Here is a 135,636-nt window from a genome sequence, read left to right as displayed (position 1 = left end):
CCCCAATTAGGGACCAACTCTCCCCTTCATCTTAAGGGAGGAGCCACCCGCCGCTGCTTGATTGTCAGCATCGCTCTACCCCATCAGGGGCCAGCGCTCTCTGCTCTCTTCCCCATTCGTGGGAGCCACCTCCTGTTTGACTCTGACTCTGCCGAAAGGGTTGACTTTATTTCTTGCTTTATTTAAGCGGCGTTATGTAAGGCCCTCAAAGAGAGGCTGAAAAAAAGACTACATACAACCAAAAATGTGGAAAAGAATTTGGATTTATTACTAAAAGTAGAAGTGATGACCTGCATTTTGATGTGGATATTGATGGCACAGGAAAAAATTCAGTTGAACGGAACATTGCTCTTACCCCCATCAAAGGCCAGCACTGTCTTATCTCTTAAGGGCCCTACACACGCTCAGACTTTTACTCAGACTTGTCTGCACAAACCATGTATGCGCAGACAAGTCTGAATGTGTCTGTGTATGTAGAGGAGATTTGTGGTCTGCACAGACCAAAATCAAAGACCAGAAAAATATGACGTCAGTCCTCCTCGCGAGCGAAGCGAGGAGGACTGACGTCATATTTTTCTGGTGCTGTTTGATCAAACATTTTGGTGTTTTACGATTTTGTTTTATTTGACCAAATGACAAGAATATTGTCATTGGAGTTTAATGGGTTAAGATTCTTGGATGCCAGCCATTAGACCCTGGTGTTTTATCAACTTTGAATTTTTCTGTACATATTTAAATTTTTCTTTTGTTATATTTACCGTAGTAAGTTCATCCTAGACTTTTCACAGATTTCAATTTGGAGTTGACTTTGAGGCGTTTTGTTTACGAATACTGAGCTGAAATAGTTGTTTGAAATATCACACATTCCTTCATTTGAATATTCAAGTTGACCGTCAGCAGATAATAGTGGGCCAATGTGATTCCTAATAACCTTTTATTTCTATTGTAACTAAAATTCTTTGAGATTCTTTTTGGATTTATCAGCGATATTCATTTCATATTGTCGTTTTCGTTTTTTATTGACATAACTTTGCTAGTCATTAGGTGCACCCGAGCACTTATATTTCTTAAAAGCCTGTCTCTTTTTAGGAATATATATGCATATTCTTTTCCAGTTTCTTTGTCAAGCCATTTTGGGCGAGCCCAATTTGGGGGGTGGGCGGGTAGCACTCACGTCAAAGATGAGGCAAACCCGTGTGCGTTTCTCGCTGTGTAGGTTTTACTGCCAGTGAACAGTTGCCAGATGTCGCTAGCCATTTATAGATTCGTCCTGTTTTCAAAAAAGGATGTGTTTGTTGGATAATCATTTCACTTTGTGTTAAATTAGTAATTAACAATTAGACTCTGTAGGTAACGTTTATTCTAGTTCTAGTTAGGTATATAATTTCAAATATGATAATGATGCCATAAGATAGCGCTGTGCAGGAATTTGCAAATAGAAGTACGTGTATCTGAAAAAGATATAGTCACGTGCTGGGAGGTTGGTACGATGCATTGCATGTAGCTAGATAATGTAGGCCCTTGTGGACACTTAGTTGTAAGCCGAGGTATTTAATATATACTATAATAAGGAGCAATGTGCCTCTGTGTATACTTCTTTCTGTGTGTGGTTGTGTACGTAATGTCTGACAAATAAGATACGCCGGAAAAACGATCTTCTAGAAAAAGTGAAGATGAAAATAGTGTGATTCAAAACTTAAACATTAAAAAAGACTAGGTAATAAAATCCTTATATGTCATTTGACAGTGACTTGGATGCGCTTTTGGTTTAAACCTTGGCGTTTTATACCTATTAAATTTTACTCCTGATTTTGAATTGCAGCAACTCCACTTCACTACGGGACTTAAATCTCGCGGGCAGCATTAGCTGCCAGCCGTACGACGTGTCGTAATGATACTCGCATCATAAAATATAGTCACCGCTTATATCGATTGTTCTCTCTTTCACCCGTGAATTTCGAAAACCACAGAATGGGATTAAGAGCAGATTAGGGAGAATGTAAAAACACAGGGGCGACTACAATAAATATAATCAAGACTCCGATATGGCAGCGTCGCTAATCCACTTGCTCCTCATGACGCCTACGTGTGCGGCACCGTATGGTAGGGGTTAAATACTTGATTTTTGATGTTTGATGTATGCAACCCACTTACTTTAGCCTTAGATTTGAGCGTAATTTTAATGTAAATTTTTAATAATAGGAATTCTTGTAATTAACAAATTCATAATTGTAATTATTATTTCCTAATTGTGTACAGGAACAAGGCACACAACGGTGCACAGCTGCTGTTGGTAATGGCTGACGTTTACAACAATTATCTTCGTCTACGGTAGTCAGATGTCCTCCTCAAAGAGGACAGTTCTTGCAAACCTTCCACCAGCACCATTCCAATGTGCGCTGTCACTCATGCTGGAGGAACAGTTTATACGGTTAAGTCAGCTTCACAAGAGGGCATTTGTTACAATGTGGACCTCTCAATCGGCATGTGCAGCTGCCTCTGTGGAAACACAGGAAGCGTTTGCAAACATCAATTAGCAGCGTCGCAGTACAGCGCAGTTCGCCTTCCACAACTATACGCCTGCACTGTTGCTGAAAAAGAAGTCTTGTATAAGGTGATATACGGCGACAAACCGATGCCGACATCGAATTTTTTCGATGGCTTATTTGCTGATACACCTGTTAATGCAGTATCTCATGGTAATAAAGAACCAGCTGCATGTGACGATGAGCAAGGAGATGTAGCTGTCGTTATCGAGACCCGCAGAGACAACAAATGAAAATCAATCAATTGACACCAGCATTGATGAGTTCACAAGCATGATCAATAGAGAATTAAAAAGAACTAAAAGCACCTGCATGCTCAGCTCCTTTGCGGTATTTGAACAGAGGCTGAAAGCCTGCAGAAATCCTGCGCAGGTTACTACTTTCCTTCGGACTGCAGGCTGCACTATTTTTAAGGCATCGGGGGCGGCAAAGAGAAAAATTCCTTATCAGCCAACGACCATTGCTAGGCGTCAGTTTGGCCAACCAAGAGGCAAAGCTGCCTTACTGAAAGACAAGATAACAAAAAGGAAAAGGAATTTAGCCTTAAATATTTTAAAAAATGTACCAAATGCTAAAATACATTGATGTTTCCATATTACTATACATATAACTAAATTATTTCAAATCAATCACAAATAGATACTAAATTTTAATTATTGAAAACAATTTAGCATGAGGCATTCAAATAATTGTTCTCTAGGTAATTGCCTTTATTTTAGAATACAGCTACATTTTTATTTATTATTTCGGAAGATTATGAAATACTAGTGTAAACGCCCCTGAAAATCACGGGATTCTGATTTCTCTTAACTTCCAAATAATTCCATCATTTATAGCTTGCTATTACAGTAATTTCATTTGCGTGTTATTCGATTTCGATCTCCTTTAACTATTTAAAATGCACATTTTTTCGAAATAAATTTATTATTTCGTTGCTTAGGCGATTACTTTTGATATAACATTTTCAATTGTTATATTTTAAACCAAAAGCGCATCCAAGTCACTGTCAAATGACATATAAGGATTTTATTACCTAGTCTTTTTTAATGTTTAAGTTTTGAATCACACTATTTTCATCTTCATTTTTTCTAGAAGATCGTTTTTCCGGCGTATCTTATTTGTCAGACATTACGTACACAACCACACACAGAAAGAAGTATACACAGAGGCACATTGCTCCTTATTATAGTATATATTAAATACCTCGGCTTACAACTAAGTGTCCACAAGGGCCTACATTATCTAGCTACATGCAATGCATCGTACCAACCTCCCAGCACGTGACTATATCTTTTTCAGATACACGTACTTCTATTTGCAAATTCCTGCACAGCGCTATCTTATGGCATCATTATCATATTTGAAATTATATACCTAACTAGAACTAGAATAAACGTTACCTATAGAATCTAATTGTTAATTACTAATTTAACACAAAGTGAAATGATTATCCAACAAACACATCCTTTTTTGAAAACAGGACGAATCTATAAATGGCTAGCGACATCTGGCAACTGTTCACTGGCAGTAAAACCTACACAGCGAGAAACGCACACGGGTTTGCCTCATCTTTGACGTGAGTGCGGCCGGGTCTGGGATGTACGATAGTCTAGGCAGCCGAGCGCTGCCGATATGTACCTACAAGCAAGTAAGAACAGTGTATGCCAAAGTACAACTGCGTTTCATTCACCTCAAACATGGCACAGTGATCACAGGATAAGACGTACGCTCTACAACTTCGAGGATGCCCTTGCCACGCTGCCCCACCTGCACGCCCTCCCAATCACCCAGGGCCACCACCCGCGGGCTCGGACGATCATCGGAAGCCATTCAGTCCTTGGCTTGGCTGTTCGCCTGTGGCCATGGCTTGCCAGCCAGCCAGCCACCAGGGTCCCACCCCCTGCGGCGGCTCCGGAGAAGTGTGAGGTCAAAAATGGATCCGGCGGCGTCATTCAGGACTTGGAGGAGACCCATGGTTATCCCTCTGCAGATTCAACCCGCACGCACGACGCAGTGTCCCATGTGAGGCTACACTGCACTCCGGCTTGGCAACGCTCGCTCGCTGGATGGATGCGAAATACACGGTACAGGAATGGAACGCCCTCACCCCGGACGCGGCTCTGGATGCAATTGAGCAAATAGTGTTACGCGATTGCAATCAGACAGTGCTCTGGTCTGATTTCTTTCATGCATCACAGATGCTACTAGCGAAGGTCACCGGTGGCGACTGGCACCCTGATAAATCACGAGAAGCGGCTTGCCTTCGCCCCTTCTATGGGGTTAGGGAGGGAGAGGCAGGGTGGCCGTCGCGACTGACATCGTGACACGCACGTTCGACCAGGGAGGGATGCATCCGCCTCGTCATTCCCGAAGCTCTCCGCCAACGAGCAGCAGCAGCAGCAGCAGCTAACCTGCACGCGGGCCACCAGGGCGTCGACTCCATGATCCGCAGGGCCGGGCCAGGCCGGGCCAGGCAGGTGGTCTACTGGCCACGGATAGAGGGCGACCTCCGCTCCGGCGGCATCACAGGCGGTCTTGTCAGAGGAGTGTGAGGCCTACGGCCCGTCCTTACCGGCTGAAACACGCATCGTAACCTCCCCCACCCCCTGAATACCCGTTGCAATGTACATTAGCAGACATGTCCCAGCACCAGGGACACATGTACATGGCGTACGCTGACAGGCTGGCTGGAACTGGCCCATTTTCCCAATAGCACCTCATCCCACTGGATCAAGACGTAATTGCGGAGGTACTTTACCCGCTGAGTAGCCCCACCGGAAATGTCGACGGACGGCGGAACGAATCTGGCCAGTGAAGGATTGCCCGAGTTCTTCAAGAAATGGGGTATCTCGGTGAGACTTTCATTCTTAAAACATTTTTCTCTACACGTGCTTGATAGTTTTCTCAGAATATTTCGTTCTGTGTTAATATGAACACAATTGTCAAAATTCATCGTATTTTCTATATTTTTTCTATGCGTGTTTAAGGTTTTTTTCTCAGAATGTTTCGTTCAGTGTTAATATGAGCAAGATTGTCAAAATTCATCGTATTTTCCATATTTTTTTCTATGCGTGTTTAAGGATTTTTCAGAATGTTTCGTTCAATAATAATATGAACACAATTGTCAAAATTCATTGTATTTTCTATATTAAAAAGAAATCTCTCCAAGTGTTAAAAAGTTTTCTCAGAATGTTTCGTTCAGTGTTAATATGAACACAATTGTCAAAATTCATCGTCTTGTCTATGTTGAAAAAAATTCTCTACGCGTGTTTATGGACTTTCTCAGAATGTTTCGCTCAGTGTTAATATAAACACAACTGTCAAAATAATCGTCTTTTCCATATTTCTAAAACATTTTTCTCTACACGTGTTTAATAGTTTTCTAAAAAAGTTTCGTCAGTGTTAAAATTCATCGTCTTTTCTATATAAAAAAAATCTCTACATATGTTTAAGGATTTTCTCAGAACGTTTCGTTCAGTGTTGATATGATTTTGTATTTCTAAAACATTAGCCTCTACATGTGTTGAGGGATTTTCTCAATGTTTCGCTCAGTTTTAATATGAACAAAAATGTCAAAATGAATCGTCTTTTTATTTTTAAAACTTTTTCTCTACACGTGATTAAGGATTTTCTCTGAATGTTTCGCTCAGTGTTAATATGAACACAATTGTCAAAAATCATCGTCTTTTCTATATTTTTATTTTTTCTATACGTGCTTAAGGATTTTCTCAGAATCTTTCGTTCAGTGTTAATGTGAACACAATTGTCAAAATTCATCGTGTTTTTATATTTAGAAAAATCCACGTGTTTAAGAGTTTTCTCGGAATGTTTCGTTCAGTGTTAGTATGACCATAATTGTCAAAATTCATCGTGTCTAATTTAGACAAAATTCTCTACGGGTGTCTAAAGATTTTCTCAGAATGTTTCGCTCAGAGTTTATATAAATATGCCAAAAATAATCGTCTTTTGTATATTTCTAAAACATTTTTCTCTACGCGTGTTTAATATTTTTCTCAGAATGTTTCGCTCAGTGTTAATATGAACACAATTATCAAAATTCATCGTATCTTCTATACATGTTTAATTAAGGATTTTCTCAGAATGTTACGTTTAGTGTTGATGTGAACACAATTGTCAAAATTCATCGTATTTCCTATAAAAAAAAATATATAATTTTCACAGAATGCTTCGTTCTGTGTTAATACACAGTAAACACAATTGTCAAAATCCATTGTCTTGTCTGTATTAAAAAAAATTCTCTACATGTGTTTAAGGATTTTCACAATGTTTCGCTCAGTGTTAATGCCATATAAATATAAATGTATTTTTGACAAAAATGTCAAAAATAATCGTCATTTCTATATTTCTAAAACATTTTTCTCTACACGTGTTTAATAGTTTCATCAGAATGTTTCCTTCAGTGTTAATGTGAACTCAAATATCAAAATTCATCGTCTTTGCTATATTAAAAAAAATCTCTACATGTTAGTTTCAGAATGTTTCGTTCATTGTTGATATATGTAAAAATTCATCGTCTTTACTGTATTTCTAAACATTTGTCTCTACATGAGTTCAGAGATTTTCTCAGAATGTTTTTTCTCATTTTTATTATGAACAAAAATGTCGAATTGAATCGTCTTTTTTTTTTCTCTACACGTGCTTAAAGATTTTCTCAGAATGTTTTACTCTGTCAATATGAACACAATTGTCAAAATTCATCGTCTTTAAAAAAAATTGTACACGTTCTTAAGGATTTTGTCAGAATGTTTCGCTCAGTGTTAATATGCAATTGTCAAAATTCATCGCATTTTCTGTATTAAAAAAAAATCTCCACGTCTTTAAGAGTTTTCTTAAAATGTTTCGTTCAGTGTTAATATGAACACAATTGTCAAAATTATTTTCTATATTTTCAAAACGTTTCTCTCAGAATGTTTCGCTCAGTTTTAATATGAAGACAATTGTCAAAATTCATCGTCTTTTCTATAGTCTTAAAACCCGTGTTTAAGGGCTTTCTCAGATTGTTTCGTTCCATGTTACGTAAGGCATCTCGCTCCCTGATACCATGACATCTTGATTTCCCTTTCACATCTTCCTCCGCCACACCAGGCAAAACTACAGTCGGTTTCCGTCTTCACACTAGGCAAAAGTACCGTCGATTTCCATCTTCACAATAGGCAAAAGTACCGTCGATTTCCATCTTCACACTAGGCAAAAATACCGTCGATTTTCATCCTCACTCTAGGCAAAACTGCCGTCGATTTCTTCCTTTACACAAGGCAAAGCTGCCGTCGATTTCCATGCTCACACCAGGCAAAACTACCGTCGATTTCCATCTTCACACTAGGGAAAAATACCGTCGATTTTCATCTTCACACCAGGCAAAACTGCCGTCGATTTCCATCTTCACACTATGCAAAAATACCGTCGATTTCCATCTTCACACTAGACAAAACTGCCGTCGATTTCCATCTTCACACTAGGCAAAAATACTGTCGATTTCCTCCTCCACACCAGGTGATTTCCATGCTCACACTAGGCAATTGTGTTTATATTAACACTGAGCGAAACATTCTGAGAAAATCTTTAGACACGTGTGGAGATTTTTTTTTTTTTTTTTTTTTAGTATAGACAAGACGATGAATTTTGACAAATGTCATACTAACACTGAACGAAACATTCTGAAAACTCTTAAACACGTGGAGAGATTTTTTAAATATAGAAAATACGATTAATTTTGACAATTCTGTTCACATTAAAACTGAACGAAACATTCTGAGAAAATCCTTAAACAAGTGTAGAGAAAAAGTTTTAAAAATAAAGAAAATACGATTCATTTTGTCATTTTTGTTCATATTAAAACTGAGCGAAACATTCTGAGAAATTTCAACACATGTAGAGACAGAAGACGATGAATTTTGACAAATGTGTTCATATCAACACTGAACGAAACATTCCGAGAAAATCTTTAAACACATCTAGAGATTTTTTAATATAGAAAAGACGGTGAATTTTGATATTTGAGTTCATATTAACACTGACGAAACATTTTTAGAAAACTATTAAACACGTGTAGAGAAAAATGTTTTGAAAATATAGAAAAGACAATTATTTTTGACAATTGAGTTTATATTTACACTGAGCGAAACATTCTGAGAAAATCCTTAAAAACGTGTAGAGATTTTTCTTTACAGACAAGACGATGAATTTTGACAATTGTATTCATATTAACCCTGATTTTTATATTAACACTGAGCGAAACATTCTGAGAAAATCCTTAAAGACGTGTAGAGATTTTTTTAATATAGACAAGACGATGAATTTTGACAATTGTGTTCATATTAACACCGAACGAAACATTCTGAGAAAACTCTTAAACACGTGGAGATATTTTCTTAAATATAGAAAATACGATGAATTTTGACAATTGTGTTTACATTGACCGACATATTCTGAGAAAATCCTTAAACACGCATAGAAAAATATAGAATATACAATGAATTTTGACAATTATGTTCATATTAATATTGAGCGAAACATTCAGAGAAAATCCTTAAGCACGTGTAGAGGAAAGTTTTAAAAATAAAGAAAAGACGATTCATTTTGACATTTTTGTTCATATCAAAACTGGGCGAAACATTTTGAGTAAATCCCTCAACACATGCAGAGATATGTTTTACAAATACAGAAAAGACGATGAATTTTGACAATTGTGTTCATATTAACACTGAACAAAACATTCTGAGAAAATCCTTAAAAATATGAATATTAATTAATATAGAAAAGACGATGAATTTTGATAATTGAGTTCATATAATCACTGAGCGAAACATTCTGAGAAAATCCTTCAGCACGTGTAGAGAAAGTTTTAAAAATAAAGAATAGACGATCCATTTTCACATTTTGTTCGTATTGAAACTGAGCGAAACATTTTGAGAAAATCCCTCAACACATGTAGAGACATATGTTTTAGAAATACAGAAAAGACGATGAATTTTGACAATTGTGTTCATATTACCACTGAACGAAACATTCTGAGAAAATCCTTAAACACAGTTTTTTTTTACATAGAAAAGACGATGAATTTTGATATTAACACTGAACGAAACAATCTGAGAAAACTATTAAGCGCGTGTAGAGAATTTTTTTTTATATATAGAAGAGACGATTATTTTTTACAATTGTGTTTATATTAACACTGAGCGAAACATTCTGAGAAAATTCTTAAACTACCGTCGATTTCCGTCTTCACACTAGGGAATATGCCGTCAATATCCTCCTTCACACCAGGCAAAAATGCCGTCGATTTCCATGCTCACACTAGGCAATTGTGTTTATATTAACACTGAGCGAAACATTCTGAGAAAATCCTTAAACACGTGTTGAATTTGTTTCAATATAGATAAGACGATGAATTTTGACAATTGTGTTCATATTAACACTGAACGAAACATTCTGAGAAAACTCTTAAACACGTGGAGAGATTTTTTTGATATAGAAAATACGAAGAATGTTGACAATTGTGTTCACATTAACATTGAACGAAACATTCTGATTAAATCCCTAAATACGTATAAAAAATATATATATAAAGATACGATGAATTTTGACAATTGTGTTCAGATTAACACTGAGCGAAACATTCTGAGAAAATCCTTAAGCACGTGTAGAGAAAAAGCTTTAAAAATAAAGAAAAGAAGATTCATTTTGACATTTTTGTTCATATTACAACTGAGCGAAACATTTTGAGAAAATCCCTCAACACATGTAGAGACAAATGTTCTAGAAATACAGAAAAGACGATGAATTTTGACATTTGTTGGTGGACGAGGAGTGCGTCAGAGAGGCTCGCTGCCGCAGACCCAGTCTACCAGATGCTACTAGCGAAGGTGGTCATCGTTGGCGACTGGCACCCTGATCAATCACGAGAAGTGGCTTGTCTTCTTCGCCCCTTCTATGGGGTTAGGGAGGGAGAGGCAGGGTGGCCGTCGCGACTGACATCGTGACACGCACGTTCGACCAGGGAGGGATGCATCCGCCTCGTCATTCCCGAAGCTCTCCGCCAACGACCAGCAGCAGCTAACCTGCACGCGGGCCACCAGGGCGTCGACTCCATGATCCGCAGGGCCGGGCCAGGCCAGGCAGGCGGTCTACTGGCCACGGATAGAGGGCGACCTCCGCTCCGGCGGCATCACAGGCGGTCTTGTGAGGAGTGCGAGGCCTACGGCCCGTCCTTACCGGCTGAAACACGCATCGTAACCTTCCCCTCCCCCGAATACCCGTTGCAATGTACATTAGCAGACATGTTCCAGCACCAGGCCCACATGTACATGGCGTACGCTGACAGGCTGGCTGGAACTGGCCCATTTTCCCAATAGCACCTCATCCCACCGGATCAAGACGTAATTGCGGAGGAGGCACTTTACCCGCTGAGGAGCCCCACAGGAAACATATTTCTTTTGAGTTAAAGTCACCCATAATAACTACGTTCCCTTCTTTCAGTCAGTCAGTGCATTCTTTGCGTCCTCCAACATTTTTGGATGATCAGTCTCTGTCCAAAACTGTGTTTGGGGGTGGGTACGTACATATATAACTACAAATTGTCTACTTTTCGCGTCACTGTTTACAACTTTTAGCATAATCAATTCCACATTATTTATTCCTTCTGTTGTCTTAGTCACATTTAAGCCTGTCTTTGTCAAAATCATTACTCATCCCCCCTGTTCTACCTTCTATTTTTCATCCAATGGTTGTATAGACTTTGTCCTATAGTGTTAGATGGTAGAGGACTTTTTAATTTCGTTTCCACAATTCCCATTTAATTCGTTTTCTCCTGAAATCATGCCGTCTATGTTGGTATAGGTTATTTTTCACTTTTTGTTCTTTTTTGCCTATTACGTTTCCTATATATATATATATATATATATATATAAATATATATATATATATATATATATATATATATATATATATACATATATATATATATATACATATATATATATATATATATATATATATATATAAATTTTCAGCCTCAGGTCCAGCACTCGGAAAAAATCATTATTTTCAGTCTCCGTTATCTTTTTTTTTTCTTCTAAGTGCATTTTTTTCGCTTATTTCATCCATACTTTTATGATTTTCACTAATTGCCAGCTTTGCTGTTTTTGATAGTGCTTCTGCTATCATTTGAGACCTTGGTTTGATTTTAGTAACCGATATTGTTTTTCTTTAGAGTATTGTCCCATCCTATGTACTTCTTCAACTTCCTTGTCCATATCCTGTCCCTCCTCTTGTATCTTTCAGAATTGTTTCTGTATTTTCTTTCTCATCTTTTTCTCTTTGGTATCTTTTTGTATGTTTTTCTTTAATACCATAAACTACAATGCACTTTTTTATCCATTGTCTGACACAATTTTCTTTTTCCTTGTTTCTTTGGCATTTTCTTCCACTTGTACTATTTCCTTAAAGGTTAACTTTTGATTTTCTTGTTCCACCCCCCCCCCCACCCCCCGAGATCAGTTTCCTTGGTCGTTTCTCCAGCTTTCTCAGTCACCGCCTATATTTGCTCGCTTCATTTTTTTTTTAAGGCCTCGTTTGTGTTTTTCTCAGTTTCTTATTCTTTCATTCTCATTTCTGACCATGTTTTATTCTTTTTTCAGACCATCAATCTCCTTGTTTGTGTCGTCGTTAGCTCTAATTTCAAGTTAAATTATCTCTTTGCACATTGCCCTATAAAAGACTCAAAGGTGTTATATGCACAAAAATCAGTTAACAACTGCAGTTTATACAGAGGGAACAAACGCATTAGAAGTCATGGGGGGATATTAGTACATTTTACAAATGATATATCCATGAAATTCTCTCTCAGTAGGTACTTGAGAACAAGTACTATCAAAAATACTCTTAGACACCACGAACAAATACTTCTTGACACAAAAAATAACAAAACCCGTCCAACAAACATCTTAGATTTATTTTTCAACAGCAATGAGCAAGTCATCATATGCAATATGATATCACTATTGATAAAACCTCACTAAACTGTTGGTGCTGTATCTCCAGGTATCCAATAAACACGGCTGAATAGATTATCGTAATTATATTTACAGTAATACAAATTACAAATAACAATGGTATATTCCCGACAACTTTGCAAAATGCTAAGGTAAACAGAACTGTATCCGTCACGCCACTCTCTAATATTCTCGACATTTTTGTTTTTGGTAATTACAAGAATATTCGTGCACTTTACGGAACACTCAAGACTCTTTTAATTATGAAGAAGCAAAAATGCAATTACACAATGGGCCGATCCCAGGTAACTTAAATAACTTCACAACTGCTATAACAATGGATTAATGCTTAATACCTAAACGTACCATCATACATAAAAGTTTAATTACTCGGGTCACATGGGAGAGCCTTCTCACTAGCGTGGATCATTACGCAATACGCGAGATCAACCTTTTGTAAGGAAGTGTGAGTCACTACGTGATATTTGAAATGAGTCCTTCGCGAGAAAGCTGAAAGGGTGTCTTTCCTGTATGGGTCACCAAATGACGTCTGATATTATCATTATTGTTATTCTTATTATTATTATTATACGAGAAACATGCATTACACAGGTAACACTTGAAGGGCTTCTCTCAAGTGTGGGTCAACACGTGTCGTTTCAGATTACTCTTTAGTGAGAAAACTGCATCACACAGGTCACATTTGAAAGGCATCTCTCCAGTGTGGGTCACCACGTGCCCTTTGAGTGAGAGTACCATTTTGTGAGAATGTTGCACCACACAGGTCACACTTGAAAGGCTTCTCTCCAGTGTGAGGTCACCATGTGTTGCTTGAGATTACTCTTTCCCGAGATATCTGCATCTCACAGGTCACACTTGAAAGGCTTCTACAGTGTGGTTCATCATGTGATATTTGAGATTACTCTTTCTTGAAAAAGCTGCATCGCACAGATCACACTTGAAAGGCTTCTCTCCAGTGTGGGTCGTCAGGTGATATTTGAGATTACTCATTCTTAAGAAAGCTGAATCACACAGCTCACATTTGAAAGGCTTCTCTGTAGTGTGGGTCACCACGTGTTGTTTGAGATTACTCTTTCGTGAGAAAGCTGCATCACACAGGTCACATTGGAAAGGCTTCTCTCCGGTGTGGGTCATCACGTGTTGATTGAGAGCACACTTTAGTGGGAAAGCTGCATCGCACAAGTCACACTTGAAAGGCTTCTCTTCAGTGTGGGTCATCACGTGATATTTGAGAGCACTCTTTGTTGAGAGAGCTGCATCGCACATGTCACACTTGAAAGGCTTCTCTCCAGTGTGGGTCACTATATGTCGTTTGAGAGAACTCTTTTGTGAGAAAGTTGCATCACACAGGTCACATTTGAAAGGCTTTTCTGTAGTGTGGGATACGATGTGTCGTCTGAGAGAACCCCTTTGTGAGAAATCTGCATCACATAGATCACATTGGAAAGGCTTCTCTCCAGTGTGGGTCACCACGTGTCGTTTGAGATCACACTTTTGCGAGAAAGCTTTATCGCACAGGTCACACTTGAAAGGCTTCTCTCCAGTGTGAGTCCTCGCATGTCGCTCGAGAGCATTCTTTCCTGAGAAAGCTACATCACACTGGTCACTTTCGAAAGGCTTCTCTCCAGTGTGGGTCATTGCGTGATTCTCTTTATTATATGATCAATATATGGAGTCTTCGGAAACCTTGTCCAATAAAATGTTGATATCTACCCCTCGAACTGAAAAAAAAATATTAAAAGTTCGGCATCTAACTTTTTGAGAGTATTAATAGCAGTAACACGAGCGTATACAAATACAGTGTGGCATTAGCCAAAATGCAGTAAGTGAAGGGAACAAATAGCTCGTATCAAAGGAGCTTAATTGAAGAAGAAGTGGAAGCTTAAGCATATATTAAAAATGATGTGGTTGTGCAGACTATAAAACAAAAAAGACTGCAACAGTTAGAATTAATCAGGAAATAAGAAGAAAAGTGAGTGGCTAGATAAATACTGAAAAGAAATAGAGGATATGAGAACAAGATATCTTTGTATAATGTATGATACAATAGCATAGTTGGAAATAAGAAATATTTGTGAAAAGTATCTGCAAAGAATCACTACACACCCACACCAATCAAGGATGTCATAAGTCACCATTTCAGAGATGCATGGAAATCTGATATCTCTACAGCAAATCACTTGTTTTCCAATTCAGGGTTGGCGAGAAAGCAAGTGACATTCCACAGAAATACCACCTTAAGCCTATAAGAATATATATAGCACATTGATTTTTGTCATTCTTGTGTGACAATCACCTCTACCTTCCATCAAATACTAAAACAAGGTGCATGGTTGGAGTAGCTCATTGAGTTATAGTTATTCAGTGACAACAGCCACTTCAAATGAGTTTTAAGTCATTTGCTTGAATCTTTGTGCTTCGTAGCAATCGTATTCGTAAATCATCATAAATATTAAGTTTCCAGGTTATGGTGAATGACGCTATTTCTATAAAATTCCAATACAAAGTCTATTACTTGCTAATATTTCAAGAGTAAGATGAAAATGAAGACACACATTCAAGTATCAACCGAAGTGCAGCAAATTAAGCAAACAGTTCTTACCAGTGAAGGTTAAAAGAAGAAATGGATGATTGAACAAACATTAAAGTGATAGAGCACAGAAGCTGAAAAAAAACAGAAACTGGTCAAATAAAAGTTGATAGAGAAATAAGAAGCCACAGGAAAGAAGAAAAAATTAATAGATAAATATATAATAATAACAATAACAATGATAACAACAACAATAATAATAATAATGATAATGATAACAACAACAATAATAATAGTAATAATAATGTTAATAACAATAATGATAATAATAATAATAAAAAGGAAGAGAGACTGAAGGAAGTGGGTAGCTTTAGATACTTGGGTGTGAATGTGGCAGGAAAGGGAGGAATAGAGGTGGAGGTAGATTGTACATTGAGAGAAGTAAGTAAATGCATTGCGGGATCAAAAAGTGTAGTGAGAAATAGACATTTGGGAATGGATGCTAGGAGGAGATTGTAAGGAGTGATAGTATTGACAGCACTGTATGGGGCAGAAACAAGGAAAATAAGAGAGGAGGAGTTTAAATGTGTTTGAGATGAGGTGCCTGAGAAGTATGATAGGGGTTACTAGGTTGGCTAGACTGAGAAACGAGGTGAGGAGGAAAACGAGGGTGGAAAGGAAGTTGGAAGATAGGCTTGAAGAAAGAGTATTGGGATGGTTTGGACACATGGAAAGAACGAGTGAAGAATGATTAGTAAAAAAGGTGTGGTGTGGAAGGCAGAGGTGGAAGGATTAAACATGAGGGGGGCGGCCAGGGATGAGATGGATGGATGGGGTAAAAGGGGCATTGGGAAAGAGGGGAATGTCTGCTGAGGAAGGACAGGAGAAGACAGAAGATACTTCCAATTTGCTGTCATATTTCCCCCCTTGTACACCTCATCACCTTACTTTTACCCACATTTCTCTTCATCTTCCTTCTTCGCACACATTCTCAAACTCTATCACTAACTTCCTTAATCCCTTCTCTGATCCTGCCACAATCGCCTTCGTCAGCAAACAACAACTGCCTTATCTCCCAATTTTCTCTACTGATTTCACTAGGATTTATAACTCAGCAGGACATATGACCATGCCCTCTTTTCTCATGGTTGCAAATCCTATCAATAAATTTCCTGGGAAAACAGATTCTTCTACAGGTCTTGGTATACTACATTATAAATTAGTAATTAAAGATATTTCAGCATAAACTGCCTGAACAAGGTTGTAATAAATATCCTTCAATGGATGGTATCATCCACCTAATGATAACCCAAAAATGAAGTACAAATGTAACGCCAAATACCTACTGACCCTTTAAAAAAAAAAAAAAGAAAAAAAAAATCATGCCAATAAATTATCACTAGTATTTGATGTCCTCATCTTCCTAAATATTACAAATGATGTTAGGGCAGCAATTACTAATAACAAAATGAGGACACTGAAAATAATTATATAATTGGTTGAAGAATTGTTTAAGGAAGATCTCAATGTTGATTTTTTCCTAATTTTCAAAGGTGGAGAGTTTTTGGGCAACATAATGCTTATGTTTGTGAGGTAAGATACCTCAGTCAAATGTATAGTAATAAGGGTGTTAGCAATAGTGGGAAGTGTCCATGCATGTATTTCACAGTCATCAAAAACTGAGATAGTACCCTCAACCTAGTCCAGTTTAGGACTTAAATTTGGACAAATGATTAAAACTCTTGTCTTGTTTGGGAAAAATAGATAATGGAAACCTCCCATATTACTATGAGAAACCTGGTTTACCACAGTCTTTTTGTAATTACAATTATTTGTCACAACACATTTCTAACAAGTGAAGCTTCACAAGAATTTTTCAATGCTTCACAGAACACAAAAAGGGAAGAGTGACAGGCAAAGATTCCTATTAGTGATCTTACAACTTTTAAGTTCATCATTATTGTACTCTCCTTTATGTTGTCTAGAGAAAGGATGTAATTAAGTTGATATACAAATGGTATGTCCACTTCAGAAAGTGAACTTTTTACCTTCGGCTTGTACAAGTTAAATCTAAAGTCAGAAGAGAAAGGAACTTCTATTATCACTGAAGAAACATTTGAGTATGCAGTTAGTAATGGGTAACAGATTGCTACATTTACTTCATCAAAGGTTTGAAATTACAATCCTTCTTAGCTGAGTCAATTATCCTAATAATTTGAGGTATTGTGAGAAGAGAGGATGTGACTTGACCAGAATAGGCTAGAACTAAATCTTGTACAAAGGATTCCAACTGATACTGCATCTGTTATTTTCAAGTGCATTGGATCAAGTAGTGAGAAAAGAAGTAAGGAGTTCTTGTTCAGATTATTTTATACTGAATTTCTCTAAATTATCTGTAATCTCAGAGATCAAATCACCAATGTTTTTTACACATGTTTGTACATTATCAATTTTTACTACTTTCTCATTAAATTTATTCATAGAAGAAACCTTTAAATCAGCAAAGAAGGCAAAACTGGATATTTCTAACCCAGCAAGAGCTCCTAAAACTACAACATTCACATTTCTCTTTTGTCTACCATTTTTCTTTTTTTAATCTGAATCTATGAGATAAATTTTATTTTCTATCTCACTTATTTTATTTCCAATTATCCTTTGAAAAAAAGTTATTGGAGAGGTTCTCCTTGATTAAATTTAAATTCACTCTCATGGAGTCAGCATTATCTTTTACTATCTATATGTTTTTATAATCTATAACTATACTAAGGATACAGTCCACTATTATCAGGTTTCCTTGATGCAGTACCAAGGCTTCAGGTCAAACACGATTCCAGTCCAAGGCATTCACCATACAAATTAATCAAATTAATCAGATTTTAATTTATAAAAATGATCAAAATTAATAATTCTCATATAATGCTATATACATACTCCTGATACTCGCCAGAACTAACAATTTCCCCAACAGGACTTATACAGTGTGCTTTTTTCTCTCCCCCCCCCAAATTGTTTTACAATAACTAATAACACAATTATCATCATTATTAAATTCTACCCTAGTCCTTTTTAATTCATCTACATGTCTAAAGAACTCCTCCCTAGTTTCTAAGTGTAAATCTAGTATTCATTTTCACATACTCATCAGAACTAAGATTTTCCCCAATAGGACTTATGCAGTGTTTTTTCTCCCTAAAAAAAGAAAAAGAAAAAAAAAATATCATCATTAAATTCTACCTAAGTCCTTTCTAAATCATCTACATGTCTAATTGACTCCTCCTTAATTTCCAAGTGTAAAATATTGTATTTATTTCCACATATAAGTTATTCTATATGGACCTTAGTACCTTGGTGAAATTTTATTATGGATTGTATGTAATTTGACCATGACCAAATTTCCTATTTGCATTTCTATTTCATGTGCTATTATGTGTTGTTGCTTATTCATCTCTTCTGTAAACTCTTCCATGTGCTCTCTAACTCTTTGATGTATAACTTGAAATGTATCATATTTGAGATGTAATCATTTATATTATACACTGGCTTTTGTTCTGCAATCAAGATTTCATATGGGAGAATTTTGTCTTCCCCAAAAATAATAAAATGGGGTGTCTCTCCTGTAGCTGTATTAATTTGGGTCTCTAGGGTACATTTCATACAAGGAATCCAACTATCCCAAGTTATACCATGTGGCATGCAATAATTTTCTTATTTAATGGCTCTACAACTCCATTGCTCTGAGGATGATTTACTAGAATGTTTACTTTATTTTAAATAACCTACATAATTCTTCCAAACTTTTGTTATTCAATTCAGTAGCAGTGTCTGAAACTAAGATCTTAGGAGTAGTGAAATTACAGATTATCTGATCATAGATTACTGAAGCAATTGTTTTAGCTCTCCTATTTAGCATGTGTTGTAAAATACAAAATCTTGAAAGATAATTAACAGCAACAAATACATATTTATATCCATTTTCAGACATAGATAACTGCAGTATATTTACATGAACTCTTCCCCAAGGTTTCTATGAGATGGGATATGATAGCATAGGAGAAGGTTTAGGTGTGTTTCCTTTTACCTCAGCATATTTCAAGTTGTCTATATAATTACATCTTTCTTCATACCTTGCCAAAAGTATTTAAGTTGTGCTTGTCCATAAGCTTTATCCTTTTACGGCTGTGAACTACAGTCACTATCATGAAGTTATTTCAATACCTCTGGTACAAGAGATTGTGGATCTACCAACTGATTCACTGGGCCCCTAGAAACATCCTTCCTACTCAAACTATTTTTATATACAAAAACCCTTTGTACCAATGATATTCCTCTACTTTTTTACCCTATTGGTAGTTTTGGAGGAATACCTCTTGGGCTCATCAAATTCTGGGCTACTTTTTCCCAAGTCTTATCTTGTCTTTGTTCCCTTATTATCATTTCCTCATCTAATGTTACTAGTTCATCTATACTGCAGATGAAATTTATCAACCCTGATGTTGCTTGGCTATTAGTACATCTGCTGCAACATTCTTTCTACCCAGAATATATTCAAACTTAATCTCATAACACTGAAGTGTAGTAAACCATCTGGCTAATCTGCCCATAAGATTTCTTAGTAGCTGTATGATCAGGCCACACTCTGATTGGATAGCCCAGTATATCCTTAAAACTTTCTAATGAACATATCACTGCTGAGGTTTCTCTTTCTGTTATGGAGTAGTTTTTCTCTTCACTATTACAAAGTTTTGATGTGTAAGCTATTGGTTTCAATGTTCCGTTTCTCTCTTGCAACAGTGTACCTCCTAACCCTGTGTCAGATGCATCAGTACAAAGAATTAACTCCTTATCATAATCAGGAAATATGAGAACTGGAGAACAACTTGTCAAAAGCTTGTTGTTGCACAGATCCTCAAATGAACTTTGAATCTTTCCTCAATAAAGAACTTAATGGATTAGCTATACCAGCATATTTTTTGATACACTCACTACCCTATCAATCTAAAAAAAATCTAACTTCTCCTACACTATACAAAACTGGATAGCTCTTTACTGCTTCTACCTTTGGATTTAGTGTACTAAGTCCAAGTCTATCTTAAGTCCCAAATAAATGACACTGTCCTGCAAAAACTTACATTTTTCAAGTTTATCAATCCTGCTTCAACTGATGTTGGGAATACCAAATCTGATTTCCTAAAGTGCTCAGCCACTGTTTGGGAAACTACTAAAATATCTACAAATATACTGGCAGTGTTTCCTAACAATCCATCTAGTTTTGTATTCATTAATCTCATATAAGCTAATGGATTACTACATAGCCCAAAAGGCATTCTTTTGAATGCATAGTGTCCCACTGCTGACAAAATGGCTGTATAATCTTCATGCAACTTGATCTGCCAAAACGCAGATTTGATATCTGTAGTGCTAAAATACTTATTCTTGGTTCCTAAACAGCCATTACCAGTAACAGTAATCTGTCAGGTATAGTCTGCTTATTTAATTCCCTATAATCAATGCTGGATGCATGGAACCATCTGATTTTGGCAACAGAATCAAAGGGAAATTCCATTCACTTTGAATAGGTTCAATTATATCCTGCGATAACATTTCAGTGATCAATTTATCTACAATGGCTTGGAATATCGTAATCTGTAGGCAGGTATATAAATAGGTTGGGTCCCTGGTTTTAATTTGATCTGATGTTTTAAAACAGTTGCTTTGCCCAAGATGTCCCCCAGCAAAGCAATTGCTTTATTACACTTCAAGAGCAATGCAACCAAGCTTTCATCCAACTCAGGGCAACTAGTAGGTTATAGTTGATTCTTGTATTTCTCTCCCAAATCTGTTTCTTCCTGAATTAAACAGATTGATAAAATTGGTGATTCCACCTCCTCAGTACTCTTTAAAATCTTAATAGGTCTTGTACAAAGTTGAAAACATCCTTTTTGTGTACCTTTTCTTAAGACTATGTGTGTTTTATATATCCCTGAGTCTAATTTCAAACCTTTTATCATAATTGATGCTGGGATGGTTAAATTCCAGAGTCTACAGTGACTTCTTTCTATTGCACTTCTACTCTGTTAATTGCCCTGGAGTGTAATAACATCAACTTTATTATGCCACCTTCCACAATTAGCAAAGATTTATTCTAAATTGATGAAATCCGAGTAATTTCTTGGATTTCTTGAACACCTGAGCTGGGTTCACTATATGTGACTTTTTCTTCCAATTGTTTTCTTTGTTCTTAAATAGACTGCTCTGCCCCCTACCATCTAATCTAACATTATTATATTCCTTATTTATTTCAATAAATTCTCTTATCACAGATACTGGCTCTAAATCTAGTTGATTTAAAAATGGGATTAACTGTGATTTCACTAAGATCCCTAACACAGCAAGACATGATCATCCCCTCTTTTCTCATAGTTGCAAATCCTATCAATGAATCTCCTGGGAAAACAGATTCTTATACAACTATTACTGAAATGTTTAAGTGCCCATTTCTATATAAAATGACCTCTAATTCAACCTTACCTAATGTTTTTAACTGACTTCCTGTTACCCTTGCAATGACTAATGGATTGGTTCCAAGATTTTCACTTCTGGTTTCAAATTTAAAAATTTGCTAGTTATAAGTAACATTGACTATACATCCTGTATCAATAAATATTTGAATAGGTTTATTGAACACTCTACCCACAATGAGGGGTCCTACAGAAGTCCTTCCCATTGTTATAGTTAATTTGCAGTTGTCTTTGATGTTGGTTTTTATGGGTGAATACAAAAATTTGGCATTGTTCTATGTCCTACTCTCTGCTGATACAAACAGAAAGGTAGGTTTCTACAATGATACTCATCATGACCCTCATAATTGCAGTTTCTACAGATAGTCTCATAATAACACTCTTGTGCTTTATGCCCCTATTTACTATAATTGTAATATTGAATTCTAGCATTCCTTGAAGTGCTTCTAACTCTTTGTTCAGATTCTCTGTTTCTCTAATCACTCCTAGAATTCCTATTTTTTCTCTGCTGTTCCATTCCCATGTCATGACACATGGATAAATTGCTTTAGATTCACAATACCTTGTAGGAAGTAATCTTTCCTAAGTCCATGGTTTGTTTGATATCTTTATACAGCTTTTCTGCAGTTATCTCATCACAATTATGCACCAATAGTGCAATTGCTATTAACCTAGCAACACGAGAAACATTTATCTTGTCACTAGATCTTTCTATCCAATCTGAATCCTTCAACATAGAAATCATGCCCTTAGACCATCTGTCTAATTTTGCTAAATATTCTGTGTCTGATTCACTTGTTTTTACTTTTTATCATTCTAACCAAAGACCTACCGGTAATAGGATCCTGATGACACTTTGACATAATAAGTTTGAAAAATGCTTCCGTATAATTTTCATATCTGGTGATATCTTCCATTTGCTGGAAGTTTATTATAAGCCTAGCCCTACCCTTCTTAGGATCTACGTTTCCTTTTAAAATTTGTTTTCTTTTTATCATGATATGCTTTTTGTCACTATTAAGGCATTTATCAAACCGAGAAACCTATTGACTGCCACTGTATTTTCTTCCCCTGACAACTTTGAAATGTTACACTGTGAGGTGACAATCTCATGATATAAGACACCAGTGCACATAACTTAGGTTATTAAAGTTTGAATTGACTGCTTCCTTTGTAGTCATTATATGTACGTCGACCATATTGTGTTCCCCTCATTCACTCCTCGTAGTCAGTCCTCATACCTGTGCGCAATGCTGCTTGTAGTTCATCCCCTCGTAGTCAGCATGTACTGCATAGTCCTGTAGTTCAATGTACCTGTCTCTTCACACACCCGTAGCCATATCTAATTTTCTACTTCCTCTACTGTCATTAATGTTATTTGTTACCCACTCAATCATTCAACTTATTCAACTTCTGACTGATTTCACTTAGTAATTATATTTTGTACTGTCTGGCATCTACTTCTCACTTCACTATATTTTCTATATTGGGGGAATTAAAAGGAGCTTCATTTTTCTTTCTTTTCTTCCCGAATATTACTACACTTGGTTCTCTAAGGTACACCAAGGGACTCCTGTCAAGACAACTCAATTTAGGTCCTATGTCAGTTCTGCAGTGACGACATGATTTTTTTAGTCCATTGATATATAACTTTATATTTAAAAACCTTCCCACCTTACAATCATTAACCAATTGAACTTTCTGTTTCATCCTTTCTCCAACCAGAATTGTTGTTACAGGTCTGTATGCAATATTGTTTACTTAAGTAATCTTGAATCACAGCATATTTACTTAGGTTGCATCAGCAAAAGCACGATATATGCCTCATCCAGGCTTCCAACCATTCTTATTACTCAAGGCAGAGAGCGAGCTTGTGAAATCTTTGCCTACGAACTGTTGTTTACCAAACAGTTGATCCAATTAAAATGAAACCCTATCTACCCCTCTTTCTACCTCACTTGTCTACCTATATCTACAAACTTCTTACACAATTTTCTTTAACCATCTCCAATCCTTGGCCCATTACTCTTCCATTCACCTCTTGCACCACCCCATCCATGTATATATTGAACAACTAAGGTGACATAACACATCCCTGGTGAAGTTCCACCTTTACTTCAAACCACTCACTCTCTCCTTTTGTAATTCTAACACAGGCTCTACTACTCTCATAAAAGCTCTTGACTACTCTTAACAGCTTTCTTCCTATCCCATATTTCTGCAATACCTACCCTGTCATAAGCCTTTTCCAAATCCATAAAGGCCCAAAACCACCCTTACCTTTTCCTAAGGCTTTCTCACACATCTGCCTTACCACAAAAATCCGATCCATGCAACCCGTCTTAAACCCACACAGTCCCTCGCCAATTACTCCTTCTCTTCCTCTCCTAATCCTCTCAATTGAAATCATTCCATAAGCCTTCCCAACTACAATCAACAAACTAATCCTTCTGAAAATATTAAACTCATACTTGTCCCCTTTTTCCTTATAAAGTGGAACTATACAGGAATTCCTCCAATCCTACAGCACTCTACCCTCATTTAGACAAATATCAAACAACCTCACTCTACCCTCTTTTAGACAAATATTAAACAACCTCACTCTAACCTCTTTTAGGCAAATATTAAACAACCTCACTGTACCTCCCTTTTTTAGACACTCTACATGACACCCCTCCAACACAGGTGCCTTACCTGCTTTCATCATTTTAATAACTGCTTTCACTTTACCTTTCCTTATTTCTCCTTCATTTTCATCATTCATAACTGTCATTCTCTTAGCGCTTCCCACTACAACTACCTTTCCCTCCCTATCTTCCTATCATTTAGCGACTTTCCAAAATACTTTGCCCATCTTCCCTATCATTTAGCAACTTTCGAAAATACTTTGCCCATCTTCCTCTTATTGCCATCTCTTCCATTATTATCTTTCCATCTGTACCTTTTACCTTTTCTTCTCTACTTGATTTGCCTCCTCTTCCTTTCTTAATTTCCTTCCAAAACATCTTTTTATTATTAAAGAGAAAAAAAAAAAAAATTGGTCCAACTCTTACCCCATTTCACATCTGTTCTCCTCTTTGCTTAATTATATTATGTTTTACTTCTCTTCTCTTTTCTTTGTACCTCTCATCCCATTTTGTAGCCAATCTGTGAATGCTTGCTTCTTCTCTTCTGCAACCTTCTTTGCTTCATCATCCCACCCCTCACTACCCTTCCTTCTATTTCCTCCTGCCCTCCTTCTTCCACACACCATCTTTGCACACCCTGTGACTACCTCCTTGAACCATCCTTATTACTCCTCCCCTCCTAATTCTACTCTATCGTTCACTCCCCCCCATTCCATTCTCACCTTCTTCTTGCACTCCTTTTCTTTCTCATTTAAGCATTTTACTCTAAGCACTTCCCTACCTTCAATCCTTTTCCTCTTTCTCCATCTATCCTCCACTCACATCTTACCTTCCACCAAAAAGTTATCAGATATCTCCCCCCCCACTCTCCCCTTAGAACATGTACATCCAAAACTCTTCTCTTGGTTACCACTATATAGCCCATTAAAGCCATATCTACCACCCTTCCATCCACCACCCTCTCCCATGTGTACTTATACTTGACTTTCTTAATATCATATTTGCTATCACCAACTCTCTAGAAACATCTCCACCATCATCTCTCTACTACGATTTCATCCTGGAACTTCACACTTCCCAACCACTCCATCTATTGGTTCATTTCCTACCCTATGTTTAGGATCTCCCAATCCCACTACACTGACATTTCTCCCTAAACTTTCTATACACTCATTTAAATCTATAATAATGATAATAATAATAATAATAATTATCATGATGATAATAATATAAGTATAATGAAGGACACAACAGTACAGGTAACTGGAAATAAGAGATCTTGGTCAAATTTTTGCAGAGGTCTACAAGCAACCAATAATCATGGATGTCAGAAATGTGTTTGTCCGATTCTTGCAAATCCTTTACTGGTTTCCATTCATTAGAAAACACCTTTGTGCCTCCCCCCCCAACATACACAGGATTGGGGAGTAAATGAGTGAATTTTGGCAGAAATAGTACCACTAGATCACAATTAATCTAAAATGCTTATGTCTATCATCATAAAAAAAATCTTTTCACCCGAATCTTACCCAGCCTTACCTATACCTAAGTTAGGTTAGACTCACCCCACCCCCTCTGAGTCTATCAACTACTAAAACGAGGAGCATGGTGGGAGAAGCTTTTTAAGTTATGGTTATTCAGTAAAATCAGTCACTAAAAATGAAGTACAATCTTCTCTTCATGAAAACTTGTTTACGTCCTTGGCAATTTTACTTTTGAATCACGAAGACAACATATGAATACATTTTGGTTAGGTTATGATGAACGACGCTATTTCTGGAACATTCCAATTGACCATACCAGGCGTCCTCAAACCTAAAACATACATACATATACCAAGGCTTTTTCCCCCTTATAAGGGAGGTAGCCAAAAAGGAAAAGGCATAAAATCATTCCCACCCATTCCATCCCTGAATACACTCCACACCCCTCCACCCTCCCTCTTATCTTAGCACCTCCTGGATGACGGGTCATCCCTGCACCTTGTCCACTGCCCTGGATCAGAAGCAGTGTCACAGGACACAGTACATCCACAGCAAGGCCACTTCATTAAATCGGCGACCCCCCCTCTCCATCCCTCCATTGCATAAAAGGAGAAGACGGGGAGAAATCCCTTCGGACTGCATCAAATTTTGCTCACACATACTACCTCACACCCCATCCCCCCGCCCATTCCACCTCATGCAATCACAACATCATCCATATACAACCATTCTCCATTCACCCCTGTCTTCTGTCCTCTCCCATCCTTCCTCAACAGACATTCCCCTCTTCCCCAAAGCCCCTTTCACCCCATCCATCCATCTCATCCTAGGACATCCCCTCATGTTCACTCCCTCCACATCTACCTTCCATACCTCTTTTACTAGTCTTTCTTCACTCATTCTTTCCATGTGTCCAAACCATCCTAATACTCTTTCATCAACCCTATCTCCCAACTCCCTTTCCACCTCTGTTCTACTCCTCACCTCCTCATTTCTCACTCTATCTAGCCTAGTAACCCCCATCATACTTCTCAGACAAACACATTCAAACTCCTTCTCTCTTCTTCTCTTATGTTCCATGTTTCTGCCCCATACAGTGCTGTTGGCACAATCACTCCTTCATACAGTCTCCTCTTAGCATCCATTCCCAAATATCTATTCCTCATTACACTCTTCAATCCACCAAGGCATTTACTCGCTTCTCTCAATCTACATTCTACCTCCACCTTTTCCTGCCACATTTGCACCCAAGTATCTAAAACTATCTACTTCCTCCAGTCGCTCTCCCTTAATGCTCACTTCCAGTCTACTGCCACTTTCACGACTTGTACATCTCATCACCTTACTTTTACCCACATTTATCTTTAGCTTTCTTCTATCACATACTCTCCCAAACTCTGTCACCAACTTCCTCAGTCCCTCCTCCGATCCTGCCACAAGCGCAGTGTCGTCAGCAAACAATATCTGGCTCACCTCCCACTTTTCTCCATTTTCTTTAACCATCTCCAATCCCTGACCCACTACCCTTGCATTTACCTCTCACACTACCCATCCATGTATAATTTGAACAGCCAGGGCGACATAACGCATCCTTGACGAAGTCTCACCTTTACCTCGAACCACTCACTCTCTCCATTTCTAATTCTGACACAAGCGCTACTACTCTCATAAAAACTCTTGACAGCTCCTAGAAGCTTTCCTCCTATCCCATATATCTGCATAACCTCCCACAGTGCCTTTCTGTCTACCCTATCGTAAGACAATATAAGCATACATTTTACTGTCATAAACATAGGTTAACTCCTGTAACCGACAAGGTTCGCATTAGAAAGAAGTTGCCAAGAATATAACAACTCTGTAATTTGTTTTACCTAATTTGTGGATTTGTATCTGTTTGTTGCATACCTAACATGCAGGAATGTAAACAATCAATAGGCCTATTGACAAAAATGCATTCTGCAGACCATGATATTGGCAGTGCCCATATGTGATCAGAACTAGCATCAAGGCAATACCACCAAGTAATGAACAGATAAGAAAAATAACCTCTATCGCAGAATAAATACAAGTGCACAATTGACGAGTGTCCATATTAATACTTGCTTATTACCTGCATGATTGTTGTTCTTACATATTCTTTGCCACATCTGGATCTCATAGATGTCCTAGGAATGTCAAAGATGAAGGATTTCAAGTCCTATGCAATTATTCATACTATGATGCACTTGTTTGTATTCAATTAATACTAAGAGCACTTGTGGAGTGAATATAAAGAACTAATATCATCATAATTAGTGTACAGTGAATTGAGAGATTAGGCAGTAAAGTTCTTAAATTGGTTTTTCGTAGTGAGGAAGACGAAGTGTTGGTCTGCCAAGAGAATATAAACAAACAGATAACACAAACCTATCTGCACAATTGGCCATTTCCAATTAAAAAAAAATAATGAATAAACATTGCCAACAATTTTGACCTAAATAAAACGTATCTGACAAGGAGAGGGAATATAATTTTTTATCAAAAATACTTAGAAGTGCTGATTTGACAAATATAATAATGTAATGAAGGCTGTTTTTCAAACGCATTGTATATTAATGCTTCATCTTCATAGTAAAACGTGCTGTATACCTTCAGATGCCTCCTTTTTCAATTGTGTTATATTTATGCTTCCTGTTCCTCTGAGATGAACTCCTGCCGATTCTTTTTTATTATTATTATAGTTTTCGCGTATTTGTCACTTACGGTGGTCACACCTGTTTTTCGGCACCCTGTCCTCAGATTTGCGCCACCTCAAACGGAACACTAATTTGTTCTTTTTTGGGGCCTGTCTGGACATTTCAGCACCTCAGCTAAAAGACACATTTAAAGGAATTCTGTAAACATGTGGAGGATGTAGCTGCAGTCTGTTCCGGTATGTTGTAACTATATGTTTTTCTATTTTGCCAGTTATTGACAGAATACGTAGTCGTAGTAGGAAGTCCTAAAAATTTATCTCCAGAGCTTAGGTATAGAAGAGTGTCCCAAGGTACTATGGAAGTGGTTTTGGAGATGAAAGAAATATCTGAATTATCAGATGTTTCTTCTTCCTCAGTCACGATCTTAGAGTATTATTTCACACTAAACACTAAAAAAAAAACAATACATTCAGCATAACTTCAGTATTTAAGCTAAAGTCCCAAGTCTGAACAGATTTTTTTCAGTAAACACCGAAATTAGCCAGCTTCTACCAGATGAGTGCAAGAAAAGTAAAACGGACTTCATTGTTTGCCATGAAAGAACCATAACAATGTGTTAAAATTGAGCATAACAAGTGACATATATTTTGGAGAATTCTTTGGCGCAGTCAAGGCTTATAACATTCAGTAATCAGTATATACATATGAATGAATTATATGAAGAGTATAGGACTGTGTAGGTCATTATCAATGCTCCTGAGGTTATAGATAAACACAGTAAAGAGTATTATCTCAGGTTGTTCAGTTAATCTGAGGTCCCTTTCTCAAATCTGGAGAAGATGAGCACTTGTATCTTCTCTATTCCATGCAGTAATGCTCATACATTTTTTTTTTCAAGAATGACCTCATCTTAAAAAAAAAACAAGAGAAACCCTCTGCAAGTGAACTTGGGCAAATCTGTAACAACTTCTCAGAAGAGTGCCCAGCCATGCACTAAAGATGCATGGCTAACAGAAAAACTTGTATATGGCAAGGAGTGAAACAAAAATAGACTGCCATTAATTATGAATGACTATAGTAAGTTGGCTACTTCCTTTAGTTTTATGAAGCAAGTTAATAAGGTATACAGCACGTTATACTATGAGGAAGCATTTGAAAAATAGCCCTCATAACAATATATATTTGACAAATCAATACTTCTAAGTATATTTGATAAAACTTTATATTCCCACTCCTCGTTAGATATAAATATGTTTGATTTAAGTCAAATTTGTTGGCAATATTTTTTTTTTTTTTTTTTTGAAAATTGCAAATGGCCACTTGTGCACATGGGTGTGTTATCTGTTGATTTATATGCACGCCAGTCAGAACGTCCCACTTGGCAGGCCAACACTTTGTCTTCCTCACTACGAAAAACCAATTTAGAATTTTACTGCCTAATCTCTCAATTCATTATACACAATATATGATATTGTTATTAGTTCTTTATATTCACTCCACAAGTGCACTTAGTATAAATGGAATACAAACAAGTGCTTCATAGTATGAACAATTACATAGGACTTGAAATCCTTCATCTTTGACATTCCTAGGACATCTATGAGATCTAGATGTGGCAAAGAATTTGTAAGGACAACAGTCATGCTGATAATAAGCAAGTATTAATATGGACACTCGTCAATCTTGCACTTGTATTTATTCTGTGATAGAAGTTATTTTTCTTATCTGTTCATTTCTTGGTGGTATTGCCTGGTTTGATGCTACTTCCAATCACTGCCTATATGGTCTGCAGAATGCATTTTTGTCAATAGGCCTATTGATTGTTTACATTCCCACATAATAGGTATGCAACAAACAGAAAGCCACAAATTAGGTAAAACAAATTACAGAGTTGTTATATTCTTGGCAACTTCTGTTTAATGCAAACCTTGCTGGTTACAGGAGTTAACCTATATTTATGATAGTTTTTTAGGTTTAAGGACGCCTGGCATATTCAGTTAGAATGTTTCAAAACTAGTGTCATTCTTCATAACCTAACCAAAATGTATTATCATTTTGTCTTCATGATTCAAAAGTAAGATTGCCACAGATGCAGATAAGTTTTTATGAAGAAATGATTGTACTTCATTTTAAGTGACTGATTTTACTGAATAACCATAACTTAACAAGCTACCCCCACCATGCTCCTTGTTTTAGTAGTTGATAGAACGAGAGGGTGTGGGGTGAGTCTAACCTAACTTAGGTATAGGTAGGGATGTGTAAGGTTCGGGTGATAATTTTTTTTTTTATGATGATAGACGCATTTTAGGTTTATTTATGATAATCTGGTACTATTTCTGCCATAATTAACTCATTTACTCCCAAATCCTGTGTATGTTGGGGGGAGGGGCAAAGGTGTTTCCTAATAAATGGAAACCAGTAAAGGGTTTGCAGGAATCGGACAAACACATTTCTGACATCCATGATTATTGGATGGCTGTAGACCTCTGCAAAAATTTTCCAATATTTCTTAATTTCAGTTACCTGTACTCATCATTGTTATTATTATTATACTATTATTATTATTACTATTATTATTATTATTATTATTATCTATATATAATTGTTATTGTTATTTTTAGATAGAGTGCATAGATAGTTTAGGGAGAAGTGTCAGTGTAGTGGTATTGGGAGATCTTAATGCTAGAGTAGGAAATTAACCAATAGATGGAGTGGTTGGGAAATGTAGAGTTTCAGGAAGAAATCGTAGTAGAGAGATGATAGTGGAGAGATGTCTAGAGAGTTGATGATAGCAAATACAATATTAAGAAAATCAAGGATAAGTACACAAGGGAGAGGGTGGTGAATGAAAGGGTGGTAGATAGGCCTTCAATAGACTATATAGTGGTAACCAAGAGAAGAGTAGGAAGAGTTTTGGATGTATATGTTCTAAGGGGAGAGTGGGGGGTTATCAAATAAGTTTTTGGTAGAAAGTAAAATGAGAGTGGTGGATAGATAGAGAAAGAGGAAAAGGATAGAAGGTAGGGAAGTGCTTAGAGTAAAATGCTTAAATGAGAATGAAAAGGAGTGCAAGAAGTTGAGAGAAGAATGGGAGGGAGTGAGAAATAGAGTAGAACTAGGAGTGGAGGAATAAGGATGGTTCAAGGAGATAGTCACAGGGTGCGCAAAGATGGTGTGTGGAAGAAGGAGGGCAGGAGGAAATGGAAGGGTAGTGAGTGGTGGGATGATGAAGCAAAGAAGGTTGCAGAAGAGAAGAAGGAAGCATTCACAGATTGGTTGCAAATTGGGATGAAGGAATCATATGAGAGGACAATAGGTAATAAGCAAATGTTAATAGGGACACTCGCCAATCATGTGCATGTATTTATTCTGCAGTAGAAGTTATTTCTGTTATATGTTCATTATTTGATGTTGCCTGGTTCGATGTTAATTCCAATCACATACAGGCACTGCCAATTTGGTAGGCAGAATGCAGTCTTGTCAAATTGCCTATTGATTGTTTACATTCTCGCATGAAAGATATGCAACAAGCATAGATACAAAGCCACAAATTAGGTAATATGTTTTAATGGGAAGTTTGTGGGTTACAGGAGTATTATATATGGGACTGGAATGCATTAAATACATACAGCGAAATTTCTTACAAGAGGATCCATTGGGTAAACAAATACTAGTAATCTACTTTATATAGGAATGTTCCAGAAATAACATTGTTTTCTTTATCCTGATCAAATTATGTTTTTTTGTGATTTAACCCATTCAACTCCGATGACAAGATGTCTTGTCATTTGGTCAAATAAAACAAAAAATCATAAAACACCAAAATGTTTGATCAAACACCAGAAAAATATGACGTCAGTCCTCGCTTCGCTCGCAGCGAAGCGAGGATTGACGTCATATTTTTCTGGTGTTTGATCAAACATTTTGGTGTTTTATGATTTTTTGTTTTATTTGACCAAATGACAAGACATCTTGTCATCGGAGTTGAATGGGTTAAGAGTAAGATTGCCATAGACACAAATAAATTTTCATAATGAAATAATTGTAATTCATTTTAAGTAATTGTTTTCACTAAATAACCATACCTCATCTCTACATCAACAACACTAATACCATACACAAACACACTGAAAATTCTTGGTGTAACATACGATACATCCATGTCTTTCAAACAACACATCACAAACATAAAAAACAAATGCACACCTAGACTTAACGCACTTAAGTCAATCACTGGAACAACATTTGGACAAAACAAAGAAACTGATATAACAATATACAAACAATGCATACGCTCAGTGATGAATTATGCGAGTCCTGCATGGGCTCCTAATCTCAGTGAGACACACTACAACACCCTTCAAATCATACAAAACAAAGCCCTAAAACAATTATAGGCTGCACAAATACAACACCTACAGACCATTTACACCATGAAACAAAAGTCCTCAAAGTCAAGGACCACCTCGACATGAGAGGCACACAAACACTTGCCGCAGCCACCACAAACACATCACACCTGCTACATTACATAGCAGAACACCCACACACATCAAGAAACATTAAAACAACACCCAGAGACCTTTATCACACACAGATACTCTCTTCTCTTCCTCCACAACCACCAAATACCAGCCTTTGGAAACATATTCATAATCATATCACTCACCGCTCCATTAACACACTGAAAGACAACACACTGCTACATGCCAGACCCCCTGATATCCACCCTTCTGAATCCTCTCTCCCACGAAAGGACAGAGTCCACCTGGCCACACTGCGGTGCGGCCACCACCCGGCACTTCTAAGCTACCAGAAGAGGCTGGATGACTGCATTGTGAACAGCTGCCCAGGATGTAACACTTCACCCCATACCATACAACACATAATGGAAGACTGCATTATACTCAATCATGCATGCAAACAACACAACATACACTCTATAAAGGATTTGCGGAAAAACCCAGTTTCGGCTGTGGCTTTCCTTGGGGAGATGGGACTGCTCGGACAGACAGTCTAGGGAACAACAACAACAACAACAACTAAATAACCATAACAAACTACTCCCCTTGTTTTAGTAGTTGATGGAACCGAGGAGTGTGGGGGGGGGGAGTTAAGTGTAACTTAACCTATAGGTGGGGATAGGCAAGGTTTGGCTGACTAGATTATTTATTTCTCAGTATAATATGATGGATTAACACAATTTATAGTTTCATTTTAGGTGTTCTATTTCTGCCAAAATTCACTTGTTCACTCACCAATATTTCTTATTTCCATTTATCTGTGCTATTGTATCCTATTATATTCTCATCGATTAAGGCAGATTTCGAACTTGAACATCTCCAAAGGACAATGTTCTCCAGACATAATCTCACGGCTAGCTGTGAGCCATTTTGTTATAAATTTTCATCCTCCTGACCCTGCTTCCCCTACCAATCTTGACCCCAGTGCCCTTCTGACCTCACACCTCCACCCACACATCCCCTCACCTCTGACTCCACCAGACACGATGGATTGTCATGTTTTTAACTCTACTTTTTCCCTTTCTACTCATATCTCAATTGTATATGTGTCTCTACAAATTCTTGTAACTTGTATTTTCCTGAAGAGGGCTATCTACTGTATTAGCCGAAATATAGAAGTTGTACTGTGGCTAATTCTTTTCAAATTAATTTTCAATTTACCAGTCACCTAAAAGATGAAATCATATGTTGATTTATGGGACAATCATGCAAATTTGTTATAACGTATTTGAAGTGGTTATTTTCACTAAATAACTATAACTCAACAAGCTACTGCAACTGAGTGCTTTGTTTAGTATTTGGTGGAAGGGAGGGGTGAACATAAAATATCCTAGGTGCAGTGAGGGATAGGTTAGGATAGATTATCTAGAAGTAATCTACGTCTCACACAAGGATGTCAAAAATCAACATTCTATATATCTTATTTGTAAAATACTGGAAGTGAGCATTAAGGGAGAGCGACTGGAGGAAGTGGATAGTTTTAGATACTTGGGTGCAAATGTGGCAGGAAAAGGTGGAGTGAAGGTGGAGGTAGAATGTAGCTTGAGAGAAGCAAGTAAATGCCTTGGTGGATTAAAAAGTGTAATGAGGAATAGACATTTGGGAATGGATGCTAAGAGGAGACTGTATGAAGGAGTGATTGTGCCAACAGCACTGTATGGAGCAGAAACATGGAACATAAGAGAGGAAGAGAGAAGGAGTTTGAATGTGTTTGAGATGAGGTGTCTGAGAAGTATGATGGGGGTTACTAGGCTGGATAGAGTGAGAAATGAGGAGGAGAACAGAGGTGGAAAGGGAGTTGGGAGATAGGGTTGATGAAAGAGTATTAGGATGGTTTGGACACATGGAAAGAATGAGTGAAGAAAGACAAGTAAAAGAGGTATGGAAGGCAGATGTGGAGGGAGTGAACATGAGGGGACGTCCTAGGATGAGGTGGATGGATGGGGTGAAGGGGGCTTTGGGGAAGATGGGAATGTCCGTTGAGAAAGGACGGGAGAGGACAGAAGACGGGTGAATGGAGAATGGTTTTATATGGAGGATGTTGTGATGCATGAGGTGGAATGGGTGGGGGGATGGGGGGTGAGGTAGTATGTGTGAGCAAAATTTTGACGCAGCCTGAAGGGATTTCTCCCCGTCTTCTCCTGTTATGCATGGGGGGACGGAGAGGGGGGGTTGACGATTTAATGAAGCGGCCTTGCTGTGGATGTGCTGTGTCTTGCGACACTGCTGATCCAGGGCAGTGGACAAGGTGCAGGGATGACCCATCATCCGGGAGGTGCTAAGATAAGAGGGAGGGTGGAGGGGTGTGGAGTGTATTCAGGGATGGAATGGGTGGGAATGATTTTATGCCTTTTCCTTTTTGGCTACCTCCCTTGTAAGGGGGAAAAAGCCTTGGTATATTTATGTATGTCTGTATAAAATTCTGGTGGTATTTCTGTGGAATTTTACTCGTATTCCCACCAGTCATGAGGTGAGGGGAGGAAGGGAGTTAAATGCATAATGAAAAACAAGTAATTTGCTGTAGAAATGTGTATCAGGATCCCATGAATCTCTCCAACGGTGATTTATGACTTCATTGATTGGTGTGTGTAGTGGTCCTCTGACATTCTTTTTATTTACAACTGTGCTTTTGTATCTCTTTTTTATTGTGTCCTCTATCTCTTTTCAGTATCTATTCAGTGACTCATTTTTCCTATCATCTCCTGATTAATTTTTACTGCCGCAGTCTCTGGTGTTGTTTTTTCTCTGCACAACCTCATAATTTATAATATTTGCTCAAACTTCCATTTCTTTCTTCTTCCATTAACCAGTAGTTGTTTGTTCCGTCCAACTACTGCATTTTGGTTAATGCCCCCACTGTATTTGTATATGCTCACATTGCTACTATTACATGCTCTCACAAAGTTGGATGTTGAATTGATTATATATTTCTTTCAGGTCAATGGGTGAATATCAACATTTCCTTGAAAAAAGGTATTGAAAGAATCTGTATGTTCCTAATTTAACAAAGAGAATTGTGTGTGGCATTTGCGGCACTGAAATATTATAAGTCATTTTAGATATCACACGATGACCCACACTGGAGAGAAACCTTTCGAAAGTGACCAGTGTGGTACAGCTTTATTAGAAAAGAGTGCTCTTGAACGATATGTGACGACTCACAATGAGGAGAAACTTTTCATGTGTGACCATTGTGATAAAGCTTTCTCGCGTAAGAGTAATCTCAAACGACATACGGTGACCCACACTGGAGAGAAACGTTTCCAATGTAACCTGTGTGATACAACTTTGTCAGAAAAGGGCTCTCTCAAACAACACATAATGACCCACACTGGCGAGAAGCCTTTCAAGTGTGACCTGTGTGATGCAGCTTTCTCAGGAAAGACTGCTCTCAAATATCACATGATGATCCACACTGGAGAGAAGCCTTTTAAGTGTGACCTGTGCTATGCAGCTTTCTCAAGAAAGTCTGTTCTCAAACGACATGTATTGACCCACACTGAAGAGAAGCCTTTTAAGTGTGACCAGTGCAATTCAACATTCTCAGAAAAGAGTGCTCTCAATTATCACATGATGACCCACACTGGAGAGAAACCCTTCAAGTGTGAACTGTGCGATGCAGCTTTCTCAACAAAAAGTGCTCTCAAATATCACGTGATGACCCACACTGGCGAGAAGCCTTTCAAATGTGACCTTTGTGATGCAGCTTTTCCAAGAAAGACTGCTCTCAAATGTCACATGAAGACACACACTGGAGAGAAGGCTTTCAAGTGTGACCTGTGTGGTGGAGCTTTCTCAACAAAGCGTCATCTCAATTTTCACATGATGGCTCACACTGGAGAGAAGCCTTTCAAGTGTGACATATGCAATGCAACTTTCTCATTGAAGAGTGGTCTCAAATATCATGTAATGACCCACACTGGAGAGAAACCTTTCAAGTGTGACCTATGTGATGCAGCTTTCTCACGGAAATATGATCTCAAACGACACATGATTACCCACACTGGAGAGAAGCCTTTCAATTGTGACATATGTGATGCAGCTTTCTCGGGGAAGAGTGCTCTCAAATATCACGTGATGACCCACACCGGAGAGAAGCCCTTCAATTGCGACCTTTGTGATGCAGCTTTCTCAGCAAAGAGTAATCTGAAACAACACATGGTGACCCACTCTGGAGAGAAACCTTTCCAATGTGATCTTTGTGATGCAACTTTCTCAGGAAGGAGTGCTCAAAAATACCACATGATGACCCACACTGGCGAGAAGCCATTCAAGTGTGACCTGTGTGTTGCAGCTTTCTCACGAAAGTATTATCTCAAACGACACGTGGTGACACACAGTGGAGAGTAACTTCAAGTGTGACCTACGCGATAAAGCTTAAAAAAAATCACATAGTTACACTGCCTCATGAAAGGTCTCCGGTATTGCGTGATGACCCACGCTGGTGAAAGGTCTCTTCAGAGTGACCTGGGTGATTTAATGTCTCTGGATGATGGTACGTTCAACTCTTAAGTAATCCACTGTTATAGACCTGTTTGTTTGACAAATTGCACACATATACTATCAGTTGTAAATTTAAGTTGGTTTACTGTCAGTTGTGCAGTTATTTAAGTGAACTTTGATTGGCCTATTATGTAATTATATTTTTGCTTCATAAAGTATTGAGTGTTCCATTTAGTGCACAAATGTTCTTGTAATTACGAAAAATCATCAAAAATATTAGGGAGTGGCATGACTGGTGGATATAGCTATCTGCACGTCATGATCGATGTAGTTCTGTTTACCTTAGTATTGTGCAAAGTTGTCTGGAGTATGCACAATTGCTGCATGTAATGTGTGTTACTGTAAGTATAACTACGATAATATATTCAACATTGTTTATTGAATCCCTACAGTTAAAAAAATCTTTTCAAGAGTAATATCAGATGTTTTGTGTTGTTATTTGTGCCAAGAAAATTTTGTGGTGTCAAGTAGTATTTGATTGTACCTTTTCTGCTGTAGTACATCCTGAGTGAGAATTTCATGGTCAGATCATTTGTGAAATATAGTACGACTCCCCCATGACTTCTAGTGCCTTTGCTCTATATACACTAGTTGTTAGTTTTTTATTATTATTTTGTTATCTTTGCTATAATTGTTTATGCTGTTATTACAATTTTTTAACATTATTTTTTTATTCATTATTTTTCTTGATTTTTATTTATAATACAATATCTATTTAAGGCCTTGTATATTGGCTGATATGGTTGCTCCTAGTGATGGGAGCTCTTAAAGACCACTTTTTTTTTTTTTTCCCTGTTGTGCTCTACATATGCAATGGCCAGTTCAAATGGTTTTTACCTGAACTGGTTCAATTTTCAATTTTAATCATTGACCTCTGCTTGTGTGTGTGGTGATTGAACCTGGGCAGCATGTGTAAGTTGATCTATTTCTCATAGTTTGGTACATTTATACTCCATCCATTTTATTTGAATCATCTTCAGATGCCTCCTTTTTTCAATAGTGTTATTTTGTGTTTCCTGTCCCTCTGAGATGCATTCTTGCTGGTCTTCTTGGAGTTCATTATATTTTTGTTGTTTTTGTCACTTACGAAGGCCACTCCTTTTTTTGAGCACCTGTACATGCACAAGACAGCATATCAATGAAATATATGTCTGAATCTCTAAAGATGGTCCGTCTGCTGAAGTCTTCAGTGGGGGAGGGGTTGACTTTATTTCTTAGAGAAATATGGAAACGAAAGACTATATCCAATGATGAAATGGCAAAATAATTTGGACTTAGTGCTAAAGTAGAAAATATGAATTCCATGTATTTTGCACAATATGCCATTGTGATGTGAATATCAGTGGCACAGTGAAAAATGCAGTTGACTAGCATGCCCAGCTCAAAAATCTTAAAATGAAAAAAATAATGGCTGCAGAATTGTGTAAAATGTATCATGCTGTGAAATTTCACCAGTCATACAGAACTCTTGATTGTGTAGTAAAAGGTGACAAAGAAACATATGACGACTCATTGAGAGTGAAGGGTGTAGCATGTGGCAAAACTCAAACTTCTGTGTGAGAATATTCTAGAACTGTATACAAATATATGGAATACATCAAAAAATATGTTTGTCTGTTTTTTCCTTTTTTGGTAGGAACTGATGATTTAAATGTGCAACAAAGTGATTCCCAGTACCTATGAGATACTTTACTTATGAGAAGGTGGTGCACCATATGTTACTTGACTTTTACAGCAATAACAATGAATCATCAGAGACCATAACAAGTCAGCTAATATCTAAACTCCTTGTTAAATATGTTTGATTTAGGTCAAAAGTGTCGGCAATATTTATTTATTTATTCATTTATGTATCTATTTATTTATTGAGAATTACAAATGGCCATTTGTGCAGATAGGTGTGTGTTATCTGTTTGTTTATATTCTTCTTGGCAGGCCAACACTTCGTCTTCCTCACTACGAAAAACCAATTTAAGAACTTTACTGCCTAATCTCTCAATTCACTATACACTAATTATGATATTATTAGTTCTTTATATTCACTCTACAAGTGTAATTAGTATTAATTGAATACAAACAAGTGCTTCATAGTATGAATAATTGCATAGGACTTGAAATCCTTCATCTTTGACATTCCTAGGACATCTATGAGATCCAGATGTGGCAAAGAATTTGTAAGGACAACAGTCGTGCAGGTAATAAGCAAGTATGAATATGGACACTCGTCAATTGTACACTTGTATCTATTCTGCGATAGAGGTTATTTTTCTTATCTGTTCATTACTTGGTGGTATTGCCTGGTTTGATGCTAGTTCTGATCACATATGGGTACTGCCAATATGGTCGGCAGAATGCATTCTTGTCAATAGGCTTATTGATTGTTTACATTCCTGCATGTTAGGTATGCAACAAACCGATACAAAGCTGCAAATTAGGTAAAAGAAATTACGAAGTTACTATATTCTTGTCAACTTCTTTTTAATGCTAACCTTGCAGGTTACAGGATTTAACCTATATTTATGATAGTGTTTTAGGTTTGAGGATGCCTGGCATGGTCAATTGGAATATTTCAGAAATAGCGTTGTTCTTCACAACATAACCAAAATGTATTATTATGTTGTCTTCGTGATTCAAAAGTAAGATTGTCACGGACGCAAATAAGTTTTCATGAAGAAAATTATTGTGCTTCATTTTAAGTGACTGATTTTACTGAATAACCATAAACTACTCCCACCATGTTCCTCGTTTTAGTAGTTTAGAACCAGAGGGATTAGGATGAGTCTAACCTAACTTAGGTATAGGTAAGGATGGGTAAGGTTTGGGTGAAATTATTTTTTTTTTTTTATGATGATAGACATAAGCATTTTAGATTTACTTGTAATCTTCTGGTACTATTTCTGACAAAATTCACTAATTTACTCCCCAATCCTGTGTATGTTAGGGGGGTGAAAGGTGTTTTCTAATAAATGGAAACCAGTAAAGGATTTGCAAGAATCGGACAAACACATTTCTGACATCCATGATTACTGGATGGTTGTAAACTTCTGCAAAAATTTTACCAAGCTCTTTTATTTCCAGTTACCTGTAATATTGTGTGTGTGCTTCATTATACTCTGATATCATTAGCATGATAGTTATCATTATCATTGTTATTATTGTTACTATTATCATTAATATTATTATTGTTATTATTATTATATAATTGCGAGGAACGGCGACCCCATATGAAAATGGGAAATGTCAACAAGAAAAGAAGATTATCATTTTTCATAGATTTAAATGAGTGTATAGAAAGTTTAGGGAGAAATGTTAGTGTGGTGGTATTGGGAGATCTTAAACATAGGGTAAGAAATGAGCCAATAGATGGAGTGGTTGGGAAGTGTGGAGTTCCATGAATAAATCATAGTAGAGAGATGATAGTGGAGATGTGTCTAGAGAGTTGGTGATAGCAAATACAATATTTAGAAAGCCAAGCACAAGTACACATGGGAGAGAGTGGTGGATGGAAGGGTGGTAGATACCGTGTGGCTTTAATGGACTATATAGTGGTAACCAAGAGAAGAGTAGGACGAGTTTTGGATGTACATGTTCTAAGGGGAGAGGGGGCGGGGGAATATCAGATAACATTTTGGTGGAAGGTAAGATGAGAGTGGAGGATAGATGGAGAAAGAGGAAAAGGATAGAAGGTAGGGAAGTGCTTAGAGTAAAATGCTTAAATGAGAAAGAAAATGAGTGCAAGAAGAAGGTGAGAGAGGAATGGGAGGGAGTGAAAGATAGAGTAGAACTAGGAGTGGAGGAGTAATAAGGATGGTTCAAAGAGGTAGTCACAGGGTGTGCAAAGATAGTGTATGGAACAAGGAGGACAGGAGTGAATAGAAGGAAGGGTGGTGGGTGGGATGATGAAGCAAAGAAGGTTGCAGAAGAGAAGAAGCAAGCATTCACAGAGTGGTCACAAAATGGGATGAGAGAATCATATGAGAGGTACAAAGGGTAAGAGTAGGACCTTTTTTTTTTCTCTTTAATAATAAAAAGATGTTTTGGAAGGAAATTAAGAAAGGAAGAGGAGGCGAATCAAGTAGAGAAGAAAAAGTAAAAGGTGTAGATGGAAAGATAATAACAGAAGAGACAGCAATAAGAGGAAGATGGGGAAAGTATTTTGGAAAGTTGCTAAATGTGAAGGAAGATAGGGAAAGAAAGGTAGTTGCAGTGGGAAGCACTAAGAAAATGACAATTATGAATTATGAAAGTGAAGGAGAAGTAAGGAATGGTAAGGTGAAAGCAGTTATTAAAATGGTGAGAGCAGGTAAGGCACCTGTGTTGGAGGGGTGTCATGTAGAGTGTCTAAAAAGAGGAGGTACAGTGAGGTTGTTTAATATTTGTCTAAAAGAGGGCAGAGTGAGGTTGTTTAATATTTGTCTAAATGAGGGTAGAGTGCCGTAGGACTGGAGGAATTCCTGTATAGTTCCACTTTACAAGGAAAAGGGAGACAAGTGTGAGTATAATATTTTCAGAAGGATTAGTTTGTGTAGTGTAGTTGGGAAGGTTTATGGAAGGATTTTAATTGAGAAGATTAGGAGAGGAAGAGAGGGAGTAATTCATGAGGGACAGTGTGGGTTTAAGACAGGTAGGGGTTGTATGGATCAGATTTTTGTGGTAAGGCAGATGTGTGAGAAAGCCTTAAGAAAAAGTAAGGGTGGTTTTGGGCCTCTATGGATTTGGAAAAGGCTTATGACAGGGTAGGTATTGCAGAAATATGGGATAGGAAGAAAGCTGTTAAGAGTAGTCAAGAGCTTTTATGAGAGTAGTAGAGCCTGTGTTAGAATTACAAATGGAGAGAGTGAGTGGTTTGAAGGAAAGGTGGAACCTCACCAGGGTTGTGTTATGTTGCCTTAGCTGTTCAATTTATACATGGATGGTGTGGTGCAAGAGGTGAATGGAAGGGTAATGGGCCAGGGACTGGAAATTGTTAAAGAAAATTGTGTAAGAAGTTCGTAGATATAGGTAGACAAGTGAGGTAGAAAGAGAGGTAGATAGGGTTTAATTTTAATTGGATCAGTTCATAGGCGAAGATTTCGCAAGCTCACTCTCTGCCTTGAGTAATAAAAATGGTCGGAAGCCTGGATGACATGTATGTTATGCTTTTGCTGATGTAACCTAAGTAAATATGCTGTGGATCGAGATTACTTAAGTAAAGAATATTGCATACTGACCTGTAACAACAATTCTGGTTGGAGAAAGGGTGAAGAAGGAGAAAATTCAATTGGTTCACAATTGTAAGATCACACCCATAGGGGAGGTTCTTAAATATAAAGTTAAATATCATTGGACTAAAGAAATCATGTCACTGCAGAACTGACATAGGACCTAAATTGAGTGGTCTCGACAGGAGTCACTTGGTGCACCTTAGAGAACCAAGTGTAATATTTGGGTAAAAAAAATAAATGAATAAAAAATAAGCTCCTTTTAATTCCCCCAATATGGAAAATATAGTGAAATGAGAAGTAGAAGCCAGACAGTGCAAAATGTAATTAAGTGAAATCAGTCAGAAATTGAATAAGTTGAATGATCAAGTGGGTAACAACCTTAATGACAGTGGAGAAAGTAGAAAGTGAGATATGGCTACGGGTGTGGGAAGAGACGGGTACATCTAACTACAGGACTCTGCAGTACATGAGGTTAAGTTTGAATATATTGTGGGTAGAAAGAATGTTGCTGCAGATGCACTATCTAGAAATATCAGCCAGCCAACATCAGGGTTGATCAATTTCATCTGCAGTATAGATGAGGAAATGATAATAAGGGAACAAAGGAAAGATAAAACTTGGGAAAAGTAGCCCAGAATTTGATGAACCCAAGAGGTATTCCTCCAGAACTAACAAATGGGTAAAAATGGAGGAATTTCATTGGTGCAAAGGGTTTTTGTATAGTAAACAGTTGTAAGTGGGAGAGATATCTCTAGGCGCCCAGTGAATCAGTTGGTAATTCCACAAACTTGTACCAGAGGTATTGAAATAACTTTATGATAGTGATTGTAGTTCACAGCCATAAAAGGATAAAGCTTATGGACAAGCACAACTTAAATACTTTTGGCCAGGTATGAAGGAAGATGATTATATATAGAAAATTGCTTGAAAAATGCTGAGATAAAAGGAAATACACCTAAAACTACTCCTATGCTATCATATCCTTTTCCAAAGAATCCTTGGAAAAGAGTTCATGTAGATACACTGGAGTTACCTATGTATAAAAATGGATATAGATACGTATTTGTTGCTATTGACTATCTTTCAAAATTTTGTATTTGACAACCTATGCAAAACAATAGAGTTAAAACAATTGCTTCAGTAATCTATGATCAAATAATCTGTAATTTCTCTACTCCTGAGATCTTAGTTTCAGACAATGTTACTGAATTTAATAACAAAATTTTGGAAGAATTATGAAGGTTAGATAAAGTAAAAATTCTAGTAAATCATCCTCAGAGCAAGGGAGTTGTAGAGATGTTAAATATGAAAATTATTACATACCTTAGATGTATGATAAGCCCACATAGTATAACTTGGGATAGTTGGATTCCTTATATCAAATGTACCCTAAATAATCAAATTAATACAGCTACAGGAGAAACTCCCCATTTTATTATTTTTGGAGAAGACAAAATTCTCCCATATGAAATCTTGATTGCAGAACAAAAGCCAGTGTATAATATAAATGATTACATCTCAGTATGATACATTTGAAGCTATACATCAAAGAGTTAGGGAACACACATGAGGGAGTATACAGAAGAGATGAAGAAGCAACAACAAAATAGCACATAAAACAGAAATTCAAATAGGAAATTTAGTCATGGTCAAATTACATGCAATCCATAATAAACTTTCATCAAGGTACTAAGATCCATATAGAATAACTTATTTAGTATGTGGAAATATATACAATATTTTACACCTAGAAACTAGGGAGGAGTCAATCAGACATGCAGATGATTTAAAAAGGACTAGGATAGAATTTAAAGATAATGATAATTGTGTCATTGATTGTAAAACAACATCTCTTTTTGAGGAAAAAAAATCGCTGTATAAGTCCTACTTGGGAAACTGTTAGTTCGAATGACTATCAGGAGTATGTATATAGCATTATATTGGAATTACCTACATACATATATCAAAGGCTTTGTCCCCCTTATAAGGAAGGTAGCAAAAAAAAGAAAAAAAAAAAAAAAAACTCCCACCCACTCCATCCCTATCACACTCCACTCCCCTCCACCCTCTTATCTTGGCACCTCCTGGATAACAGGTAATCCCTGCATCTTGTCCACTGCCCTGGGTCAGAAACTGTCACAAAATGCAGCATATCCACAGCAAGGCCACTTCATATGGGAATTGTTTATTCATATTAATAATTCTTATAGATTAAGATTGGATTAATTTTATTAATGTCTATAGTGAATGCCTTGGACTGAAATCCTGTTTGACCTGAAGCCTTGGTACAGCATCAAGGAAACCTGATGATAGTAGACCATATCCTTGGTATAGTTTTAGACTATAAAATCATATCAATAATAAAAGATAATGTTGACTCCATGATAGTGAATTTAAATCTAATCAAATTTAACCAATAAAAATGTTCAAAGGAAAATTGGAAATAAGATAAGGGAGATAGAAAATTGAATTGATCTCACAGATTCGGATTTTAAAAGAAATAGTGGACAACAGAGAAGCATGAATATTGTAGCTTTACGAGCCCTTGCTGAATTAGGAATATCTAATTTTGCCTTCTTTGCTGACTTAATAAGGATTTCAATGAACAGATTGAATGAAAAAATAGCAAAAAGTGATATTTACAAACAATTGTAAAAAATTTGAGATTTAATCTCTGAGATTACAGATAATTTAGAGAAACTCAGTACAGAACAATCTGAACAAGATAACTTCCTACTTATTTTCTTACTACTTGATGCGATGCACTTGAAAATAACTGAGATGCAATCTCAATTGGCATACTTTGTGCAAGATTTAGTTTTAGCCTATTCTGGTCAAGTTTCATCCTCTCTTCTCCCAATACCTCAACTTATTAAGATAATTAACTGAGCTAAGAAGGATTGTAATTTGAAACCTTTCTTTGGTGAAGTGAATGTAGCATTCTATTACCCATTACTAACTGCTTACTTAAATGTTTCTTCAGAGATAATAGAAGTTGCTCTTTCTTCTGACTTTAGATTTAACTTGTACAAGCTGAAGGTAAAAAAATCACTTGTAGATCTACTTAATTACGTCCTTTCTCTTGACAACATAAAGGAGAGTACAATAATGATAAGTTTAAAAGTTGTAAGATCATTAATAGGAATCTTTACCTGTCAATCTTCCCTTTTTGTGTTCTGTGAAGCATTGAAAAATTCTTGTGAAGCTTCACTTGTTAGAAATGTGTCTGTGATGAATAACTGTCATTACAAAAAGACTGTGGTAAACCAGGTTTCTCATAGTAATGTGGGAGGTTTCCATTATCTATTTTTCCCAAACAAGACAAGAGTTTCAATCATTTGTCCAAATTTAAGTCCTAAACTGGAATTGGTTGAGGGTACTATCTCAGATTTTGACAACTGTGAAATACATGAAGAGATACTTTCCACTATTGCTAACACCTTTAATACTATACATTTGGCTGAAGTGAAGATTAGGGGAGGAACAGAGGGAGTAATTGGCGAGGAACAATCTGGATTTAGGACAGAAAGAGGTTGCATAGATCAGATTTTTGTGGTAAGACAGATATGTGAGAAAGCTATAGGAAAAGGTAAGGATGTTTTTTGGGCTCTTATGGATCTAGAAAAGGCTTATGACAGGGTAGATAGGAAGGCACTGTGGGAGGTTTTGCAGATATACAGGATAGGAGGACAGCTAGGAGCTGTCAAGAGTTTTTATGAGAGTAATAGAACATGTGTCAGGATTAGAAATGGAGAGAGTAAGTGGTTTGAGGTAAAGGTGGGATTTCATCAGGGATATGTTATGTTGCCCTGGCTGTTCAACTTGTACATGGATGGGGTGGTGCAAGAGGTAAATGCAAGGGTAGTGGGTCAGGGATTGGAGATAGTTAAAGAAAATGGAGAAAAGTAGGAGGTGAGCCAGTTGTTTGCAGATGACACTGTGCTTGTAGCAGGATCAGAGGAGGGATTGAGGAAGATGGTGACAGAGTTTGGGAGAATGTGTGAAGGAAGAAAGTTGAAGATAAATGTGGGTAACAGTAAGGTGATGAGATGTACAAGGGGTGAAAGAGGCAGCAGACTGGAAGTGAGCATTAAGGGAGAGCAACTGGAGGAAGTGGATAGTTTTAGATACTTGGCTGTGAATGTGGCAGGAAAAGGTGGAGGTAGAATGTAGATTGAGAGAAGCAAGTAAATGTCTTGGTGGATTAAAAAGTGTAATGAGGAATAGACATTTGGGAATGGATGCTAAGAGGAGATTGTAATTAAGAAGTGATTGTGCCAACAGCACTGTATGGGGCAGAAACATGGAACATAAGAGAGGAAGAGAGAAGGAGTTTGAATGTGTTTGAGATGAGGTGTCTGAGAAGTATGATGGGGATTACTAGCCTGGATAGAGTGAGAAATGAAGAGGTGAGGAGGAGAATAGGGGTGGTAAGGGAGCTGGGAGATAGGGTTGATGAAAGAGTATTGGGATGGTTTGGACACATGGAAAGAATGAGTGAAGAAAGACTAGTAAAAGAGGTATGGAAGGGAGATGTGGAAGGAGTGAACATGATGGGGCGTCCTAGGATGAGATGGATGGATGGGGTGAGAGGGGCTTTGGGGAAGAGGGGAATGTCTGTTGAGGAAGGACGGGAGAGGACAGAAGACAGGGGTGAATGAAGAATGGTTGTATATGGATGATGTTGTGATGCATGAGGTGGAATGGGCCGGGGGATGGGGGGTGAGGTAGTATGTGTGTAATGCAGCCCAAAGGGATTTCTTCCTGTCTTCTTCTTATCTACATGAAGGGATGGAGAGGGGGGGTCACCAATTTAATGAAGTGGTCTTGCTGTGGATGTGCTGTGTCTTGCAAGACTGCCTCTGACCCAGGGCAGTGGACAAGATGCAGGGATGACCCGTGATCTAGGAGGTGCCAAGATAAGAGGGAGGGTAGAGGGTGGAGGGGAGTGGAGTGTATTAGGGATGGAATGGGTGGGAATGGTTTTTATGCCTTTTTATTTTTTTTTGGCTACCTCTCTTGTAAAGGGGAAAGGGCCTTTGGTATATGTATGTAACATACCTTACAAACATCAACATTATGTTGCCCAAAAACTCTTCACCTTTGAAAATTAGGAAAACAATTCTTCAACCAATTATATAGTTATTTTCAGTGTCCTTATTTCGTCATTAGTAATTGCTGCCCTAACTTTATTTGTAATATTCAGGAAGATGAGGCCATCAAATACTATTGATCATTTATCGGCATGATTTTTTTTTTTTTTTTTTTGTAAGGGTCAGTACGGGTACTACATTTGTACATGCATTTTTGGGTTACTATTGGGTGGATGATACCATCCATATAGGGATATTTATTTCAACCTTGTTTAGCCAGTTTATGCTGAAATATCTTTAATTACTAATTTATCTCCATGTATACAATATTATATAAAATGTTGAATTCCATAATAATGTAGTATACCAAGACTCATTGAAGAATCTTTTTTCCCAGGAAATTTATTGATAGGATTTGCAACTATGAGAAAAGGGCATGGTCACATGCCCTGCTGAGTTAGAGATCTTTGTGAAATCAGTGGAGAAAATTGGGAGATAAGGCAGTTGTTGTTTGCTGGCGATTGTGGCAGGATCAGAGGAGGAATCAAGGAAAATTAGTGACAGAGTTTGGGAATGTGTGCGAAAGAAGGAAGATGAAGATAAATGTGGGTAAAAGTAAGGTGATGAGGTGTACAAGGGGGGAAATATGACAGCAAATTGGAAGAATCCCCTGTCTTCTCCTGTCCTTCCTCAACAGACATTCCCCTCTTTCCCAATGCCCCTTTTACCCCATCCATCCATCTTATCCCTGGCCGCCCACTCATGTTCAGTCCTTCTACCTCTGCCTTCCACACCTCTTTTACTAATCTTTCTTCACTCATTCTTCCCATATGTTCAAACCATCCCAATACTCTTTCTTCAAGCCTATCTTCCAACTCCCTTTCCACCCCTGTTCTCCTCCTCACCTCGTTTCTCAGTCTAGCCAACCTAGTAATACCTATCATACTTCTCAGGCACCTCATCTCAAACACATTCAAACTCCTCCTCCCTCATGTTCCACGTTTCTGCGCCATACACTGCTGTCAGTATAATCACTCCATACAATGAAAATCAATGTGAGCAAGTTGCATAAATATGGCAAAGGAAACATGGAGGACTGGAAGTAAAGCGTTTATTCCTGACGTTTCGTCTATTGACTTGCTCAAAGGAATGAGCATACTGGATATGTGCAGATTTTATATACATGCTTTGCGGCTCAAGGGGGTATGCGAGCGTAGAACGCTGTGTTCTGATTGGCCCGCTGAGACAGCCAATCGTGAAACGCTATAATCGCCGAGGATTTAGTCCAGGTGAAGCTCTCAGCCTTACTGTTGATGTTGGGACGAGTAGTAATGTATGCAGCTTCTATGGATTTCCTGGTCTTCTCATCCATGCCTTTGTGTAATACCTCGGCTCGGTTTTATGGTGGGAGGTACCCAGATTCGTCTACATGCACCACCATTGCGTTGATGAGCCTATGGTGACGGAGGTCGGCCTTATGTTCCCTGATCCTTGTGTTAAGGCCCCTCTTCGTCTCTCCACAATATGCTTTATCGCATGATGTGCATGGGGTCTTATACACGACGCTGTCCTCACTCCCCCTCATCTTGGTTCCGCTTTTTAGTAAATCGCCGATCTTCGTTCCCGATGTTATCGCTGCTTTTACTTCTCAGAATTAGGAAGCGCCATGTCCGATGTTCTGTTGGTGGCGTTGCCTTCTCTTTCATACACTACCTGTCGGCACATAATGAGAGGACGAAAAAGGGGGTGGTCATGGGCTTCTTCCTGCGTGCCTACGGGATATGCAGTGAGGAATTCCTGGAGGAGGAAATCGAATACGTCATCGCGGCCTTCTTGAAGCGTGGCTACCCCAAGTGCTTGATCTTGATCTTAAGACGAAGAGCGGAAGAAATCATCCACATAAGCAGGTTAAAAGAAAGAGAAGGCAACGCCACCAAAGGCTTTTCCCCCCTTATACGGGGGGTAGCCAAAAAGAAAAAGGCATAGAAACCACACCCACCCATTCCACCCCCCACATACTCCACTTCCCTCCACCCTCCTCCCTCCCTCTCATCTTGGCACCTCCTGGATGACGGATCATCCCTGCATCCTGTCCGCTGCCCTGGGTCAGAAGCAGTGTCGCAAGACACAGCACATCCACAGCAAGGTCACTTCATTTAATCGGCGACCCCCCTCTTCGTCCCCTCATGCAGAAAAAGAGAAGACGGGGAGAAATCTCTTCGGGCTGCGTCAAATTATTTCTCATGCATACTTCGTCATCCCCATCCCCCTTATGCATCACAACATCATCCATACACAATCCTTCTCCATTCACCCCTATCATCTGTCCTCTCCCGTCCTTCCTCTACAGACATTCCTCTCTTTCGTAATACCCCTTTTACCCCACCCATCTCATCCAAGGACGCCCCCTCATATTCACTCCTTCCACATCTGCCTTCCATACCTCTTTTACTAATCTTTCTCCATTCATTCTTTCCATGTGTCCAAACCATCCTAATACTCTTTAATCAACCCTATCTCCCAACTCCCTTTTCACCCTTGTTCTCCTCCTCACCTCCTCATTTCTCACTCTATCTAGCCTAGTAACCCCTATCATACTTCTCAGACATTTCATCTCAAACACATTCAAACTCCTTCTCTCTTCCTTTCTCATGTTCCATGTTTCTGCCCCATACAATGCTGTCGGCACAGTCACTCCTTCATATAACCTCCTCTTAGTATCCATACCCAGATGTCTATTTCTCATTACACTTTTTAATCCACCAATGCATTTACTCGCTTCTTTCAATCTACATTCTACCTCCACCCCCACTCCACCCTATCCTGTCACATTCCCTCGTCCTAATTTGTAGCGAGTCTATGAATACCTGCTTCTTCTCTCCTACACCCTTCTTTGCTTCCTCATCCCACCACTCACTACCCTTCCTTCTATTTCCTCCCGCCCTCCTTGTTCCATACACCATCTTTGCACACATTATGACTCCCTCCTTGAACCATCCCCATTCCTCCTCCACTCCTAGTTCTACTCTATCCTTCATTCCCTCCCACTCCTCTCTCAGCTTCTTCTTATACTCCTCCTTTTTTTCATTTAAGCAGTTCACTCTAAGTACCTCCCTACCTTCTACCCTTTTCCTCTTTCTCCATCTATTCTCCACTCTCAATTTACCTTCCACCAGAAAATGATCTGATATTCCCCCACTCTCCCCCCTTTTAGAACATGCACATCCTTAACTCTTCCTACTATGCTCCTGGTCACCACTATATAGTCCATTAACGCTCTATCTGCCACCCTTCCAGCCACCACCACTAGTTGTTGAGTAGTAGGGAATAAGTGTAATAAATGTGTAAGAAAGTTAATGTAAGGCTATAAAGAACAAAGTTAACATCATGGTTATTGTATTGAATCCATAAAAAAAAGAATAAATAGCAGCATACAAGATGTCTTGGTGACCGCAGGAAAAGCGCTTGGCGACCCCACTTCTGCAGGCTGAACGGACAAAAGGTCCCCGGACAAAATGTCCTGAAATCTGCACCCCCGGGACAAAATGTCCCCAATGTTTAGGACAAAAGGTTCCGGCATGTGACTCAATGGCTTTCTCCTTTGCCAGCTGTTAACAGAATACTCAAGTTATTCCTCAGTCACACTCTTAAATTGTTCTGACACTACAAACTAAGACATTCAGCATAAATTTGGTATTGAAGCTCATATCTGAAATGAAGGGCAAATTTGGGAATACAGGATTTTTTTCAGTAAACACAAAGCTTAACTAGCTTACACCAGAGGAGTCAAGTAGATGTAAAACGGATTTCAATATGTTCTCTTAAAGATTGAATACTTAAGTGACAGATATATATGAAAACATAAGAATGCGTCAAGCCAAAGCTTAAGACATGCCATACCTTTTGAAGAATTCTGTGACACAGTCAAGGGCTGTAACATTCAAGATAGTGACATGGATGAATTATATGAAAAGTATGGGACTGTGGAGACTATTAACCCATCAAACTCCGATGACAAGATTTTTGTCATTTGGTCAAATAAAACAAAACAATCATAAAACACCAAAATGTTTGATCAAACATTTTGGTGTTTTATGATTGTTTTGTTTTATTTGACCAAATGACAAAAATCTTGTCATCAGAGTTTGATCGATACTCCCAAGCTGAACCTGAGGTTCAATTCACAAATCTGTAGAAGGTAACATAGGAATAAACTTATTTCGACGAATCCAGCGATTACCTTCCACGAATATACAATGTGTTTAAAAATTACCTTCATTACAATATATCTTTCACAATTCAATACTTCGAAGAATATTTTGCATGATATATATATATATATATATATATATTTATATATATATATATATATGTATATATATATATATATGTATATGTATACATATGTGTATATATATATATATATATATATATATATATATATACATTTTAACAACCACAATGCACTTTAATTCTAAGCCATCAAAGGCCATCATGCAGAAATTTAAATGTGGTACTGCCAAGGACTCGAACCCGGCACCCTCATGACAAGTGCCGCACTTGTCATATTGCAAAAATAATCACAATAACGCGTGACGAAAAGATATTGCAGAAACCACAGGGAAATTAAAGTCGGAATACTGAACGTTTTCGTCTATTACATCATGTATATACATATATATATATATATATATATATATATATATATATATATATATGTGTGTGTGTGTGTGTGTGTGTGTGTATTCACCTCGGATCTGCTGCAGTCTCTGTCGAGACAGCCAGACACCACCCTATGGCAGTGAGCTCAGAGCTCATTATTTGCCGATCTCTGGGTAGGTCTGAGACCACTCACACACCACACACCGGGACAGCAAGGTCACAACTCCTTGACTAACGTCCCGTACCTACTCACTGCTAGGTGAACAGGGGTTACACGTGAAAGGAGACAAACCCAACTTATCTCCGCCCGGCCGGGGAATCGAACCCCGGTTCTCTGGCTTGTGAGGCCAGTGCCTTACCAATCCGCCACCGAGCCGTATGTGTGTGTGTGTATTTATTTACCTAGTTGTATTTTGCGGGAAGGGGAGCTATGCTCGTTATGTCCCGTCTTTGTATCTTGCAGTGTCTAGTTTGTTTTTAAACTCATGAATGGTTTTTGCGCATACTATTCCATTGTCCAGTTTGTTCCAAGTGTCCAAAACTCTATGAGGAAAACTGTTTTTCTTCAGTTCTCTTCTATAGCTATGTTTTTTTATTTTCTTTCCATGTCCTCTTGTGTTTCTTTTGTCCCAGTTAAGTAAGTTCTCACTATCGAGTACCTCTGTGCCTTTCATGATTCTGTAGATGGTCAATAGGTCACCTCTCTCTCTTCTTTGCTCCAGTGTCGGTAACTCCAGTTTAGCCAATCTCTCTTCGTATGATAGGTTTGCAAGTGCAGGTGCCATTTTTGTAGCTGCTCTTTGGATTCTTTCTATTTTCTTTATATTCTTTTTGGTACTGGGGGACCATAATGTCGCTGCATACTCTAATCTAGGCCTTATCAATGTAACCAATATTTTTTTCATCATGTCTTCGTCCAAGTATGTAAACGCCACTTTTATTGATCTTAGCAAGTTGTAAGTCTCCCCGACAATTTTGTTAATCTGTATATCATAGGACAAGTCGTTCGTGATAATTACTCCCAAATCTTTTTCGGATCCTACTTTCTTTACTTCTTTGGTTCCAATTGTATATTTTCCTGATATTCTGTTTTTGCTTTTTCCAAACTCCATTATGCTACACTTCTTAGTATTAAAGTCCACTTCCCATTTCTGACTCCAGTTCCATACCCTATTTAGGTCTTCTTGCAGTGCTTCACAGTCCTCATCAGTTTCTATTTTCCTTAGCAGTTTGGCGTCATCGGCAAAGAAGCTCATGTAGCAGTTCACGTCCTCATCCATGTCATTCATATAGATAGCAAACATTATTGGTGCCAGCACAGATCCTTGCGGTACTCCACTGATCACCTCTTTCCAGTCTGAATATTTTTCTCTGAGCACTACTCTCATCTTTCTACCAGTCAGAAAGTCCTCTATCCATTTTAGTAGGTTTCCCTGTATTCCTCCTATGTGTTCCAGTTTTTTTAGTAGTTTTCTGTGTGGTACTTTGTCAAAGGCTTTTTGCAAGTCTAGGAATGCACAATCAGCCCATCCATTTCTTTCTTGCACTATGTCTATTAGTCTTGAGTAAAAGCATATTAAGTTTGTGGAGCATGTCTGAATCCGAATTGTCTTGGGTTTAATATGTCATTGTCTTCCAGATGTTTTACCCATCTATTCTTGATTATTTTCTCACAAATTTTGGCTATGGTGCTTGTTAGTGATACTGGCCTATAGTTGGTGGGTTCTTCTTTGTTTCCTCCTTTGTGTATTGGTACAATGTTAGCGTTTTTTCCAGTCCTCGGGTATCTTTCCTTCTTTGAGTGAGCTGTTTATTAAGATGTGTATTTTGTCTGTTAGTTCTTCTTTGCACTCCTTTAGAATCCAATTTGCAATACCGTCCGGGCCATGTGATTTTCTGACATCCAGCCTTGATAAATGTTCTGATATTTCCTTTAGTGATGCTGTAAACTCATTCATGAGGGGAGATTTCTTGTTTTTGTCTATGTCACAATGTGGTATTTTCTCTCTGGTGAAAACAGATTTAAAGTGATTGTTCATGACTTCGGCCATCTCTAAATCTTCTGTGTATTCTATGTTTCCTTGGCATAGTTTCACCAATTCCTGTTTGTTTTTAAGTTTACCATTCACATACCGATAGAATAGTTTGGGTTGCTCTTTGCATTTGTCTATAATATCCTTCTCATGGTTCCTTTTCTCCTCTCTTCTCACATTAACATACTCATTACTATAGTTAACATAAATTTGCCATTTGCTTTGTTTTTTGTCTTTTCTCCACTTTTTCCAAGCTTTGTCCCTTCTGTCTTTTGCCTCACTGCATCTTTTGTTGAACCAACATTTAATGTGTGTGTGTGTGTGTGTGTGTGTGTGTGTGTGTGTGTGTGTGTGTGTGTGTGTGTGTGTGTGTGTGTGTGTGTGTGTGTGTGTGTGTGTGTGTGTGTATTTATTTACCTAGTTGTATTTACCTAGTTGTATTTTGCGGGAAGGGGAGCTATGCTCGTGTTGTCCCGCCTTTGTATCTTGCAGTGTCTAGTTTGTTTTTAAACTCATGAATGTTTTTTGCGCATACTATTCCATTGTCCAGTTTGTTCCAAGTGTCCAAAACTCTATGAGGAAAACTGTTTTTCTTCAGTTCTCTTCTATAGCTATGTTTTTTTATTTTCTTTCCATGTCCTCTTGTGTTTCTTTTGTCCCAGTTAAGTAAGTTCTCACTATCGAGTACCTCTGTGCCTTTCATGATTCTGTAGATGTGTGTGTGTATGTGTGTGTGCGTGTATTTTACGGGAAGGGGAGCTATGCTCGTGAGGTCCCGTCTTTATATCCCATTTTATCTAAACTATTTTTAAATTCATGTATTGTTTTTGCACACACTACTTTCTCATTTAACTTGTTCTAACTGTGCGTGTGTGTGTGTGTGTGTGTGTGTGTGTGTGTGTGTGTGTGTGTGTGTGTGTGTGTGTGTGTGTGTGTGTGTGTGTGTGTGTGTGTGTGTGTGTATTTACCTAGTTGTACCTAGTTGTATTTTGCGGGAAGGGGAGCTATGCTCGTGTTGTCCCGCCTTTGTATCTTGCAGTGTCTAGTTTGTTTTTAAACTCATGAATGGTTTTTGCGCATACTATTTCATTATCCAGTTTGTTCCAAGTGTCCAAAACTCTATGTGGATAACTGTTTTTCTTCAGTTCTCTTCTATAGCTATGTTTTTTTATTTTCTTACCATGTCCTCTTGTGTGCGTGTGTGTGTGTGTGAACATATATTTCCACTCCTCTTTAAACATGTTTGATTTAGGTCAAAATTGTCGGCAATGTTTAAAAACAAAAAATATCGCAAATGTCCAGTTGTGCAGAGAAAGATGTACATATTTTGTTAGTATACATTTTGCTAAGCAGAAAGACCGACAAGTCGTCTTCCTCAGTACGAAAATCCAAATTTAAGAAATTCTTTGCCAAATTTCTCAATTTACTGTGCACTGATATATTGTTATTAGTTCTTTATATTTACTCCACAAGTGCACTTCGCATTTAATGAATACAAACAAGTACTTCATACTATTAATAATTACATAGGATAGGGCATGAAAATCTTTGAAATTCTCGGGACATTGTGAGATCCAGATGTGGCATAGAATTTGTAAAGACAATAGTCATGCAGGTAATAAGTAAATGTTAATATGGACACTCGTCAATCGTGCATATATATATATTTACTCTGCAGTAGAAGTTATTTTTGTTATATGTTCATTACTTGATGTTGCCTGGATTGATGTTGGTTTCGATCGCATACGGGCACTGCCAGTTTGGTAGGCAGAATTGCTTATTGATTGTGTACATTCTCGAGTGATAGGTATGCAACGACCATAGATACAAAGCCACAAGTTAGGTAATACGTATCTTATGATACTATATTCACGGCGAATTCGTTTTAATGCGAAGTTTGTGGGTTACAGGAGTATCATATATGGGACTGGAATACATCAGATACATGCAGAGAAATTTCTTACAAGAGGATCCATTGGCTAAAAAAATATTAGTAATCTACTTTATGTCGGAATGTTGCAGAAATAGCGTCGTTCTCTATATCCTAACCAAAAATGAAAAATTAGTCTTATGTTCTTTTTGTGATTTAAGAGCAAGATTGCCATGGACACAAATAAGTTTTCATGATGAAATAATTGTACTTCATTTTAAGTAATTGTTTTAACCAAATAACCATAACAATCTACTTCCACCATGTTCATTGTTTTAGTAGTTGATGGAACCGAGGAAAGTAAGGGGGGGGGCAAGTGTAACCTAACCTAGGTACAGGTAGGGATAGGCAAGATTTGGTTGAATAGAATATTTTTTCTCTGTCTTATATGATGGATTAAGCATTTTGTAGTTTTTTTAGGTGTTCCATTTCTGCCCAAAATTCATTCGCTCACTCACCAATATTTCTTATTTCCAGTTATCTGGGCTATTGTATACTATAAAATTTTAGTTTATATATATACATATATATATATATATATATATATATATATATATATATATATATATATATATATATAGATGTATATATATATGTATATATATATATATGTGTATATACATACATGTGTGTGTATATATGCATATATGTATGTATATATATATATAATGCAGAAACCACAAGGAAAATAAAGTCGGAATACTAAACGTCTTCGTCTATTACAACATCCTCAGATTACAAGAAAGAGAAATAGAACACAATATTGTTTTTTTCATTATTACTATTATTAGTTCCATTTGTATATGAATGTGTGTTTAGGTGTATTGTGTGAAGCTTTTATGTGGCTATACCCTTTCCCAGTTTTCTTATTTCTGTATAAATATTGTGTTCTATTTCTCTTTCTTTTACTCTGAGGATTTCGTGATAGACAAAAACATTTAGTACACCGACTTTAATTTCCCTGTGGTTTCTGCATTATTATTTAGTCATGCTTTATTGTGATTAGTTTTGCATATATATATATATATATATATATATATATATATATACATATATATGTATATATATATATATGTATATATGTATGTATGTATATATATATATATATGTATGTGTACATGTGTGTGTGTATATATATATATATATATATATATATATATATATATATATATATATATACATTTTAACAACTGCAATGCACTTTAATTCTAAGCCATCCAAGGCCAGCATGCTGAAATTAGAATATGGTACTGCCCAGGACTCGAACCCGGCAACCTCATGACAAGTGCGACTGGGACCCATTCAGTGTTGTACACATACATACATATATATATGCATATTTATATATATATATATATATATATATATATATATATATATATATATATATATATATATATATATATATATATATTTATATATATATATCAAGGACTACTATTACACAGGATGTGCACACCCAGATCCCTGGGTCCGCTAGCGGAGGCCACTGCTTTCTTAGTAACCTAACATTTTATATTGGACAAATATATCAAAACTAGAAATCTGACATTGTATATAGGACAAATATATCAACTATTGACTTATTCAATGCAGTATAAGTTAATATAAACTTTTATAGTGAAATAAGAAACTATTTTTAAGGCACTGTTATGCTTTGAAATGCCAATTTTAGCTGGACTTAACAGGTAGTATTGTATGAGTTTAGTGGACACCAGGGTTGGCGATTTTTTTTTTTTTTTCCCGTATCTTTTTAAGAAATATAAAAAATCAATTTTTTTTATTTAAATCAGATTTATTTGATTTAAATAGATTTTTTTTTTTTTTTTATAAATTTTAAATATTGTGGGATTGCTATCTGATATACGATCTGATTGCTAAAGGACATTTTTAGCATATCAGTATATAGACTTGCCACAAGTATACAAGGAACAGTATAAGCTGTATGTGAGGACGGTATGCTCAGGTTCACTCGATTCCTCCAAGAGTTTTATCATCTTGGTGACATTTGCTGCATTGTCTGTCACAACACTTCCAATGTGACAACCAAAATCATGTTCAGCCTTCTTGATCGAAATTTGTACAAGTTATAGAAGATATTTAGCAGTGTGAGGTTTCCTTGATGTGTCTCTTGTGTCAACTAAATAAATCTGACCAGGGGATGTTGTTAGAGTGACACATATTATGGGCTCATTATGGATATTAGACCACCCATCAATTGAAAGACATACAGTTTCATTATTCAGGTCATCTGCACACTTTTTATATTCCTTTTCATACACAAGATCCAAGTACTTATCAGCAATATCTTTTCTGGATGGAGGAATATAACCTGGCCTCAGGTTCTGAACCATCTTGAGAAACTGAGGATGCTGAACAAGACGAAATGGTGAATTTGTAGCAAATATTCTTGCAACTTCTTTGTCGAGCTTTTCCTTTTGAGTGGCTGAAGTTTTTATGATAAATCTGTCCAGAGATGTTGATGACTTTCTTTTAGATGAAAATTATTTAGCAGAAGTGACGCCTGTGGAGGAGTCTGATAGTGACCTTTTTAATGGTGGAGTCAGGTTTGCAGACAATTCAAGTGGAGCTGATGATGAAGGGATTGAAGATGTTAATACAGATCCTGAAATGGAAACAGAAAATTTTAGTATATTGCATAATTTACAAATGAATAAATAAATGAATGAATACAGTGTGATTTAGGCTACTTTTGAGTATAGTAGTTATTTTTTTAGATAATGATCATATTCACACAAACCACTATATTATTTGGAAATAACAGGATATGAAGTAGGTGGGCTTGGAATTCAGCCCACACAGGATTCAGTCCACTTTTAAATTCACTAAAAATAATGGGTTGGGTTAGGTTAGGCTAAATCCCTTTGGGCTGAATCCCATGTGGGCTGAATTCCAATGGAACCTATGAAATATATTACACAATGTTGAATGAAATGAATAACAATCATCTAGTCCCCAAAGTTGAGTGGATACAGTATATTATAGTGATATAGTCATTACCCAAATTTAGAAGTAATGAAGTTGAAGTATCATCTCTAGGCTTTCACATTTTTATTGCACATGCTCTCCATTGTTCACCAAATTGATATAGTTGCATTTGAAAAGGGAGAAATGCACACAATATAAGTAAAATTATTTACCTAGGTCATCAATTTCTTCTGTATGCTGTGGCTGACCTTGGCATTTATCTCTGTGAGATTTTAATCTTGACACAATGCCCTGTATTTCCTGGCTGCAGTCTTTGCATTTAGTTCGGTACCTACCCTTTGCCAGAAGTTGGTAGTTTTTCAAAATAATTCCAGCCAGCATCATTTTTTCTGCCTGAAGGGATCACTCTGGCAGGTCCAAAAGACATCCTGGTTGATTCCAAAGTAGCAACTGACTCAGTGAGAAGCTGCTTACCTAGAACAAGTTTCAACAAGAATCTTGTTGAAACTTGTTGTAGGCTGCACAGTGATATATACCGTTCCTAGTATACTTGTGGCAAGTCTATATAATACGGCTCCTTATATTGATATGCTAAAAATATCCTTTAGCAATCAGATCGCATATCAGATAGCAATCCCACAATATTTGAAATCTATAAAAAAAATCTATTTGAATCAAATAAATCAGATTTAAAAATATATATATATATATATTTTCTAAAAGGATAAAAAAAAAAAAAAAATGCCAACCCTGGTGTCCACTAACCTTATACAATAATACCTGTTAAGTCCGGCTAAAATTGTGATTTCAAAACATAACAGTGCCTTAGAAATAGTTTCTTATTTCACTATAAAAGTTCATATTAACTTATGCTGCATTGAATAAGTCAATAGTTGATATATTTGTCCTATATGCAATGTCAGGTTTCTAGTTTTGATATATTTGTCCAATATAGAATGTTAGGTTACCAAGAAAGCAATGGCTTCCGCTAGCGGACCCAGGGATCTGGGTGCATAGGTCCTGTGTAATAGTAGTCCTTGATATATATATATATATAATATATATATGTGTACATATATGTGTGTATATATATATATATATATATATATATATATATATATTTATAATATATATAATATATATATGTGTACATATATATGTATATATATATATATATATATATATATATATATATATATATGTATTATCCATCTGGACAGATGAAGATAGGAGGGTGGTAAAGAAACACACAAGTCAGAGATGAGTTAGTCTCTCTGAAGAAGGTGTAAATAGCCGAAACATTAGAGAAATAAACTCATCTCTGACTTGTTTGTTTCTTTACCACCCTCCTATCTTCATATATATATATATATGTATACACACACACACACACACACTTTCAACGAACGGACGGCTTGAAGAACATTCTGAAGAAAAGTGCAGATTGTGGATCCCAACGCAAAGAGAAGTGCCTTTTTGTATTTACAGGGTGGGGGGAAATTGCTCGTGGGGTAGTGGGAAAGTAAGGAAAGAGGAGAAGGGGAGGGATTGCTGGGGAAATGGAAGGTAATGAGGAAGTAGAGGACTTGGTCCTAACAGACCGCCGAAAAGTAAACAAACGACCGCAAGACGAGCTGGAGGACGACGGAATGTCTAATAAGAATGTAAAGATTAGAAGTATAGATAGGAACAATACAGTAGAAAGTGATGAGAATATTTTCAAGGGATTGAGACTAGAGGAGAAGGTTGAGAAGGTTGATAAGGTGATCGAGGACTTGGAGCGTAGGTTCGGTCATATGAACACCATTTTACAAAGGGTTGAAAGATTGGAAGAACTAGAAAAGGCGAATGAAAACTTAACTGATGAAATAGAAGACCTAAAAAGACAGTTAAGAGATGTAAAGGTGGAGAATGAGGAATTGAAGAAGAATAGTAAAGAAAACAGAGAAACGATAGCTAAAGAAAGTAAAAATTGGAAGAAAACCCAAGAAGGAAATAAGGTTTCATTCACTGACATAGTCAAACAGCAATTGAAAGAACATACTGAAGATTCAGTTATTAAAGTGATGAGACAAAAGGAGAATATAGTAAGAGATTTAGCAGACAAGAAGAAATGTATAATTATATTAGGAATGGAAGAGAAACACAACACAGATAGAACCACAAGAATCAAAGAGGAAAATGAAAAAGTAAGCCAATTACTAGAATCAGTTCAGGAAGATGAACCAGAAATTATGAAACAAATCGAAGAGAAATTTAGACTCGGAAAGTATAGCACAGACAAGACCAGACCAATTAAGATTAAATTCAAGTCACAAACAACAGCAGAGAATATCTTATCCAAAACAGGGAAACTAGCAACAAGTGAACAATACAAAAAGATATGGATAAAAAGAGGAAAGAGAGGAAGAAAAGCAGAAAAGACTGGAAGCTAAGGCAAAAAACGAGAACAGAACGGAGTCAGAGAAAGAGAGATTCTATTGGAGAGTAGTGAACATGAAACTAAGGAAGTTCGACATACAAAAGAAAAACATAAGGGAAACAGAGAACACAATGGAAGTGGTAGAAAACTAAGAGTGTCTTACACAAATATAGATGGATTAATAACAGGATTGAATGAGCTGAATGATTATTTGAAAGAAAAAGAACCGGACATAATGGGAATTGTAGAAACAAAATTAAAAGGCCCACTACCACCCAACAGTGTAGGACATGATGCATACAATTATTGGATTAGAAACAGAGAGAAAAAGCAAGGGGGTGGAGTTATGTTCCTGACTAAGAAGGATATAAACATGAAAGGTGTCATATATGGAAAGAATACAGTAGAGATGATTATGATAGAAGTGGAAGATAGAGATAAGAAGAGCAGAAAATTTGTGATAAATTATGTGCCTCCAAAAACAGCCTCATGGGAGGAGAGTGAACATAAAAGTATGTTAGAGGACACAAAGATAACATTAAATAAAATAATGGAAGATGGAGGAAGAATAGTTATGATGGGCGACTTTAATTGCAAAGAAATCTGCTGGGAAGAAATGACAGTAAAGGGTGGAGATGACTCATGGGGAAATGCTCTACTTGAGATGATTATTGACCACACAATGACACAATGGATACAGAAGAACACTAGGTATAGAAATGAAGAAGAACCATCGAGACTAGACTTATTAATTACATCTGAACCTAGAATAGTGGACAAGATTGAATATAAAACACCAATAGGTAAAAGTGACCACATATTGATTGAACTGGAACTTAATGAAGAAAAATATATCAAAAGAAATGAACAATATAGAAAAGGAAGAATGATGTATGAAAAAACAAACTTTGATAAAATAAGAGAATTCTTTCAAAATGAAAACTGGGAAGAAATATACAAAGAAGAAACATCAGTGGAAAAGAAATGGAATATTTTGACAAAAATTTACAAAAAAGGAGTGGAAAAGTATGTCCCAAGACAAAAACAAGAAAAAGAATATGTAAAATGCTGGTACAACAAGGGTTGTAGGGAGTTAAAAGACAAAAGAGACAAAGCCTGGACCAGATGGAAAAAGGACAGAAAACCTGAAAAATGGAAAATATATACCAGTTATAGAAATGAATATGTACAAACGTGCAGAGAGGAAAAGAGAAAATGTGAAAAAGACGTCATAGAAAAATGTAAAGATCAACCAAAACTATTCTACAGATTTGTAAACAATAAACTGAAAAACAAACAGGACTTGGAGAAATTAAGACAAGGGGGAGTTGAATACACTGAGGAAATGGAAATGGCGGAAATTATGAACAAACATTTTAAATCAGTGTTTACAAGGGAGAACATACAACCTGAAGAGATTGAATGGAAAGAGAAAGTCCCCCCTATAGAAAAAATAGAAGTATCAAAGAATGAAATATTGATACAATTGAGTAATCTTGATGTCAGAAAATCACATGGACCAGATGAAATAGCAAACTGGATTCTGAAAGAATGCAGGAATGAACTGGCAGACAAAATACATAGCATAATAAGCAGTTCCTTGAAAGAAGGAAAAGTTCCAGAAGATTGGAAAAAAGCAAATATAGTACCTATATATAAAGGAGGAAATAAAGAAGAACCTACCAACTATAGACCAGTCTCTCTAACAAGTACAATAGCAAAAATTTGTGAAAGAATTATCAAAAATAGATGGGTAAAATACTTGGAAAAAAACAACGTACTAAATCCAAGGCAATTTGGATTCAGACAAGGACGATCATGCGTCACCAATTTAATATGTTTCTATTCAAGGCTAATAGATATAATACAAGAAAGAGATGGATGGGCTGATTGTGCATTTCTAGACCTAAAAAAAGCTTTTGACAAAGTACCACATAAGAAGTTGCTTAAGAAACTAGAATCTGAAGGAGGAATACAAGGTAAATTACTAAATTGGATGGAAAACTTTTTGCAAGAAAGAAAAATGAGAGTAGTGATAAGAAACCAGCACTCAAAATGGAATGAAGTAATAAGCGGTGTCCCGCAGGGAACAGTCCTGGCCCCAATAATGTTTGCTATATATATTAATGATATGGATGAAGGAATTGAAAGCTATATGAGCTCAGACGATGCAAAACTACTGAAAAGAGTGAAAACTGAAGAAGATTGTGAATCACTACAGAGAGATCTAAATAAAGTACAGGAATGGAGTAAGAAGTGGGAGATGGAGTTCAATACAAAAAAGTGTAGTATAATGGAATTTGGAAAAAGCAAAAACAGAATAACAGGATCATATAATTTGGGAGAAGAGGGAATAAAAAAAGTAGAAAATGAGAAGGACCTGGGAGTCATTGTTATGAATAATATGTCACCTGAAAAACATATAAATAAGATTTTTGGAGAAACTTATAATTTAATAAGAACAATCAAAGTGGCATTTACATACCTGGATGAAGAAATGGTGAGGAAAATCCTAATCACCCTGATAAGACCAAGATTAGAATATGCAGCAACAATATGGTCACCAAGTACAAAAAAATGTATAAAAAAACTTGAAAGAATACAAAGAGCAATTACAAAACTGGCACCAACACTCTCAAAACTATCATATGAAGAGAGACTACAAAAACTTGAACTACAGACACTAGAGCAAAGAAGAGAGAGAGGAGATTTGATAGCTATTTACAGAATCATGAAAGGCATAGAAATTACTGATAGAGAGAATCTGATAAAATGGGATGACAGAAATACAAGAGGACATGGAAAGAAAAGAAAAAAAGACAGCTATAGAAGAGATTTGAAAAAGAACAGCTTTCCACACAGAGTAATAGACAGTTGGAACAAGTTAGATGAGAAAGTGGTGTGTGCAAAAACAATACATGAATTTAAAAATTGTTTAGATAAAATGAGAAATGAAGACGGGACCCCACGAGCATAGCTCCCCTTCCCGTAAAATACAACTAGGTAAATACACACACACATATATATATATATATATAAATATATATATATATGTATATATATATATATATATATATATATATATATATATATACAAAAACATATATACCCACTTCATTGAAAGTGTTGGCCATCTGTGGATTTATTATTTCTAAATGTATTTTCCATATGTCCTACTATGGATGTATGTTCCTTTGAAAGGAGGTTTATGACTTCACTGTAGGTGGTCAGGATAAGAATTATTCCAGTGTTATGTTTAATTATCTTACTATATGTACTTGAATCTCTTACATACATACATACATATACCAAGGCTTTTTCCCCCTTACAAGGGAGGTAGCCAAAAAGGAAAAGGCATAAAATCATTCTCACCCGTTCCATCCCCGAAAACACTCCACAACCCCTCCACCCTCCCTCCCATCTTAGCACCTTCTAGATGATGGGTCATCCCTGCACCCTGTCCACTGCCCTGGGTCAGAAGCAGTGTCGCAAGACACAGCACATCCACAGCAAGGCCGCTTCATTAAATCGGCGACCCCCCCCTCTCCGTCCCCCCATATAAAGGAGAGGACAGGGAGAAATCCCTTCGGGCTGCGTCAAAATTTTGCTCACACACACTACCTCACCCCCCATCCCCCCGTCCATTCCACCTCATGCATCACAACATCTTCCATATACAATCATTCTCCATTCACCCGTCTTCTGTCCTCTCCCGTCCTTCCTCAACAGACATTCCCCTCTTCCCCAAAGCCCCCTTCACCCCATCCATCCATCTCATCCTAGGACGTCCCCTCATGTTCACTCCCTCCACATCTGCCTTCCATACCTCCTTTACTAGTCTTTCTTCACTCATTCTTTCCATGTGTCCAAACCATCCTAATACTCTTTCATCAACCCTATCTCCCAACTCCCTTTCCACCCCCATTCTCCTCCTCACCTCCTCATTTCTCACTCTATCCAGCCTAGTAACCCCCATCATACTTCTCAGACACTTCATCTCAAACACATTCAAACTCCTTCTCTCTTCCTCTCTTATGTTCCATGTTTCTGCTCCATACAGTGCTGTTGGCACAATCACTCCTTCATACAGTCTTCTCTTAGCATCCATTCCCAAATTTCTATTCCTCATTACACTTTTTAATCCACCAAGGCATTTACTCGCTTCTCTCAATCTACATTCTACCTCCAGTGTTATGTTTAATTATCTTACTATATATACTTAAATCTCTGTACTTATTCTTCATTGGGGGAGGTCACCAGTCACTTGGAAGAGATTACATGGAAACTCAGGCAGTGAAGAAATGTCACGTTCTAAGGGAAGTAGTGATGTACCGAAGCTTCGGTATCGGTAAATATCGGTTTATTTTCAAGCTATCGGTATCGGTATATATCGGTATCGGTAAAATAGAAGGTATCGGTATCGGTATTGAAAAATAAATACCGATACCGATACCTTGAGAGAAAATTTAAGTTAAATTACTTTCATTCTATAATTATACATACATATACCAAGGCTTTTTCCCCCTTCCAAGGGAGGTAGCCAAAAAGGGAAAGGCATAAAAACACTCCCACCCATTTCATCCCTAAATACACTCCACACCCCTCCCACCCTTCCTCTCATCTGAGCACCTCCTGGATGACGGGTCATCCCTGCACCCTGCCCACCGCCCTGGGTCAGAAGCAGTGTCGCAAGACACAGTACATCCACAGCAAGGCCGCTTCATTTAATCGGCGACCCCCCCTCTCTGTCCCCCGTTGCGAGGACGGGGAGAAATCCCTTCGGGCTGCGTCAAAATTTACTCACACATACTACCCCCCCCCACCCCCCCGCCCATTCCTCCTCATGCAGTCACAACATCATCCATATACAACCATTCTCCACTCACCTCTGTCTTCCGTCCTCTCCCTTCCTTCCTCAACAGACATTCCCCTCTTCCCCAAAGCCCCCTTCACCCCATCCATCCACCTCATCCTAGGACGTCCCCTCATGTTCACTCCCTCCACATCTGCCTTCCATACCTCTTTTACTAGTCTTTCTTCACTCATTCTTTCCATGTGTCCAAACCATCCTAATATTCTTTCATCAACCCTATCTCCCAAATCCTTTTTCACCCCTGTTCTCCTCCTCACCTCCTCATTTCTCACTCTATCTAGCCTAGTAACCCCCACCATACTTCTCAGACACCTCATCTCAAACACATTCAAACTCCTTCTCTCTTCTTCTCTTATGTTCCACGTTTCTGCCCCATACAGTGCTGTTGGCACAATCACTCCTTCATACAGTCTCCTCTTCGCATCCATTCCCAAATGTCTATTTCTCATTACACTCTTTAAACCACCAAGGCATTTACTCGCTTCTCTCAATCTACAACATATATAAAGTAAAGGGTGTCTTTCACGCCATGTGGTTGTGGAATCATTTGCGTCTTATGTAAGAAGAGAAGAGAGCTAGCTGATGGCTATTATCCTATTACCCTTTTCGATCTCATTCTTAATATTTATTTATTGTAATTATTTATTTATATTTAATATTTGAACTTGCATTTTTCAGATAGTCAATATTGTGATAAATTTATTAAATTACAATTAGAATTGCCAGAATTAGCAATAATGCCTAAGTCAAAGCAAAGTGTTATATGGAATCTAGTGACAGTATGAAAAGATGATTCTTCAAAAGTATCCTGTAATTTCTGTAATACAATATTAAGCAGAGGAGGAATAAACAGGCAAACCCAAACAACAACAAATATTAGAAAGCATCTTCAACATAAACATCCTGATGAGTTTGGAAATGCCGAATTGGAGCAGAAAAAAGCAGCTGAATCAAACCCAACACTTGCCTCATTCTTAAATGTTCCACCTACCAAAAAGATAATAATTTCAACTTCAACTTCTAGTCAAAGTCAAACAGGCTGTTCAAGTGCAAAACAGGTATCTTAACAGCCAACTCTTGAAGCTACTCTCCAGTACAAAAAGATTTGGGACATCAACAGTGCTCCAGCAAAAGAGGTACACAAATATATTGCTGAAATGATCAGATTGTCAACCTATATCTATTGTAGAAGATCTGGGATTTGCTAGGCTCCTTAATCACTTAAAACCAAACTATAAGATCCCAAGCAGGAAATACATCTCTAACACAACTATCCCAGAGCTTTATGAAAAAGTGCACAATAAAGTACAAGGCATTGTGAGCAATGCGCAAAATATCGGTATCGGTATCGGTAACCCATTAAATTCCTGTATCGGTATCGGTATCGGTAAAATGCTAAAAAAAATATCGGTATCGGTAACAATTTTGGTTCTGGTACATCACTAAAGGGAAGCCTCTGGCTTTGTGTTGTGAACAAATGTCCTGTGCTTGAATTTGTGGCAATATGTCTCATGCTTGGGAGGGCCCTAAGGTCATCTGCTTGTATATTTAAATTTGGGTTCGACTCTTTACTGCAGTGGTTCCCAACCGGTGTACCGCAGCACCAAGGAGTGGCACGAGATCAACTGAGAGTGCCACCAAAATTTATGGCAAAAATAAGCATCTTTGTTCCAAGCATTAATCACAGGTCTCACACTGAGTTGTTGTTGTTGTTGTTGTCGTTCCCTAGACTGTCCGAGCAGTCCCGTCTCCCCAAGGAATGCCACAGCCGAAACTGGGTTTTCCCACAAATCCTTTATAGAGTGTATGTTGTGTTGTTTGCGTGCATGATTGTGTATAATGCAGTCTTCCATTATGTGTTGTATGGTATGGGGTGAAGTGTTACATCCTGGGCAGCTGTTCACAATGCGGTCATCCTCTTCTGGTAGCTTAGAAGTGCTGGGTGGTGGCCGCACTGCAGTCTGGCCAGGTGGACTCTGTCCTTTTGTGGAAGAGAGGATTCAGAAGGATGGATATCAGGGGGGTCTGGCATGCAGCAGTGTGTTAATGGAGCGGTGAGTGATATGATTATGAATATGTTTCTGGAGGCTGGTATTTGGTGGTTGTGGAGGAAGAGAAGATAGTATCTGTGTGTGATAAAGGTCTTTGGGTGTTGTTTTAATGTTTCTTGGTGTGTGTGGGTGTTCTGCTATGTAGTGTAGTGGGTGTGATGTGTTTGTGGTGGCTGTGGCAAGTGTTTGTGTGCCTCTCATGTCGAGGTGGTCCTTGACTTTGAGGACTTTTGTTTCATGGTGTAAATGGTCTGTAGGTGTTGTATTTGTGCAGCCTGTAATTGTTTTTAGGGCTTTGTTTTGTATGATTTGAAGGGTGTCGTGGTGTGTCTCGCTGAGATTAGGAGCCCATGCAGGACTCGCATAATTCATCACTGAGCATATGCATTGTTTGTATATTGTTATATCAGTTTCTTTGTTTTGTCCAAATGTTGTTCCAGTGATTGACTTAAGTGCGTTAAGTCTAGGTGTGCATTTGTTTTTTATGTTTGTGATGTGTTGTTTGAAAGACATGGATGTATCGTATGTTACACCAAGAATTTTCGGTGTGTTTGTGTGTGGTATTAGAGTGTTGTTGATGTAGAGATGAGGTATGTATTTGTGTTCTTTTGTCCAGTTGGTGAGAAGTGTTGCTGTAGATTTGGTTGGAGTTATTTTGAGTCTGTTTGTGATGAACCATGTGTTGAGTGTATCAAGGTATGGCTGGATTATTTCTGCAGCTTTGTCTGTGTTACGATGTGTGCATGTGATTGTTATGTTGTCTGCGTAGGAAGAGATTTGTATTTCTGAGGTGTCTGGTGTGGGTAAGTCATGCATGTATAGATTAAAGAGCGTGGGGGATAGAACAGAGCCCTGTGGTACTCCATTCTTAATGTTTCTGATGTGCGATGATTGGCCATTATATGACACATAAGCATTCCTACCTGCCAGATAATTGGCCAGCCATCTTTTGGTGTTATTGTGCACATCTGTGTTATATATTTTATTTGTTAGGTTGTGGTGGGGGATAGCATCAAAAGCTTTACTAATGTCTAATGTTATAAGAAGTGTTCTGTGGTGGGGCCTATCTGAATTGATGCCATCTAAAATTCTTTGTGTGAGTAGACATGCATGGTTCATTGTGGTGTGTATATTTGTTCCTGTTGTAGCATTGTGCAAATTACTTGAATATATTGTGCAACTGCTATAACTACTGTTACAATTATATTTTTGTATTGTCATCCATTTTTGTTCATTAAAGCAGCATCAATGTAAAGATGAGTATTTTCATATTCAGGGACAAAATTTTGTTACACTGATGTTGAATCAACAAAATACTGACAAACTAGGATTTAGATTTTATAATAAGGGTGCCGGGGACTTCTGAAAGGCTTGGCAAGGGTACTGCCTCACGCCAGAAAAGGTTGGGAACCACTGCTTTATTGTATAATGCTTCTGAAATTGGGAGGCTGTTTTCACTGAATAACTCTATCTCAATAAGCTACTGCAACCTTGTTTAGTATTTGATGGAAGGGAGGGGTGAATGTAACCTATCCTAGGTGTAGTGAGGGACAGGTTAGGATAGATTATCTAGAAGTAATTTACTTCTCACACAAGGATGTCAAAAATCAACATTTTATATATTTATAGGTTTCTGGTGGTATTTCTGTGGAATTTTACTTGTATCTCCGTCAATCCTGAGGTTACAGGAGGAAGAGGGGTTAAATGCATAGTGGAAAACAAGTAATTTGCCGTAGAAATGTATATCAGATTCCTATGAATCTTTCCAGTGGTGATTTATGACATCATTGGTGTGTGTAGTGGTCCTCTGCTATTTTTCTATTTAACTGTTCTATTATATCTAACTGTGCTATTGTATCTCTCTCTTTTTTTTTTTTTTTTTTTTTTTTTTTTTACTCCAGTATTTATTCAGCTGCTCATTTTGCCTATTATTCCCTGAACAATTTTTACTGCCGCAGTCTCTGGTGTTGTTTTTTCTCTGCACAACCTCATAGTTTTTAGTATTTGCTCAACCATCCATTTCTTTTTTATTCCATTAAGTTTCTTTAATATGAGTTGTTTGTTCTGTCCAACTACTGCATTTTGATTAATGCCCCACTGCATTACATGCTTACAAAAAGTTGGATGTCGAATTGATTTTATATTTTCTTTCAGGTTGATGGGTCTATATCAATATTTCCTTGGAAAAGGGCATTGAAGTATTCTGCATGTTCCTAATTTAACACAGAATCGTATATGGCATTTGCAGCACTCAAATCTTACAAATCATTTTAAATATCACACAATGGCTCACACTGGAGAGAAACCTTTCGAAAGTGACCAGTGTGGTACAGCTTTCTTAGAAAAGAGTGCTCTTGAACGATACGTGACGACTCACAATGAGGAGAAACTTTTTGCGTGTGACCGTTGTGATCAAGCTTTCTCACATAAGAGTGATCTCAAACAACATACAGTGACCCACACTGGGGAGAAACGTTTCCAATGTAACCTGTGTGATACAACTTTATCAGAAAAGAGCTCTCTCAAACAACACATAATGACCCATACTGGAGAGAAGCCTTTCAAGTGTGAACTGTGCGATGCAGCTTTCTCAAGAAAGACTGCTCTCAAATATCATGTGATGATCCACACTGGAGAGAAGCCTTTCGAGTGTGACCTGTGCGATGCAGCTTTCTCAAAAAAGGCTGCTCTCAAAAGACACGTAGTGACTCACGCTGAAGAGAAGCCTTTTAAGTGTGACCAGTGTGATTCAAGTTTCTCAGAAAAGAGTGCTCTTAAATATCATGTGATGACCCACACTGGAGAGAAGCCTTTCAAGTGTGACTTGTGCGATGCAGCTTTTACAAGCAGTAGTGCTCTAAAATATCACGTGAGGGCCCACACTGGAGAGAAACCTTTCAAGTGTGAACTGTGCGATGCAGCTCTCTCAACAAAAAGTGATCTCAAATATCACGTGATGACCCACACTGGCGAGAAGCCTTTCAAATGTGGCCTTTGTGATGCAGCTTTCTCAAGAAATACTGCTCTCAAATGTCATGTGAGGACCCACACTGGAGAGAAGCCTTTCAAGTGTAACCTGTGCAGTGGAGCTTTCTCAACAAAGGGTAATCTCAATTTTCACATGATGACCCACACTGGAAAGAAACCTTTCAAGTGTGACATATGCAATGCAGCTTTCTCATTGAAGACTGGTCTCAAATATCACGTGATGACCCACACAGGAGAGAAACCTTTCAAGTGTGACTTATGCGATGCAGCTTTCTCACGAAAGTATGATCTCAAAGGACACATGATGACTCACTCTGGAGAGATGCCTTTCAATTGTGATCTGTGTGATGCAGGTTTTTTGAAGAAGAGTACTCTCAAAAATCACGTGATGACCCACACCGGAGAGAAACCTTTTCAGTGTGACTTGTGTAATGCAGCTTTCTCACTAAAGAGCAATCTAAAACAACACGCGGTGGTCCACTCTGGAGAGAAACCTTTCCATTGTGATCTGTGTGATGCAGCTTTTACAAGCAAGGCTGCTCTCAAATATCATAAGATGGCCCACACTGGCGAGAAGCCATTCAAGTGTGACCTGTGTGTTGCAGCTTTCTCACGAAAGAATTATCTCAAACAACACATGGTGACACACAGTGGAGAGTAGCTTCAAGTAGGACCTGCGCGATACAGCTTAAAAAAAAAAAAAAAAAATGTAGTTACACTTCCTCATGAAAGGTCTCCTGTAGTGTGTGATGACCCACGCTGGTGAGAGGTCTCTTCAGTGTGACCTGGGTGACTTAACTTCTCTGTATGGTCGTACGTTCAGCTCTTAAGTATTGATCCACTGTTATAGAGCTGTTTGGTTGATGAGTTGCACATGTATAATATCACTTGTAAATCTTAGTTGATTCATTATCACTTGTGCAAATATTTAAGTGAGCTTTGATTGACCTATTATGTAATTCCATTTTTGCTTGTTCGTAAAGTATTGAGTGTTCTATTAAGTGCACGAATGTTCTTGTAATTACGGACAACCATCAAGAATATTAGAGAGTGGTGTGACTGTTGGATATAGATATCTGCACGTCATGATCGATGCAGTTCTGTTTACCTTACTATTGTGGAAAGTTGTTTGGTGTATACTCCATTGTTACATGTAATGTGTGTCACTGTAAATATAACTACGATAATATATTCAACATTGTTTATTGAATCCCTACAGTTTAATGTAACGATGTGGGTAGGGTGAGATAAGAGGAGCTTGTTCGGTATTACAAGGTCCTTCTTCAGGAGCTGAAGGAGCATGGGAGCTGCCACGTAGTCTATGGAATCCTTCCGAGTATCTACGCTGGCACGTATTGGGGCAGTAGAGCCATAGGGATCAATGAGAGGATATCACGATTGTGCACGCAACTGGGATGCCACTTTCTTGATCCTTGGTATCTCTTTTCCAGGCGTCATGACCTTTATGCTTCTGATGGATCCACCTTACTCGCAGAGGCAAAAATGTTATTACAAACCTCATTGTGGGAATTTGTAATGAACTAGTTTTTTTGGGGGGGGCTAGGAACTCAAAGGGAAGGGGAAATGATGTATTGGGGAAAACAGAGTAGGGTATAGTAATAATGTGGAGCAATATGTCAGTGTAGGACAAAAATGTCATTTGAGAATATAATGTTGGTAGAAGACGAAATATCACACTAGGATATAATGTCAAAGGACAAAATATCACTAAGATATATTAATAGTGGAGGACAAAATATCACAATGGGACATAATGATGTGGGAGGAAAAATTATTACGATGGTATACAGTGGTTGTAGAGGACAAAACATCATGGTAGGATATGTCAGTGGAGGACAGAATATTCTAGGAAGGGATGCCAGACAGAATGTCTGCGAAAGAGATCAAATGACCGAGAGGGACCAGATGTCCGTGATGGGGCAAACGTCCATGAGTCATTGAATGTCAATGAAGTACCAAATGTCATTATAGAGCAGTGTGTCAATAAAGAACAAAATTACAAGGTAAGGCATCATGTTTGTAAGTGTGCAACAGAGACGCGCGGGGACGTCTTTATTAATCAGTGTGTTATGCGTACAGAGGTGAGTCACGATAGGAGAGCTACATGCTCACAGAAAGACGGACAGTTCTAGACTAAAATGGGGGCGACGTCGCACTCCCTGCGTAGAAGGAAAACGATGCCACGTTGTAGGTATTACACATGTACCAATGAACGAGGGCCTTGGGCCCGTAACAGGGAGTCCTTGTACTGGAGAGCGTCTGTGGATCGAGCACGCCACAACACTGCCGTGCAAACCTACGGTGCCCTGCTCATGTCAAATGCCAAAGCATCTCGCAGCACTATACAATATGTTGAAATACAAAACATGTCAGAAAGAACCACGAGTTTCTTAATACCATGTACTTTAATGCTCGTGGTATTAGAAATAAATTCCAAGAAATACAGGCATATGTCAAAAGTGAAAATCTCGATATGATAGGTATAACCTAGACATGGTTAAATGGTAAAGAGTTTGAAGCTGAATTTCATAATGCGGGATTTAAACATTCTCATCAGGATAGAAACCTCAAGAAAGGTGGGGGTGTTCTGTTATACGTTAAAAGCAATGTCCATGCCTGTGTTTTAGAGAAAGTAACACACGATGCATATGATATTTTGTGGGTAGAATTAACCCAAACAAATGGACAAAAAATTAATGTATAGGTCAAAACATTATCATTAGCAGAGAACAAGCTGTTGTTTTAAGAACTATCTAGTTTCTGCATCTGGGACTTATTGATAATGGGTGATTTCAATTTTACTGACATTGATTGGATGACCCTTGAATATAGCCATATAGGGAGTCGTTTCATAGATTTTCTCGGTGACAATTTCTTAGTTCAGCATGTATAATCCACAAAACATAATTTACTCGATCTATTGATTATTAGCCATACAAGCATGATAGCCGATGTGGAGGTTGGTGAAACTATTGCAAATAGCGACCACAACTTGGTAAGATTTAAACTGAAAAAAGTAGAATAGATGCATGTGAATCTAAAATACCCGATTTTAGTAAAGCTCAGTTCATAGGACAACGTCAGGAGCTTCAGCTTACAGATTGGGAGGCAAAATTAAGCGAAAGATCTGTAGATCAGATCAAGATCTAAGAATATAAGGTCTAACCACTTCCGACCGAATTTCGAGGGAGTTGGCGCAGCGAGCCCGTGAACGTCACCTGGCTGTTCAAAGTGGGGTTAGCGGGTCCTATAGCTGTCAGTTGAAGTTGGTCCGTCGTTCGAAAATGACGTCGCCTTCGCTCGCACCGCTCCACTCAATTAGTTATATTCTGACAAATATTATATAAAATATATATATAAAATATTATAGTTCCTGTCTATATATATGAATATATAATATATATGATATATAATATATATATATATAATATATAAAATATTATAGTTCCTGTCTTCCTTGGCGTTTCACAGTTTTCTTCAGTGTATCACAAAGAGAAAATGGACGCATCCAAACGACGTCAGAAGCTGCGCAGAACTGCTCCAGCGGTTAGACCTGTTTACTTAGACCTTGGGTCAGATGTGGGTAATGTTTCAAAATACGCTTACTAAGATGATTCATTCCTACATCCTGTTTAAGGACAGACGCCCCCAAAATCAGGCTCGCCCAAAATGGCTCGACAAAGAAACTGAAAAAAGTATTTATAGAAAGAGACAGGCTTATAAGAAATGCAAGTGCTCGGGTGCACCTAACGACTATCAAAGTTATGTAATAATACAGAGAGATTTAAAAAAGAAAAAAAAATGAAAACGACAATACGAAATGAATATCGCTGATAAATCCAAAGAGAATCCCAAAGAATTCTGCAATTACATTAGAGATAAAAAGGTTATTAGGAATCACATTGGCCCACTATTATCTAATGACGGTGAACACGTGTATTCAAACGAAGGAATGTGTAATATTTTAAACAACTATTTTAGCTCAGTATTCGTAAACGAAACACCTCAAGGTGATCTCCAAACTGAAACCTGTGAAAAGTCTAGGATAAACTTACTACGGTAAATATAACAAAAGAAAAGAAAATGTATAGAGAAACTCAAACTGAATAAAACACCAGGGTCTGACGGTTGGTATCCAAGAATCTTAAAACGAAATGAAAAATTATATTGTTCCATTAGAAATTATTTTCAAAAAATCCATCATATCCGGAAATGTTCCAAGAGAATGGAAACTAGCTAACGTCACTCCAATCTTCAAAAAAGGTGACGAAAAGAAACCAAATAACTACAGGCCCATAAACTTGACTTCAATAGTAGGAAAAATTATGGAAACTATCACCAGAGATGCTATCAATCATCGTTTAGAAAGTAACTGTTTGGTAAATGATAGCCAGCATGGATTCAGACGGAGACATTCTTGCGTGCACTAACTCGAATTCTATAACACAGTCATCTCGAGTTATGACAAAAGAGACAATATAGATATTCAAGAAGATTTAGATAGATTACAGCAATGGTCTGAGAAGTGACTAAAGAAATTTAACAAAAGTAAATGCAAGGTAATGCACATTGGTGAAAATAACAGTAAGCACGATTACAAGTTATTTGGAAATTCGTTAACAAAAGTGGATAGTGAAAAAGATCTCGGTGTAATTACACTGTATAACAATGAAAAAAAAAAAAACGGAAATGAGACTATCCTTTTCTAGAGTTATTTTTTGCGTAGATCACGAATATAACATCCGTTTCTTTCTGTGACCCTCCAGTTCTTCGTAAATAGCAGTGCCCGCAATGTCTATCTGAACGGTATTTTTTGTTGCTTTTACCATTTATATAATTTTTCACATAGCTATGTGCTTTTTTTTCTTAACAGGATACAGAGTTAAGACGCCTAGAGAATGCAAGAATTCGCCAGACAAGTTTTGTTATATATGTGGATCAGTTACATTAAGGCAATACAAGAGACAGTTGACTCAACGTGTAAAGAAACTTTATGAGCTGTACTTTGGATGTAAAGTGGGTGACCAGGACAAAAGCTGGGCACCTCACATATGTTGTGTCAGGTGTACAAGTTCCCTTTCTGCCTGGGTGAAAGGCAAAGGGACTGGCCTCATGTTTGGCGTACCAATGGTCTGGAGGGAGCCAAAGGACCACTCAACAGATTGCTACTTCTGCTTAACGGATATTAAAGGTGGGTGTTCAGTGTTTATTTTTTACTGTTTTTATATATATTTTCAAGAGATATATCAATAAAAAAGATCGAAATACATAATAAGTTGCACTTCCACTATTTTTGCACGTGATCACAACCAATAGTATCCATTTTTAGTCTGATTTTATTTTATTTTCCTGCAGGTCGCAACAGAAAAGGCAAGAAATCTATCGTGTATCCAGATCTTCAGTCTGCTATTCGCCCAGTTCTACATTCAAGTGATATTCCTGTACCACAGCCGCCCTCTGAACTACCAAGCGATGACACGAGCAACTCAGACGATTCAGAATCTCAAGATGCAACGTATACGACACAACTTGAATCTGATAAGAAACCACACCTCATCACCCAACCAGAACTCAATGATCTAGTTCGTGATCTAACACTTACTAAGCAACAGAGTGAACTCCTGGCCTCACGTTTGCAACAATGGCACCTGTTGGATGAAGAAGCTCGAATTACAGTATTTAGGAAGCGTTCTGCAAATCTACAGGATTTCTTCACTTTGGAAAACAACTTGACTTATTGTAATGATATCAGAGGCCTATTCAGTGCCCTTGAGCTGTCCTATGAACCCAATGAGTGGAGGCTATTCATAGATGGATCCCTTTACAGCATAAAAGCAGTTCTGTTGCACATTGGGAACACCATGCCTTCAGTTCCAGTTGCTTACTCAGTCATTTTAAGAGAGACATATGAGAACCTTGCTTTTATTCTAGACCGCATAAGTTACAAAGAGCATGAGTGGTTAATTTGTGCAGACTTGAAAGTAGTAGCCATACTTAATGGGCTACAAACTGGATACACCAAATTTATGTGCTTTCTTTGCAAGTGGGACAGTAGGGCCAGATCAGAACATTATATACGCTCAGAATGGCCATCTCGGGAATCTATGACGCTTGGATGCCATAATGTAATTCATGAGCCACTAGTTAAGAAGGAGAAAATCATTTTGCCACCACTGCATATAAAACTAGGCCTAATGAAGCAATTTACCAAAGCACTGCAACATAACAAGCCATGTTTCCAGTATCTCAAAGGGATCTTCCCTAAAATTAGTGATGCCAAGATTAAAAAGGGTATATTTGTAGGCCCTCAGATTTGCAAGCTTATAAATGATGAGGACTTTGAGGCGACAATGGATGAACCTGAGCTAGCGGCCTGGCATGCATTCAAAGATGTATGCAAAGGGCTTCTGGGAAAGCACCAAGAGTCCCAGCGAGAGCGTAAAGTGGAGAGGCTAATCAAATGCTACCAAGATCTCGGATGCAATATGTCACTGAAGATACACTTTCTTCATTCTCATCTGTCCTTCTTCCCAGAGAATGCAGCAGATGTGAGTGATGAACATGGAGAGAGGTTCCATCAAGATATAGCGTCAATGGAAAACAGGTACAAGGGAAAATGGAGCCCTGCTATGCTGGCTGACTTCTGTTGGAACCTGAAGCGTGACACGCCTGAGACGTCTTATAAAAGAAGAAGTAAATAATAGATTGTAGGTTAATACATCATGTAAAGCTAACAAACATGCCAATTCATTATATATTAATTAGATAAATACAATGAAGACATTTAATCTGACTTTGGGAGCAAAATACATTTATGGAACCTTGGAAATCTCTATTAATTGCATAATTATTAAAACAGCGATTTACAAAAAATTGTGACGTGGCATGAAATTTTTGTTATCAAATTTGAATTCAGCACACTGAACTTCATAATAAAACGCACATGAGAACTATGTTTTCTTCTTAATCCTGAAATTTGTTGTACAGTGTTATCAGTAACGACCTCAAATCATCCAAGCAGTGTATTTCAGCCTCTGAGAAAGCAAATAAGATTCTAGGACTGACTGCGCGATCTTTTGATTTCAGAAGTCCATCACTCATTAAAAAGCTATATAAATCGTTAGTTCGTCCACATTTGGAATATGCTGTTTCCGTATGGTCACCGAATCTCATTAAGGACATTGACAGATTGGAAAAAGTACAACGGCGAGCCACAAAACTGATTCCATATATCAAAAATAAATCATACGAAAATCGACTAAAACATATGAATCTGTTTTCCCTAAAAAAAAAAAGCGTAGTCTCAGGGGTGACTTGATACAGGTCTTTAAATTCTAAATGGAATTGATAACATCAAAAGTGACCAAATTTTCACACTGAATGAGAATCAGAAAAGAAACAATGGTCTCAAACTGTCCAGAAATAGATTTAATTTGAAAGTGGGTAGAAACAGCTTCGCCAACAGTGTAGTTAATGAATGGAGTAAACTTCTTGCAGAGGCAGTACAAATGTTCAGTTCAGTTCGAAGTTTTAAGAATCATTTAGATAAGCACGGAAGATGCTGTAACAATTATAACTTATTTTATATTGTGTATTTGTTATCATTTGTCTGTTTATTAGTTTGATTCTCATTTATTATTAGTTATATGTCAATTTATTATTATTTACTAGTTACCTATTTGTTTATTATCTAACTATACCTATGCATTTTATTTATTACTTATATCTTTATATTTATTAATTTATCTATCATTATTATGATTTCTTTGCATCCGACCTAGATGTGGACCAAAAGGTCTCATGTCGGCATGCTCCACCTTTGTAATCCTTTGTATTTTTTTTTTTTTTTTTTGTAATATGTTTAGACTTTGCAAAAGCTTTTGATACCGTCCCCCACGAAAGACTATTTACTAAATTAGCTTCACACGGAGTAAGTGGCAGCCTATTAAGTTGGACTAGAAATTGGTTGAATGATCGAAAACAGAGAGTTGTTTTAAATTGCAAAACTTCTAGATGGAATAATGTTACGAGTGGAGTTCCTCAGTGTTCCGTTCTTGGGCCACTTCTATTCATAAATGATATAGACCACGGACTAAAATCTATTGTCTCCAAATTTGCTGATGATAGAAAATTGTGCGGAATGGCAAATGATCACTTAAATCAATAGATATTCAAGAAGATTTAGATAAATTACAGGAATGGTCTGAAAAGTGGCAAATGAAATTTAACACAAGTAAATGCAAGGTTATGCACATAGGTATAAAAGTAAGTACGATTGCCAGTTATTTGGAAATTCGTTAACAAAAGTGGATAGTGAGAAGGATCTAGGGGTAATTATCAGTAAATGGTCCTACACACGCTCAGACTTTTACTCAGACTTGCCTGCACAAAGCATGTATGCGCAGACAAGTCTGAATGTGTGTAGAGGAGATTTGTGGTCTGCACAGACCATTTTCAGAAAAATATGACGCCCAGTCCTCGCTTCGCTCGCGCGAGCGAGCGAAGCGAGGACTGACGTCATATTTTTCTGAAAATGGTCTGTGCAGACCACAAATCTCCTCTACACACATTCAGACTTGTCTGCGCATACATGTTTTGTGCAGGCAAGTCTGAGTAAAAGTCTGAGCGTGTGTAGGACCCTTAACAATCTCAAATCATCTATGCAGTGAGCACCCTGCCTTCTGTTTTGCGCCACCTCAAACGGAACACTATTTTGTTCTTCTTTTTGGGGCCTGTCTAAAAAGACTTACCTTACGTATACAAAAAGTGGCTCATATTTTAAACAATGCAACAAGATTTGTTATAACTAAGCTGGAAAATGATCTTGAGAATACGGTTCTCAAAGTGTATGGCCATTTCAGCACCTCAGCTAAAAGACACAGTTAAAGAAATTCTGTAAACATGTGGAGGATGTAGCTGCAGTCTGTTCCGGTATGTTTTAACTATATGTCTTTCTCTTTTGCCAGCTATTGACAGAATACTTGAGTAGTAGGAAGTCCTTAAAAGATATTTCCAGAGCTTTGGTATAGAAGAGTGTCCCAAGGTACTATGGAAGTGATTTCGGAAATAAATCATCGGATATGTTTTTTCTTCCCCAGTCACAATCTCAGTGTTATTTGACATTAAGCATGAAAAAAACAAAAACATTCAGCATCACTTCAGTATTAAAGCTAAAGTCTGGACAGATTTTTTTCAGTAAACACCGAACTTAGCCAGCTTCAACCAGATGAGAATAAGAAAAGTAAAACAGACTTCACTGTTTGCTATGAAAGAACCATAAAGTGCTTAAGAGATGGTCATGAGATATCTGAAAAGTTTCCATAACAATATATCAAATTTGAGAGTAACAAGTGACATACATTTTGGAGAATTCTGTGGCGCAGTCAAGGCTTATAACATTCAATATATACATATGAATGAATTATATGAAGAGTGTGGGACTGTGTAGGTCATTATCAATACTCCTGAGATTATAGACAAACACAATAAGGGGTATTATCTCAGGTTGTTCAGTTAACCTGAGGTACCTTTCTCAAATCTGGAGAAGGTGAGCACTTATATTTTCTCTATTCCACGCAGTAATGCTCACAGAGATTTTTTTTTTTATTGTGACCTCATTTTTTGAAAAACGAGAGAAACCCTCTGCATGTGGACTCGGGCAAATCCTTAACAAGTTCTCAGAAGAGTGCCCAGCCATGCGCAAAGATGCGTGTCTAACAAAATTCTTGTATATGGTAACGAGTGAAACATAGAACCAGACTGCCATTATGAATGTCTATAGTAAGTAGGCTACTTCCTTTAGTTTTATGAAGTTAATAAGGTATGCAGCACGTTATACTAAAAGAAGCATTAATATATAATGCGTTTGAAAAATAGCCTTCATTACATTGTATATTTGACAAATCAACACTTCTATGCATTGGGCTGTCGCATAAGTTGGTTCGTATTTTTATATGTGTGTATATTTCGACATTTTTATGTTCCTTTTGTGAAAACAATATTATTCTGTTACACGTTTATTCTTATTCATGTGCTTTTTTCACTTTATATTCTTTTTTCAGATGGGATATCAAGTTGCAAAATAATAATAATAATAATTTCCGACACCTATTTCTATTTCAATTTAACCGACATGAAAATGCATCTGAGATAGCCAGGAACAATCCACAAGAAATCTCGAGCAAGCAATAAGATATGATCGTGCAACTGTTGCTAGGCATCTACAGAAGATGGGCAAAGTACAGAAACTTGGTGCATGGGTTCTTCATACCCTAAAAGACAACCACAAAAATCTCAAGACACCAATTGTGGGAAAAGGACCAAATCTAAATAACCAGGGGCCGTACACACAAAACTTGTTAGCACTAACAAATAGCTGTTAAGGGTAACAAATTCCTGTTAAGGCTAACATTTAGCTGTTAAGCACTAACAGTGATACAGAAAACTTGTTAGGGCCTTAAAAGTACTGTTAAGATAAAAGTGCTGAGGAGGACTATTAAGCTCTTAACAAGTTCCTGTTAGTAGAGAAGATGGCGGAGCAACAACAACTAAAAAGATGACTGCGAGTTTATCGACAGCGACGGGACATATTTAACGAGTACAATGACGACGAACTCATCAAACGCTTCAGAATGAACCGTGCTGGTATAATAAAAATGGCTGATTTAGTGAGGGACAAACTTCAATCCCGAACAGAACGGAATCGACCACTGAGTCCTGAGACGAAGGTGGCAATTACCCTATGATATTTAGCCACAGGTAAAATGCAGCAGTGACGAATTTGGGACCTCGCAAGCATCAATCAGCCGTGTCATTACTCAAACAATTGATGCACTATCAGAACCAGATATTGTAACTCAGTTTGTAAAATTCCTATTGACTCGCCAAGAAGTGCAAGTAAAATAAGCAGAGTTCATGGAAAACTGTAGGTTTCCCGGTGTTGTGGGTACCATAGATGGCACAAACATTAGAATTGGGGCTCCAAGTGTCGATGAACATTTATATGTAAACAGAAAACAATACCATAGCATCAACGTGCTTTGTCATGCCTCCCTCTTATCCTTGTGGTTTAAACTTGGCTTGAATCGCCCATTTATTATTATTTTTTCTCCATAATCACGTTGATCAAGAGGAGTGTTTCCTCTTGTGACCAGTTTGGCTTCCTTTTCTTTTTCTGTGTTTCTTCTGCCATGTCTATGTCCTCTGAAATTATTGTTGAGTCTTCTGTCGGAAGATTTGTCTGTGGCACGGCCGCCTGTACAATGCGCCTTCGTCCAAAAATATCTGTCGTTGGTTAATAAGTACTTCTAAAAACCCATACATACGATATCTATGTGCTATCATGATACTTAAATAATAAATTGTGAACAACTGCATTAATAACACTGTTTTATGTGTGCAATTTTTGATAATACGTCCATTTACATGTTCATAAGCTGCTAACTTCAGCGCTGTTTAGCGGTACTTGACAAACAACTGTTTGCTAGCTAACAGTTGTTAGTTAAGCATTGGTGTATAACTTTTAGTGGTTTTCTGTTAGCTAGCAGAGATTGTTAAGGCTAACAAAAAAGTTTTGTGTATACGGCCCCAGGTTTTGTTGTTACAGGACAATGTTCGGCCGCATGTGACAAAGATGATAAAGTCAGCCATCGAAGAGCTGGGATGGGAAGTCTTACCCCATCCGCCCTATCCTCCAGATTTGGCACCAACTGATTTTCATCTTTTTCGGTCATTGTCAAATCACCTATCGGGTCATATCTTTGAGAATGACGCAGCCATCTCAATTTTCATTTACGAGTTCTTTGCCGAGAAAACAAAATAATTTTACCGAGATGGTATTCGAAAATTGCCGGAACGTTATTGAGCAAAGCGGAGACTATATTGTTGGTTCGTTTTTTTTGTATTTTCATTTAACAAACAATAGGCATTTGTATTTGTCTTTTTCCGTAAATGCCATGTAAATATTGAAGAGAAATTTAATAGAAAATAAAAATGGAATTAGAAATTGTAGAGGGGAAGTAAAATTAGAAATTGTAGAGGGGAAATAAAATTATAATTGTACTGTAGAGGGGAAATAAAACAAACGAACTTATGTCACAACCTAATATATTTGATAGAGCTTTATATTCTCACTCCTTGTTAAATATGTTTTGAAGGAGGTGTCGGCAGTATCAATTCATTTTTTTAGAATTGCAAATGGCCAATTGTGCAGATAGGTGTGTATTATCTGTTAGTCTATATTCTTCTTGGCAGGCCGACACTTCGTATTCCTCACTACGAAAAACCAATTTAAGAACTTTACTGCCTTATCTCTCAATTCACTGTACACTAATTATGATATTGTTACTAATTCTTTATATTCACTCCACAAGTGCACTTAGTATAAATGGAATACAAACAAGTGCTTCATAGTATGAACAGTTACATAGGACTTAAACTTTCATCTTTGTCTTTGACATTCCTAGGACATCTATGAGATCCAGATGTGGCAAAGAATTTGTAAGGACAACAGTCATGCAGGTAATAAGCAAGTTTTAATATGGATACTCGTCAGTTGTGCATTTGTATTTATTCCGTGATAGAAGTTATTTTTCTTATCTGTTCATTACTTAGTGGTATTGCCTGGTTTGATGCTAGTTCTGATCGCATATGGGTACTGTCAAAATGGTCAGCAGAATGCATTCTTGTCAATAGGCCTATTAATCATTTACATTCCCGCATGTTAGGTATGCAACAAACAGATACAAAGCCACAAATTACTTAGAACAAATTACGAAGTTACTACATTTTTGGTAACTTCTTTTTAATGCGAACCTTGCAGGTTACAGGAGTTAACCTATATGATAGTGTTTTAGGTTAGAGGATGCCTGGCATGGTCAATTGGAATGTTCCAGAAATAGCATTGTTCTTCATAAGCTAACCAGTATGTATTATTATGTTGTCTTTGTGATTCAAAAGTATGACTGCCAAGGACACAAATAAGTTTTTATGAGGAAATGATTGTACTTCATTTTAAGTGACTGATTTTACTGAATAACCATAACTTAAAAAGCTTCTCCCACCGTCCTTCTTGTTTTAGTAGTTGATAGAACCGGAGAGGGAGGGGTGAGTCTAACCTAACTTAGAAGGTAAGGATGGGAAAAGTTCGGGTGAAAAGATTTTTTTTTATGATGATAGACTTAAGTATTTTAGATTTACTTCTGATGTTTTAATACTATTTCTGTCAAAATTCACTCATTTACTCCCCAATCCTGTGTATGTTAGAAGGGGGGGAGGGCAAAGGTGTTTCCTAATGAATGGAAACCAGTAGACCCATTCAACTCCGATGACAAGATGTCTTGTCATTTGGTCAAATAAAACAAAAAATCATAAAACACCAAAATGTTTGATCAAACACCAGAAAAACATGACGTCAGTCCTCGCTTCGCTCGCAGCGAAGCGAGGACTTACGTCATGTTTTTCTGGTGTTTGATCAAACATTTTGGTGTTTTATGATTTTTTGTTTTATTTGACCAAATGACAAGACATCTTGTCATCGGAGTTGAATGGGTTAAGTGTTTGCAAGAATTGGACAAACACATTCTGACATCCATGATTATTGGATGGTTGTAGACCTCTTCAAAAATTTTACCTAGATTTCTTATGTCCAGTTACTTGTACTGTTGTGTCCTTCATTATAATCTGATATTATTATCATAATAATTATCATTATTATTATTATCATTATCATCATTATTATTATTATTATTGTTATCAATATTATTATTATTATTATTGTTATTCCTATTATTTATATAATTGTTATTATTTTTCATAGATTTAAATGAGTGTATAGAAATTTTAGGGAAAAATGTCAGTGTAGTGGTATTGGGAGATCTTAATCCTAGGGTAGGAAATGAACCAATAGATGGAGTGGTTGGGAAGTGTGGAGTTCCAGGAAGAAATTGTAGTTGAGAGATGATGATAGAGAGGTTTCTAGAGAGTTGGTGATAGCAAATACAATATTAAGAAAGTCAAGCATAAGTACACATGGGAGAGGGTGGTAGATATGGCATTAATGGACTATATAGTGGTAACCAAGAGAAGAGTAGGAAGAGTTTTGGATGTACATGTTCTAAGGGGAGAGTGGGAGGGGAATATCAGATAACTTTTTGGTGGAAGGTAAGATGAGAGTGGAGGATAGATGGAGAAAGAGGAAAAGGAAAGAAGGTAGGGAAGTGCTTAGACTAAAATGCTTTAATGAGAAAGAAAAGGAATGCAAGAAGAAGCAGGGAGGGAGTGAAAGATAGAGTAGAACTAGGAGTGGAGGAGGAATAAGGATGGTTCACGGAGGTAGTCACAAGGTGTGCAAAGATGGTGTGTGGAACAAGGAGGATATGATAGGTACAAAGAAAAGAGAGGTCAAGCTTAATATAAATTAAGCAGAGGAGAACAGTTGTGAAATGGGGTAAGAGTAGGACCAATTTTTTTTTAGGTAATAAAAAGATGTTTTGGAAGGAAATTAAGAAAGGAAGAGGAGGCGAATCAAGTAGAGAAGAAAAAGTAAAAGGTGCAGATGGAGAGATGATAATGAAAGAGACAGCAATAAGTAGAAGATGGGCAAAGTATTTTGGAAAGTTGCTAAATGTGAAGGAAGATAGGGAGGGAAAGGTAGTTGCAGTGGGAAGCGCTAAGAAAATGACAGTTATGAATGATGAAAATTAAGGAGAAATTAGGAAAGGTAAGATGAAAGCAGTTATTAGAATGATGAGATCAGGTAAAGCACCTGGGTTGGAGGGGTGTCATGTAGAGTATCTAAAAAAAGGGAGGTACTGTGAGGTTGTTTAATATTTGTCTTAAAGAGGGTAGAGTGAGGTTGTTTAATATTTGTCTGAATGAGGGCAGAGTGCCGTAGGACTGGAGGAATTCCTGTACAGTTCCACTTTACAAGGAAAAAGGGGACAAGTGTGAGTGTAATGTTTTCAGAAGGATTAGTTTGTGTAGTTCAGTCAGGAAGGATTATGGATCATGAAAGGATTTTATTTGAGAGGATTAGGAGAGGAAGAGAGGGAGTAATTGGCAAGGGACAGTGTGGGTTTAAGACAGGTAGGAGTTGCATGGATCAGATTTTTGTGGTGAGGCAGATATGTGAGAAAGCCTTAAGAAAAGGTTTGGGTGTTTTGGGGGCCTTTATGGATTTGGAAAAGGCTTATGACAGGGTAGGTATTGCAGAAATATGGGATAGGAAGAAAGCTGTTAGAGCTTTTATGAGAGTAGTAGAGCCTGTGTTAGAATTAGAAAAGGAGAGAGTGAGTAGTTTGAAGTAAAGGTGGAACTTTGCCTGGGATGTGTTATGTCGCCTTAGCTGTTCAATATATACATGGATGGGGTGGTGCAAGAGGTGAATGAAAGGGTAATGGGCCAGGGATTGGAGATGGTTAAAGAAAATTGTGTAAGAAGTTCATAGATATAGGTAGACAAGTGAGGTAGAAAGAGGGGTAGATAGGGTTTCATTTTAATTGGATCAGCTGTTTGGTAAACAACAGTTTGTAGGTGAAGATTTTGCAAGCTCACTCTGCCTTGAGTAATAAAAATGGTCGGAAGCCTAGATGATATTTATGTTGTGCTTTTGCTGTTGTAACCTAAGTGAATATGCTATGAATCGAGATTACTTAAGTAAATAATATTGCATACAGACCTGTAACAATGATTCTGGTTGGAGAAAGGGTGAAGAAGAAAATTCAGTTGGTTCACGATTGTAAGATCATGACCTTAGGGGAGGTTCTTAACCACTCCAGGGCACATCGCACGTCTGGCAGCATTAGCTACCCGTCGTGTGATGTTGCGTCCTAATAATCTCATTATAAAAAATAAAGTCAGTGCTCAATCGTTTGTTCTCTTTCACCTGTGAATTTTGATAACCATAGAAAATATGAGGCCAGTTTAGAGAGAATGGAAGTTACGTAGGTACGACTACAATAAATATAATCAAAAGGCCGATGTTGTCATCATCGTATACCCACCTGCTCCTCATGATGCCTACGTAGGCGGCACCGTATGGAAGTGGTTAAATATAAAGTTAAATATCATTGGACCAAAGAAATCTTGATGTCCCTGCAGAACTGACATAGGATCTAAATTGAGTGGTCTCAATGGGAGTCACTTGGTGCACCTTAGAGAACCAAGTGTAGTAATATTTGGGTAGAAAAAAAAAGAAAAAAAAAAGGCTCATTTTAATTCCCCCAAATATAATGAGGTGAGTAGAAGCCAGACAGTGCAAAATATAATTACTTAATGAAATCAGAAGTTGAATGATTGAAATAACACTAATGACAGAAATAACATTAATGACAGTGGAGAAAGTAGAAAGTGAGATATGGCTACAGTTGTGTGAAGAGATGGGTACATGGAACTACAGGACTATGCAGTATGTGCTGACTATGAGTGGATGAACTACAAGCAACAGTGCACGCTGGTATGAGGACTGAATATGAGGAGTGAACGAGGGGGACACAAGATGAGGTTGATGTACATAGAAGGACTACAAAGGAAGCAGTCAATTCAAATAAACTTAAGTTATGTCCACGAGTGTCTTATGTCATGAAATTTTCACTTCACAGTGTAACATTCCAAAGTTTTCAGAGGAAAAATATACAGTAGGAGTCAATAGGTTCCTCAGATTGATAGATGCCCTAATAGTGACAAAAAACATATCATGATAAAAAGAAAGCAAAATGTAAAAGGAAATGTAGATCCTGAGAAGGGTAGGGCTAGGCTTATAATAACCTTCTAGCATATGGAAGATATCAAAGTCAAAGTGTGATCAGGATCCTATTAGGTCTTTTGTTAGAATGATAAAAAGTAAAAACAAGTGAATCAAACACAGAATATTTAGCAAAGTTAGACAGATGGTCTAAGGGCATGATTTTTATGTTGAAGGATTCAGATTGGATAGAAAGATCTAGTACATACATATACCAAAGGCTTCTTCCCCCTACACAGGGGCTAGCCAAAAAGAAAAAGGCATAGAAACCACTCCCACTCATTCCATTTCCTATATATTACACTCCCCTCCATCCTCCTTCCTCCCTCTCATCTTGGCACCTCCTTGATGACGGGTCATCCATACATCCTGTCCACTGCCCTGGGCCAGAAGCAGCGCCGCAAGACACAGCACATCCACAGCAAGGCCGCTTCATTAATTCGGCGACCCCCCTCTCTGTCCCCTCATGCAGAAAAAGAGAAGGGGAGAAATTCCTTCCGGCTGCATCAAATTTTTTCTCATACTTCCTCACCCCCCATCTCCCACCCACTCCCCCTCATGCATCACAGCATCATCCATACACAACCCTTCTCCATTCACCCCTATCTTCTGTCCTTTCCCATCCTTCCTCAACAGACATTCCTCTCTTTCCTGATGCCCCTTTCACCCCATCCATCCATCTCATCCTAGGACGCCCCCTCATATTCACTCCTTCCACCTCTGCCTTCCACACCTCTTTTACTAATCTTTCTTCACTCATTCTTTCCATGTGTCCAAACCATCCAAATATTCTTTCATCAACCCTACATCCCAGCTCCCTTTCCACCCGTTCTCCTCACCTCCTCATTTCCCACTCTATCTAGCCTAGTAACCCCTATCATACTTCTCAGATATTTCATCTCAAACACATTCAAACTCCTTCTCTCTTCCTCTGTTATGTTCCATGTTTCTGCCCTATACAGTGCTGTTGGCACAATCACTCCTTCATATAACCTCCTCTTAGCATCCATTCCCAGATGTCTATTTCTCATTACACTTTTTAATCCACCAAGGCATTAACTTGCTTCTCTCAATGTACATTCTACCTCCACCCCCACTCCTTCCTTTCCTGCCACATTCGCACCCAAGGATCTAAAACTATCCACTTCCTCCAGTCTTTCACCCTTAATGCCTACTTCCATCCTGCTGTCACATCCCTTGTACATCTCATCACCTTACTTTTACCCACATTTATCTTCAGCTTCCTTCTTTCACACACCTTCTCAAACTCTGTTACTAACTTCCTCAATCCCTCCTCTGATCCTGCTACAAGCGCAGTGTCGTCAGCAAACAACAACTGGTTTATTTCCCACTTTTCTCCGTTTTCTTTAACCATCTCCAACCCATGACCCACTACCCTTGCATTCACCTCTTGCACCACCATGTATAGATTGAACAGCCAGGGCGACATAACACATCCCTGACGAAGTCCCACCTTTACCTCAAACCATTCACTCTCTCCATTTCTAATCCTAACACAAGCTCTACTACTCTCGTAAAAATTCTTGACTGCTCTTAAGAGCTTTCCTCCTATCCCATATATCTGCATTACCTCCCACAGTGCCTTCATGTCTACCCTGTCGTAAGCCTTTTCCAAATCCATAAAAGCCCAAAAATTATCCTTACCTTTTCCTATAGCTTTCTCACATATCTGTCTTACCACAAAAATCTGATCTACACAACTCCTACCTGTCCTAAAACGACACTGTTCCTCACCAATTACTCCCTCTGTTCCTCTCCAAATTCTCTCAATCAAGACCCTCCCTTAAGCCTTCCCTACTACACTCAACAAGCTGATCCCTCTGAAACTACTGCACTCACACTTGTCCCCCTTCCCCTTGTAAAGCTGAATCATACAGGCACTCCTCCAGTCCTCCGGCACTCTACTCTCTTAAACAAACATTAAATAACCTCACCAGCCAGTCCACCATAACTGTACCTCCTTTCTTCAGACATTCTGCATGGCATCCATCCAACCCAGGTGCCTTAACTGCTCTCATCATCTTAACAGCTGCTTTCACTTCATCTTTCCCTATTTCTCCTCCTTTTTCCTCACTCATCACTCTCATTTTCTTAGCGCTTCCCACTGCAACTACCTTTCCCTCCCTATCCTTCTTCACATTTAGCAACTCCCTAAAATACGGTACTCTGCCCACCTTCCTCTCACTGCCTTCTCTTCCATTATCATCTCTCTATCTGCACCTTTTACTTTTTCTTCTCTACTTGATTTGCCTCCTCTTCCTCTTTTAATTTCTTTCCAAAACATCTTTTTATTACTTTTTATTACTCTTACCCCATTTCACATCAGCTCTCCTCTTTGCTTCCTCTATCTTATGCTTAACTTCCCTGTTCTTTACTTTATACCTCTCATACAATTCCCTCATCCTAATTTGTAGCCAATCTATGAATGGCTGCTTCTTCTCTTCTACACCCTTCTTTGCTTCCTCATCCCACCACTCACTACCCTTCCTTCTATTTCCTCCCACCCTCCTTGTTCCACACACTTTATGACTCCTTGTACCATCCCCATTCCTCCTCCACTCCTAATTCTATTCTATCCTTCACTCCCTCCCACTCCTCTCTCAGCTTCTTCTTATATTCCTTCTCCTTTTCTTTCTCATTTAAGCAGTTCACTCTAAGTACCTCCCTACCTTCTGCCCATTTCCTCTTTCTCCACTCTCAATTTACCTTCCACCAGAAAATTATTTGATATTCCCCCACTCTCTCCCCTGAGAACGTGTATGAGTACATCATGAATATTCCTACCATACTCCTGGTCACCACTATATAGTCCATTAATGCTCTATCTGTCACCCTTCCATCCACCACCCTCTCCCATGTGTACTTATGCTTGACTTTCTTCCTGAACACTGTATTTGCTATCATAACTTATTTAGTATGTGTAAATGAATACGAGATTGTACACTTAGAAACTAGGGAGGGGTTAATTAGACATGTAGATTAAAAACGGACTAGGGTCGAATTCAATGATGATGATGATAATTGTGTTAATATTTTTATTTTTATTTTTTTTAATGAGTGAGCGAGAGAGAAAACTCATTGTATAAATCCCATTGGGGAAACTCTTAGTTTTGATGGGTATTAAGAGTATGTATGTAGCATTATATGGGAATAATTTATTAATATTGATAATTTTTATAGATTAAGATTGGATTGATTTTATTAATTTGTATGGAGGTGCTAAGATGAGGGGGAGGGTGGAGGGGTGTGGAGTGTATTCAGGGATGGAATGGGTGGGAATAATTTTATGCCTTTTCCTTTTTGGCTACCTCCCTTGTAAGGGAGAAAAAGCCTTGGTATATGTATGTATGGTGTGCCTTGGACTGGAATCCTGTTTGACCTGAAGACTTGATCTGATAATAGTAGACTGTATCCTTAGTGTAGTTTTAGATTATAAAAACATATGAGAGTGGATTTAGATTTAATCTAGGAGAACATCTCCAATAAAAATGTTGTTCAAAGGAAACTTTGAAATAAGATAAGTGAGATAGAAAATATAACTGATCTCATAGATTGAGATTTCAAAAGAAATGGTAGACAAAAGAGAAGTGTGAATGTTGTAGCTTTAGGAGCTCTTGCTGGATTAGAAATATCCAATTTTGCCTTCTTTGCTGACTTAAAGATTTCTATGAATAGATTGATTGAGAAAGTAGCAAAAATTGATAATGTACAAACAAGTGTAAAAACATTGGTGACTTGATCTCTGAGATTACAGATAATTTAGAGAAATTCAGCATAAAACAGTCTGAACAAGAACTCCTTACTTCTTTCCTTACTACTTGATCCAGTGCACTTGAAAACAACAGGTGCAGAATCAGTTGGAATCCTTTGTGCAAGATTTAGTTCTAGCCTATTCTGGTCAAGTCACATCCTCTCTTCTCACAATACCTCAACTTATTAAGAGAATTAACTCAGCTAAGAAGGATTGTAATTTCAAACTTTTGATGAAGTAAATGTAGCATTCTATTGCCCATTACTAACTGCTTACTTGAATGTTTCCTCAGTGATAATAGGAGTTCCTTTCTCTTCTGACTTTAGATTTAACCCATTCAACTCCGATGACAAGATGTCTTGTCATTTGGTCAAATAAAACAAAAAATCATAAAACACCAAAATGTTTGATCAAACACCAGAAAAATATGACGTCAGTCCTCACTTCGCTGCGAGCGAAGCGAGGACTGACGTCATATTTTTCTGGTGTTTGATCAAACATTTTGGTGTTTTATGATTTTTTGTTTTATTTGACCAAATGACAAGACATCTTGTCATCGGAGTTGAATGGGTTAACTTGTACAAGCTGAAGGTAAAAAATTCACTTTCTGAAGTGGACATACCAGTTGTATATCAACTTAATTACATCCTTTCTCTAGACAACATAAAGGAGAGTACAATAATGATAAACTTAAAAGTTGTAAGACCACTAATAGGAATCTTTTCCTGTCACTTTTCCCTTTTTGTGTTCAGTGAAGCATTGAAAAATTCTTGTGAAGCTTCACTTGTTAGAGTTGTATTTGTGACGAATAATTGTCATTACAAAAAGACTGTGGTAAACCAGGTTTCTCATGGTAACATGGGAGGTTTCCATTATCTGTTTTTCTCAAACAAGACAAGAGTTTCAATGATTTGTCCAAATCTAAGTCCTAAACTGGAATTGGTTGAGGGTACTATCTCAGTTTTTGACAACTGTGAAATACAGGAAGGGACATTTTCCACTATAGCTAACACCCTTAATACTATATATTTGACTGAAGTAACATACCTCCTAAACATCAACATTATGTTGCCCAAAAACTCCCCACCTTATAATATAGTTATTATCAGTGTCCGTATTTCGTCATTAGTAATTGCTGCCCTAACTTCATTTGTGATATTTAGGAAGATGAGGCCATCAAATACTGCTGATCATTTATTGACATTTTTTTTTTTTTTTTTTTTTTTTCCCTAAGGGTCAGTAGGTACTTGGTGTTACATTTGTACATGCATTTTTGGGTTACCATTAGGTGGATGATACCATCCATTGAAGGATATCTATTTCAACCTTGTTTAGCCAGTTTATGCTGAAATATCTTTGATTACTAATTTAGCTTCATGTACACAATATTATAAAAAATGTTGAATTCCATAGTAATGTAGTATACCAAAACTCATAGAAGAAGCCGTTTTCCCAGGAAATTTATTGATAGGATTTGTAACTATGAGAAAAGAGGGCATGGTCATATGCCCTGCTGAGTTAGAGATCTTTGTGAAATCAGTGGAGAAAATTGGGAGATAAGGCAGTTGTTGTTTGCTGGCGATTGTGGCAGGATCAGAGGAGGAATCAAGGAAAATTAGTGAAAGAGTTTGGGAATGTGTGCGAAAGAAGGAAGATGAAGATAAATGTGGGTAAAAGTAAGGTGATGAGGTGTACAAGGGGGGAAATATGGCAGCAAATTAGAAGTATCTTCTGTCTTCTCCTGTCCTTCCTCAGCAGACAGTTCCCACTTTCCCAATGCCCCTTTCCCAATGCCCCATCCATCCATCCCATCCTTGGCCACCCCCTCATGTTCAATCCTTGTACCTCTGCCTTCACACCTCTTTTACTAGTCATTCTTCACTCATTCTTTCCATGTGTCCAAACCATCCCAATACTCTTTCTTCAAGCCTATCTTCAAACTCCCTTTCCACCCCCGTTCTCCTGCTCACCTCCTCATTTCTCACTCCAGCCAACCTAGTAATCCCTATCATACTTCTCAGGCACCTCATCTCAAACACATTCAAACTCCTCCCTTATGTTCCATGTTTCTGCCCTATACAGTGTTGTCAGCACTATCACTCCATACAATCTCCTCTTAGCATCCATTCCCAAATGTCGATTTCTCATTACATTTTAATCCCCAAAGGCATTTACTTGCTTCTCTCAAGCTACAATCTACCTCCACCTCTGTTCCTTTCCTGCCATATTTGCACCCGAGTATCTAAAGCTATCCACTTCCTCCAGTCTCTCTCCCTTATCATTATCATTATCTTATTATTATTATTATACTTATTCATTTATTCATTTTTTGCTTCTTTCATTGTAATGTTTATTTGTCCAATCCTGTAGCTTATTTCTCTATCAGTTTTCATTTTACCAGTTTCTGGGTGTTTTTTTTCCAGCTTCTGTGCTTTATCCCTTTAATGTTTGTTCAATCATCCATTTCTTCTTCTTTTAAACTTCATTGGTAAGAACTGTTTGTTTGCTTAACTAGCTGCACTTTGGTTGATGCTTGAATGTGTTTCTTCATTTCCATCTTACTCTTAAAATGTTAGCAAGGTATATTCACCATAACCTGAAAACTTAATCTTTATGATGATTTATGAGTACTACGAAGCACAATGATTCACGCAAAATACTTATAACTCATTTGAAGTGGCTGTTTTCACTGAATAAATATAACTGAACAAGCTACTCCAACCATGCGCCTTGTTTTAGTACCTTATGGAAGGGAGAAGTGAACCTAAACTATAGTAAGTGGATCGTCACACTAGGGTGACAAAAATCAATATTTGATATATTTTCTATAGGCTTAAGGTGGTATATCTGCAGAATATCACTTGTTTTCCCGCCAACCCTGAATTGGAAAACAAGTGATTTGCTCTAGAAATAAATATCAGATTTCCATGAATCTCTCAAATGGTGATTTATGACATCCTTGATTGGTGTAGGTGTGTAGTGATCATCTGAGAATAATTTCATAAATATTTCTCATATCCAACTATGCTATTGTGTCCTACATTATACAACAATCTCTCATATCCTCTATTTCTTTTCAGTATTTATTTAGTCACTCATTTCTTTCTTGTTTCCTGATTAATTTCTACTGTCGCAGTCTGTTTTGTTTCACGTTCTGCACAACCACACCATCTTTAGTATATGCTTAAGCTTCCACTTCTTCCATTAAGCTTCTCTTTTAATACGAGCTATTTGTTCCCTTCACCTACTGCATTTTGGCTAGTGCCCCACTGTATTTGTATATGCTCATGTTACTGCTATTACATGCTCTCAAAAAGTTAAATGTCAAACTTATTTTATATATATTTTTTTCAGTTTGAGGGGTAAACATCAACATTTTATTGGTCAAGGTATCTGAAGATTCCGTATATTGATCATACAATAAAGAGAATCTTGTGTGGCATCTGCGGCACTCAAATCTTACAGATCATCTTAGATATCACGCAATGACCCACAGTGGAGAGAAACCTTTTGAAAGTGACCAGTGTGGTACAGCTTTCTTAGAAAAGAGTGCTCTTGAACGATACGTGACAGCTCATAATGGGGAGAAACTTTTCATGTGTGACCGTTGTGATAAAGCTTTCTCACATGAGAGTGACCTCAAACAACATATGGTGACCCACACTGGGAAGAAACGTTTCCAATGTAACCTATGCGATACAACTTTGTCAGAAAAGGGCTCTCTCAAACAACACATAATGACCCACACTGGCGAGAAGCCTTTCAAGTGTGACCTGTGCGATGCAGCTTTCTTGGGAAAGACTGCTCTCAAATATCACGTGATGATCCACACTGGAGAGAAGCCTTTCAAGTGTGACCTGTGCAATGCAGCTTTCTCAAGAAAGGCTGCTCTCAAAAGACACGTATTGACCCACACTGAAGAGAAGCCTTTTAAGTGTGACCAGTGCGATTCAACTTTCTCAGAAAAGAGTGCTCTTAAATATCATGTGATGACCCACACCGGAGAGAAACCTTTCAAGTGTGACCTGTGCGATGCAGCTTTTACAAGCAAGGGTGCTCTCAAATATCACGTGATGACCCACACTGGAGAGAAACCTTTCAAGTGTGAACTGTGCGATGCAGCTCTCTCAACAAAGAGTGCTCTCAAATATCACATGATGACCCACACTGGTGAGAAGCCTTTCAAGTGTGACCTTTGTGATGCAGCTTTCTCAGGAAAGACTGCTCTCAAATGTCACATGAGGACCCATACCGGAGAGAAGCCTTTCAAGTGTGACCTGTGCGGTGGAGCTTTCTCAATAAAGGGTCATCTCAATTTTCACATGATGACCCACACTGGAGAGAAACCTTTCAAGTGTGACTTTTGCAATGCAGCTCACCCAACAAAGAGTGCTCTCAAATATCACGTGATGACCCACACAGGAGAGAAACCTTTCAAGTGTGACCTATGCGATGCAGCTTTCTCACGAAAGTATGATCTCAAAGGACACATGATGACTCACACTGGAGAGAAGCCCTTCAAGTGTGACCTTTGCGATGCAGCTCACTCAACAAAGAGTGCTCTCAAATATCACGTGATGACCCACACCGGAGAGAAACCTTTCCAGTGTGACTTGTGTGATGCAGCTTTCTCTACAAAGGGTGTTCTTAAATATCACATGATGACCCACACTGGCGAGAAGCCTTTCAAGTGTGACCTGTGCGATACAGCTTTCTCAAGAAAGACTTCTCTCAGACGACACATGATGACCCATCGTGTAGAGTCACTTCAAGTGTGACCTATGTCATACAGCTCTCAGGAATAATAGTAATAATCTTAAACGTCATGTGCTGACCCATGCAGGAAAGAAGCGTGTTCATTTTTTCCCAAAGGACCTATTTCAAATGTGTAGTGACACTTCTTAACGAAAGGTTGATTTCATGTATTGCGTGATGACCCTAGCTTGTGAGAGACATTTTCAGTACGATCTGGGTGATTTAACTTTTCTGTATGATGGTACAATTAGATGATGAGTCACACACGTGTACTGTCAGTTGTAAACTTTGGCTGGTTTACTTACAGTTGTGCAGTAAGTGACCTTTGATTGACGTATTGTGTAGTTCCATTATTGCTTGTTCGTAATTAAAGTCTTGAGTCTACCATGCAGTTCACGAATGTTCTTTCAATTATGGAAAAATGCTAAGAATGTTAGAGTGTAGCGTGAATGGTGAATACAGTCGGATACAGGTCTGTTTACCTTAGCATTGTGCAAAGTTGACTGGGATATACACCAGTAGCTTATAATCTTTGTTACTGTAAATATAACTACGATGATATATTGAGCAGTGTTTATTTAACCCCTGGAGATAAAACAGCCACATTTTTGAAGTCTTCTCAGGATAGAAATCAGATGGTATATGATGACTTGCTTATTGTTGAAGAATAAATCCAAGATGTAAGTTGAACAGTTTTGTTTTTTTGTTACTTGTTCCAAGATTTTGTTCTTGGTGTCTAGTAGTAGTATTGATTGTACTTGTTCTTTTTTAGTACCTCCTGAGAGAGAACATTATAGTGAGACAATTTCTGAAATATATTGCAACACCTCCATGACTCCTAGTGCCTTTGTCTGCTCTATATATACTGTGGTTGTTAGCTGACACACACACACGCTGCCACTACGAAGGTCCGGGTTGGACTCCCAGCCAGGGCTTAAATATATAATTCCAGTATCGCTTCGCTGGGGGGTGTTACTCCAACTCTCGTGTGAATGTGTACAAGGTCAAAGTATTACCCATAGATCGGTCATACGAGCTCTGAACTCTCATATGCATTAGAATAACACCCCGCAGCGATGCAATATTGGAATATATATATGTGTAGATATATATAGATTGTAGGACGTTTCTGCCACGAACCTTTCGGTCAAATAACTCACTATCTGGGAAGTTTATTGATAAAATAATGATTATTTCATTTGAATAACTTTTATTACATAGGAATGCGGCAAATTTCACAATTCATAAATCAAACATCAAAAAATAATAATATGCAAAGTCACAATATTGTTCACCATGTTTAGATGTTGGGTTGCTCACCACGAATATTATGGCTAACCCCTCTGAGGAACTGAGGATTGGTCTTCTTGTCAGAGACGCTATCTTGACAAAGGTTGTGTAGCCGACACGGAAGCTCCATGTACACCTTGGTACGCTTCCTTGGCCGGACACACACTGGTGACTGGCACATTTGGCTTTCAGGCACTCTACTAACTTCCACGTGGATGGATGATGGTGGCCAATAAGGGATGAAAACTTGTTCTGGCCCTCACTGATGTTGTAAGTACGGGGTTGATAATCCAAAGTGACTTCATCAAAGTAGGTCACAAGTTCATCTGCTTCATCAGGTTGTGTGTCCTTGAGGTACTGCATACCTTCCTGCTTCTCAGAAGCTGGTAGAAAGGCTAGAACATCTAGCATGCACACAAAATGTGAAATTCTTCATCTTACTTGTACAGGTTGGTGAGACCTAGGGTCTGGATATTCCTCCAGGTCGCCTGAGTTAGATGGTAAAAACAGTGCTGGGTCTGGGCATGCAAACCAAACACCACGTGAGTAGCTAATTCAACTGCTCACTCAGAATCAATGATGGTATGGGAAGGATCACAACCATGCTCTTCAAGCACCCTGAGCAAGACTTCGTAGCTGGACTGAGTCTTCCATTGAAGAAGGGCATAGGCGAGGGGTAGGAAAACACCATCCACTCTTCCCTGGATAACATACATTTGCATGAAGATTGATGGGGCCATGGCAAAGTTGCCACCCATGCACCAAGTGTCTGTTGCTGCTGCTAGCTGCTGGAGATGTTCTTCTGTGGCAAAGATGATGATACGCCCATCAGAATCGGGACCACTGTCATGTAGGAGCAGCTGAACCGGAGAGTCGCCAGCTGTCACAGCCCATTCACCACTGATGATAAGTTTATGAAGAGACTGGGGCTCTTTGGGATGGTTACTGACACGGGCCCTCCCCAGCTTGCTTATATAGCGGCTGGTAAATGAGCTTTCACTGCATCAGCAACACTGGCGTTGGCAAAAGTGAAGATCTAGTTTGGTTTGTCAAGGCTGGTAGTTGTTTCCTCTTTATACCTTGCCGGCACTTCTCCACGGCAACAGCAACATCATCAGCTGGATGGCAATGGTCAATATGTACCAAGGGGGACTGGTGACCCTTGGTGGTTATAATAATGCCTGGGCATCTAACAGGAGGATCATGTTTGACGCATCGCCAAGTTAACTTATCAGTTGTGGCAGAGCAATGTTTCTTGGTTTACATGAAACCACCCAGACGAAGTTTCAGACCACCACGTTTAGTAGTGATTAACTCCATACTAACTAATACTGACAGGGCTGAGTTATGGTAACATACACCACTGATCAATCTAAACACTGAATGACCATCTCCGAAATCCTGGCATGTATACACAAAAATGTTATTCACAATTGGGTTAGTTATTATCAAAGGACGTTTGATATAGGCTCACTTTGATCCCTGCTCAGCAGTGAGTTCATACATATATTTAATTAAATCAAGTTAGAATTAAGTTCCTATGTAAATGCTTATGTATTTTAGTTTAATGTAAATTATATATGTTATTTTTTATTTTGTTGCAAAGAAATTTAAATTTTGGGATTATATAAAAAACTTTCTGCACTGTGACCAGTAGTTAGTCTTTTAGTTTAATGTAAATCATATTTTTTTATTTTGTTGCAAAGAAATTTAATTTTTGTGATAATAGAAAAGAAATCCCCTTTATTGCACTGTGACCATTAGTCAGTATTTTAGTTTAGTGTAAATTGTATTTGTTATTTTTTTCCTTTGTTGCAGTGAAATTAAATTTTTGGGATTATATAAAAATAATCCCCCTTACTGCACTGTGACCAGTAATCAGTCATACTCTGGGTCGCATAGACGCGGTATGGAATTAAAAGTGATATGTGGCTGAATATATATATATATATATATATGTGTGTATATATGTATATATATATATATATATATGTGTGTATATATAATATATATATATATATAATATACAGGTATATATATATATATACATATATGTGTGTGTGTGTGCATGTGTGTGTGTGTATGTGTGTGTGGTGAACAGATGTGTCATTCTCGGATGTTTCGGCCAAATAGTTTGGCAAGGGTGGATGTTTCGATCAAATAGTTTTTAAAGATAATTTTGTTGTTCATTAATATAGCTACACCATCGCAAACGAGACTGAGAATCGCTCAAAGGAGGCATCCATCGGAAATTGAAACATAGACAAGCCGAGGATTCGAACCCAGCTAACCCGTAACAAAGTTACATTGTCATAAACCAATATGCTATCAAGAGATAGATATCACTGGGAACCATTCAGTGTGTATGTATATATATATATATATAATATATATATGTTGAGACATTCTGACAGGTTGACGTAAGAGGAGTAGGAAACACAAGAGTCGTAGTCTTGAGTTTATTCCTGACTAGTTTTGCAGGTGTGCTTTTTCAAAGGAATGGGTTTACAAACGGGCTGTGGGCATTTTATACATGGGGTGGATCTCACTATCTCCCCATGTTACCATAGTTGATGACAAGTGTGAACATTACCGTACTTATTCATTGTGGCTAATGTAATAATAATGATAGATAGATAGATAGACTTTATTTGGTAATGAATCAAAGTACATGAAGTGCAAATAATGACAAGAACACATAGTTCGGAATAATAAATGCAAATTGCCGAGGATAACACAAAAAGCATGTACGCTTATTTCCATTGTGGTCCTCATCAGATTGTTATTCTACACTAAGTCACTCTGACAACATACGTAGGGGGTTAAGGGGATCAGAGACAATCATGAGAAATACCAGTCAGAACACATATGACATAAACATTGTTATAGTTTTGCTAATATTACTAAAATGTTTGTACACATAGGAATATTGAGACAAAAAAATTGAGCACCATCACAAAAAGGAACATTGCATTAAGTAAAGGAACAACAAAATAATGTTAAACTGTAACAAAACAGTATGAGTGAGTATTATATCATAGTACCATTAATGATATACTGCAGTATTCTACAGCTGTATCAACATGTATGAGTGAGCACTATATCAGAGTAGTACCATTAATGATATACTGTACTACAATATTCTACATCTGTAACAACATGTAGTTATAGTGAATGCTACACTGCAGCTAGGGTCACCTATTAATTAAATCTAATATTTAACCTGAATCTCAGGACGGAGTGGGCAATTAGTATGAGCACTAGGGAGTAGTACATTATAACCTGAAGCACCAGAGGTAGGGTACAGGGGACCAGTACTCGAATGAGTAAAACAACAAGGAGAACGAGGAAAAAGGTCAGATCATAACTGTTCTCGGACCCTACCTGAGACATATACTGTACCATATTATGACTGGCAAAACAAAGGTGGAAACCAATTTGTAAACATCAATCATTGTTATACTAAACTAAACTTCTGAAGAACAAAAAAAAGGGGGGGAGGTCAGAACAGTTATGAGTGAATGCAGATTTGGATGGTATTACTCATGGAATCAGGTATCCCTCACTAAGCTAGTAGTACACAAAATCAAGGCTGTTCTCTGTCCATAGCTGAGACACATAGTAACCCTTGATTTTTTTCTTGAAGGTAACCTTACTATTTGACTTCTTAATGGACACAGGTAGTGAGTTCCATATTTGATCAAGTTTAACAAGTAAATATGACAACACTAATAGTTCCATAGTTGATAAAGTTTAACAAGTAAATATGATGACAACACTAATAATCACAAAGAAAATATTAATAATAATTGTAACAATAGTAATGATAATGAAAATTTAATATTAATAATAATAATGATGATAATGAAAAATTTCATGTTAAAAATATAATAACTAATGCTGATAATAGTAATAATAACGATAATAAAAATAACTGTTGAAAATAAATAATATTAAAAGAATGATAATCATAATATAAAGAAGAGAGTAAGGATAATGATGAAAATATTAAAGTGGTGAAGGAACAATGTAGAAAGGAGGATATGTGAATTGGTAGCATGTGAAATAAAGTATGGTAGCATGGTATAAGAAGGGACGTGAAAGTAAAAGGAAGAAAGCTGGAAAGGGTAGTCAGAAGTGGGAAAAAAGTATCTACTTAGAGTCAGGGGGGGGAGGTCTGGGAAGTCATTCTTGGAGGGCAAGTGTCGCGGTAGATCTTGTCCATTTTAAGTCACCAGTTCTCTTGTTTGTGTTTTTGTGGTTGGCAATGTAAATTGATTCAAATATTCTCCGTTGTTTCTTGAGTAGTCCTTTAGCTAGAATGGTGGGTCCCTCCCAGTTTGGTAGGTGTCCCTCTGTGTCTATGTGGATATCTAGAGCGTTTGTTTCTCGGTGGTGTCTAATGTCCGCTTTGTGTTCCCTGAGTCTGCTGTTAAGTCCTCTGTATGTCTCTCCATAGTATGCACGTGGGTAGTGAACTCTACTCATTTTCCGTAAGATACACACACCTCTCATGAACATAACCACACCGCACGCACAAACATCTTCACGTACTTTCTCTTCGACTAAAATTAGCTTTCTAATTTCATACTACATCTTCTCATTTCAGTTTACCTACCACTAAAGATTTTCCCGTTTTTCCACCTTTACTACTACTATGCCTCCTACCATTTTCTGAACTTTTAGTGATTCTAATCCCGGCGTCGGCGCCGCCGTCCGAGTTCCCTGTCCATTTCTCCCGAGCCACGACCACCAACCGCCCCTAATCGCTCGCTTAATTGCCCGGTGGCAATAACCCTCTTTTATACACTACTATCTTTACGTTTTCTTACAGACATTCTTCCCCTCCCACAAAATCCAATACGCACAAGCAGGTGGTTTTACCAAGCAGGTCGCAAGTTCACTCCAAGCAGCAGATCACTCCAGGACACGACATCTTCAAGCAGCTCTCCTCTACAAGCAGCTCCTCTCTTCAAGCAGCTCTTCCCTTCGAGCAGCTCCTCTCTACAGCCAGCTCTCCCCATCAAGCAGTTCTCCTCTTGAAGCAATACTCCTCTCCAAGCAACAGTCATCTCCAAGCTTCAAGTTCTCCTCTGCTCTCAAGCTCATCCCTTTACGAGTGTAGAATTAAATAAAAGCCGAGTGCGTAGTATTATCGTGAGTTTCATTTCCCTGGCTTGTCCAAACCATATCACAGCACCCTCCTCAGGACGCATGAAATTTCGAGAATATTTTACATTTTACATGTGTATAAATCAGAAAGCAATAATATCTGAGAAAATTTTATATATATGAGCACGAAGCGAATCTGGCAATACGGCGGTGGAGCGGCTAGGCCGCTTGAGTCAGTCTCAGTGATGATCGCCTAAGTGCATGTGAGGAGTGAGAACAAACAAAATTGTTTTGTGATTTGTGAAGACAACGTCAGCATGACATCAGACAGAAACAACAAAATAATCAAACGGGAATGTACTTTTAGGTCTCCCGTATTCTAGTTTTCAAAATCTGGTCACCCTGATTGCAAATGGCCACTTGTGCGTATTTTTTGTTTACATTCTTGTAGGCGGGCCGACACTTTGTGTACCTCAGTACGAAAATCCAATTTAAGAAATTCACTGCAATGATTATGATTTTTTTTTACTAATTTTTTATATACACTCTACCAGTGCACTTTGTATTAATTGAATACAAACAAGTGCTTCATAGTATGAGCAGTTACAACTTAAATAGGTTTTGAGATTGCCAGGCCGTCTTGGAGATCCAGATGTGGCATAGAAATTATAAGGACAACAGTCGTGCAGGTAATAAGCAAGTGTTAATATGGATACTTGTCAATCGAGTTAATGTATTTACTCTACGACAGAGGCTATTTTTATTATTTGTTCATTACCTAATGATGCCTGGTTTGACGTTTGTTTCGATCGCATACGGGTACTGCCAATTTGGCAAGCAGAATGCAGACATGTCAAAATGCTTATTGATTGTTTACACTGATGATTGTTGCATCATGAATATACAACGACCATAGATGCAAAGCCACAAATTAGGTAATAGGTATCTTATGTTATTATATTCCTAGAATGTTCTTTTTAATGCCAGTCTTGTGGGTTATAGGAGTGTCATAGATTATATGGGACTGGAATACATCAAATACATTTGGCCAAATGTCTCGCAAGAGGATCCATTGGCTAAAAGAATATCAGTAATGTATTTTATATCGGAATGTTCTGGAAATAGATTCGTTCTCCATAACCTAACCAAAAAATAAGTCTTGTGTTGTTTACATGGTCTAAGAGCAAGATTGCCATGGGCACGAGAAGTTTTCATGATGAAATAATTGTAATTCATTTGAAGTGACTGTTTTAACTGAGTAACCATAATTCAAGAAGCTACTCCCTCCATACTCCTTGTTTTAGTAGTTGATGGAACTGATGGGGAGGGTGGGGGGTGAGGATAACCTAACCTAACTAGAGGTAGGGAGAGGCAATGCTCACCTGGCTAGATTATTTTTTCCTCAAAGATGATAGATATAAACTTTTATAGTTTTGTTTTAGGTGTTCTATTTCTGCCAAAATTCACTCGTTCACTCACCAATATTTCTCAACTCCAGTTATCTGTGTTATTGTATCTTCCATTATACATACATACATACATATACCAAAGCTTTTTTTCCCCTTACCAGGGGGGTAGCCAAAAAGGACAAGGCACAAAAACATTCCCACCCATTTCATCCCCGAAAACACTCCACATCCCTCCACCCTCCCTCCCATCGTAGCACCTCCTAGATGACGGGTCAATCCTCCATTATGCTCATATATATATATATATATATATATATATATATATATATATTTATATATATAATATATATATATATATTTATATATATATATATATATATATTTATATATATATATATATTTGACACACAGGAAACCCAGTCGGAGAAAATAAACTTCGAATAAAGAAGATTCCTATATTTCGGCTATCAACTGTAGCCCTCTTCAGGAAAGTGAAGAAGGCTACATCCCAAAAATTAACCAAATGCTTATCTAAACACCTGTCCAAAGCACTAGGATCTATTAGTCATGCTTACCTACAAAATTCTTCAGATCTAATTAACAAGTTAAAAGATTCAGATTACCTTGAAGTAATATCCCCCTGTTTAGGTTTTGATGCTTTCACTTTTAATGATATTGAATACAGACAACATTCTGGCTTAGCCATGGGTAGTCCCCTTTCTGCTGTGTTAGTCAATTTATATATGGAAATACTCAAAACGGAAAATTATATATCACTAATGGGTAGAAATGTCATATGGTTAAGATATGTTGATGACATTATTGTAATTGTACCCAAAGAAACTAATATGAACAACAGAAATAATGTAAAAACCCACATATTTTCTAATTGTATTGTAAGGCATATAGATAAGTATAACCACCTTCCAGAGTGGCACAATACAATTGTAATAAATAGAGGTTTAACAAAAAGATTGAGAAAGGCAATAGAATCGGCTTATATTTACACCAATAATGATATTAACCATAGAGGTTTTATAGGCTTGGCAAAATCCACAAATTTATTAATATTTAAAGAAAATAAATATACAACTATAATGAGTGTGTCTGTATTAAATGTCCGTACTGTACTTCAATGTTAGTTTTGTGATTAGGACCCTGTGGGTTGAAACCTTAAAGCATTAAAATTCTTCCATTATTCCTCTTCTACTTCCACCTTTGCTTTCTCTGATTCTGAAACACACATGCACACACACATATAAATATATATGTGTGTGTGTGTGTGTGTTTATGTTTCATAACCTGAGAAAGCAAACAAGATTCTAGGACTGATTGCCAGATGTTCAAATGTTTATCCCTCATGAACAAGCTATATAAATCGTTAGTTTGTCCACATGTGGAATATGCTGTTTCTGTATGGTCACTGAATCTCATTAAAGACATTCACAGATTGGAAAAAGTACAACAGTGAGCCACAAAACTGATTCGAACCATCAAAAATAAATCATACAAAAATTGACTAAAAGATATACGGTGAATCTGTTTTCCATAAAAAAGTAGACTCAGAGGTGACTTGATATAGGTCTTTAAGATTCTAAAGGGAATTGACAACATCCAAAGTGACAAAATTTTCACAGCGAATGAGAGTCCGACAAGAAGTAATAGTCTGAAAATGTCAGGAAATAGATTTAACTTGGAATTGCGTAGAATCAACTCCAACCATGTAGTTAATGAACAGAACAAACTTCTTGCAAAGGCAGTGCAATATAGTTCAGTTCGAAGCTTTAAGGTTAGTTTAGATAAACACCTAAGCAGGATGCTGTAATGACTCCCATTTATTTTATATTGTTTGTTTTATATTATTTGCTTGATTTTTATTTATTAATAGTTATCTGTCCATTTACTATTATTTACTATTTATCTGCTTATTGTTTAACCATACCAATGCATTTATTTATTTTATCTAATATTATTTATATTGTTATAATTCTTATTTATTTTTCATTAATTTATATATCATTATTACATTTTTCTCTGCAACCGATCTAGTTATGGACCAAAAGGTCTCCTGTCAGCATGCTCCACCTTTGTAAGCCTTATATAAATTTGTAATGTTTATTCATTCACTTTTGTGGTTAATTATTTTCAAATCCCTTTTCACTTTACCTGTGCCAAATTATTTTAAAATTAATTTTCACTTTACCAATGCCTAATTATTTTCAAATTAATTTTCACCTTACCAGTTTATTTATGGGACACAAACATTCACGCAAATTACTTATAACTCATTTGAAGTGGCTGTTTCCACTGAATAACTATAACTCAAAAAACTACTCCAGCCAAGTGCCTTTTTAGTATTTGATGGAAAGTAGAGGTGAATCTAACCTATCCTACGTGTAGTGAAGGGCAAGTTAAGAAAAATTATCTAGAAGTAATTTGCTTCTTCAATGGTGAGAAATATAGTAACAATTTGTAAATCATACCTAACAACACAGTCCGATGAAAGACAGGGTTGAGTAATATATATATATATATGATTCTGGTGGCATTTTTGTGGAATGTTATTTGTATTCCCGCCAGTCCTGAGATTGTTGTTGTTGTTGTTGTCGTTCCCTAGACTATCTGAGCAGTCCCGTCTCCCCAAGGAATGCCACAGCCGAAACTGGGTTTTCCCACAAATCCTTTATAGAGTGTATGTTGTGTTGTTTGTGTATAATGCAGTCTTCCATTATGTGTTGTGTGGTATGGGGTGAAGTGTTACATCCTGGGCAGCTGTTCACAATGAGGTCATCCAGCCTCTTCTGGTAGCTTAGAAGTGCTGGGTGGTGGCCGCACCGCAGTGTGCCCAGGTGCACTCTGTCCTTTCGTGGGAGAGAGGATTCAGAAGAGTGGATATCAGGGGGTCTGGCATGCAGCAGTGTGTTAATGGAGCGGTGAGTGATATGATTATGAATATGTTTCTGGAGGCTGGTATTTGGTGGTTGTGGAGGAAAAGAAGATAGTATCTGTGTGTGATACAGGTCTTTGGGTGTTGTTTTAATGTTTCTTGGTGTGTGTGGGTGTTCTGCTATGTAGTGTAGCAGGTGTGATGTGTTTGTGGTGGCTGCAGCAAGTGTTTGTGTGCCTCTCATGTCGAGGTGGTCCTTGACTTTGAGGACTTTTGTTTCATGGTGTAAATGGTCTGTAGGTGTTGTATTTGTGCAGCCTGTAATTGTTTTTAGGGCTTTGTTTTGTATGATTTGAAGGGTGTTGTGGTGTGTCTCACTGAGATTAGGAGCCCATGCAGGACTCGCATAATTCATCACTGAGCATATGCATTGTTTGTATATTGTTGTATTAGTTTCTTTGTTTTGTCCAAATGTTGTTCCAGTGATTGACTTAAGTGTGTTAAGTCTAGGTGTGCATTTGTTTTTTATGTTTGTGATGTGTTGTTTGAAAGACATGGATGTATCATATGTTACACCAAGAATTTTTGGTGTGTTTGTGTGTGGTATTAGAGTGTTGTTGATGTAGAGATGAGGTATGTATTTGTGTTCTTTTGTCCAGTTGGTGAGAAGTGTTGCTGTAGATTTGGTTGGAGCTATTTTGAGTCTGTTTGTGATGAACCATGTGTTGAGTGTATCAAGGTATGGCTGGATTATTTCTGCAGCTTTGTCTGTGTTACGATGTGATTGTTATGTCGTCTGCGTAGGAAGAGATTTGTATTTCTGAGGTGTCTGGTGTGGGTAAGTCATGCATGTATAGATTAAGGAGCGTGGGGGATAGAACAGAGCCCTGTGGTACTCCATTCTTAATGTTTCTGATGTGCGATGATTGGCCATTATATGACACATAAGCATTCCTACCTGCCAGATAATTGGCCAGCCATCTTTTGGTGTTATTGTGCATGTCTGTGTTATATATTTTATTTGTTAGGTTGTGGCGGGGGATAGCATCAAAAGCTTTACTAATGTCTAATGTTATAAGAAGTGTTCTGTGGTGGGGCCTATCTGAATTGATGCCATCTAAAATTCTTTGTGTGAGGTTTATCAGAAGAGTGTTTGTGGAGTGTAGTGGCCTAAAACCGTGTTGTGAGTCAGCAAGGGGAATATGTGGTGTGACAAGTTTAAGTATTAGGCATTCAATGACTTTAGAGGGGGTGCAGAGAAGTATGATTGGTCCTGGATCCGCAGCGTCTACGTTGTGGGACTACCCCCCAACCCCAAGAGTTGGGGGCCAAACAGCGGCAACCAGCCCTGGCCACCGGCTCTACACAGGTGGCACCGATCCCCAAGAGGAGCTACGTCTGCCTTGGGGAGTACCACAATCCTTTTTCTCAACATGCAATTGAGGTTGTTGTTGTTGTTGTCATTCCCTAGACTGTCCGAGCAGTCCCATCTCCCCAAGGAATGCCACAGCCAAAACTGGGTTTTCCCACAAATCCTTTATAGAGTGTATGTTGTGTTGTTTGCATGCATGATTGTGTATAATGCAGTCTTCCATTATGTGTTGTATGGTATGGGGTGAAGTGTTACATCCTGGGCAGCTGTTCACAATGAGGTCATCCAGCCTCTTCTGGTAGCTTAGAAGTGCTGGGTGGTGCCACCTGCGTAGAGCCGGTGGCCAGGGCTGGTTGCCACCGTTTGGTCCCCAACTCTTGGGGTTGGGGGGTGGTCCCACGACATAGACGCTGCGGCTCCAGGACCTGAGATTGTTGTTCCCTAGACTGTCTGTCCGAGCAGTCCTGTCCTCCGAAGGAATCCCACGGCCAAAACGGGGGTTTCCCCACAAATCCTTTATAGAGTATGTTGTGTTGTATGCATGCATGATAGTATATAATGCAGTCTTTCATGATGTGTTAGATAGTATGGGGTGAAGTGTTACATCCTGGGTATTTGTCCACAATGCAGTCATCCAGTCTCTTCTGGTAGTTTAGAAGGGTTGGTTGGTGGCTGCTGGTGGGAGAGAGTATTCAGAGGGATGAATATTAGGGGGTCTGGCATGCAGCAGTGTGTCTTTTAGTGTGTTACTCGAGCAGTGAGTGGTGTGATCATGATCATCTTTCCGGTGACTGGTATTTGGTGGTTTTGGAGGAAGAGAAGAGGGTATTTGTGTTTGATATAGATATTTGGGTGTTTTTTTTTCTGGTGTGTGTGTGTGTGCTGCTATGTAGTGTAGCGGGTGTGCTATGTTTGTGGATGCTAGAGCAAGTGTTTGTGTGCCACTCATGTCAAGGTGATCTTTGACTTTGAGGACTTTTGTTTCATAGCGTAGTATGTAGGTGTTGTATATGTGCAGCCTGTAATTGTTTTTAATGCTTTGTTTTGTATGGTCTGAAGGATGTTGAGGTATGTCTCGCTGAGATTAGGTGCCCGTGCTGGACTCGCACAATTCATCACTGAGCCTATGCATTGTTTGTATATTATATTATTAGTGCCTTTTTATCTAAATGTTGTTCCAGAGATTTATTTAAGTATGTTGAGTTTAGGTGTGCATTTATTTATGTTTGTGATGTGTTGTTTAAATGACATGGATGTATATGTTACACCAAGAATTTTTGAGGTGTGTGTGCATGGTATTAGTGTTGTTGATATAGAGATAAGGATTTTTTTTTTTTTTTTTTTTTTTTTGTCCAGTTGGTGAGAAGTGTTGCTGTAGATTTGGCTGGGGCTATTTTGAGTCTGTAATAAACCATGTGTTGAGTGTATCAAGGTATGGCTGTATTATTTCTGTGGCTTTGTGTTACAATGTGTACATATGATTGTTATGTCGTCTGTGTAGGAAGAGATTTGTATTTCTGAGGTGTCTGGTGTGGGTATATCATGCATGTATAGCTTAAAGATTGTGGGGGATAGAGCAGAGCCCTGTGGCACTCCATTCTTAATATTTCTGATGTGCGATGATTGGCCATTATATGACACACAAGCATTTCTGCCTGCCAGATAATTGATAATTGGTCAGCCGTCTTTTAGTGATATTGTGCATGTCTGCACTGCACAGGTGGCACCTATCCACAGGAGGGGCTTCAGTCACTTAGGTGAGTCCTGAGGTTAGTGGAGGAGGTTAACTGGAAAACAAGTAGTTTGCTGTAGAAATACATATAAGATTACCATGAATCTCAAACGGTGATATATGATATCATTGATTGGTATGGCTGTTGTAGTAAACCTCTGTGAATAATTTGACAAATATTTCTTATTGCCAACTATGCTATTGTATCCTACATTATGCACCTCACTCTTTTTCCTATGTCTTCTATCTCTTTACAGTATTTAATCAGCCACTCATTTTCCTTATTATAATCTTGTTAAATTTTACTGTCGCAGTCTTTTTTGTTTCATGTTCTGCACAACCACATAATCTTTAGTATATGCTTAACATTTCTTTATTCTTCCCTTAAGCTCCTCCTTGGTTAATTTTTCACTGTGTGTTACTCCTATTACATGCTCTCAAAAAGTTAGATTTGGAACTTATATATTTTCTTTCAGGTTGAAGGCTAAATATCAATATTTCATTGGACAATGTATTGGTAGATTCCGTATATTCATCATATAATAAAGAGAATCGTGTGTGACGTGTGCAGCATTCAAATCTTACAATTCATAAATATCACACAATGCCTCACACTGGAGAGAAACCTTCCCAAAGTGACCTTTATGATATAGCTTCCTCACATAAGACTGTTCTCAAACAACACGTAGTGACCCACACTGGAGAGAAGCCTTTCCAATGTGACCTGTGCGATGCAACTTTCTCGCAAAAGAGTTCTCTCAAACGACATGTGGTGACCCACACTGGAGAAAAGCCTTTCAAGTGTAACCTGTGCAATGCAGCTCTCTCAACAAAGAGCGCTCTCAAATATCACATGATGACCCACACTGGAGAGAAGCCCTTCAAGTGTGACCTGTGCGATGCAGCTTTCCCAGGAAAGGTTGCTCTCAAAAGTCATGTGATGACCCATACTGGAGAGAAGCCTTTCAAATGTGACCTTTGTGATAAAGCTTTCTCACATAAGAGTGTTCTCAAACAACACGTAATGACCCACTCTGGAGAGAAGCCTTTCAAATGTGACTTGTGTAGTGCAACTTTCTCACAAAAGAGTTCTCTCAAACGGCATGTGTTGACCCATACTGGAGAAAAGCCTTTCAAATGTGACCTGTGCGATGCAGCTCTCTCAACAAAGAGCACACTCAAGTATCACATGATGACCCACACTGGAGAGAAGCCCTTCAAGTGTGAACTGTGCAACGCAGCTTTCTCAGGAAATGTTGCTCTAAAATGTCACATGATGACCCACACTGGAGAGAAGCCTTTCAAGTGTGACCTTTGTGATGCAGCTTTCTCACATACGAGTAATCTCAAACGACATGTAGTTACCCACTCTGGAGAGAAGCCTTTCCAATGTGACCTGTGCGATGCAACTTTCTCACAAAAGAGTTCTCTCAGACGGCATGTGGTGACCCATACTGGAGAAAAGCCTTTCAAGTGTGACCTGTGCGATGCGGCTCTCTCAACAAAGAGCGCCCTCAAATATCACATGATGACCCACACTAGGGAGAAGCCTTTCAAGTGTGACCTGTGCAATGCAGCTTTCTCAGGAAAGCGTGCTCTCAGATATCATGTGATGACACACACTGGAGAGAAGCTTTTCAAATGTGACATGTGTGATGCAGCTTTCTTACTAAAGAGTGCTCTCAAATATCACGTGATGACCCACTCTGGAGAGAAGCCTTTCAAATGTGACCTGTGCGGTGCAGCTTTTTCAGGAAAGGTTGCTCTCAAGTATCATGTGATGACCCACACCAGAAAGAAGCCTTTCAAGTGTGATGTGTGCAATGCAGGCTTCTCAGGAAGGAGTGCTCTCAAATATCACATGATGACCCACACTGGAGAGAAACCTTTCAAGTGTGACATGTGCGATGGAACTTTCTCACAAAAGATTGCTCTCAAATATCATGTAATGACCCACACTGGAGAGAAACCTTTCAAGTGTGACCTGTGTGATGCAGCTTTCTCAAGAAAAAATTCTCTCAAACGACACGTGGTGACCCACACTTGAGAGAAACTCTTCAAGTATGACCGTTGTGATGCAACTTAAAAGAGAGAGGGAGATAGAAAGGTAATCTTGAATGTCACGCCGTGACCCATACTACTTTTCCAGCCTTTTCATGAAGGAATTATTTGAAATGACATGTAGTCAATCTTCCTCACAAAAGGTTGATCTCATGTATTGTTTGATTATCCACACTTGTGAGAGGTCTCTTGACATTGTAAGTTGAATTTGCCTCTGAAAAAATCTTTAAGCAATGGCTCTCTGCCACTAAAGTAAAGACTTATGATCAACCCGTTAACTTGATGGCCCTCGAGGAATTTGAACGCAGAATTCCATTCCAGATCATGCTTCATTTAAATGGGAAAGATGTGCCTGATTTAACTGAAGCAGCCTTACTTGCCAATCAATTTGCGGTACTTGACAGGTTGAACTTACAGCGGAGAACTAATATTGTAAAGCCATCCGTAGGTTCCTTTGTCATTCCAGATGATAAGCAGGCAGGAAAGACCTCTATCCCTACCCCCCTCTACTCTTCCTGTAACTACTGTAAGAAACCTGGCCATCACATCACTCGATGCCAAGAGCCAGGTTGCAGAATTGCAAAGTGCCCGAGTGGGTTGAAAGGACCCTCCCAGTATACTGGACCAAAATCTTATGGTCCTCATAAACCAGTGACCCATGTAGTAAAAGATACCTTTCCCCCCTGTGAAGATGCCTTTAAAGATTTCAAGTCCCATGGTGAAATTTTCTTGGATGAAAAAGCCCCCTTTTTCCTTATTACAGCTTTACAAGACACAGGAGCAGCTCAGTCCATAGTCAGCAAACAGGCTTTGCCTGATATAAATAAGAGAATGACAGGAAGGAAGGTAACTGTCAGTGATCTATCCTCTACCCAGTCCATTGAACTAGCACGAGTCTTTTTAAAATGTCAGTTGTTCCAGAGAGAAGTAGAAGTTGGCGTCTGGAGAAACTCTATGCCTATCCCCGGGGTTGATCTCATCCTAGGAAATGATCTAGCTGGTTCTATGGTTGTTCCTCCTCCAGATATTACAAAGCTCCCTAGTGACAAGATCCCTACTGCTGTGGAAGATCACCTTCACCCTAACATTTATTCCCCTGTGTGCTGTCACCAGATCTCAAACTCCCCTCTCTGATAGTAATGTATCCTATAAGTTTTATCTCCCCAACTAAATAATTTCCCAAGAGAGCTTAATCAAAGTTCAACACGATCCCACCTTAAAGAATTTCCATAGACTAGCAGTCGATTCCAGGGAAAAGGTCGACCATTTCCCAGGTTACTATTACCAGGATGGTATCTTGAGATGTAGCAAACCTTCCAACTGCTCTGACAGTGATTCTTGGGCAGAGGTCCACCAGATAGTTATCCCTTTATCCATCAGAAATCAAGTAATTGAAATAGCCCATGATGGGGCTGGAGGACATGGGAGTCAGTAAAACTTACAAGAAAATTCAAAATCATTTCCTCTGACCTAGTTTGAAAAAGACAATCTCAGAATATGTGAGGTCTTACCACATTTGCCAAATTGTGGGCAAGCCGAACCAGAAAATTCCCCAGGCTCCCTTAAACCCCATTCCATTTCCAGATGAGCCCTTTGATAAAATTATTATAGACTGTGTTGGACCCCTGCCTAAGACCAAAATGGAAAATCAATTTATTCTTACTCTCATATGCCCGGTAACGAGGTATCCTGAAGCTTTTCCTCTTAAGAAAATAAATGCCAAAGTTATAGCTGACACCTCGTTTTTTTTTTCGTTTTTTCTTTTTTTTATATATACTCAAGTAGGATTGCCAAAAGAAATTCAATCCAATCGAGGAACTGACTTCACGAGCGACCTCTTTGCCAGTATCCTAAAGGAGCTAAGTATTTCCTAAATCCTGTCCTCTGCTTATCATCCGGAATCACAAGGGGCATTAGAATGTTTTCATCAATCTCTCAAGTCAATGCTCAAAACATATTGCAATCAATCCTCTTCTGATTAGGATGAGTGGTTACCACTAATGCTGTTCACTGTCAGAGAGACGGTTCAACAGTCATTGGGATACTCTCCCTTTGAACTGCTCTATGGGCGCCAGATAAGAAAGCCCCTCAAGGTTCTGAAAGAACAGTGGTGCCAGGAAAATCCTCAATATCCTAACCAGACAGTGAATTGATTCTTGGATAAATGAAAAAGTCAACTGCACAATGGAAGGAGCATTGACTTAGAAAATCTAAAAACCTCTCAACAAAAAATGAAGGCTCATTTTGACAAAAATGTTAAAGTTAGGAAATTCAATCCAGGTGATGAAGTACTTCTTCTCTTACCAGTCCCAAGGATCCCTCTTTCTCTCAAATTCCAGGGCCCTTATGTAGTTTCTCATCAGCTGGATAAGCAAAATTACGTAGTCCTCACTCTTGACCGTCGTAAAGATTCTAGACTCGTACACATCAATCTAATGAAAGAGTACGTCCGTAGAAAGCCTACTGATGCACTAGAGAGACCAGTATCATGTCTTTTAGAATCCCCCCTTACCCCTAACTTACGAGAAGTCGATACGACTGCTCTCAAGTCCAACTCTGCCCTCCTTCCAGACCCTATTCAGTGCCTTGGGTACCTAGATGAAACGAAACGGGAAAGCATAATTCAGTTATTCGAGAAACACCCCTCCGTCTTCTCGGATAAATCTGGATTGTGCACCACCATTACTCATAACAGAATTGCATCCTAATACTCTTCCTATCCGCCAGACCCCTTATCGCCTCAAGCCCCACAAGGCAGAGAAGATGCAGAAAGAAGTGACCTACCTGATGGAGAACGGACTAGCTGAACCTAGTTGCTCCCCCTGGGCATCTCCGGCGCTTCTAGTCCCGAAAAAGATGATGACGAGTGGAGGCTCTGTGTCGAGTATCGGAAGCTAAACGCGGTGACAGTCAAGGACTGCTACCCGTTACCCCGCATCGACGCCCTCGTGGATCAAGTGGGAAGAGCTTTTATCTCTAAGGTGGACTAGAGGTTACCACCAAATCAGATTAACCCCCAGAGCCCAAAACTTATCCTTTATCACCCCTTTCGGCCTCTTTAATTTCCTTGTTCTACCTTTCGGGCCTCCCTGATACTTACGTTTACCGTGATGACCTTATCATCCTAGCAGATTCCTGGGAACACCTCCGTAAGTTGTACGCCTTCCTTGAGCGACTCGCCACCACTGGCAGCGCGACGATATCATACCTGGGGCACGAGGTGGGAAACGGACAGTACCGACCAAAGCAAGCGAACGAAGAGGCCATCCTGAACTTCCCAGTAACATCTAACCGGAAGTATCTCCAACGGTTCTTAGGGATGGCGTATTCTACCGCCGTTTCTGCCGCAACTTTTCCTCCATCGCGGCCCCTCTCACCGCCCTCACCAGTCCCCAGGAGAAATTCGTCTGGTCTCCAGCCTGCCAACTCTCCTTCGAGATCCTTCGGCAGTTCCCGACTACTCCCAACCCTTCGTCCTTCACGTAGACGCATCGGGAGAAGGGATAGGGGTCTTACAGCAAGATGCTGTAATGATTATAATTTATTTTATATATATTTTTTGTTTTGTTATAATTTATCTGATTTTCATTCATTATTAGTTATATGTCAATTTATTATTATTTACTGTTTACCTGTTTGTTTATCATTTAACTATACCTATGCATTTATGTATTTTATTTGTTATTTACATTATAGTTTTTATTTATTTATTATGATTTTTTTTCGCATCCGACCTAGATATGGACTAAAAGGTCTCCTGTCGGCATGCTCCGCCTTTGTAATCCTTTGTAATCCTTTGTCTTGCTGCAGACAGACGACGACACCCGGGTCTTGCACCCTAAATGTTCACAAGTATTAGTGTACACCATTGTCTTGGACTGTTTTGTTTATAGTATTTGTATTATGTGTGTTCTATGTTATTTCCCAATGTACTGTGAGTGTATGTTCGCAAATGTAAAACAGTAACGCTTTATTTTATTTTCTTATTGTAAATATAGTTTATTTAAGTTTCGTGCAGACTTCTATCTTTCCTTAGCCCATCCTTATAATCTTGCTTTCAACCAGTCTCAAATAGAGCTTTTCCTTGGAACGTACCTTAATCTAACTATTTTATCTATACATTCTACTTTATTGTCACGGGCTTGCTCCCGAACTGGAACTCAACTTACCCCTAGACCCGGAATTAGTTCCATACTTTCCATCAACTCAGGCCAAACCAAGCTAGCCCCATGACAATATCCAGTGTTATAGACCTGCTTGGTTGCGTCGTCACATATTCATACCGTCAGTTGTAAAGGTTATTTGGCTGCTTCTCGGCCGTACTTTTATTTGATTGGCCTATTGTGTATTTACATTTTTGCTTGTTTGTAATTAAAGTCTTGAGTATTCCATTAAATGAACGAATGTTCTTATAATTACCAAAAAACCATAGAGAATGTCATTGGCGTCACTTATATGTGCACGCCACTGATACGGTTTTGTTTACCTTCACATTTTCAAAGATGGCTGGAATATACGCCATTATTACTTGTACTTTTAGTGTAAATATAATTGCAACAATATATTCAGCTGTGTTTTTTGAATCCCTGGAGATAAAACACATACATTTTAACGAAGTCTTTGCAAAAGTGATATCGGATGGCATATGATGACTTGTTCATTGTTATTGAAGAATAAATCCAAGATGTTGGTTGAATGAGTTTGTTTTGTTATTATCTGAGCCAAGAAGAATTTGTCCATGGCATCTAGTAGTAGTAGTTTTGATTGTGTTTGTTCTTTAGTACCTCTGAAATATATCACACCACCATGACTTCTAGTGCTTGCATCCACTCTATGGATACTATTATTATTATTGTTATTTTTATATGTTATGATTATTAGTTATTCATGGTTATTTTAATTATTTTATTTTTAAAGGTCTTCTATATTTTCTTATATCTTTGCATCTAGTTAGAGCTGGGCACCAGTCCGTTAATCCGTTAACGAAATAAAAAAAAATAATGTATTAGCTTTTAAGTTAATTTTAAATATCATTAACAAATTTACTTTTGTTATATTGGCAACTTCTGTTAATAGTTCATTAACTTCATACATAAAGTTTCTATTATTTTCAGATTTATAGTACAAATTATGACAAAATAATTGAATAAGTCATTGTAACACTTTACACCAAAATATGTAATATTTTATAGCGAAAAAAGCATGTTTCCATGGCTAAGTCACAATAGATTAATATACGAAAAGAGTATAAAGGTATATTTGTCCGAGCACATAACACGTTTCCTTACTGCTGGCACATGAGCTCACCAACAGTATATACAGTAGGTTTGACGTATGGTAGCTATGCTAATAGGGGGTTAGTGGGAGTTTTTTCCAACTGCATGCTTGTTTTATTGCGGTTTGCGATTGTACACATATACGCTCCTTTTCCTCATCCGAAAACTTCAGAGCAAAAGAAAATACAAATCCTTCATCTTGGAGTCTATCTGTAGTGATTTAATTTTCTGTCCGGCTGTTATCCCACTTTGTTCTTCAATGACAACTATTTTTTTTTTATCAGATTTATGTTGTCATTCGTGACATATAAAAAAATGCAATTTGTCTGATCCAACCGGGTAAGAGCTATAATATCTCAATGTCATCCATTTTTGCATGTTACCAAGCCTTGTAAAAAAAAACAAAAACAAAAAACTACACAGTTTAATACATTTCATGGTTGAACAGATATACTTCAAATAGAATAAAGAAATAAAAAACAGCTAGCTGTCATATCAGTTTATCAATAAAACACTGTTTTTACAAAAATGTGTATACAAACTTAACCTTCTTCATTGTGCACAGATTCACAATGACATTACGTATCACAGGTACAAAAATTCTACAACCACTGAGTATTACTTAGATTAGAAATCATGTACAATGTCTTACGAACTTTCTATGCAAGTTATGTAAACTTTTATCGTTTAAAACTGAAAATGCAACCATTGTAGAATAAGGTGGTTGAAAAGTACAAAGAGCCGCAGTGTATGTGTACAGTACACATCTGAGCCTGAGACTCTGACCCGGAGACTCCAACTATAAGTCTTCTTAAAAGGTCATTCTACCGAAGCCCGCAATGAAGAGTGGCTGACTTTATTTCTTGCTTTACTTAAGTGATGGTATTTGAGGCCACAGAGAATTTCTGAAAAGAATGTGCCACAGAATTTGGATTTATTGCTAAAAGTAGAAAAGGTGACCTACATTCACTTTTCACACTATGCTGTTGTGACGTGGATACTGATGTCACAGGAAAAAAGCAGTTGAACAGCATATTGTAGTAGTACTGGACCTCATTGCTGTAACTAGATGGCTTTCAACTTTGCCAGCTATTAACAGAATACTTAAATGACATATTCGTCAGTCACTCTTAAGTTTATCATTATTGTACTCTCCTTTATGTTGTCTAAAGAAAGGATGTAATTAAGTAGATCTATAAGTGAATTTTTTACCATCAGCTTGTACAAGTTAAATCTAAAGTCAGAAGAGAAAGAACTTTCTATTATCACTGAAGAAACATTTAAGTATGTAGTTAGTAATGGGTAATAGTATGCTACATTTACTTCATCAAAGAAAGGCTTCAAATTACAATCCTTCTTAGCTGAGTTTATTATTTTAATAAATTGAGGTATTGGGAGAAGAGAGGATGTGATTTGACCAGAATAGGCTAGAACTAAATCTTGCACAAAGGATTCCAACTGATACTGCATCTGTTATTTTCAAGTGCATTAGATCAAGTAGTAAGAAAAGAAGTAAGGAGTTGTTCAGATTGTTTTATACTGAATCTCTCTCAATTATCTGTAATCTCAGTGATCAAGTCACCAATGTTTTTTACACTTGTTTGTAAATTATCAATTTTTGCTACTTTCTCATTCACTCTATTCCTTGAAAATTTTAAGTCAGCAAAGAAGGCAAAATTGGATATTTCTAATCCACTAAGAGCTCCTAAAACTACAACATTCACACTTCTCTTTTGTCCACCATTTCTTTTGAAATCTGAATCTATGCGATCGATTTCATTATCTCACTTATCTTATTTCCAAGTTTCCTTTGAACATTTTTATTGGAGATGTTCTCCTCGATTAAATTTAAATTCACTCTCATGGAATCAACATTATCCTTTATTGTTGCTATGATTTTATAGTCTAAAACTATACTAAGGAAATGGTTCACTATCATCAGTTTTCCTTGATGCTGCACCAAGGCTTCAGGTCAAACAGGATTTCAGTTCAAGAAATTCACCATAGACATGAATAAAATTAACCCAATCTTAATCTATAAATATTATTAATATGAATAAATAATACCAATATGAACAGGCTTTGCTGTGGATGTGCTGTCTCATGCGACACTGCTTCTGACTCTGGGCAGTGGACAAGAGGGTGGAGAAGAGTGGAGTGTGATAGGGATGGAGTGGGTGGGAGTAGTTTTTATGCCTTTTTTTTTTTTTTTTTGCAACTTCCTTATAAGGGGGAAAAAGCCTTTGGTATATGTATGTAATTCCCACATTATGTTATATACATACTCTTGACACTCCTCAGAACTAACAGTTTCCCCAATAGTACTTATTCAGTGTGCTTTTTTTTCTCCCTCCAAAAAGAGATGTTGTTTTACAATGATCATGGCCACAATTAACACTGACCGAAACATTCCGAGAATATCCTTAAACACTTGTAGAGAAAATATGAAAATACTCGTATAGAAAATACGATAAATTTTGACATGTTCATTTTAATACTAAACGAAACATTCTGATAACTGTGTTCATATTAACACTGAACGAAACATTGAGAAAATCCTTAAACACGTGGAGAGAATTTTTTTTAATATAGAAAATACGATGAATTTTGACAATTGTGTTCATATTAATACTGAGCGAAACATTCTGAGAAAATCCGTGTGGAGAATTTTTTCATATATAGAAAAGACGATAAATTTGGAAAATTTTCATATAAATATGAGCGAAACATTCTGAGAAAACCCAGAGGAAAACCTTTTGAAATATAGAAAAGACGATGAATTCTGAAAACTGTTCATATTAACACTGAACGAAACATTCTGAGAAAACCCTTAAACACGTGGAGAGAAAAATGCTTTAAAGATATAGAAAAGATGATTTTTGACAATTGTGTTAATATCAACACTGAGCGAAACATTCTGAGAAAACCCTTGTAGAGAAAATATGAAAAATACTCGTAAAGAAAATACGATAAATTTTGACAATTATGTTCATTTTAACACTGAGCGAAACTTTCTGACAATTGGGTTCATATTAACTGAACGAATCATTCTGAGAAAATCCTTGAATACGTGGAGAGAAAAAAAAAAGATTAAAATACAAAAAATACAATAAATTTTGGCAATTCTGTGTATGGTAACACTGAGCGAAACATTCTGAGAAAATCCTCAAACATATGCAGACAATTTTTTTAAATATAGAAAAGTCGATGAATTTTGTCTGGCTTCCAGACAAAATCCCACCCCCTTGGCTCCCAGACAAAATCCCATACTGCACCTCTCAGCCAATGAGAGGCCAGTATTCCGTCTGAGCTAGCCAGGTTGAGCCTTATAAGCCCGCCCATCCAACCAGCGGTCATTATTCGTTGGAAGACCTTCAATATAGCAGAGCATCCTACATAGCAGTCCTCACCCTGAAGACGCCTCACGACGAGGCGAAAAACTATAGTTTCGGTGGAGTCAATAGTTGTTCAATACTATTACTATGCAAAAATATATCAGTTGGCATACACTGTGTATATTCTTTTGAGAGTCATGAATGACTACTTCCAGTCCCTCTCAGTTGCTAATAGGAAAGTATTCTCCAGATTAAAGAATACAGTCTTGAAGATTGTTAAAGCAACTAGTGCAGTTGATTTCAACCAGAATTGCCTTAGAGAAAACCTGTGCCCCAGAAATATATATATATATATATATATATATATGTGTGTGTATATATATATATTACGTTAACACAGTGTGTTATACTGGTCATTCAACAGAAACGATGTTAAAACATGTAGGAACCACAAAAAAGTTCTACTTTGCTGTGCGATCTACAGTGAATGTGCAGTATACCAGCGGAGTAGGAGTAAAGGAATCAACGACGGAGTAGCAATTGCTTTAAGAGGCAGGCTTGAAGCAAAAATAGTACCGGACTTTGAGGATTCAAACCCAACCGTACATATAGAAACAAATAGAGGCCCCTTTAAGTATAAGAAAAAGAAAACTAAAACACATAGGCCCAGATTTCCCAATTTACATTTGACAGATTCCTTGAAGATGTCTCAAACACACGAAAACGGTCGGTCACCATTTATCTAATTTTCCAGTCGACAATAATACTAACAGAAACGAAGAATCATTACTGAAATGCAACATTCTTTTTGCACCACTATTATACATTTTATTTGTTAATATAATGAACGTTTAGCATAGGGGCTGAAGTGTTTACAAATATTTATGCTTCATGTCGCTTCACAAGGATTCTGAAATGTTTACTAAAGTGTCTCCTTATACAATGAACAAAGGTACTTGGTATGTTTATAAGATATCTACTACCATTGTCTTTAGATAAAATTATAAAATTTAAAAAATCATAAACTTATAAGCATATAATTTGTATCAAAATATATTCTATATATATTTTTTCGTAACAGTAATATTCGTCACGAGATACCTAGAGATTGAAAAAAAAGTTCTCAGAATGTTTCGCTCAGTATTAATATGAACACAATTGTCAAAAATATCATTTCTATATCTTTAAAGCATTTTTCTCTGCACGTGTTTAAGATTTTCTCAGAATGTTTCGTTCAGTGTTAATATGAACACTTTTTAGAATTCATCGTCTTTTCTATATTTTAAAAAAGTTTTTCTCTAGGTTTTCTCAGAATGTTTCGCTCAGTGATAATGTGAAAAAATATTAAAGATTCATCGACTTTTCTACATCTAAAAAATTTTCTACATATATTTAAGGATTTTCTCAGAATGTTTCGCTCAGTGTTATTATGAACAGAATTGCCAAGATTTATTGTATTTCTTTTTTACATTTTTCTCCACGTGTTTAAGGATTTTCTCAATGTTTCGTTCAGTTAATATGGACTCAATTTTCAGAATGTTTCGCTCAGTGTTAAATAAACGTAATTATCAAAATTTATTGTATTTTCTATATGTGTATTTTCATATTTTCTCTACAAGTGTTTAAGGGTGTTCTCAGAATGTTTCGCTCAGTGTTAATATGAACACAACTGTCAAAAATCATCTTTTCTATACCTTTAAAGCATTTTTCTCTGCACGTGTTCAAGGGTTTTCTCAGAATGTTTCGTTCAGTGTTAATATGAACACTTTTCAGAATTCATCGTCTTTTCTATATTTCTAAAAGGTTTTTCTCTAGGTTTTCTCAATGTTTTGCTCAGTGTTAATATGAATATTTTCAAAATTCATCCTTCCTATATTAAAAAAAAAATCTCTACACGTGTTTAAGGATTTTCTCAGAATGTTTCGCTCAGTGTTGTTATGAACACAATTGTCAAAATTCATTGTATTTTCTATATTTAAAAAAAAATCTCTCCACGTTTAAGGATTTTCTCATAATGTTTCGTTCAGTGTTAACATAAACACAATTACCGAATGCCTAGTTTAGTATTAAAATGAACATAATTGTCCAAATTTATCGTATTTTCTATACGAGTATTTTTCATATTTTCTATACAAGTGTTTAAGGATATTCTCAGAATGTTTCGGTCAGTGTTAATATGAACACAATAGTCAAAAATCATCTTTTCTATATCTCTAAAGCACTTTTCTCTGCACGTGTTTAAGGGTTTTCTCAGAATGTTTCGTTCAGTGTTAATATGAACACTTTTCAGAATTCATCGTCTTTTCTATTTTTCTAAAAGGTTTTTCTCTAGGCTTTCTCAGAATGTTTCGCTCAGTGTTAATATGAAAATTTTCAAAATTCATCGACTTTTCTATTTCAAAAATTCTCTACACGTGTTTAAGGATTTTCTCAGAATGTTTCGCTCAGTGTTAATATGAACAGAATTGCCCAAATTTATTGTATTTTTATATTTAAGATAATTCTCTCCACGTATTTAAGGATTTTCTCAGAATATTTCGTTCAGCTAATATGAACTCAATTGTCAGAATGTTCCGCTCAGTGTTAAAATGAAGATAATTGTCAAAATCTATCGTATTTTCTATACGAGTATTTTTCTTATTTTCTCTACAAGTGTCTAAGGGTTTTCTCAGAATGTTTCGCTCAGTGTTAATATTAACACAATTGTCAAAAATAATCTTTTCTATATCTTTAAAGCATTTTTCTCCGCACGTGTTTAAGGGTTTTCTCAGAATGTTTCGTTCAGTGTTAATATGAACACTTTTCAAAATATATCGTCAAATATATATTTTTAAAAGGGTTTTCTCAGAATGTTTCGGTCAGTGTCAATATGATAATTGTCAAAATTCATCGTCTTTTCTATATTAAAAATATTCTCTACACATGTTTAAGGATTTACTCAGAGTGTTTCGCTCAGTGTTAATATGAACACAATTGTCAAAATTCATCGTATTTTCTATATTTTTAAAACATTTTTCCACATGTTTAAGAATTTTCTCAGAATGTTTCGTTCAGTGTTAACATGAACACAATTATTAGAATGTTTCTAGTATTAAAATGAATATAATTGTCAAAATTTATCGTATTTTCTATACGAGTATTTTTTATGTTTTCTCTACAAGTGTTTAAGAATATTCTCAGAATGTTTCGCTCAGTGTTAATATGAACACAATTGTCAAAAATCATCTTTTCTATATCTTTAAAGCATTTTTCTCTGCACTTATTTAAGGTTTTCTCAGAATGTTTCGTTCAGTGTTAATATGAACACTTTTCAGAATTCATCGTTTTTTCTATATTTCTAAAAACAAATCTCTATGTTTTTATCAGAATGTTTCGCTCAGTAATAATATGAAAAAATAAAAATTCATCGACTTTTCTATATCTAAAAAAAATTGTCTGCATATGTTTAAGGATTTTCTCAGAATGTTTCGCTCAGTGTTACCATACACAGAATTGCCCAAATTTATTGTATTTTTTGTATTTTAAAACATTTTTCTCTCCACGTATTCAAGGATTTTCTCAGAATGATTCGTTCAGTTAGTATGAACCCAATTATCAGAATGTTTCGCTCAGTGTTAAAATGAACATAATTGTCAAAATTTGTCGTATTTTCTTTACGAGTATTTTTCATACTTTCTCTACAAGGGTTTTCTCAGAATATTTCGCTCAGTGTTAATATTAGCACAATTGTCAAAAATCATGTTTCGTTCAGTGTTAATATGAACACTTTTCAGAATTCATCGTCTTTTCCATAATTCTAAAAGGTTTTTCTCTGGGTTTTCTCAGAATGTTTCGCTCAGTGTTAATATGAACATTTTCAAATTCTATCGTCTTTTCTATATTTAAAAAAAAAAGATTCTCCACACGTGTTTAAGAATTTTCTCAGAATGTTTCGCTCAGTGTGAATATGAACACGATTGTCAAAATTCATCGTATTTTTTATATTAAAAAAAATTCTCTGCGTGTTTAAGGATTTTCTCAATGTTTCGTTCAGTGTTAATATGAACACAGTTATCAGAATGTTTCGTTTAGTATTAAAATGAACATAAATGTCAAAAATTATCGTATTTTCTATACGAGTATTTTTCATATTTTCTCCACAAGTGTTTAAGGATATTCTCGGAATGTTTCGGTCAGTGTTAATATGAACACAATTGTCAAAAATCATCTTTTCTATAACTTTGAAGCATTTTTCTCTGCACGTGTTTAAGGTTTTCTCAGAATTATTCGTTCAGTGTTAAAATGAACACTTCAGAATTCATCGCCTTTTCTATATTTCTAAAAGGTTTTTCCCTAGGTTTTCTCAGAATGTTTCGCTCAGTGATAATATGAAAAAAATCAAAATTCATCGACTTTTCTATATTTGAAAAAAATTACCTACATGTGTTTAAGGATATTCTCAGAATGTTTCGCTCAGTTTTATTATGAACAGAATTGCCAAGACTTATTCTATTTTTTTTTTTTTTTTTTTTTTTACATTTTTCTCTCCACGTGTTTAAGGATTTTCTCAGAATGTTTCGTTTAGTTAATATGAACTCAATTGTCAGAATGTTTCGCTCAGTGTTAAAATGAACATGTGTCCAAATTTATCGTATTTTCTTTCCGAGTATTTTTCATATTTTCTCTACATCTCTCAGAATGTTTCGCTCAGAGTTAACATTAACCCAATTATCAAAAATCATCTTTTCTATATCTTTAAAGCATTTTTCTCTGCACGTATTTAAGGATTTTCTCAGAATGTTTTGTTCAGTGTTAATATGAACACTTTAGAATTCATCGTCTTTTCTGTATTTCTAAAAATCAAATTCTAGCTTTTCTCAGAATGTTTCGCCCAGTGTTTATATGAAAATTGTCAAAATTCATCGTCTTTTCCATAAAAGAATTCTCTATACGTGTATAAGGATTTTCTTAGAATGTTTCGCTCAGTGTTATTATGAACACAATTGTCAAAATTCATCGTATTTTCTATATTTTTAAAACATTTTTCTCTCCACGTGTTTAAGGATTTTTCCAGAATGTTTCGTTCAGAATTATCAGAAAATTTTCAGAATGTTTCGTTTAGTATTAAAATTAATATAATTGTCAAAATTTATCGTATTTTCTATACGAGTATTTTTCATATTTTCTCTACAAGTGTTTAAGGATATTTTCAGAATGTTTCGCTCGTTGTTAATATGAACAAAATTGTCAAAAATAATCATAATTTTTCTATAATGCATTTTTCTCTCCACGGGTTTTCTCAGGATGTTTCGTTCAGTGTATATATGAACACTTCAAAAATCATCGTCTTTTCTATATTTTCAAGAAAAAATTCTCTAGGTTTTCTCAGAATGTTTCGCTCAGTGTTAATATGAAAAAAATCAAAATTCATCGTCTTTGCTATGATAAAAAATCTCTACACGTGTTTAAGGATTTTCTCAGAATGTTTCGCTCAGTGTTGATATAATCACAATTGTCAAAATTCATCGTATTTTCTATATTTAAAAAAAATCTCATTATGTGTTTAAGAGTTTTCTCAGAATGTTTCGTTCAGTGTTAATATGAGCATAATTGTCAAAATTCATCGTCTTTTCTTTATTTTTAAAACGTTTCTCTCTACATGTATACAAAGAGTTTCTCAGAATATTTCGCTCAGATTTGATAGGAACACAATTGTCAAAATTCATCGTCTTTTCTATATTCTTAAAAAAAAGATAATAATAATAATAAAAATCTCTCCACGTATGGCTTTCTCAGAATTTTTCGTTCAGTGCCACCAGTGATTTCCCTTTTACGTCTTCACATCTTCAAACTAGGTAAAAACACCGTCGATTTTCATCTTCACACAGGGCAAAAATACCGTCGATTTCCATCTTCACACTAGGCAAAAATATCGTCGATTTCCATCTACACACTAGGCAAAAATAACGTTGATTTCCATGTTCACACTAGGCAAAACTACCGTCGATTTCCATCTTCACACTAGGCAAAAATACTGTCGATTTCCATCTACACACTAGGGAGAAATAATGTTGATTTCCATCTTCACACTAGGCAAAACTACCTACGATATCCTCCTTCATACTAGGCAAAAATGACGTCGATTTCCATCTTCACACTAGGCAAAAATACCGTTGATTTTCATGTACACACTAGGCAAAAATGACGTCGATTTCCATCTTCACACTAGGCAAAAATACCGTTGATTTTCATGTACACACTAAGCAAAACTCCCTTCAATTTCCTCCTTCACACAAGGCAAAAATACCGTCGATTTCCTCCTTCATACTAAGCAAAAATAACGTTGATTTCCATGTTCACACTAGGCAAAACTACCGTTGATTTCCATCTTCACACTAGGCAGAAATACCGTCAAAATTTCCTCACGTGGACTTCCTTCACACATGACATATTTTTTCCCCAAAAACCCGTAAAGTCCCTTGAGAATATAAAAAGAAAAAACATAAATATATAAATAGAATTAATAAAGAAAAAATAAAGGAATAAACAAAAATTAAATCACATAAAACGCAATATGTAAATGAGTAAATAAGTAAATAAATAGATCAATAAAATTATTAAACAAAATAAACTTTTTATCCCTACACTGCCGTATTCTTGCGCATTGTTACATGGTTTTTTTTTTTTTAGCTTGGGGTAAAAGCATAATCATTACTTTATTTAGTTTTTGTCTTGTCAAAACGATGCTTACTATCTAATTGATATAGTAAATAATTGCCATGCTTATGCATACTGTTGTTTTGGAGAAATAATGCGAAATATTGGAATAATTTGAGTGAAAATGGGCTATTGGCAACTCGACGGCAGTGCTAGAATATGATTGGCTAAATTATGTCGTCATACTGAATTTAGATCTTGACTAATTTCGAGGGGAATATGCAGTTGAAAAACGAACATGCCTCTTTTGAATAATATATATATATATATATATATATATATATATATATATATATATATATATATATATATATATATATATATATATACACATACATACATATCACCCCTATCCTCCCGAATTATTGATAAATTGTGAAAATAAAACGTCAGGACCCGATACTCATTAATAAAAATTCATATAAATACCTTCCCATCAAATAAAGTATTTCCCTGTAATACGTTATGATATTGCAGAACACGACAAAGAAATAATAATGGAATATTAGACGGAAAAGTAAAGAGAGGAAACGAAACGAAATGAGGGGTTGAAAGGAGGGTCGGCTTTCAGCGACTACAGCACTATCTCCCTTCCAAGACAGTGGTGGATAATCGGCGGTACATTAAAGCAGTTATTGATGTACTTCTCTATACAGCATGTCAAAATGTTGCCGAGAGAGGGCACAGAGAAGGGGATGAATCCGACAATCGAGGAAACTTTTTGGAATTACTTAATGTGCTAGCCAAGTATGATCACACAGTTGCAAAAAAAGTTAACGGTCCGGGGAATGCAAAATATACTCACCACGATATACAGAATGAATTATTTGAAATAATGACAGGTATGATCAGAAAGGAGATAAGTGATGAGGTGAAACAAGCAGTGCACTTTGCCAACATGGTGGACGAAACGAAGGATATAGAGAAGAAGGAGTAGATTTCTATTGCTGTGAGGTATCTCCACGATCAAGAACTTCATGAAGAATTCCTGGATTTCACACCAGCTGAAGGCTTTGATGCAGAATCGTTACTCCAGAAGATAAAAGAAACTTTAGCTAAATGTAAAATTGACCACAATACCTGTGTCGGTCAGTGCTATGATGGAGCGGCAGTTATGTTGGGTTGCACCAATGGGGTCCAAAAAAGATTCAGAAGAGATGTTTCACAGACTGCACATCCACTGCTATGCTCATAGGCTAAACCTCGTTTTAGTTGACTGTGTAAACAATATAAGGTCAATCTCTGAGTTTTTCGTCACCATCCAATCACTGTACAATTTTTTCTCCTCGTCGGTGGTGTATCGGGAATTTCTAAAATTCCAAAAGGAGCTGAACCCAGAAAGACCACATATAGAACTCAAACGGTTATCGGACACCAGATGGGCATGCCAACACTCAGCCTGCCAAGCTGTTAAGAGGACCTTGTCTGGCATCGTTGCAACCCTAAAACATTTAATGGAAGGGGGAAATGTGGACAGGGCCAGTGGAGCAAGGTCACTCACTGCCCTTTCTGGATCACTATTTTGTGACGAATCTGGTGTTCATGGAGAGTTTGCTGCATTTGACGAAAACCTTGTCAGATCAACTCCAGTTCCCCAATCTCCAGCTTGCCTCAGCAGTTGATTTGGTTGAAGCAGTGATGTCTAGTCTCACAGAGATGAGAAATGAAGAGAGCTAGGAGCAACTACGAAATCATGCTGAAGAATTGTGCCAGACTGTAGGGATTCGCAGACAACTTGCACGTCAGAGGCAAAGGGCAGCCCCACGATACTTGGATGAGTTTGTCATAACATCCGGCATAGGACAAGATGATGATTCGAATGACTCCGATGTTACCAAGAGACGGATTTACTACTCCGTGATAGACAAGTTTCTCAGTGAGTTGAGAAGAAGGTTTTCCGGCGATGCATGTCAGGTACTTATTGGAGTATCTGCCCTCAACCCCAATCATCCAACCTTTTTGAACAAGGAAAAGCTATCAGGAATGGCTGCAAATTACGGGGTGGTCCCGGTGGAGGACAAAGATCTATCCGTAGAGCTGCACCAACTAAGAGGGATGATTGCCAGAAAGCAGAAGCAGGGAATGGAAGTGGACACACCTATGCAACTTGCCATCATGCTCCAACCGTACAAAGATGCATTCATAGATTTGTATAAACTAGTGCGTATTAATGTTACCCTTCCAGTTAACTCAGCATCATGTGAAAGAAGCTTTTCGTGCCTAAAGCAACTGAAAATGTAATTTTCGAAGGAAATTTAATTTTTCCCTGATACAAACCTGAGGTACTCCTTACAATAGGATACTTCGCGTAGCGCAAATATTTCTACCGCTAAATTAAAATCCTCACTCTGTGGGTCTGGGCAACGCTTATCCTCAGTAAGGGGCCCTATTGGGGCAAGGAGGGGGGCCCTTGCCCTCCACCACAAGTCTCGCACACTATACTCCATTCTCTGAGCCAGGTACGAAATTAATCACAAGGTTTGTCAGGCAAGGGAGAAGGAATTTTTTAGAGGGGTGGTTGAGGAGGGCCATTAGAGGTAAGGAGTACCTCAGGTTTGTATTAGGGAAAAATTAATTTTCCCTCGAAAATTACATTTGTTCCGAAGAATACAAACTCCTCGGTACTCCTTACAATAGGAGACTCGAACTTAGGAGGGAAGGAAGTAGTTATCTAGCCTGGAAAACCCCCGTAAGGAAAATTTAGTGTGCTAAGACTACGTTGACCAGACCCCTATACATCCCCCTAAACTTTGAAGTTCCGTTCCCAGGAGTGCAGACAGGTTATACTCACTTTTGTACCACTGAAGGGCTTGAATTGATTCCCTTGTAATGCTTGAGAGCCCTCGGGTGAGGTAAGGGAATGTAGGAGTATGAGAAGGACTTTGGAAAGTCATCCCCGCGTTTGCCGAGCCAGAACCTGGATGAGTTGTCAGGGTCGGCTGTGTGCTATTGGAGAGGGGTATATCATCTCAGGACTTCTTGGGCGGCCACTATGGGGCCCAAAGAGAAGTTCCCTAAAGATTCCCACATAACTTCTTTGAGGTAAAAGTGAACGCATTCTGGCTCTTCCATATACCTGCTTGAAGAACCTGGTTGACTGACAGATTCTGAAGACTAGGGAGGTCCCCACTGGCCTCAGGTCATGGGCTTTCGCTTTAGGGCAATCTGTGTGGTTCATTTCCTAGGCTCTGCGGATGACTTCCTTGATCCAGTAAGAAATTGAAATCTTAATGATGGGCTTCGCCTTACCCTTAGTAGAGAGGAACAACCTCTTTAATTCTGGTCTAAGATGTTCAGTTCTCTTGAGGTAGGTCCGAATGGCTCGTACCGGGCTTAGTACTGTTTCCGTCTGTTCTCCCCCTACAAATTCGTCTAAGGACGGAACACCAAAGGACCAGAATCTAGGGTCGGATTCGGCAATGAATTGAGGCATGAAAGTGAAGGAGACCTCTTTCCATCCTTTGGAATGGGCGACTCTATAAAAGATGGCGTGTAATTCCCCTACTCTCTTGGAAGATGTTAGGGCTAGCAGAAAAACTGTCTTCAAGGTGAGGTCCTTCAGATGTGCCTCTCGGAGGGGATCGTAAGGGGGGGGCACGATCTTTTGAAGCGCCTGAAGAGCATGGAAATTTCCGGTGAAAGGGCTAGGTCTATTCCCTTCAGAGAAAACACCTGATTTAGCGCTGCCCTATGGCCTTGCACTGCCGAGAGGGAGATCTTATTGGAAGTGGAAGGAGAAGGCGATCTCAGGAATGGTGGCTTGATCTGGGACTATTTTCCTGGAGTGGCACCATTCTGCATAGGCATTCCATTTCCCTTGATAAAGGTTAGCTGAGGAAGAGCGAATAGGAGCGGACATGTCCTCCTCCACCTCACTGGTAAAATCCTGTTCTTGTGCCAAGCCCCGTTGATGGGTTGATGTAGAAGGTCTGGTCTTCCCTGAAGGGCCAGGGGCTCTTCTACTGCTAGATCGAGGGCGTCTGGAAACCATGGGACTTCTGGCCACCAAGGAGCGATCAAAGTCATCCGAAGGTTGGATGCGTTTCTTGCTCTCTGGAGTACCTTCTGGAGCAAGGGAAACGGTGGGAACGTGTAGATGTCCAGGTTGTCCCAACTTTGGAGAAGAGCGTCTTCTCCTGCTGCCAGAGGATCCGGTAGTAGCCTACCTGAACAAGCAAGGGGGCACAGTTTCCCAGGACCTATGCCTTCTGACTATGGACATCCTCAATCTAGCCGAGAATCTTCAAGTGTCACTCAAAGCCCGCTACATCACGGAAGAGGATTGTCTGGGCGGACCACCTCAGCAGTGTCGGCCTGCCAAGAAGAATATCAGCAAACAGATAACACACATCTATCTGCACAAGTGGTCATTTGTAAATCAAACATATTTAACAAGGAGTGGGAATATAAAGGTTTATCAAATATACTCAGGAGTGTTGATTTGCCAAGTATATAATGAAGGCCATTTTTCAAATGCATTGTATGTCAATGCTTCCTCTTCATAGTATAACGTGCTGAATGCCTTATTCACTCACTTCATAAAACTAAAGGAAGTAGCCTACTTACTATAGACATTCATGATGGCAGTATATTTTTTGTTTCCTTGTCATATACAAGAGTTTTCTGTTAGACATGGCTGGGCACTCCTCTGAGTTGTTACAGATTTGCCCAAGTCCACTTGCAGTGTTTCTCTTGTTTTTCCAAGCTGAGGTCATAATTAAAAAAAATCTATGTGAGCATTACTGCATGGAATAGAGAAGATATAAGCATTCACCTTCTTCAGATTTGAGAAAGGGTCCTCAGATTAACTGAACAACCTGAGATAATGCTCCTTACTGTGTTTATCTATAATCTCAGGAGTATTGATGATGACCTACACAATCCCATACTCTTCATGTAATTCATTCATATGTATATATTGAATGTTATAAGCCTTGACTGCGCCACAGAATTCTCCAAAATGTATGTCACTCGTTATGCTCAATTTTGACATTGTTATGGAAACTCTTATCAGATATCTCATGACCATCTCTTAAGCACTTTATGGTTCTTTCATGGCAAACAATGAAGTCTGTTTTACTTTTCTTACACTCATCTGATAGAAGCTGGCTAAGTTCAGTGTTTACTGAAAAAATCTGTTGATTCTTTAGCTTAAATACTGAAGTTATGCTGAATACATTGTTTATGTTTAGTGTCAAATAACACTCTAAGATTGTGACTGAGGAAGAAAAAACAGATCTGATGATTCATAGATATTTCTTTAATCGCCAAAACCACTACCATAGTACCTTGGTACATTCTTCTATACCTAAGCTCTGGAAATAGCTTTTTAGGACTTCCTTCCACTTAAGTATTCTGTAAATAGCTGGCAAAAGAGAAAGACATGAAGTCACAACATACTGAAACAGACTGCAGCTACGTCCTCCACATGTTTACAGAATTTCTTTAACTGTGTCTTTTAGCCGAGGTGCTGAAATGGCCATACATATTCTCAAGATCAATTTCCAGCTTAGTTATCGCAAATCTTGTTGCATTGTCTAAAATATGAGCCAGACAATTTGCAGGAATAACTTTCAAGCCATTTCTGTGTATGCTGACATTTTATTTACATCCAGACTTGAAGCCTGTAGTTTAGATATTAGCTGACTTGTTATGACCTCTGATGATTTATTGTTATAGCTGTAGAAGTCAAGTAACACATGGTGCACTACCTTCTCAAAAGTAAAGTATCTCAGAGGCATTGGGAATCACTTTGTTGCACCTTTGAAACATCAATTCCCACTGAAAAGGGAAAAAACAGGTTCTTTGATGTACTCCAGATGTTTGTATAGAATACAGTTCTCTTGAAAATTCTCACACAGAGGTTTTGTGTTTTCCCACACGTTACACCCTTCACTCTTAATGAGTCGTCGTATGTTTCTTTGTCAACCTTTACTACACAATCAAGAGTTCTGTATATCTGGTGAAATTTTACAGCTTGATACACTTTATAGAATTCTGCAGCCATTATTTTTTCATTTTAAGATTTTCAAGCTGGGATATTAATAACAAAAATAATGGTCCAGCACTACTACAATCCATGCGGTGGTCCTCCTTACTGGTGTGGAGAAACACACCAGTGAGGAGGACCACCGCATGGATTGGGAAAAGGCTGAAATTATTTATAAATCCCAGTGTAGTTTTCAAAGAAAAATGATTAAATCCTCCCTCATTAAACACCTACCCAATTTTAATTTATCGCAAGGTCAATGGTCACCAGACTGGATCACATGGATGGCAGCAAACAAATTGATTATGAAAGCGGCAGGGCAGATTCCCACATACCAACCCCAAGTAACTTGAGTCCCCTTGCCCGCATCTCCTAATTGTTCTCTCCCTGTCCATATTTCTACTTGTTAACTCTATTCCTTTGTATCATTCTGCTGAAGAGGACCACAGTCAGTGGTCGAAATATATAGATAATTAGTATTTCTGATTTCTTTTCTCCGACAGTGGGTTAACAAGTTTCATTTTACCAATGTGCTATTACATTACGCTGTGCTAATATATATATATATATATATATATATACATATATATATTGCATTAATAATAACATCAGTGAAAATAATGAATAAAAAAGACATTTAAATAATGTTAATAACAGCATAAACGATTATAACAGTAATAAGAAAATAATAAACTAATTAGTGTATGTAGAGCAGAGGCACTAGAAGTCATGGGGGAGTCCTACTATATTTCACTACTGATCTGACCATGAAATTTTCTCTCAGGATGTACTACAGCAGAAAAGTTACAATGAAATACTACTTGACACCTCAAAATTTCTTGGCACATATAACAAAATAAAACATCTGATATTACTCTTGATAAGATTTCATTAAATTATAGGGATTCAATAAACAATGCTGAATATATTATTGTAGTTATATTTACAGCAAAACACATTACATATGACAATGGAATATACACCAGATAACTTTCCACAATAGTAAGGTAAACAGAACTGTATTGATCATGATGTGCAGATATCTATATCCACCAGTCACATCACTCTCTAATATTCTTGATGGTTGTCTGTAATTACAAGAACATTCGTGCACTTAATGGAACACTCAATATTTTACAAACAAGCAAAAATGCAATTACATATTAGGTCAATCAAAGGTCACTTAAATAACTGCACAACTGATAATAAATCAACTAAAATTTACAACTGATATTATACATGTGCAACTCATCAACCAAACAGGCCTATAACAGTGGATTAATACTGAAGAACTGAACAAACCATCATACAGAGAAGTTAAGTCACCCAGGTCACCACACTGAAGACACCTCTCATAAGCGTGGGTCATCACGCAATACAGGAGACCTTTCGTGAGAAAGTGTAACTAAGTGATTCTTTTAAGCTGTATCACGCAGATCACACTTGAAGTTACTCTACACTGTGGGTCATCATGTGTCGTTTGAGATCATTCTTTCGTGAGAAAGTTGCAACACACAGGTCACACTTGAAAGGCTTCTCGCCA

The 135,636-nt window shown here is 37.6% G+C and overlaps 5 protein-coding genes across 11 annotated transcripts; 4 read left to right on the top strand and 1 right to left on the bottom strand.

The window, feature by feature from the left end:
* Nucleotides 1-12,463: 12,463 nt before the first annotated feature.
* Nucleotides 12,464-28,497, bottom strand: LOC143031603 (uncharacterized). Of its 2 annotated transcripts, none has more exons than XM_076195674.1 (2): nt 28,368-28,497; nt 12,464-14,301 (listed from the first exon to the last, which is right to left on the bottom strand). In XM_076195674.1, the coding sequence occupies exon 2, from the start codon at nt 14,216-14,218 to the stop codon at nt 13,430-13,432; it is 789 nt and encodes a 262-aa protein (XP_076051789.1). In that variant the 5' UTR covers nt 14,219-14,301; nt 28,368-28,497; the 3' UTR covers nt 12,464-13,429. The 2 variants fall into 2 exon arrangements, with proteins under 2 accessions (XP_076051789.1, XP_076051788.1); XM_076195673.1 differs by lacking the exon at nt 28,368-28,497 and adding an exon at nt 27,850-28,337.
* A 15-nt stretch (nt 28,498-28,512) lies between these two features.
* LOC143031602 (uncharacterized) lies at nt 28,513-40,157 on the top strand. Of its 2 annotated transcripts, XM_076195671.1 has the most exons (3): nt 28,525-28,650; nt 29,313-29,491; nt 35,875-40,157. In XM_076195671.1, exon 3 carries the CDS (start codon nt 36,007-36,009, stop codon nt 37,285-37,287), a length of 1,281 nt encoding a protein of 426 aa, XP_076051786.1. In that variant the 5' UTR covers nt 28,525-28,650; nt 29,313-29,491; nt 35,875-36,006; the 3' UTR covers nt 37,288-40,157. The 2 variants fall into 2 exon arrangements, with proteins under 2 accessions (XP_076051787.1, XP_076051786.1); XM_076195672.1 differs by lacking the exon at nt 29,313-29,491 and having other exon boundaries at nt 28,513-28,650.
* Nucleotides 40,158-55,779: 15,622 nt separating this feature from the next.
* LOC143030730 (uncharacterized) lies at nt 55,780-72,813 on the top strand. Of its 2 annotated transcripts, none has more exons than XM_076193929.1 (2): nt 55,780-55,810; nt 70,812-72,813. In XM_076193929.1, exon 2 carries the CDS (start codon nt 70,942-70,944, stop codon nt 72,304-72,306), a length of 1,365 nt encoding a protein of 454 aa, XP_076050044.1. In that variant the 5' UTR covers nt 55,780-55,810; nt 70,812-70,941; the 3' UTR covers nt 72,307-72,813. The 2 variants fall into 2 exon arrangements, with proteins under 2 accessions (XP_076050044.1, XP_076050045.1); XM_076193930.1 differs by lacking the exon at nt 55,780-55,810 and adding an exon at nt 55,820-56,047.
* Nucleotides 72,814-81,384: 8,571 nt separating this feature from the next.
* LOC143030729 (uncharacterized) lies at nt 81,385-97,487 on the top strand. Of its 4 annotated transcripts, XM_076193924.1 has the most exons (3): nt 83,823-83,881; nt 84,131-84,185; nt 95,534-97,487. In XM_076193924.1, the coding sequence occupies exon 3, from the start codon at nt 95,665-95,667 to the stop codon at nt 96,955-96,957; it is 1,293 nt and encodes a 430-aa protein (XP_076050039.1). In that variant the 5' UTR covers nt 83,823-83,881; nt 84,131-84,185; nt 95,534-95,664; the 3' UTR covers nt 96,958-97,487. The 4 variants fall into 4 exon arrangements, with proteins under 4 accessions (XP_076050043.1, XP_076050042.1, XP_076050039.1 ...); XM_076193928.1 differs by lacking the exons at nt 83,823-83,881; nt 84,131-84,185 and adding an exon at nt 81,385-81,446; XM_076193927.1 differs by lacking the exon at nt 84,131-84,185 and having other exon boundaries at nt 83,813-83,881.
* Nucleotides 97,488-103,436: 5,949 nt separating this feature from the next.
* Nucleotides 103,437-115,661, top strand: LOC143031601 (uncharacterized). The gene is made up of 3 exons (XM_076195670.1): nt 103,437-104,025; nt 111,213-112,843; nt 115,525-115,661. The coding sequence occupies exon 2, from the start codon at nt 111,341-111,343 to the stop codon at nt 112,781-112,783; it is 1,443 nt and encodes a 480-aa protein (XP_076051785.1). The 5' UTR covers nt 103,437-104,025; nt 111,213-111,340; the 3' UTR covers nt 112,784-112,843; nt 115,525-115,661.
* The last annotated feature ends 19,975 nt before the right edge of the window (nt 115,662-135,636 follow it).

Source organism: Oratosquilla oratoria, chromosome 12, assembly GCF_046742065.1.
Source record: "Oratosquilla oratoria isolate Oo_2021 chromosome 12, ASM4674206v1, whole genome shotgun sequence".
Lineage (NCBI taxonomy): Eukaryota > Metazoa > Arthropoda > Malacostraca > Stomatopoda > Squillidae > Oratosquilla > Oratosquilla oratoria.
Note: the sequence above shows the minus strand (reverse complement) of the source record. Positions and strands in the feature narration are given on the sequence as shown.

Bases quoted from the DNA above. Each gene is read 5' to 3' on its own strand.
- LOC143031603 (XM_076195674.1), bottom strand. From the start codon at position 14,218: ATGACCCACACTGGAGAGAAGCCTTTCGAAAGTGACCAGTGTGATGTA.
- LOC143031602 (XM_076195672.1), top strand. From the start codon at position 36,007: ATGACCCACACTGGAGAGAAACCTTTCGAAAGTGACCAGTGTGGTACA.
- LOC143030729 (XM_076193928.1), top strand. From the start codon at position 95,665: ATGACCCACAGTGGAGAGAAACCTTTTGAAAGTGACCAGTGTGGTACA.
- LOC143031601 (XM_076195670.1), top strand. From the start codon at position 111,341: ATGCCTCACACTGGAGAGAAACCTTCCCAAAGTGACCTTTATGATATA.
- LOC143030730 (XM_076193929.1), top strand. From the start codon at position 70,942: ATGGCTCACACTGGAGAGAAACCTTTCGAAAGTGACCAGTGTGGTACA.